We start from the raw sequence: 144,179 nt of genomic DNA on the forward strand, positions 1-144,179 counted from the left end.
TTCTTCCTCTCCCTTTCCCCTTTTCCCCTTCACTCTTCTTTCTCTTTTTCTTCCCTCCTTCCTTCCATCCCATACATTCTACCTTATTTTTCCTTTCCCTCCTTTCTTTCCACCTTTCTTCCCTTTTCCCCTTCCCTTCTTTCTCTCTTCCTTCCCTTCATTCTTTGTTTCTTTCCCCTTTATGTCCCTTATTTTCCCCTTCCATATCATTCTTTCTCCCTTCCATCCCTTCCTCCCCTTTCCCTCCCATATTTCTTCTTTCCTTTCTATTTCTTCTTTCCCTTTTCCAACCTACTGTCATTGGGTTGTTGTGCATTTTCTGGGCTGTATGGCCATGTTCCAGAAACATTCACTCCTGAAGTTTCGCCCACATCTATGGCAGGCATTTTCAGAGGTTTATTTATTTATTTATTTATTTACAGCATTTATATTCCGCCCTTCTCACCCCGAAGGGGACTCAGGGCGGATCACATTAAACATATAGGCAAACATTCAATGCCTTTTAACATAGAACAAAGACAAGACAAACATAGGCTCCGAGCGGGCCTCGAACTCATGACCTCCTGGTCAGAGTGATTCATTGCAGCTAGTTACAGCTGGCTTGTGCCACAGCCAGGGCCCGGGTTGTGAGGTATATTAGAAAACTAAGTAAGAGAGGTTTATATATCTGTGGAAGATCAGACATATCTCATCCAGTCTGACACAGCTGCCAAATACTGGTTCAGGATCTGAACAGTCCCCTTAGTAACAGGTAGGAAGGAGTGACAGAGTTGGACATCATCTGCGTACAGATGACACCATACTCTGAAACTCTGGATGATCTCTCCCAAGTGCTTCATGTAGATGTTAAACAGCATGGGGGACAGTACTGACTCCTGCGGGACCCAACAAGACAATGGTTGTGAGGCCGAGCAGGTGTCCCCCAACACCACCTTCTGGGAGCGACCCTCCAGGAAGGACCAGAGCCACTCCAAAGTAATACCTCCAAACTCCATACCTGCAGGGCGCCCCAGAAGGATACCGTGGTTAACGGTATCAAAGGCTGCTGAAAGTTCTAGCAGAACCAACAGGGACACACTCCCCCAGTCCAATTCCCGGCGTAGATCATCTACTAAGATGACCAAGGCTGCTTCAGTTCCATGTCCTGGTCTAAAGCTAGACTGCGCTGGATCTAAATAATCAGTGTTTACCAAGAACCCCTGGAATTGCAGGGCCACCACACATTCCAGGACTTTGCCCAAATAGGGGAGATCGGAAAATGGCCGATAGTTGACTGAGTGGGGTCCAATTATGGTTTCTTCAACAGCGGTTTTAATAATAATAATAATAATAATAATAATAATAATAATAATAATACTTTATTTATACCCCGCCACCATCTCCCCAATGGGGACTCGGGGCGGCTTACATGGGGCCATGCCCAGAACAGTACAATATAGCAAAATATAAAACAACATATCATAATACAATTAAACAATACAATAAATAATCATGTAAAACAGCTTCTTTTAAGTTCGCTGGAATTCTTTCCCTCGTGTAAGGAGGCATTAACCACCACTTTCACCCACTGTGCCAAACCCCCTCTGGCCTCCTTTACCAGCCAGGATGGGCAGGGGCCTAGGATGCATGTGGTGGGCCTTGCCTCTCCAAGGATCTTGTCCACATCCTTGAGCTGCACCAATTGAAATGAATCCATAAAAACTGGACAAGCAGGTGTTCGTGTTACATTGTGTTACATCGTGTAGAGCAGGGGTCCCCAAACTAAGTCCCGGGGGCCGGATGTGGCCCTCCAAGGTCATTTACCTGGCCCCCGCCCTCAGTTTTATAATATTATATTTTTATATCAGTTTTAATAATATAATATATTGTATATACATATAATATTCATAAAATATTATAATGTTATACAATATAATACTAATAATAATACCATATAATAATATTAATTATATGTTATATATATATACATATAGTATTACAGTATAGTGGTATAGTTCAATATAGGAATGTATAATGCTAATATTGTGCTATGCTAATAATATAATATACTAGCTGTGGCCTGCCACGTGTTGCTGTGGCCCATTGGAATTGCACTAAATAGCTCCGGATTTTGGGTTTTTTTAGGCCCTGTGGAGGTTTGTGACGTGATATTTTGTGGTTTCAACCTCGAGGCGTGGATGATTGATCGTGTTGTGAAATTTCGAGGTTGGGGGTGTTTAGTTTTGTTGTTTTGCTCGGTGCCAGAATTCCATCACTCTTTTATATATATAGATTGTATGTACATACAGCTGCTCTGAGTCCCCTTCGGGGTAAGAAGGGTGGGATATAAGTGTAGTAAATAAATGTAGTAAGTAAATAAATAATTAATGTTAGACTTAGGCTCACCTAAATTCTGAAATGACTTGAAGGCACACAACAACAACAACAACAACAACAATCCTAATTAACATGACTATCTCATTGGCCAGTAGCAGGCCCACACTTTCCATTGAATTCCTGATAGGTTTATGTTGGTTAAGATTGTTTTCATTTTTAAATATTGTATTGTTCTTTCATTGTTGTTGTTGCTGTTGTTTTGCACTACAAATAAGACATGTGCAGTGTGCATAGGAATTTGTTCGTATTTTTTTTCAAATGATAATTCGGCCCCTCAACAGTCTGAAGGATTGTAGACCGGCCCTTTGCTTTAAAAGTTTGAGGACCCCTGGTGTAGAGGTTAAGTATCTCTTATCCAAAATGCTTGGGGCTGGGATTTGGGAGTTTTTAGGATCCTGAAATATGTATATTTCTATTTATCTATCTTGGAAATGGGATCCAAAATACTAAATTTACTTATGTTTATAAGGTGTATATAATAAATAAATGTTATTACATTGGACCACCTTAATCAGTAAAAAGATTCAGTACTTTGTGTTTGAGTTCGCTTAAGCATTCACCAAAATGAGCAAGTATGACCTTGTTATGATGCATGGGAGTATCAACTTGAATCAGCTGAGATAATTAATTCTGATGTCATTCTAATGCATAAGGCCAAAGCATGCCACAGTATTAGCTATTAATAATGAAATTAGTCTATTTTCTCCACAAGGAATTCTTATCGGTCTGACTTAATATTAGCCTGAATGTAATATTTATTTAATGTCAAGGCTTTTTCCAAAGAGGATATATATTTTATTACTACTGAGGATATGGCTTTTGCATTGAAGTCTGAAGCAAATTAATGGTACTGTAGTTGTTTCACTGCTTAATGGTCATAAAGTGAGAGAGAGGGTGGGTGGGAGGAACAGATTGATCAAGGGAACTCTGCCAAACAGTGACATGAGAATATTGTACTTACATGTTCTAAGTACATCACAGTTAATGTATTTAGCTGGCATAGTATAATTGCAGATGCCGAGCAATCTATATCCTTGCTATGGCGCATGTTAATAGGCAAGAATAATAAAGCATAATACAGCTTGTCTTTCCCAGGAATTAGACAACGTACTGAAGCCTGAAGAAAAGATGGCATAAATCAGAAAGGATCATTATATGAGTTGAGTTAAGAGCTCATGATGAAACTTGAGGCCAGACAATTTCCTTATGCAGATGAAACTATGATCGGGTTCCCCTGAGTTTTGCTGTGGCTCAAGCATTTCTAAGAAAATCTAGACCTGACCTAATGAATACTTAGAAAGTTAACAGTAGCTTCACAGTAAACATTCAAAGCTCTCTTACAAACTTTAACCACTTCCTTTCCATTGTGGACACATGTCTCCTTCATCAAGCACAGATGATGCTCTTGCTCTGGGGCTACAAAACTATTTATATCAATTAATGATGGTTTCTTAATTAAAAACAGGTGAAGACCTTTCTGTCATTAGCATGGCTTACCTTGGTTTCAAGGCTCATCTGAAGGCTGTTTACAACATAAACAACCCACAGTAAGCATAACAATAACATCTTAGAACATTAAAATAGGATATTTATAATTAAATAAGTAACTAGAGGATTTTGAGAGATATAGCCTCCAAAATGAAATGTCCATGCATTAAATGCCTGGATATCTCTGGATGTTCAATATTTCCTAGATCAGTGGTTCTCAACCTGGGTCCCCAGATGTTTTTGGCCTTCTACTCCCAGAAATCCTAACAGCTGATAAACTGGCTGGGATTTCTGGGAGTTGTAGGCCAAAAACATCTGGAGACCTCAGGTTGAGAACCACTGTCCTAGATGAAAACTGGGATGTGTGTAGCCAAGCAATATCAGAATGTGGTCAAGGTGTCAAAGGTTATTAATAAAGGAGAACACACATGCTAGAAAGATTCAGACAGCTCCTTTACTCCTGCTGAATTAACTGAGTACAAACAACTTTGGCATTTTGAATTCTGCTTACAGAAACTGACATAAACTGAGAACAAAGGGAGAAAAATATCTTCAGAAGGCAGAAGGATACAATTCTGGGAAAGGACTATTTTACTGTCAGCAGTCCCTACCAACTTTGGCTCTCTTGGTAAGATAACTAGACAATAAAATTAAAAGTAAATTGATTGGTTGACCTTGGGCAAATTATACTCTCCCAGCCTTACAGGAAGGCAACAAAAACCTCAACTGAATATTTTTTGCTAAAACCATATACTGGTATTACGAGTTAACTTAAGAGGATGAGTGTGATATGCATAATTCAATCTGCTTTAAATAATCCCTAAACTCCCATGTTTGAATCAATTGAAGATTCTGTTTCCAAGGGTAGCCCAAGTCCAGTGCAGTGTGTTGTCAAGCCAAGAGATTTGGCCTCTGCATGCCAACCAGAGGCGAAATCATTAGATGGCTGAAGAGAACACTGCTGGAGTAATGTTCTGTTATAAAGAATGGCTGCATCTGAATCCCATTCTTTTGGCTAAGAACTCCAAGTGATGCACAATTTTCCCTCATAGTATGCTAGGATGACAAATAATAGTTTTTCCAAAGGAGACCAATGAGCTTTATGGTTAAGTGTGGATTAATATTCCCAAGAATGTCTACCACACTATGCTGAATGTATCTGGACTCATTTGACTTTGAAAGCTGAAGAGGGTTAGACTTGGCTAATAATTAAATAGGGATGCTAGCCATCACCATGTAGATTTAGGAAAGAATAATAACATCATCAGATCCAACCTCCTACCTGTCTGGAAACTACCTCAGAACCCCTACCGTTATAGAGTTAAGATAACTTTGACTGTCAGCAGCCCAGCCACTCTCCAATTAAGGAGAGTCTACTGAACTTGCAGACCGAAAGGTTCCAGGTTCAAACCCTGGGAGTGGCGTGAGCGGCCGCTGTTAGCTCCAGCTTCTGCCAACCTAGCAGTTTGAAAACATGCCAATGTGAGTAGATCAATAGGTACCGCTCTGGTGGGAAGGTAACGGTGCTCCATGCAGTCATGCCGGCCACATGACCTTGGAGGTTTCTATGGACAACGCCGGCTCTTCGGCTTAGAAATGGAGATGAGCACCAACCCCCAGAGTCAGACATGACTGGACTTAACGTCAGGGGAAACCTTTACCTTTTACCGCCTTCTATAATAGTTTCTTGCACTACTGTTGAAAGTTCTTCATAATATTTAATTGGAAACCTGTACTCAAGGTTGTGAATCCACTATTTTGTGTCCTATTCTCTGAAGCAGCAGAAACCATGCTTCCTCAATTTTCCACATAACCACTTTCCTCTTGAAACCCTGGACAGTAAGTGCCAGTTGGAGTGGACACAAATGGACTGGCCGGACCAGTGATTTGATTCAGCTGAATCTTAAAGTTTTCTATGTTCTTAAAGTACAGCTATAATAATGACAATAAACTGATTACTTTGATAGTCAAAATTCTAAGCTATTCTATAAATAACCATGTCAAGAATGATAAAACATTGTATAATAATCAATTACCGGTACGTTATTTCTGTGCATCTTTTGAAATACTGCATATCCCTTTAAAAATATAATTTATGTTCCGTACCACATCCATGTGGTACGGAATATAACAGCGCTCCATACAGTCATGCCGGCCACATGACCTTGGAGATGTCTATGGACAACGCCAGCTCTTCGGCTTAGAAATGGAGATGTGCACCAGCCCCCAGAGTCAGACATGACTGGATTTAACGTCAGGGGAAACCTTTACTTTTTTACCTTACCACATCCAAGCAGAGTTGCAACATCTTAATCAGAGACAATGTTGGACTTGGCCTGTGCCTCACTTTTGTTGTGATGATAGTTCAAGGCTTTGAATTGGTCAGTAGCAGATTTTTCCTGAGAGAAACAGTCACCACTCTCTGGTTGAACACCATCTGCTCTGTTGGGAAGATGATAACAAGTCAACTTTACCATTCTCGATCTTGATTGATAACCCAAAGGAAGCTTGCACCTGTGGTCTGCTGAGGTCAAGTTATCTTTGGGGGAAGGTTTCAGCCCTGTATGCACCTGGCTCAACATGAGAAACTTTAGGAGCACTTCCATCTCTTGATGATGGAGTCTTGGCACTTGGCATGTACTTGCGCAAGATGTTGGCAGGCCCAAGCCACCTGCCTTTCAACTTTACTTGTATGACAGGGACATGGAACAAATATTGTCTACCTTTAGAACACTGCAATGAATTCACGTATTAAATTTGTTGTGAGGAAGTCAAATGACTACACATTTTGGTATGGCCATCTAGTTTTGCAATGCCTCAGATTTTTCTCAGAACCTCATGGCTTACAGCAAAGCGTGATCATTTTCATTGGTTAGGGGTTCATATCCTTCCCCCAGGAATTTTTTAGGGCTGTGCTCCGTTACTGCAAACTTGTTGTAAACACATTAATTTTTTTTTGCCAGTGCCTTCTATGAGACATGGGGCACATTTCTGCCACAAAAATGCCCAGGACTTGCTTGGCCTATTTTAGGCTCATGAGAGGCCTTATATACAAAAAGTATGCAGAAGTCATCTCTAGTTTACCCACTTTTAAAGAAAAGGTCTTTCTGGACCCTAAAATGGTCCAGGGGAGGCAAAATTTGTGGCAAATGCTCCCAAGACAGCATTTGTCAGCATTATGGGGCATATGTTTTGAATTTTAGAGGCTATATGTAGCTTGTGGACTGCACTTTGTCCTCACTGGTTTACAGATCATAAAATATTGCCCTTCGCAGATGACTCAGGCAAAAGAAAACTGCTTCTCCTAACTTGAGTGTCCTTCCTCATTAATAACTTTTGCTTGTTGAATGCTCTCTGAGGTTAATTAATGTTGTGTCCAAGTTTCCACCTGTGAAATGTTGGTGCACAGGCTAGAAGAAGAATTTGCCTGCTTTCTTTCTGAATTATCACCCTTCTTTTTGTTCTTCTATGTCTCTTACTAACAATCCCTCTGAAAGTCCTGCATTATTTTGGGGCTGAAATTGCTATGGAAATTTTCTCTTGTTATTTTTATTCCTCTTCTCTTTCTCTTGGTTATGAATGTTTCATCATCATCTTTTCAGCCAAGGCCATATATGGCCCATGAAAAGATGGATTGCAGTAAGTTCCTGGTTATCCCTCCTATCAAGATCCTTGCCAACAGAAATTGTTTACTCAAAAGCTGCAAGCACATATTTTCTGATACAAGCTCATGTGCAGCTTCTACACTGGTGTCTGAAAAAAAAAATGAGTGACCTACATTTAATCTAGGTTATCTTTTATTTCCATAGTTTGTCTTCATCTGGGCCAGGTATTCCCTTGGCTGGGGCTCAGAAGTCACAGGTAAACGAGCTCTTGCTGCGATTTCTATCTATGCGTGCAAAATATATATAGGTCTCTACAATGTCCTTTATAACTTTGGCCCAGAAGGGACTCACGAGAAGTTCACTTTGATGGATGGGCTGAAAATGGAAAAACATTTTCTGTAACTTTTTTTGACATCACAGCCCCAGAACTGCTACAAGCAAACTTCAACATGCATATCAATTAACTTAGGCCCCATTTATACTGCCACATAATGAAGTTTCAAAATGCAGTTTAACTGCATTGAGCTGCATTATATTAGTCTACACTACCATATAATGCATTTTGAAACTGAATTATATGGTAGTGTATATGGGGCCTCAAGCTGGCTCTGCACTATGCAGTGGATGCAATTTGATTGGTACAACTTTATCTGCCGTGGCTCAGTGCCATGGAATCCTGGGATTAGTAGTTCTACAAGTTCTTTAGTGTTCTCTGCCAAATAGGATTTCAAAGAATGAGTCATGGCAGTTAAAGTGGTGGCAAACTACATTAATTCTACAATGTAAGTGCACGTTCAGAGTGTAATTTACCAAAGCAGCCAAGAATGAATTCCAACCCTTCCAAGCATAGGGAGTCATATTGGGAAATAAGCTTGGGGAAAAAGGCAGGATAAAAATAAAGTACATAAATAAAGATAGGAAGGCTACAAATAATAAAAACACGGGACCAATGCAAGTATCCTAGAGGTGTCAACATGTTTGTACAGGCTGAGTATCCTTTATCCAAAATGCTTCAGACCATGTTTTAGATTTTTCTTATTTTGGAAAACCTGTATATGCATATAGATACATAATGAGATAGCTTGGAGATGTGATCCAACTCTAAAGTTCATTGATGTTTTATATACATCTTATTCACAAAGCTGAAAGTCAATTTTATATAATATTTTAAATAATTTTGTGTGTGAAACAAAGTTTGTGCAAACTGAATAACCAGAAAGCAAATGTATCACTTTCTTAGCCATCCATGTGGAAATTTTGGAGTATTTTGGAATTCTGGATATAGGGTTCTCAATCTGTGCTTTGAGAATGTGATTTTCCTGCTTCTTGGCCCGGGGTTGGACTGGATGGCCCACGAGGTCTCTTCCCACTCTATAATTCTATGATTCTACTAGACATGAAGAGAACATTTTTCCACCTTTCCAACTTCAGGGGAAATGGTTCAGTGTGAAAGATGTGTTGGAAACTCCTCTTTTCTGTTCCTTCTTTACATCCACATTCTTGCTAAAGAGCAACCAATGCTGCAGCTTGGAGCTTCCATCTTCCCCTGAAACAGCATCAGTCTAGATCTAGTTTCATAAAATATATTGAAACATTGCCTTTTTCTTGTTTTTTTTCTTTTTTCTGAATTATTTGCCAAAACATTGTACTTCTAATCTTTCTAGTTAAAACCACAGAGCTGTGGGTCTCTTGGAGAATTACGTAAAAGTTACATGTGTAAACAACCACAAGAAGCACACAGTGTACATGTGACTTTTTAATGTGCAAACAGAGTTGCATCTGATAACCATCAAAGCAACAAGTGAATAGTTTTGTTATCAGCTCACCAGAAGTGTCAAACCACAGAAGGATGTCACTTAGCATGTTATTTTTCTGGGGTTGTCTTGTTTTGTTTTGATTCTTTTTTGCTTGTAACTTTCTTTGTTCATGGCCATTGCCACATGGCTCCACTGTTCAAGTTTTCAAGCTTATTTCTCAAAACACAGCTTCCTAAAAACTATTCTCATAATTGTAGCACATGGCTTGTTTCTTATTTATTTCATAAAGAATGAATGGAGAGAGAGATTCTTAACAAAGTTACTTTTGGGGGTTATAACTCTTAAAATTCCCCAGCTAACTTGTCCATTGAATGAAAGGAAGTGAGTTTCTCTTGTGATGCATCACACGTAAAGGGGTTCCTTTGTTCTGCTATCATGTAATTCAAAAATTACATAGGATAAAGCTTGCCATGGCTGTTTAAATGGGTATAACTGTAAGCTATACATACACTCCACATGGTCCAAATCCTACATGGATACATAGCTCAAGTGCAGTTATGTGTCCTTTCACCATATGACAGATTTCAACTCTAGGGAAAGCTGCTTAACAATAGGATAGGGTATTTGTTTAATAGAGATGCAACTGGCTTCAGCAAAATAAATGGAAGGAAATGAGGGTGTTCTGAAATGAACTGGCCTTTTATTTCCCCCGGAAGCTCAGAGCAGTCAGATCTTCATGATCCTCCATCTCCCCATTTCCCTTAGTAAGAACGTATAGAAACAGCTATTTCAGAACAGCTGGGCCTGGATTTTTTTTTGACAGAGTGTAATGGTATGTACTCATGAGCTGCACTTGCAGATGTGTAAGTCACTAACAAAATGCCAGCCTTGTTATATTTTATACCTATCTAGTTGGAGTTTGCACATGGAATATGAGGAAGCCTCATATTTGTCTCAAGCAACAAAACATTTCCAGCTTGCCTAGCCAGAGGGGAGGACTGCCTGTATTTTATGTTGAGAAATTAATTCAAAATATCAAAGGGAGTTAATACTCCCTAGAAGTCATCATAATGACACATACTCACAGCAGTGCTGTGTTTTCCTCCAGTGCTAGGTATTAGGCATCAAGAAGAGTCAGTAAACAAGAACCAGTGTAAAAAAACATTTTTTTAAAAAGCTCCATGTTCAGTTTGAGAGTCCTGGGAATTGTCAAGAATGTTACTGCTAAAGAGATTTCCTGGCATGCAGTTTCTCAGGGAGTTCAACATTAATTTACTGAAGAATATCTATCTCAAGAAACTCAGCAAAATAGATAACATTTTTTCCTAATCTTTGCAGTTCATTATGAGAGTTCCATGTTTTCTCCAAGGTACTCCCAAAGCTTCTTAATAGACTTGTGCACGGATTTGTTTTGGCCATTTGCCTTTGCCTTGTTCGGCTTGTTCAGCCTGGCCGAACAGCTGTAACTGGAAGCATACAGCCACCATGTTTTTAGCCTGAAATGGCCCATGCAGCTGCCAGGCATGGCAACTTCCCTTCAATTCGGAAGCACGTGGTGGAGGGAAAGCTGCCTTGTGTTCGCACAGGGTTTCCCTATGAGCCCTGCCTGTTAGGTCAATTGGAGTAGAAGAATGCTGTGATGTGTATTATGCAAACTGTGTCTATTTAAGGGGTGACACCTCCATTGCTCAGTTATGTCCTGGCTCTGAGAGGTACTGCCTTAGTCCAATTGCCTTACCTATTTTGCCTTGCCTTGTCTTGCTGCTTGCTCACAGCTCTGCTTTAGCTTTTTAGCTTGGCTTCTAGCATTGAATCTTTTTTATTTTCCTTTATTTTCTTGATTCTTTTTATTTAATGGGATTGGGAATTGGAAAGAGCGGGTGTGTGGATGTGCACGTTTGGGGACTTGGGAGAAAAGAAAGAGCATCTCTTGGGTGGGTGGGTGAGTGTGCTTTTCTTTAAAATATCTGAGCCTTGAGTCACCCTATAGCTTCTTCTCTTCTCCTTCTCCCCTTAAATTTTTTCTCTTCCCTCCCCTCCTTCAGAAAAAAAACTTTCAACAGATAATAATAATTATTAATAATGATAATTCCAGCAAACAACAATGCCTCATTCTCAGAAAACTACTACCTACATACCTAACCTAGCACCAGTACCTATAATTTCATTCCTTTGCAAACAAGTTATCTCTGTTGTTTATAGGTACCCTCTGCCTTCTTAATTTCATGTAATAATAATTACATTTGGGTTGTTGCCATTTCATCATGATGATGATGATGATGATGATGATGATGATGATGATGATAATAATAATAATAATAATAATAATAGTATTGTGCTTTTGTGGAAGCTTTCCCAAGCCAGCAGAACCCATCACCTCTCTCTAATTTCAACCTCCATTGGGACATAAAATATTATTGTTGTTAATATTTATTTATTTATTTATTTATTTCCAGAATTTATACCCCGCCCTTCTCACCCGGGGGGACTCAGGGCGGCTTACACAGTTGGCAACATTCAATGCCAAGAACACAACAATAAAACAAAAACAGTACACATAATCAATTAAAACTATAAAAATACATCATTAAAATACATTATAAAAATTAAAACATATGTAAATTAGCTCCATTTGTCTAAAAACCTCATGCTTCAGCCAAGAGACTCATTATGAGTTCCCTGTGACTTTTCCAAGGAATTGTAAAGGTATTATGCTAAATGTGTGTGGCTATTTCTTGGGGTACAGAGTGTGGGGAAAGGTTAGGCAGGTATCTTTTCAGGGAGAAGTTCACTGAAGGTTAGTTAAGAATTAAGAGACAGTTTAACGTGTGCTCACTGTCTGCCCCAATGGAGCTGCGGACTCTGGGGTTCATATTTTTGGGGTCCAATATTTTATAACACTATGGTGAACTTATCACAAGCTTTGCTTTGCAAAATTTGTTCAGAATAGGTTTGCTGTTGTCTTCCTCTTAATCAAAATAAGACTGATCAACTTCTGCTCATGATATCTGCTGGTAGCTGTTGTCCAAAGGATTGATTTTTTTCAGTCTCTGCAATTATGCACAGGTTGTCCAAACCAAAAATAACTGCAAAGCTAAGTGTACAGATATCCAGAGATATTTGTTTAGAAAGATCAACGATATGACTGATTCTAGCAGAATGGAAATATGCAGAAACAATACTGAAATGAAAATAGAACTTATCTCATATTCTGGCCTCAATCTTCTAAGGCCTCTGTTGCCCATACTGGAATGAGGAGCATGTTGCTACAAGGAGAAGCGTTCAGTGCCAACGTGCTATTTGTAAGCACCAGTGTGTTGTATTCATTTTGTTTTCTTTCAGACTTACCCACTTACCAAGATCTTGAACCAGCACACCCAAACCAAATAACTCAGGAAGAATACTTTAATTACTCCCACAGAGATTCAGATCAGCATAGGCTGCTATAACCCATTCTATTAATACAAGGGAGTTTCCCAAGGCAGCTATTAATACCTCTACACAAATGTTTTTAGAAAGTCCTACATGGCCTGTTATGCAGCAGTTAAAATGTTGTGGTTTAGCCCACTTTGGTGATCCTTATACACATAAAACCCGATTAAAAATCCCCCTTCTGAGAGCATTGATAGTAGCTTGACAAGATTTGTGGGTTTTTATTAGGTGAGCTATTTTTGGTCCAAACTTCAGGGTGGGAGGAAGTTTGAGAAGAAAAAGCATCTAGGACATATTATATGATGTCTGATGCAGCCTTGATTATCAGGTCTAGACTGAGCAATAAATTGTTCTGCTTAACAGCTTGTGCTGTTGTTAACTTCATTACAAAGACAAAAAATGGCTTGAGTTCTCAGTTCTTGTAGTGGGAAGCTACAGAGTGTTTTAAGTGCAAAGTTTTTTTCCCTTATGAAATTATGGAGGCTAAGCTACAACTAAGCCATACAAACTATCTTAATGGCACCAGGAGAAGTCATATAATCAGGACTTGTATATATCTTATTTTTTGTCTTCTTGAGCTTACTTAGATTAATTTGTGTGCGTGGGTGGGCTTTCAAGCCATCAGCGTACTTATGGTGACCTCATGGACTTCATAGGCTTTTCATAGGCAAGCAATGCTCAAAGGTGGGTAGCGGTCTCCTTCTTTTTAAATATAACAGGTCCTATTATTCGTTGGTGATTTCCTACCCAAATACTAGCCAGGAATGACCTTGCTAAGCTTCCATGATCATATGGTATTTAGATTACTCTGATGTAAATCTAACTAAACCCAATTAAATTTGCTCTTGAAGAAGTGTGTAGAAATCAGTACCACTAGCTCACAGTTCAAAAGAAGGCTAGTGGTTCAAAAAAGAAAAGAAAAGAAAAGAATGCCACCTATGATTTGTGCCCATTGGTTTGGCCATTACTCTTCTTCTTTACTGTCATTGTCAATTTACCAGTCCTCTCTGAGCAAATGAGAAATGAAAGGAGAAAAGAGTAGGAATGAACAAGAATTGCTGCACGCTTTGTTGTCCATCTGGGAAAAGCATGGACTGGGATCAAAGGAGGAGGCTAGGAAATGGTGGCAAGGAAGAGAAGGAAGAGACAGAGGGCATACTAGGGAAAAAGGAATGCATGGTAAGCAACTAGCCCCAGACTTGCCTGTATCCAGAACCAGAACCCTTAGAGTAAAACTGTGCTAGAGAATTAATGCAGTTTTATACCCCCTAAAACTGCCATGGCTCAATGCTATGTTATCACGGGAGCTTGAGTTTTATATGGTCTTTAGTGTGCTGGTTCCTCAAGTCCCATGATTCTACAGCATTAAGCTATAGCAGTTAAAGTGGTGTTGAAGTGCAGTCAATTTACAGTGTAGGTGCACCTTAAACAGGGCAGGGACTGCAACCCAAAGGTGGCAAGATGCATAACCTTAAACTGTCCAAATGTAACATGGGCCTTGCGGATTAATCTTCTGTCATCCCACTTTTCCATCTGTTTTTTAAGTGTTCCAATTTCACCTCCTCCTCCTTTCCCCCTCTATTCTCACCTTATGTCCTTTGCTACAAACCGAGTTCAAAGTAGGTTGCACTCAATTAACTCAGTGGGGGAAGAGGAGATGACGGACAGCAATAGTGCCCTTTTTAGCCTCTCCAAATTTGTCTGTTCTTCCTCATTAACAACATTTGCCATCTTGAATACACTCTGATCCTTGGTCACAAATGGCCTAGCTTTCATCTGTGAAATTTTGGGGGCATATGACAGCCAGGTGTAGTGGTTTTAAGTGAGATGGGGCATCTGGAAGGATTCCGAGAGACCAGTGATTTTCTCCTATGGAATCTGTTGGGTGACTTTGCCCTGGTCACACATTCTTCGACTCAGAGGAAGGCAATGGCAACCCTCCTCTGAACAAATCTTGCCAAGGAAACCCCATGCCAGGTTTGCCTTTGGGCTTCCATAAGTAACAAATAATTTGATGACACAAAACAACAACAATGAAGCTAACAGTGTTACAAAGTCCATTTGAAGATGGTATTTATGATGAAACAACAGTCATATTTCTCTTGCTTAGCTGGTTGCCACTTATGAGTCAAAAAGCAAATGTGTTTCTTTAAGCTGGTTGGTAGTGATGTGCTTTATTTTTGTGGCCTTGTGTGTATTGCCAATCTGTGAATGATATGAAGAAAAATCAAGAAAGAAAACTAGTTACTCTTTCACCTGTCTGGTGAAACTGGACAAATGTAATGTTTGAATTGAAGAAAGATAAAAATCACACTTTCATAAGTGGCTATGTGCCAGATGAGGTGGAGGGCTAGCAGCTTAAAAGCATTTAAAGCATAATATGAGAGGTCCGGTGGGGGAAGAAGGGGTGATCCATATAGGTTTCTATTTTTAATATATTCCACCAGAAGCCTTGGAAGTGTCCCATTAGCCCTTCATATAAAAATTTTGGACAGCTGAAGTGTGAGAGAGGATTTGCTTTAAATGATCAGATGACTTCATCATGTGGGAGAGGGTTATGCTGCGAAAGCCGCAACACTTTGCCTGATGCAAAGCCACACCTTTAAAGACAGAAAGGGCTCATTGTGAATCTGATGTCAGGAAAGGAAAACCTCACTATGATCTAAATCCTACAGTTTATATGGGCATCCTATGCCAAGTAACTTTGTACCAGAATATCACACTTAGCCATTTAAAAAAATCCTAGGCAAATGTTGTTTTAACAAATTTCTATATATTGGCTAAACATTTAACCATAGCTCCCCCCTTTCTATCTGCTTTCCTTTCCTCCTTTTATTTTCCATTTTAAGCTTCTAAGACTCTCTCTCAAAGCTACCTGATTTTTCAAGTGAGAGCCAGACAGAGGCTTGCTTATATTTGATAGCAGGGTTTCACTTCAAAGGCTGTTTTCAGTATCAGTGTTTCTAATATGTGAAATAATAACAGGTAACCTCTAAATAGAACTCAGGGATTTTACCCTAGCTCTATGAACAACCCCACATATATCTTTCAAATGAGCAGAGCAGTTTTTCAGAAATCCTTAAGCTGAATTCTAGCAAGTCCTATCTCAAAAGAGCCCATTGCTCATAACATTTAGCACTGTTACCATATGGACTGGTTAGTAGCATAAACCACAATATACCCTCCCCCAACAACCCTTCCGGTGTGTGTGTATGTGTGTGTGTATATATATGTGTATGTGTGCGTTACTTTTATGGGCCATGTGATGTTGCTGAGCCCTTTGTCCATCCCAAGCCTCATGTACCCTTGCAAGACTTCCTCTGAAGCTTTACTGCTTCGCAGCAGGGTGTTAATTTCCTGTTTTCAGTTTGACACAGATGAATTCACAGCCACCATTAAAATGAAGACTGAAAAAGAAAAAGAAGAAAATGGGTGGAAAATTAAAAGCACCCTGCGAGGATGACAAAAACACTAATAAAGCTCTAAAGTTTAAAAGTGGCCCCTGTGTTTCCTTACTGGTAACATGGAGGAAAGAAACCTTGTATTGATTGTAAAAGATACTGTTTCCCCTCAGTCCTTTCTTTTTTTATTTTAATCTCAGCTGCAGACCAGTTTAAGCAAGTCTCATTGACATGTGGACATAATGTTTTGCCATTTCCACAGGCTGTGATACATATTCCGTTTCAGAAATGGATGCTAGACCCCAACATAGTCTTTGAAAGAGAGAGGGAATGAAAGGCTGAAAGGGAAATAGTGGAAATGTCTAGAAGGACAAACTTGAAAAATTGGTAATTATGCATGTTATTATTCTCCTTGGTTTCTCTGAAGGGAAACATTCATCTACAGCATTGATGAAATACTGCCCTAAGCTGTGCTCTTGTCTATTCAAATACTGAAATATAGAATTGAACAGTGGCATTATCAGAATATTCTCCTGCCAGTGTAGAATAAGATGGCCACTCCCTGCTGGCAGACCTCTTGCTTTTAGCAGCAATCCAATCAACTGCAATTCAATATTTTTGGTTTTCCCCTCCAAAAACTGCCCTAATGTGGGAAGACTTGCTTTTTCAATATCTTCCCATCAAAGTTTCAACATGAGAATTGTCCACAAAGGAGAATTTGCCCCAATGAGGGGGAAAAAGCCATGATTTTAAAAATTCACATAACAAATGGAGTGGGATAGTATTGCCAAGTTTGTGCCCTTTTTTGGCCTGGATATTCCTGGGCTAAAAACTGAGACCAAGGCTGGATCTACACTGCTGTATTATCCAGTATCTGGTTCCTGATTATCCGCTTTGAACTGGCTTATATGAGTCTACACTGCTATATAATCCAGTTCAAAGCAAATAATCTCGATTTTATATGGCAGAGTAAATGGGACCCAAGGGATGTCGCCTGGCAATATCATTACACATAATAGATTAAAGATTAACCAGAGCTGATCAGAGTTTAGCCCAGTGCAAATGAGCCCTACAACATCAGATGCATGGAGTGAAGCGTGGACAGACATGTAATTCTGTGATTCTGCAGGTGTGTAACTGAATAGTAATAGAAATGCAAAACTTTTGGGTACGGGGATGAAGTGACAAGTTCAGTTTTAATCATGGTTGGTGTCAATATGCCCTGGGCTGCTCTGGACATTTGTACTGAATCCTGGGGCATTTTTCTGATGGCATGGGAGTACATCTGATCTTCTGTGGTCTTCTATATCTAATGTCCTCCATTGCTTCTGTCTGGCTAATGCAGCTCTGTGTGATCTCATGACTGTCACAGGCATCTCTGTGGACTCAGAACAGGGCACCTGCATGGCCTGGAAGAAGATGGTAATGTACTGATGAACACAAAAAATAGTGATGATGCCAAAACTCAGTCTAGACCACAGATCAACTTTGGAATATCTTTTGACTTTGCCCAAAGTGGGACAAAATCCATCTTTTAGAAAACAAAACAAACAAAAACCTTAGGGCAATTGCCAAAATTCTGTGCATCATAAGGATAGCCAACTGGGGAGATATGGTGGAATATAAATAAAGTTTTAAAACTATCCAAGATTAAGTTAGAGGGTTTTTTTTGCCAGTGCAGATAAGCCATCATCTTATGCTACCAGCTTCTTTCTTTTGGTTAGTCTCAAAGCTGTGACATAATCGCTTTGCATATAGGCCTAGGCTAACATGGCCATATCTTTGAATTCGAATACCTTATCAATGTAATACAAAAGGGAAGACTGATTCATTAGTTCCTAGTGAGTTGCTGCAATTGCAGTGAACAACAGAGAAAGAGAAGAAAGAAGAAAAAATGAGTGAAAGGAGAAAAGCCATTGCCAATTAATTACTAGTATTTAATCCTGGCAGTGAACAAAGGCAGGTTTGAAGGCCCCAGAAGAAACCCAGTTTGATGGATAAGGGGCATTAAGTGATCTGTTTTCAATTTACTTTCTGCTATACATACACCTCGGGATACTTTCACTCATGCTATCTACAAATGGAAACAGCAGATAAAACTTATGACACTGTGGCTTCAGAAACCAGCTGTGTCAGATTTTCCCTGTCTTCCAACTCAGTAGTATTGTGTATATCATGAAGCATGAATGTATTTGACTTCCTACTATTTTGGAAGGAGAAAACTGTTAGCTGAGTGAATTTATTCAAGTCCAGGTATTCTCTTACCTTCTCTTTTAAAGTTTGCCACATGGGGCATGATGGTGTGTGTTTCAGCCAATATTTCCCGAGTTTAACAGCAGAATGTTTTCTCTGGTTATTGGTTTTCTTGAAATGCTGTGAGAGCAAAATCCACGCTGGGGTCTAGAGCACAGCTGTGTGGTCAGCCATTGTTTTTTATTCTCATTTTCCATTTTAACAGATGTTACCAGATCAAATTTTGGAGTGTTTCGGATTCCATCCAAGAATCTGGGAATTAGTGAGGTATCTTTGGATAATGTGGCCTGTTCCAAGCAGTGTTTTTTTTTTTTTTTTTTGCAATTACCCTGTTGTGATCCTATCTGCAGTGATTTCACGCAGATGTTTTTTGAGTTTGTTTGGAATTGTTCCCAGAGTCTCTATCACCACTGGAACCACAGCTGTCTCCTTTTCCCAGTGGTGATGAATCTCCATTTTTAGATATTGGCTTTTTCATAATCTTTCCTCTTGGTCTTTGATTTTGCTTTCCCCAAGGATCCATATATATATAATCCAACCACATTGTCCTTGACAATTGTTTATCAGTTTGAATCTTGAAGACCCACAAAATTTCACTAATTTTGACATATCTTGGGTTTATGTTTCCACTGTTTTTTTTGCAGATGGTAAATAATACTTTTTGCATAGATTCCATTGTTATCATTACAGCCACTCTGTAATTTGCTGCATGGATTAATATGGTGTTCAACAATTTCATTATTTGTTTAGATTGACATTTATTACCTTTAATTTTCTACATTTGCTTTGATGGACTGAGAGCAGGTAGGGGCCAGTCTAATCTAGTTTCCCATGGCAAAGAGTGCCACAACCTGGAACCAGTCACTGAGAAAGCTCTGTCTCATATTCCATGTTTCAGGAGAGATATTAAAATTCATAGCCTGTGAATTCTAGTGCCTCACCAAAACTGCAAATCCCAGAGTTCTATAGGATGTAGCTGTGACAGTTAAAATGAAATCATAGTGCTATAATTCTGTAATGTGAATGGGCCTTAAAAATTAAATGAAGATTTTCACATGTTTTAAGTGCTGGTTTTTAGTATACTTTAAACTGCTATCTCGTGCTCTTTGGCGTATGTTGATGTGACATTGTGGAAGATGGATGAAGGGGGTATTTTGTGCCACCAAACTTGTATATCTTCAAGGCAAGGATACTTACTTCCAGGCTGTAAATAACATGGAAAAACAAGAGCATGGCCTTGTGTTTTGGCTATAGAGCCAGATCAGCTTCCCTTTATCTCAACCTTTTTTTTTTTTAACCAGGGACCATGTTGACCAGGGACCAATATCCAACATTAGTACCAAAAGGGTTAAGAATCAGTTTTTGGTCAACTTTAGATTTGGTTTGGTTATTTCGGGTGCTGATTCAGAAAATTGAATTGGATAGACTACATCAACTTTAGTTTCTGATACAGAACATATGCCATCCAGTAGTCGCCATCTGCTTGCCCACAGAAAACCTTATTTAATAATCTAAATCTGATGTGGTCTATCCAATGCAATTTTCTGAATCAGCACCCCAAATAACTCCAGGAACGGGCCTAAAAACGAAGACACCAAGGCACTCCCGCTTCCAGGTGCCACTTGGAATGACTTCACTCAGGGGAAGGGAGGAGGAGGAGATGCAGTAGTCAGGAGGCTTGTTGCCACGCCGTTCGTGGATAGTCAGCCTCTCCCTTCCCGACATCCCTGCTGCCTCAGCACTATAAGAAGGTGTCACGAGACCAGTCGCTCTCATTGCAATGGTGTAGTAATAGTGAGGCTGTGGACCTTATTTTAGTTCTTAGGAACCACTGGTGGTCCCACGGACCACAGGTTGGGAATCACTGCTCTATTTCAACCTATTCCATTGCTCCTCAACTGGCTGACCTATGACTGCTGGATTATATGGTGGTAGCCTATTCTTGCTTGAATTTTGTACACAAGGACTGTTTTCTTGCTTCTTTCTTTTTAACAGTCTGCATATCTGTTTCATTAAAGTTTGGTCTGCTTGCTTGTCTTCCTTTTCTTGGTCTCTCCCTCCTTTTCTTTCTAGAAGTACTCATCCTCCTTAAAACACACATTGAAAAAAGGAGAGATTGCTCCTGGTTTAATGGAAAGGCCAAACAACTCTTAAATGTTAGAAATTGAAAGAAAGGGTTTCCTGAAGTTAGGAAAGGATGCTATTTTTGTCCAAGAGCTGGGACATGAGCTTCCGTTGAACCTACCAGCTAAATCCCACATCAGTCCTCCCTAGAATAGACTCACTTAAATGACTGAGACTTGTTGGCCATTCACAGCTAACAATCTATGAATGCTGCTTAGTGGGGCAGTGAAAACCATTCAGGAATTACTCCTACTTCCTAGGGTTGGGGTGATACACATTTTATTGTTGTCATGTGTTATCAGCTTTTGAATTATGGAGATTCTATGAATGAGGGACCTGATCCTTAAGGGTCCCCTGCTTTTGCCTCCCATATTGGCATCAACTGATGCTCCTGCATTGCTTTACTCCCCAGCCACATGGACCTTTGTCAGTTTCAATGGCCACCTGGCTTTTAAGATGGGTTTCACTGTCATTTATGGCCATGGCAACAATGCCATGATTGCAAATGAGAATACAATGCAGTGATAATGTTCTAAATCTGATGTTTGGCATCTTCTCTGACTATTGTCCCTGTGCTGAAACCAGCCTTGCAAAGCTGTCAAGACAATTTATGATACCAGCATATACTCACCCCTCTGGCTTATTGTAAAATGCTCAACAGCTTCTAAGATAGCAGTATTAATTTAGTGACAGAGGAACACATGAAATTTTACCAGCCTTGAGTGGTATATGTGTGGGTGAGTGAAATCTTGCCTGTCTTTTGTTACAAATATCTCTCATTAGCTTTGGTGAAAAAACAGTGGCTCCTGGCTAAATGATTTGAGCTCAAAATAAAGGGTGACTGAATAATTCAGTTAATTTGTTTGCAGCACAGGCTGAAGTCTCTGATTTCTCTCTTCTAAGCACGCATTCCAAATTTGATGAGGAGTAACCGCATCAGAAAAAAACCTAGGGCTGTGTATTACACAAGAAATTTTGTTGTACATTCCTGCATAGTTCCCTTTAGTTCTGAAAACAAGAAGCATGGATGGCAGAACTGATTCTAGTAAAAGAAAGTACAGATATGTTGAAAATTCAATTTTTTGTTAAGAGTGGAGAAAGATGGTGAAGGAAGAAAGTGTTCTACAGGGATGTGTGCATTTGGTAAGATAAGGCAAACATATGTGTTGAAAATATAGGTGACATCAGGTTGGAATGAGAAATAAACCAGAATGAAAATTGCACATGCTCTGTGCTTTCAGAATTTGGCATTGGACGGTATTTTCCAATTGTGCGCAGCACCTCTGGAACATAGTGTAAAATAGTTATGAAGAGGAATGGAGTTTGAAGAGAACACAAAGCATTTGGTCATATCCATGGTTGCAGATAACCACAATCTAGCTGGGAACATATCCCCGAAGAGACAAAGGTCTTACTGAAGTTTCTGTTTAGGTATAATCCCATTTCAGTAATTTAGGAGTTTCTCTTGGCAAGAGCCAAAGGTATGTATGTATTTAAATATATATTTCCCACTCTCTATTGTGAGATCTCAGGGCAGGATAGAATTAAAACCATATAAACAGTTTAAAACAATTCCAGATGAAAACAATAAATGAATTTACACAGAATAAAAACATATTAAAATAAGTCAGTAGGCTTAAACAGCAGAAAATGTTTAAACAATTAAAACAATTTTAAAAAGTAACAAGATTATGGTTTTAATGAAAAGCCATATTTTAAGTTGATCCCTAAAACAGACAATTGTTGGCACCAATGCAGGTCTCCAAGGTGAGGACATTCCATAAATTGGGCGCCATATCTGTGAGAGATATGGTTTCCACCAGTGGAATATAGAGCTGAACCTTAGCAGCAGGTCTTAGTTTGTGGGCAAGTTTATATATGTAGAGAGACATGATGCTTCAAGTATTGGAGTCCCCATCCATTTAGGACAATCTCATCAAAAAGAACCTTGAATGTAGGCCAGCCACGAATAGTTTTGTATGTGCTCGCCTCAGAAGCACATATACTAAAATTGGAACGATACGGAGAAGTTTAGCATGTGTTTAGATTTAGGTCCCATCTCCAAGAGATATTATTATTACACACACAAATACAGGTATTCTAAAATCCAAAAAACTGCAAAATCCCAAACACTTCTGGCTACAATTGTTTTCAATAAAGAAATTTGTATACTGTGGAACATCACAAATTCAGTAGCCTGTGGATGTGTAGTTTTGTGGATTTCAGTAGAAAATTTCTACAGTGACTTGGAGAAGTATATGCATATTTACAGACTGCCAGATAACAAGTTTTCTATCTTTGGTACATGCAGCAGTGCATGCAGTGATGCATAGGGACTGGTCTCCTGAGCTAGATAGACCTGGTCTCTAATTTGTATGCCAGATCAATGCTGTATTGTTTCTCAGAAGGTAGACCTGCTTTCAATCAAAGGGTAGCCTCTATGTCCAGACAATGTGTCTCCACCCATGAATGGTCCCCTTCACCCCTCAGCCCTTAATTAATTGCATCGCTGCTACAGTCAACTTCACCCATCATTTCTCATTAAAAAACCACACCAGAAGAACAGACTACATGCTACATTTGCTCTCCCCTTACCACAACAATGGCTATCATAACAATTACAGGGCTAGTATAATTTGTAATCTCTCTGGTCCCATCTATAATGCCATATAATTCAGTTTGAATCTGCATTATATGGTCAGTGTAGTCTCAAATAATGCAGTTTAACTGCATTGAATCATGGTATATAGGTCTATACTGACCATATAATGCAGATTAAACCTGCATCATATGGCCATGTAGATGAGTCTTAGTCCTAGCATTCATCTCCTGTAATATGGGTATAATAATAATGGATACTATCTGTATTGGCACCAACTTCCGTGATGCCACTAGCAGTGACTGAGCTCTATTGCATATTTAGCTTTGCAAGTTTCAGTGTACGCTGATCACGATTATAGCATCATTATTGTCATCACCCACATCTACTTCTAATAGACCAAATGGCACTTTAAATGCAACTAAAATTATAATGGTGGCATGAGAAAAAGGAGCAGAAACCATGAGCAATGCTTTGGTGAGTTTCAATTCGTTGTCATCATTCTATTTCTACAGTGCTTTCTACTACTATTATCAATGACACTGTTAATCCATCTCCTCTCTGACCAGTCACCGGCCTCTGGATATATACTCTTTCTTTCCACTAAAGCCACAATCAGCACTTAATGCAAATGTTGGAGGTTTAAAAGGGGCCAAGCCTCTTCATTAGAATAACAAGCTCCATTTCTCATGGCCTAGTAAGGCAGCCAATTGCCTCCAATGCAACTGTAAGCTGTTCTGTTTTCATAGCTTTGTGTGTTGATGCCATCGCTGGTCATTGGGACTCTTGTTTTGCTGCCCTAAAGGTGACAGACTTAAGCCATTTAACAGGCATTTGCCTTTTCTCTTTCCCCTTAGAACATGGTATTAAGGGCAGTAGTAACCATGTGACGCTTATGCCAGAAGCCATTACAATGATCAAACGGAGGCCAGAGAGTTCAGATGCTAGGAGTAAATTCATGAATGAGGTGGGGCTGCTGGGTCATCTGAAATAGCAGGAGGAGGCAAACTGCTTTTGTCCTTTCTTTTTTTTGCAAAGTACCACATGTTGAGGCAGGGTTCACTTAACTAGTATCCATTTTCCTGAACAATGCAAAGCTTCAGAGACAGTGGCACTAGACAAAACTGCTTTTTTATGGGCCCAGGCAAAGTATTGGTGAAACTTAGGATGCCTTTGAAAAAGTGGGTTTATAAAAAGCACACAGACTGATCTATTGCAATCAAAATATACTTAAAAGAAAATTTGGAAAATTTGATAGTCTTTAATAACTAACACCTGACCCAGTGAGTAGAAAGAGAAGAAAGAAGAGATAAAGGATTTTATCACACCAATCAGCCATTTCACTATAGCCACATTAGCATAGGTAACTGATACAAAACTGGATTGAGCACCTTTCTTCAGTAGTGCGATTCACGATTCTGGCGCCCTGTATTTGTAGTTCTATATAACCTTGTAACCCTGCCTTTCTCTACTACTGAGGTCCCTTATTTTCTAATTATTGTTCTTATTTTAGTGCAATTGTGCATTTTCAACATTTAAAAGGCAAATCTATACCTACAATAAAAGAAAAACAGGCTGCTTGGAAACAGAGAATGGGAAAGGGGGAGAGGGAGAGAATACTATCTCCTTATTGCCAACATGCTGCCACAAGAAGAGAGGGGCCCATCACACTAAGGTAGGCGATGAGCTAGCTTGGGAGTTATTGATGGATTTTCCCCTTTAATAACTAGGGATGGGGGTGGGGAGAGGCAAATCAATCACAGGATGCACATGCTGTCATATGCACTTGACTTCTTCTTGTTGTCTGAGATCTTGCCATTGTTTCTATGTTGGAAAATGTTAAGGTAATTCCTTTGCTTATAATTGATCCCTAAGACAATTAAAGGTTACCGATTATAGATCTGAGAGTAAACTAGGAGTTAGGATCAGAAAACAACCCAGAATTTCACAATTAAAGCAAATACCAGCAACACATGGTGCATCTACACTGTAGAATTAACACAGTTTGACACCAATCTTACTACCCTGTCACATGGCTGCCGGAAATGTTGCACATTGTTAGGGGGCATGGGGAACCTAGCACCCCACGGCCCACATCACCCGGCTCCAGTTGCGGCTATCCCATGGGGGAAAGTATTTATAGTGCGGCTTCCCCCCATGGGTTCTAATAGCAGCACCGAAAGCTTTTTGTGTTACATCAGCATGCACTGGCTCCACCCAACTTCAGCCACGGAGCCCCTCCAGCATCGTTTGATGGAAGCCATGGGCCCATGTATGAAGTAGGGCGGAACTGGTGTATGCCACCAAAATACACCCTTTGTGTTTAGGTCCTTACTGCCATGGCTCAATGCTGTAGAAACATGGGAGGTGTAGTTTTTAGCCTTTTTGTCCAAGAGTGCTCATGTCCCTGGCAGGCAAGGCATGTTAATTTTTGTTTGCATTGCTCATATTCCACTTAGTATAGTAATAATACTTTTACATGGGATTCAATGTCAATTCATTAGATATCTGGAAAACATTGCTTTTTGAGGACAGGAGAATCATTCCTTAGTATCATCTTCCCCAGCTTATGAGTCCTCACCAATGCTCTGGCTTCTGAGAAGATCTTTTGTCTATGAAGCAGCAGAGACACAAGATTATATTCAACTAAAGATGCCACTTGGCCTATTTTTGGAAATCATTTTATGGCAGTGATGGTGGCAAGTTCAGCCTACTTTCTGACAGAATTGTATCTTTGTAACACAAACCAGTAGAATAGTACTTTCAAGTACTGAAGAGCCACCTAACAACCTCTCCTCTTACATCCAAACAGAACCCATTGTCTTTATTGATGAATTTCCTCAAAACTAATTTTGTTAATGTGTACAAGACTAGGCCTTTTGTAACTATGCCATAACAACATGGACATTTGAGAAGCCTGGAAAGAACTCCAGTGCCCTCCCTGACTTAGTGCCAAAATTAGCTTGTCTGTCGGGATGGGATGCGCAAAGAAACCGACCTTTCTGCAGATGCTGGAGAAGAAGCTGCGTAGGAAGTTGGTTGCATTGACACAGTTGAGATGGCAGAGATGCCTGAGGTGTCTGCTGTGTGATCTGAAAATATGCTGCATGAGAAAGTCCCCATCTCTAGACCTCCCAGACAGGACAGTTGCCAAGCAAACTACAGGATGTGTCTGTTCTTGCAGTGACAGCTGCAGGAAACTGTGATGCAGCCCCTTGACCACTGCTGACTGGGGTATCATATTTTTTCCCTAAGGGGACCAATGTGTAAAGAGAAAATGGAGTGTCACTTCCACAGTCTTACATCCTGGATGTTTAAATCTGGGCAAGCAATAACGGGCTTTTACAAAAATGGGAGGGTTTTAAATGTTTTGAAGCCTAGAGTAATGAAAACCAATGTCAGTTCTTATTTTATTTTATTTTTATTTTGTTTTCCTCCCAGTAGAGGAACCAATGCAGTCCACAACACAGATTCAAACAAAGTATAGTTCACAACAGTCAAATTACCTGTCCTTTGAAAACAGTTGTAATCTAAAACTGTTTTAAAGAATATAGAATGGAACTATGAGAATAAAAGTATGACACACTGCCATTAAAAGCAATATCTGAACAACTAAGTGATAGCCCAAAATTGAAGTTTTTACAAGCTGGAAACACCTGCCAATAAAAGGAGCGGGAAGAACCATCTCTCACTAGTAGCGTAAATATGAGTGGATGCCAGCCAGATACAGAGTTTAGAGAAAATTGATTTTTGGCGTAATGCATGCGGCATTTTCCATTTCCATTGACCTCCATTGTGATTTAGAGCTAGTTTAGATGCTGAACTAGTCTTGCAATTTTCAGCAACAAATGAATACATTCTTGCAAATTGGAGCAAGATGATGTTCTCCTAGCTGAGCTGGACATTTTTGCATAGCCATTTCCTCTTGTTAGGAGAGTACACCATCTAAACTGGAGAATGTGTACCCTTGTTGTACTCATGGGCTTGCAGATGGCCCATGAAATCTGAATAAGAGTAGAGTAGAACAACAGCTGAAAAAAAAATCTAGAAAATAGATATTATCCAACTGTTGTAGAGCAATTTAGAGCAGCATTGGATAGTGAGATCCAAGCTGTGGGTTAGACCTGGTGAGAATAGAAGCCAATAATTTCCACAATATAGCTCGCCAATTTGAAGCAGAAGCCAAAACAGGGTTTTCCTGCTTTGTCGTGAATTGATGCGGTTTTACCTGAGGTGTCATTTGGACGCCTAGGTAAAAGTCCGAGAGGGCCCACGTTTTGGGTCCTGTGTGGGTTGGCTCTTAGATAGAACCTGAGAAAAATATCAAAATTCCTGGCCAGGGTGGTAGAATTTTAGAGCTCAATTCAAAGTGACACAGTTCAGACATGATTGTGTGTCGAAGGTTTGGAAATTGCATGTTTTCCTCTTACAGGGACTTCCCTGGGCTGATACAATGTAAATGTTATTTATTCAAAAAACATTTAACTTTTTAGGAGACAATAAACTTTTTAATCTATGTAGTCCTGGTAATCATTGTATATGCCAGTGCTCTGTAAATAATAAATATTAATAGCAACAACACAACTGTGGATGTTTTGGGAGCCAGCATAATGTAGTGGTTCAAACCCCTCTTCAGCCATGGAGATCCACTGAATGAATTTGTGAACCTTAGGCAGTGGCATGTTTTTTTCTTAATAAATCTTGCCAATAAAACCCTGTGATGGGGTTGCCATAAATAGGACTTAGTTTGAAGGCACTTAATAACAACAACAACCTGGGCCTTTTACCTTTGACAAATGATTGCCCTGACATGTCTCACCACTCTGAGCATGCTGTTATTTGATACAGGTAAACAGATGGTTGGAGTAAGGGAAAGAAGAGAGTCCTAGTGGGAAGGGAAGTTTTAAAAGTGAAATGATGGCCTTTCTTGAACAGAGCAGCATTAAAAGTGTGCATGTGTGTGTTGGAGGGGAGAGATGGATGTTGATTCTGAAAATTTCATGCCTTAATAGTTGACAGCTGAGTCCGCTTGGTGCGCCTAAACTGTAACAGGAAAGCCAGACATTTTTCACACAGTCCCGAATGAGGAAAAGCAAATGTGGATTTTTAATTCTTTCTCTCCTTACTTACTTTTTGCCAGAGGAGTTATGTAGTTCTTGGCTGAAGTACAGCAGGACCAAGAATGAAGGGAGAGGGGGAAAAAAGCACATGCTACAAAGGTCAATCCAAAGCCATCATTTGTATTTTATATTTTTGCATTTTTCTTGTTATTCCCGGTGAGTAAAATAGTAAAATCCCTTTATGAAAGCAGATTACTTGTGCCTCCCATAGCTAAGGAGAGTATATAGCTCATCATCATAGGCTATCACTCATGGCTGAGTATGATTGCTTTCAAGTGTAGAGTCTGGGCGGTGAGTTCATAGGTGACTGTAGAGACCTATTCTGGATCTGCATGTTCTTTTGCAATGAGAACATCGATTTCCAGATGGAAGGCAGTCCCGACAAGAGTTGGCTTGACATGCTTTCCTCTTGACATGTTTTTCCCTTTCACCCTCCAGTCATGCCTCTTCAAATTCCATGGCACTGTTGGCTTTAGGATCAGGGCTACCCAGATCTTGGTATCTATGCTACAGTTTTTAAGGTTAACTTTAAACCCATATTTAAATCTCTTTTGCTGTCTACTGACATTCCATTTTCCATTCGTGAGTTGAGAGTAGAGTAACTGTTTTGGAAGATGGTGATCAGGCATTTGGACAACTTTGCAGTCCAGCAAGGTTGATGGCAAAGAATCATTGCTTCAATGCAGGTGGTCTTTGCTTCTTCCAGAACGTTGACATTTGTCCACCTTCTTCCCAAGAGATTTGCAGGAGTTTTTGGAGGCACCACTGCTGGAATTGTTCTAGAAGTTGAGAGTGATGTTTGTAGATGGACCATGCTTTGCAGGCATATTACAGAGTTGGGAGGACAATAGCTTTAGAAACAAGTATCTTGGTATCCTTATGAATGTTCCAATCCTCAAACACTCTGCTTCATTAGAAAAATAAATGCTGCTCTTGTAGATCTCAGACCGTGTTGTATTTCAGTGTCAATGTTGATTTTTGTGGAGAGGTGGTTACCAAGGTCACAAAAATGGCCAACCTTTTCTAACATTACACCATCAAGTTAAATTTCTGGCATTGCAAAGGGATTGTTTGGTTCCTGCTGGTAGAGTCTTTTGGTTTTCTCAGTGTACAGTGAGAGACCAAGCTTTTTGCATGTGTCTGCAAAAGTGTTTAAAGTGGCTTGTAGGTCTTCATCTGAATGAGCACAGACTACATTATTATCAGCATGTTAGAGGTCTATAATAGATGTTGTGATCTTGGTTTTGGCTTTCAGCCTGCTGAAGTTAAATAGCTTGCCATCTGTCTGATAGATTATTTCCATGCCATTAGGAACCTTTCCATCAACAAGGTATAGAATCATAGCTATGATGATGAAAAATAAGGTTGGGACAATAACACATCCCTGTTTGACACCTAATTCCACCTTAAATGCTTCACTCTGGCATTCATTGCTGTCCCATATTGTTGCCATCATGTCATCATGGAGGAGCCACAGGATGTTCACAAATCTACTTGGGCTTCCAATTTTGAAGAGTATAGCCCAGAAAGCATTGCAATTCACTATGTCGAATGCTTTTGCAAGGTCAATGAATGCCATGCACAGAGGTTGATTTAGTTCCCTGCATTTTTCTTGGAGATGTTGTGCAGTGAAGATCATATCCACTGTTTCTCTGGAAGGGAACAAGCCATTCTGGGTTTGCAAGGATTCTTGCAAGGATTTTCTCAGGGAGGTTAAAGGGTGATACTTTGATAGTTTCCACAGCCTGTCCCCCCCCTCCTATTTTTCCATATAATTTTTATTGCAAATATATGAGGAATGGGGAAGGTTCAAGAGTGGATATAGATATAGAACAGGGGCATTTTTAACATCTCTCATCTTTGTCTTCCATTGTTATCTAATACAAAAATGGTTTCTATGATATTAATAAAGAAAAGGGGGGGGGAACACATTTCTTTGCTAATCGAAAACAGAAGGATAGAAAAATGGGTGTTCGGTGTTTTGAAACAAAGGAGATAGAAAAATTGAGAATGGAAAATAGATAAGCCTGACTAACAGTTCCTACCCCATCTCTGTTGTCTTCTTCATAATCAAAAATCTATTCCTTTTGTCATAAAAATTCTTATCTCTGTAGATTAACTTGCCAGAATCTCTTCGGGATCCTGTTAGTCTTGTCACTAACTTCTCTATTTTTCCTTTTCTTGTTATTCCTACATACTTGTACTACTAACTTTCCCTTGATGTTATAGACAACCCAATATTTTCATTTTCCTTCTTCTTTTAAATAGTCAATAAAAGTCTGTTTTTCAATTTTGGAAGGATCTGGCAAATGGATAAGTCTAGTCAGTTTGTCTATCTCTAATAACATTCATTTGGGTCTAATGTGCCATCAAATCTAATGCACACCTCCATTTTCAAATCCTCAAAACCCAAAAAAGGATTTGCTGACAAATGTAACATGTAGCAGCAAAAGGTGCATTCTTTGCAATATGGCCATTACAGTTGCTGCCTGCTTAGAATTCCTTCATTAAAAACAATAGTGTCCGAGTATCAAAGCTTCCAGCAATAGAGAAGAAAACCTTGTGATGCATCTTTGCTGTGGAATGAATCTTTTACTATGAATTTTTACTACCTTGGTTCAATGTTATGAAGTTATGTGGGCTGTAGTTTTGCAAGGCCTTGAGTCTCCTCTGCCAAAGACTGTGGATGCCTCACCAAATTGCAAATCCCAAGATTACATAGCATTGAGCTAAGGCAGTGGGTCTCAACCTGGGGTCCCCAGATGTTTTTTGCCTACAACTCCCAGAAATCCCAGCCAGTTTACCAGATGTTAAGATTTCTGGGAGTTGAAAGCCAAAAACATCTGGGGACCCCAGGTTGAGAACCACTGAGCCAAGACAATTAAATTATAGTTGACACCTCTTAAATAGGAGCTCCAGGTAGTCCTGAAGCCACTTTCTCTACTACTTTGGCCTAGCACTAAGATTACCACATTACGCAAATCTAATGTGCATGCTAATTTTGGTAAGGTGATTTAGCCAAAAAGACTGAGTGTTATTTGAGTATATACAGTATTACAGTATTAGATGACAGTATTTAGATTAGATTAGAGATCTTCCCCTGGAAGATTCTTTTTGTTCTTTCTGATCTTTGAATCATAGTCTTGTTGACATTGTAGTCATTTCTGTAGTCAAGATTTTATTTGTCTTTTTTTGACCACAAGGTGGTGACCCTTCTGGGCGCAACAGTCCAGTCAGGGATAAGAGAGGCAGAATATGTTTAAGACACCTTGTCTAGCCCACTCCTTGTATGGGGTGAGCAGAGTGGATACTAAATAAGGCTGCTCTGTCATGGATACAGCTGCTGGACTGCTTAACTGCTTTGGACCTTGAGGAAGAACAACTAAATCCACATCCACTACCCATGTGCCAGTCTATGGCTAGGGGCTTCCAGATTTCACAATCCTGCCCGTGTCGCTACTCGCTGATTGCCATGAGACTTTTGTTGCTTTTCTTTTCTTTTTCTTGGAAGAGATCTGTGCATGGATTTGTTTGATGTGTGGAGATCAGTGCACACCCAATCAACACACAGTCTTCACAGAAAGAGGTTCAGATCCAGTACCAAAGACCGGTGATCTCATCTGCTGCAGCCTTCTTCTGCCTTCACAGCTGATGTAACATGTACCATGTTATTGGTACCAATTGTTATAATGTATGTTAATGATGTATTTTTATAGTTTTAATTGATGATATGTACTGTTTTTGTTTTATTATTATGTTCTTGGCATTAAATGTTGCCAACTGTTGTAAGCTGCCCTGAGTCCCCCCGGGTGAGAAGGGCGGGGTATAAATGCTGGAAATAAATAAATAAATAAATAAATAAATAATTGTTGTCTGCCTGCTCTGCCATTGAGGACTTCAGATTGTGCTTGGTCTGGTTCCTCCCCTGTGACCTTGCTGCCCTAGAAGCCCCCCTGGGAGCACATGACCCCAACAGCTCTGCCTGGAACACAAAAGTCCCCTCAGGAATGCAGATGTGGTCCTTGGCATTAATTATTTTATATAGACTGAAAAAGCACAAAAGAACACAATGGAAAAGAGCAGTTCTAAAGCAAGTTGTAAAAAAATTCTCTTTTGCATGTGCAGTGGTGAATTATCTTTTGCATGATAAATCAGACAGATACAATTAAATGGAAGGAAATAGGCCACAACTTTATTTGGTTACAGTGCAAATAGAGTTAGTTCACACATAGCATTGGCCAACCTACCTGTTGGTCTATGAGTCCACCAATTTGGCCTGATTCTGTATCTCATGGGATGGCATGATCCAGCTGGGCAGAACTCCAGCATAATCTCACAGACAACCTGATATTGCCAACACCAGGAGATCTAGGTAAATCATATGAGAACCCCATTTAATTCCAATGCCAGATAGCCACTATTCACTCAATCCTGCATCCATAACCCATACTAACTTCTTCTAGAAAGATGTGATAAAATAGAGAACAAATTTACCAAAACATAGGGAGGGAGTGATGTCCGAAGCACCGACATTCAAATTGATTTGAACCCGTAGCAGAGAGTTCCGCAGATCCATCGTAAAAGGAACAGAGCGGGACCGCAGCAGACTATTATTAAAAGATCTTTTTTTCTTCACTTTCCCCTTCCCTGAACTATGTAACAAATCCCCCCAATAAAAGTAGCATACATTTTTAACAGTAACACTCTCTTATCTGGTTATTTTGTGTCTTTCCTTGACTCCTTTTTCTTAACATGCAATCCTCCCCCTCCCTCTCACTAACCCGTCCGTCCTTTAAACTCTGGCTGAGGCTCCTCCGCCATAGGTTAATACGGCGGACGATACAAATTGGCTCATATCTTTATCAAAATTACCCCTAGCACGCTCTTCTTTTAGTTCTAACCCTTCCTAAGGCTCCTGACCCAAAGACCACCAGCGGAACCAAAATCGGTCCAGTTCTCGGCACCTCATCAGCTGACTGTCAAACGGAACCGACTGCTCCTTCCAAGCCAGACTGCTCTTTTCCAGCCTTATCCCGGACTTTCCTCTCCCCGCGACCCGCGGGATGGTTTTAAGAGATCACTGGTCCTTCTCTGTGAACTGTGGATGGGGGATCGCTCTCCCGCTGGGGAGACATAGTTCTCCAAGGACCTTCACCCTCTCTGCAGCTGCCAGGAGGGTGCCTGGACGGGCGCCCTCCACGTTTCATTCACACCTTCATAACTTTATGAATGAGAAGAACACTCTTCCCCAAACCTACCCCTGAACTTATGAAATCCTATACTTCTAAAGACTGCAACTCACATGTACCTCTTCCCCATGCTATTTCTATGAATTCCTTCCACCACAGACGAACTCTTTTCCTAATGTATCCGTGAATTTTCATATTCTATGAACCTGGACACCCTCATGAATCACTGTTATATGAATTTCTAATCGTTGGGCTAACCTCATGAATTGTAAAATCATGCTGCTAAAACTCCACTTTTATGAATTTCCATGCTGGGTTCTCCAGATGTTATGAACTTCGTTCTTATCAAATATTTCCGATTCTTTATATCATTCATGATTCCCCTTTATGCAATGTAACTCACTTTTATGGATTCTCCCTTATTTCCATGAAATATATCTATCTGCCTATATGTATTTGTACTCTTTGGGATCCCCGGAAAATAGGTATTTTTCCCAGCATGGTTTATATTCCAACTTTATTTTATTTTTCATTTTATTTCATATAATTGTCAAGTCATGAAATCAAATAGGAAATATTTTGAACTCAACCTGAACCCCAGAACTTATCCCATTTCCTATGACCCAGGCTTCCCTTCCCAAAAACAAAAGGATAATCTGGCACCGCTAAACCCAATCAAATTCAAATTGCATGGACAATATAGGGCTTGAGTCGCCGAATTTGGAGTTTGCTGACCTAAAGGTGATTCGCCCCAAGGCAAACATTGTCATATCTCACCCAAAGGAAAAACCAGGACACCTCAGGAAGGCGCCCTGCAGAGCCTGTCAATATGGCTCATCACCACCCATCTTTGCTTCCACCTCTGACACCCCAAGGCATATCTAAAAATCTGTATACGTGACAGAAACCCGGACACCCTTGATTGCTGCCATTGATAAATTAATCACCTTTTAGAAATCGGTCTAGCAGGACCTAATCCGATAGTTCCTGCCCTGTCACCTCATTGTTTCAACAACTCCCGCCTTCTCTTTCCTGATTGGCCCGAGTAGAGACAAAAGGCAGCTTCCTATTGGGCCAACGGAGCAAGGCGGGAAACGAAAGCCCGCCTCGTTCAACCTTCTAGCCTATCAACGATCAGATGGGCGGGGGAGCAGAGCGGGAAATTCAAAGGGCTGTCAGACTGAAATTTTGTATAAATATGGCTTTATTTTGATTGTATGGTACCCTAGTAGACCGAATGATCGCTACTAGAGTCCTCTTCAGCTGAATTGCTCAATAAAGACTCCTTGGCGGATTTTCTTTCAACTTTGGCGGACCTTCTTCATTTCGGCTTCAGGTTGTATTGCGGCTCGTAATTCTCCTTTTGGCTCCACCAAGGTCCGTTCTCTCAGGACCGGATCGGGTCTCTCCTTAAGGGCCCGATCCCCTAAAACGCGGTCGACAACAGGAGGATAGTATAAACCTCAGAGAGAACTGGCTCTCTCCCTGCTAAGTAGTTTCGTAAATACCAGAGTGAAGACGTTCTATCTGGGTCACCCTGGTCAAGGTAGGGGAGGTTACCAGCCAATGAGCACCAAGCAAGTTTGAACTCATTGGCTGTTCCAGAGCAATGTTCTGAGGTCGCAAAGGCTCCCAGGAAGAAGACAGAGCACGGTCTCAGGAATAGTGCCCATCATGGCTACCTCTGCTGCCACATTTTGATCACATTTTGGACTATAATCCACAGAGTCTCCCAGCAACCATGGGGGAGATTTTCTATCCTGGCTAGGTATTTTGGGACATGTAGGACCTTATTGAATGAAATTGCTATACAGTGGCATTCCTGTGATCAGGGGTGGTGGCAACTTTTTGGTATGGTCACCATCTTTATCGCATCATTGTTAGCATCAGCAACTCTGCCTTGCTGCTGTGTTGCTTCCTTTCTTTATAAAATTTAAAGCCCTTTGCAATTAGACGAGTGTAGGATGTATGAAGTGTAGGATGCAAAGGTCCTTTTTTTAAGAGAAGGGAGATGACAATTCTGCCTCCTGACACTACAAGCATGCTGCCACAGTAGTCCTTAGACCTCATTGCACAAGGTACGTTTGGGACCATGGTACAATCGGAGGTATTTCCTGTCAATTGCTGGGATGGCTTCATCATAAAATGGCAATGGATATTTCACATGTCATACAATAGGGACATCCTGCTCTTATGTTGATTTGCCACTGTGTGATAAATGCCATAGCCCACTAAAACCTTTTCAGGCTCACCTCTTCAACCACATGAATGGACATTCATCATAGTCCAAAACAAGTTAGATTATAGAAAACATTTCTTCTCGTCTCCATTATTATTTTTCTATCTTTGGCGTCCCTTTTAGCGTTTTAAAGTTAGTATTAAATAACCATTTCAAAAAGAACCAGTCATGAGGACAAATCAAGTAGGTTTTTCAAGTATTTTTAGTTAGCCAACAGGTAACCCAGTACAGACTACATTCATCATTGTATGCTGATGGTAATCGCTTCAGAGTAGGCCTCAAGAGATCAGTAGGAAGTAAAACCAGCAGATCAATTGGATGACCAGGAGTGCATGTTTTTTGGACACACTACAGATTTCCGTTCTTTCAAAAACAGAGCCAGCTTATTAAAACACAAATGAACTTTCCCCAGTTGGGTTCCATTTAATCTTGGATGTTGTTTACATTTTCATTTTATCTCATACTTGAACAGTACGTTCAGTCAAACCTTTTCTTGAATTAGGTTTGAAAATCCTCAAGGTTTGCCTGCCAGATGTTTCTCAATTCATAGAATAGTTGTTTATTTCATGGAATAATGCTTCAATCCTCCATTCAGTCCACATTGCCTGGAAAAAATATTAGCAATTTATCAGCATGGTTCATAGTATCAAAATAAACTCTGGGTTATGAACAGAACTCATGACTGTAAGGAAAATAAAGCATCTGATAAAATAAAAGGGAAAATGTTGGAGGGCGGGGGGGAGAGAAGAAATAAAAAGGCAGCCAAGATCACCCAAATGGATCATAAATATGTCTTTACTCAATAGTTTCACTAACTATATTTTCCCTGTATGGGATTCAGGCCATCAAAATTATTTGAAGTCAGCAAAGATGCTTAAATTGGCAATATTGCAATAATTGATTTCACAAAGTTATGTGACCTATTCTCTCCTTCCCTGATTTAGAGCTTTTTAGTTTTGAAATGTCCTTAAAACAAGGAAAGTTCTACAAAGTTCTCTTTGAATACATTTACATTTTGGTGCCTCAAGTGTTAGACCAGTTTCTGGGTATATTTGACCTGTTGATTCCAAAAATGGCACCAGTTTCCCCCTATCAGCTCTAATCTTTGAGATACAGAACATACCAGCCACAATCTGCTCACCCATAAAAATAATGATAACCATATCTAAGAAATTAGAGTTGATGCAGTCTATCTAATGCAATTTTCTGAATTGGCGCCCCAAATAACTACAGGAACAGACCTAAAAACCAAGACACCAAGAACAATTTCTTTTGGTCAGGCTGTGATATTACAACCAGTCCATCCTCCAGGAAATAATGCCTGTCTGCTCACTGGAGGGAAGGATATTAGAGGCAAAGCTGAAGTATTTTGGCCACATCATGAGGAGACAGGAAAGCTTGGAAAAGATCACGAAGCTGGGGAAAATGGAAGGAAAAAGGAAGAGAGGCCGACCAAGGGCAAGATGGATGGACGGTATCCTTGAAGTGACTGTCTTGACCTTGAAGGAACTGGGGCGGTGACGGCCAACAGGGAGCTCTGGTGTGGACTGGTCCATGCGGTCACGAAGTCGGAGACGACTAAACGACTGAGCAGTGATATTACAAGAAATTGGGAAGGAGCAAAGGTGACTGATTACCCCCTTCTTCTTCTCCCAATGTTTTAAAGTCAATTCTACAGGGGTGTGACTATCTGCCAAAGAGAATAGTTATATAATAGCACAGATCCTTGTGTCAACCACTACTATAACCCACGAAAGCAGACTTTTCTTCAAAATAGCTTAGGATAATAACCTAAGAGACATTCTGGAATGAAATAGGCAGCGGATAAGCCATTGGAAAGAGATTTAAATCAGTTTTGGTCCATAAGAAAAGAGATAAGCTTGCCAGCGCAAAGTAATCTACCAAAATATATAGAAGGTGCCAAAGAATAAAAGAAAATTCAAAACATAAAAAATATAAAAGAAGGAGCAATGGGACTACATATTTGGGGCCTTATGTAACGGGTAAGGTTAAAACCTAAGCTTTCTCCTCCTCCTCTGACAGAGATATAGAAAAATATAGAGAGGTCAATAAACAAGACTTTGGTGATTGTACTGGCATGCAGAAAAAGATGAAATGCATTCAAGATTCTAAAAAATTCCAGGATAGAGTTGAAGGCTTGTGGAACAGACACAGAGCATGTAAAATGAAAGCAAAGGGCTATGTTTTCACAGTCTTCCAGAAGGGTATATTGTCACCTTGTTATAATTAAAGATCTAGGAGATCTTTTATGATTTTAATCTATCTGCTAAAGACATTTAATTTATTTGCTAATTACATTTGGGCTTTAGGCCCAAATAAACAGCAATTGACTGTGTCTAGATATATGTTGATAAAATATGATAAATATCCAAAGACATGCCAAGTGTTCTGAACACTCAACAGCATTATCTCCGTACAATATAAACAGGAAAAATTGGAATTATATCACAGTCTAGACACCTTGTGGAGACACAAAACTTAAAATGTATATGAAGAAACCTTGTGGAGACAAATTTCTAGACACCTTGTGGAGACACAAAGCTTATACACAAACTTACGGAGAGAAGCTGGATTTTAATTTAATTGAGGATCAACCTTTACTGAATTCTTATTCATGAATAAAGACACCTGGTTGCATCAAGAACAGCATGAGTGGCAGAAACATGAAATGCTCTAGATCAGTCATGGGCAAACTTTGGCCCTCCAGGCAGGCCCATAGCCAGGATTTTGTTTTGGGAGGGGCTGGGATTTTGGTTCGAGGGGGGGGGGTTGAGTCTGAGCAGGAGAGGGTCTACTCTAGCAAACCTTTTGTATCGTTATCCCAATGTCGCCATGCATGTGGGATATATTGAGCATGGTGATCAGACCATGATATGAATAAACATAACAGTTTAAATAATAAATGTAAGGCCTTCTCGAGGATCACCCTGAGAATTTCGAGGGGGGGGTGAAGCCCCTCAAGCCCCTCCCCCAGACTACATTCCAGCCTCCAGGTGTATTGAACTTTAACTCAAAGAAATCCCAGCCATCTTACCTGCTGTTAGGAATTGTGGGAGTTGAAATAAAAAACACCTGGAGAGCTGAAGTGTTAGAGCTAAAATGATGGAAAAAACAGGGCACTGAAACTTTTACAGAAACTTATGGGTGGAAAAGGACACAGATCTAGATTTGAGGATTGATACAAGAAGAAAAGATTGCAGCTTTGATCACTGGTTCTGTTACTGTTTGCTACCATTATTGTTTTACATGACAGCTGTTTTGATCAATGTGTTAACTGTCACTTACACAGCTCAGTTCTTGTTTTAATTTAATGTTTGTGTCCATCAAAGTGTAGTGATGTGAGAAACCCAACCACAAGAGTTGTTTGTTACTCTTGGCTCCATAGGGCTACTTCTAAAGATCTGCCACATTGGAAATGAATCACCCCAAGTTTTAATTCACATCCTGTGGTTGAGATGCCACATATATACACTGGGAGTTGGGGCTAAAGTTGGTATATTTTTGTTGAATGGTGAAAATAATCATACTTGACTGTTTGTTGTTAGGTTTCCACAGTGTGTTGGTTTACACTTATTGCAGGGTTTGAAATAGAGACAATAATAGTTGAGAGGTAAAGAGTACTCATCTGGATAACATAAGAGTTTTGTCTTTTAATGTAAGTAGTCGATGTTTATCAGTAGAAAATATAAAAGAATAGTTACAATCATAAGGTTATTCCATCTCAATGAGCCATTCCTACAGAAACAAATCTAAGTAAAAATAATGCATGTATACAAAAACATATACAGTAGAGTCTCACTTATCCAACATAAACTGGCCTGCAGAATGTTGGATAAGCGAATATGTTGGATAATAAGGAGGGATTAAGGAAAAGCCTATTAAACATCAAATTAGGTTATGATTTTACAAATTAAGCACCAAAACATCATGTTATACAACACATTTTACAGAAAAAGTAGTTCAATACGCAGTAATGTTATGTTGTAATTACTATATTTACAAATTCAGCACCAAAATATCATGATATATTGAAAACATTGACTACAAAAATGCATTGGATAATCCAGAACGTTGGATAAGCAAGTGTTGGATAAGTGAGACTCTACTGTAGTTAGAGAAATAGTAAACTGCCATTGGTATCTCCAAGACAAGAGGAATGGAGGGTCTCCTAAATTATCTCAGTCCCAAATGCTGAACATCCTCAGATATCCAGGAGGGATATTCATTTGTGTAAAGGATGAGATAGTTGGTTAGTATCCAATTTTGGGATCTTAGTATGTGCTAATATGAAACAAATGTGATTTATGTATCATATGTTACATAGGTGGGGAAACCTTGCTATAGGAAAAATACTTGGAGGAGGTATAAATGTTCTACAAAATGGAATTTGGACAGATCATCTAATTATCTGAGGCCATAAAATAGAGAGAGAACAATTATCAAACTATTAGAAAAGCAAAAAAACCGAAAACAAAACCCAGATAAATGCTGAAGATACAGATATCTTTAGGGGACATAGCCAAATTTGTATTTTATTTACAACTAACGTCTCATTGAGTCAACTACTTTTATTTAGGTTTTGATCTAGGTTTTGACCCACCATTTAACAATGTATTCAATGGGTCTCCTCTGCTTGGGACTAACCAACATGATTCAACCAAATTCTCTTCTTGTTTCAGGTTTGACAATTTTGAAAATCATAGCTACCCAAATCAGAGATATCTCTTTTGAGACAATGACATCTATTAATCACTTTCTGGTTATGATAACATGCAACTTGCAATTTCATCAGTTTCAAAAAGTGAGCTGGTGGTTAATGTATTGCTTATATGATAGCATGCCGATAAAAATTTAAAGATAATATGTCTCTTTTGTAATTAAAAACAGTACTCATTGATCATTCACACTTTCAAACTTAGAAAGCTATATTTATTATAGCTTGAAACTTGAATCCAAAAGATAAAAACAAAATGAATGAATCAATGAATTAATGAATAACTGGGAAAATAGCATCCCTAATGTAAAATCATCTCTCAGTGGAGGTCAGACAAGAGAACATTAGTGTAGTTTGCCAAAGAAAAGTAGAGCACTGGACAGGCCACAGTGAAAATGCAATACTTTAGACAGTCTCCAAGATAGAAACATTTGACTTACAAATGACTCATAGTTAAGAATAGGAGTAAGACAACAGGAAGTGAGAGAAATCTGTCCTTAGGAAGGGAAATTCATTCCTGAAAATTATCATGGGGAAAAGGTTGGGGTTAGGGTTAGGGTTATTTATTGCTAAAAAGTTATCATGGGGAAAGTTATTATTATTATTGACACAAACTTTATTTTTGTATCCTGCCTCCATCTCCCTGAAGGGATTTGGGATGGTTTACACATGGCACAGTGTGCCTAAAACAACGCAAAAAAGACACTGTACGATACAAAATAAAACCAATAGCATATACAACAAACAATTTAAAACTCAGACAACCTATAGTGACAAGTGTTGTAAAAACATAGCCAACTGTGAACTAGAAGAAGGGGAAGGGATAGTGCAAGTTGTAGCTAAGGAACAAGGGCATGGGATGAAAGTGCAGTCCTGTAACATTAAATAATTGCAGACCATTGGGCTAGGCATTCTCAAATGCTAGTCTAAGCATCCAAGTCTTCAATTCTTTCTGGCAAGAGGACAGTGTGCTTCTACCATTTTAAAGTGTGCTTTCCTGCGACAACTTTGTGCTTCTATCATTTTAAAGTTGATCTTTCTTTTATTATTGGTCCATGTGAATATGTAGTTATATATTATTTGTTATTTATAAAGTACATTTTCTTATTAAAAACATGTAACAAAAAATGGAGACCCCCCCCCCCCCGGAATGGAGTAATAGTATTTCAATGGGAAAATCTGCTTTGAGATAAGAGCATTTTGAATTAAGAGCTCAGTCAGGGAACAAATTGAACTCTTAAGTCATGTTTTCACTATATTGGATTAGAACAATCCTAATAACAATATTTGCTTCTTGTACAAAATTATTAAAAAGATTCTGTGTAAAATTACCCGTAGGGCCTGTGTATAGGATTGTATGAAACATAAATGAATTTTGTGTTTTAGACTTGCATCCCATATCCAGGATATCTCATCATGTATATTCAAATATTCCAAAATCTGAAAAAAAATCAATAATTCAAAACATTTCTGTTTCCAAGCATTTCCTATAAGAGATACTCAACCTGTATCTGAATTATGATTATTCAATAAATTAGAAGGCTAGAGTGATTATGGATTCAGCAAATCACATCATTTTCACAAAATATATTCTGCAAGCAAGAGCCCTGAGGTCATTTACAATGTTTGAGCCATACTGTGTACCAACCCCATAAGGGGGCAGGTTTGTGAATTGTATTATGAATTCCTAGAAGCCCATGGCTGCTTCTTGCAAGATAAAACCAGTTTGGGAATTACATTTTCCCACTTTTTAATGGATTCCTAATGAGAGAGAATATGGAGGTCCTCTTCTTACAAATCATTTTGTTAGGATGTAAGAACTATGCAATCATGCCCACCACATGACCTAGGAGGCTTCTACGGACAGTGCCAGCAATTTGGCTTAGAAATGGAGATAAGCACATCCCCCCACTAGAGTCGGACACAACTAGATTTAATGTCAGGGGAAAACCTTTACCTTTACCTTTAAGAAACATGTACAGAAAATAAGACACAGATAACAATTATGTCCAGTTAAATTAGCTCAGTTTAACAGATATTTATCCCAATTTTGTTGGACAGAGGAAATTGGATCTCCTCTATTTACTTGCCTGAGGGTTTCATGTCTTTGGAGGCAGATCTTAAACAGTTAATCTACAGTCACAAAATAATGTTCCTTCGGGCTTTATTACAGCTTTGGAATTTTGAAGGGAAAAATAAAAGTTTATTGCACAAGGAGTTAATCTTGGTACTACCAGGATCTGTGAAGTTAGAAGTTGCAAAATCCTAGAAAGATTTGAAAGGATTATCACTGTGACAAATGTTGGACACTGTGTGTCTGTTATACTGTCAGATAACTCATGTAAGACTGATTAGAAGAGCAATAAAGAAAGATGATTTTGTTAATGTATGGCTTCCAGTTATTTGATTCACAAATGCAGTCTTTGTCATATAAGATTTTATTGCAGAGTGTGGGAGAAAAATCTTTTAACATTAAATTTTAAGAAGCTTATTTTCACTAACAAAACAACAGTCATGGTGGACATAATTTCAGCATTCATTGAACCTACTTTTTAATGTGTTTTGCAGGAAGCATTGGGATAAATCTATGAATACAGGATCAGTAGATATGGAGGCCTAACAGCAGCTATACAAGGCATGGGCAAACCATATTACTGTATTTTAATTTTGTTTTTACCATACTGCTACTATTTAATTGCTTTTTAACTTTTGTATTGCACCTTTTAAACATGTCTAGGGTGGAGTGTTAGCCACCTTGATTCCCCATTGGGGGAAAGGTGGGGTAAAGATATTAAATAAATAAAATAAATGTTTTGGACGTCAACTCCCATAACTTCTGCTGGCAGGAGATGGTGGAAATTAAAATCCAAAAGAACTTGAAATGCTACCTTCAGCCCACTCTGCAGTAGATCATATAGCCAGCTCTTCAGATTCTTCATCCATAGATCTAACCATTCACAGTTTTGAAAATATTAAGAGTCTTGGTCCAAAGTAGAAGAATATGAAAGAAAGGGCTGTTGAAGTTTAAGTGACAAAGATTAGAAGGATGAAACATTTTAGAGTCTCTTCTTGTAAGCGTTTAGTAAAGTAAAGAAGCACTGACTAAGCCAACAATAAGGAAAACTCTCATCTTTTTGGAGGGTTTGTCCTTTATTACAGACAAAGAGGTTGATTCAATACTTTTTTTTTCTTTTTTTGTATCATCCTCTTGTATTACCATAGATTGGGAAACGCAAAGGAGAAGATGGAAGTCATTTATTATTATTTTTTAATTATTTTTTTTAAAATTGTTTTTTGGTTTTGGTTTTTGGTTTGTTTGTTTTTTTCCTTCTTTTTTCCCCCTACCTCTTTCCCCCCCCTCTTTTTCTTCTTTCTTCTTCCCTTTCTGTCAAAAGCATTGTTCTCACTCTTTCGATGTTATTTACTTATTATATACACTAATAAAAAATATATTTTTTAAAAAAAGAGTCTTGGGAGTGTGTGGCAATATATGTCTGTGTATTTTAATATATGTATTTCATGTATTTCATAGAAGCAGCACAGAGGGAGGGAGGAAGGAATTATGCTGCCTACCCAGAAGTGCAGCTTGCACAGCCGTGGCTCCCAATTATGTGATGCCAGTGGCTGTGCGAAGCCACCCATCACCATGATGGTAAGTTGTCACTATCCCATATCGGGGATAGTGCAGGATAATGGCAATCATGTCATAATGTCTTAAGCTTACTACAGCTGGTGGGAGTTGCAATGAAGGAAACAGTCTGTGGAGACCACACTTTATCAGTTTATGTGCTCTATATTCCTTATGTTGTTCCAAGATTATAACATGAAAGAGTCATTTGTTTTGTTCATTAGAGATCCTATTTTTCTTGAAAAAAAAAATGAGCTGTTTCTGGGGAAGAAGGAAAAGCAGTTAGCATGTAAAAAGAAATCTATTGACATTCATAAACTCCTAAGGGGAGAAAGGCTAATCTAGAGCAGGAGGATTTGTATCCCCATGGGTGGGTACATAACTTTAACTCGCTTGAGTCATTAATTTGTATTCATGCAAGCAACCCAGGAATTCTTCACAATAGGTTAGAACTCCAGAGGACACGTTTAGAGCAGAAATAAGTATAAATTTACAACCAAACTGTAATCCAGCGCTATCCTAAAGAAAGCAAAAGATCGTGATTTGCCGTCTGTCATGAAGGCGATTCCAAGGCTGTTAATTTGAGAAGCTAAGTAAACAGAACTTGACACACATTGTACTGCTGTCTGAATTATTTTAACTTCTCACAGATTCACAAATGCATTGCTGGAACTTGAGCATTTACAGTGGGAGTATGATCTTGATTTCATTGGTAGGGATTATATACACACACACACACCAAACATTCCTGTATATCTATTTCTCAAGTTATTTTCTAAATTCTATCCCTTTACATTTCTCAAATGAACTGAAACTCTGCTTTTCTAAACATTTGTTTCTAGGCGTGCCTAGAGGTTGTTGCAGAGCTGGGAGATAATTCATTGTAAATAATATTTATAAATACTTATAGTTATATTAGTATTAAATCATTATAAATAACTAGTTACTTGAAATTAATATGTTTTTCCAAATGATATATGCATTAAATTTTAGCTGTATGGGATAGTATATCTCCTTTGGAATGTAATTTAAACTTCTATTGTTATGAGAGGAGAAGTAAAGTTTCTCCCAAGCTACATTCTTTATTGTTGTTCTGACTTATGGTGACCCTATCATGGGGTTGTCTTGGCAGAATTTTTCTGCAAAAAAAGTTTGCCTTTGGTGTCTTCTGAAATTGAGGGAGTGTGACTCGTCCAATGTCACCCAGTGGTTTTCAATGGTTGAGTGGGGATCTGAAACCTGGTTTCCAGATTGTAGACCAACAGTCCAACTATGACACCATGTTGTCTCTCCACTTTTCAAAAACCATGCATAATTTTACACACCTCTGCCATTTCTCCCTTTATTTGCCACTTTTTATGTCCAAAAAGCATGATACATTATAGTTTTTTCTTACTGGCCTCCTTTTTTGCATTTTCCTTCCAGCTGTACAATATACTCTTTTAGATATGGTAGCTATCCATGTAGAATTTATTCCAGAAGTGGTTACATTTTGGGGTCATGGAAATGCACCTTGGGATTATAATAAATGTTAAGCTTCTTTTCAAAAGTTCTAAGATGTATGCCTTTGTGCCTGTAAAATTATCAGCAAGTCCTGGATCTTACCGCATAGGGTGGAAGGGTAGTGGTAGAGCTAAATGATCTGAGAGTAAAGCAGGCACATGCCAAGAGAACAACATGAAGCCGAGTGTTAAGAGATGAAATGCTTTGGGGCAAGAAATTGTATTCATTGGGCCCCATCATGGTTGCTCATTTTGGTTTACTTGCCTTTTCCTTTGATCCCAGTCTACTTAGAGTCCATCTACATGTCCTGGATCTACTGAAGTACTCACACACCTCTGATCCTAAACCATGGCGGTAGTGGGAATGAGTCCTGACTGTTCACTTGCATGATTCCTCTTATTTTTTATTTTGTTAGTTACTCCTGGCCAATGTCAGCAAAGTTGCCTGCACTACTTGGATAAAAGAGCAGGGAAATGAGAGGATCTATGCACTTAAGCCTTTTTGGATCTATGTACATAGGCCGTTTGCTTCATTTCTACCTGTTGAAGTCACTTCAACCTTCTTGAAGGAAATAGTCTCCTACAGAACTCCATTTACTGAAAAATGGCAAGACAGCAACCAACTTAGTATCAGAATCAGTATGTATGAATATCTGTTACAGTACACTTTGGTTACTAGCTTTGGTAAAAAAAAAAAAGCAGACTTCAGAAGTCTAAAAGAATATACAGTGTTCCCTCACTTATTTCAGGGGTTTCATTCCAGGACCATCCATGAAAAGTGAAAATCTGTGAAGTAGGGATGCTATATTTGTGTTGTTTGTAAGTAGCGTCTCTGTCCCCTCCTCACCTCTCAAGCACACTCCCACCACTGCCGCTGCCCTGTGAGACGAAAACAAAGCAGCTTCAGCCTCCTTTTCTCTCCCTTCCTTAGGATTCTCCTTAGGAAGGAAGTAGAAAGAGGGATTTATAATATTATTTATGATTTATACTATTATTTTAGTGTTTATTAAAAACCCACAAAACAGCGAGGCGCAAAAAGTTAACCACGAAGTAGTGAAGGAAGACTGTATCCTACTTCACAGGTCAAAATGATCCATTTGTTTCATAGGACAGGTCCTGAAAAAACAACAACAAAATACATGAAGAGCTGCATGTTTGCTATTCATTTTCCATGGAAGGGGCTGTGAGGTTTTGTTTTGTTTTCATTTTTTTAGGGAGGAGTTTATCATAAGTTCATGGCCCCCTCCATGACTCTCCAGGCCCTGGACCAGCCGAACCCCCCTCCCCCCAATGCTACTTTCTCAGTCTGTTTGGGATACATAGAAGTCTGCTTTATACTCTCCTAGAGCTTTTAAAATCAGAATCCTGGTAGACAGAAGAATACGTGAGGAGAAATTTGGGAAATCTACAAAATCAAAACATGGGGTAAACACTATCCAAATTAATAAATTTTGACAGAAAAGACATTTTCATTTTGGTTATCTCATCACACAGATAATCTTAGAATCATACATTACATTTGAAGGTTAGTTTTGTAACACTCTAAACCAAAATGCACACATGCACATATACAAATGAGAAGAGTGACCTATCTGTTATCTCAGCAGTTAATCCAACTGTCAGAATGTTTTCCAAGCCATGGAAATGTTGCAAGCCGCAAACTTTCCAGTATGGGTTGGAAGCACTACCTATTTTATGATTCTGGATATTTTGGGAGGATTGTCTCTTCTGAGCTTTCCAGGGAAGGGGCTGGGGAGATGATCTTTCAGTTGATGTACATCTGGCTAAGATATGATACCAGAGATATGTTGGCAGAAGTGCATTTAATAATATCGTCTCGTTTTGGACTGCTGCCCTTCCAACATGTTATTGTGCACGTCTTCTTGACCATGGCCAGTCGGTGTTAAGAATGTGAAGAATGTGGAAATATGCTGTGGTTTGAGCAAACGTGACAAGACCTCCAACATTGTTAAGCTGCAAAATGAGGAGCTTACAAAGCTACCAAAGGATGTCCAAGAATCAACATAAATAAGTTTTTTGAAGGAGTGAAGTTTGCAAAATAACATCTGAGACAGAGATTATTTGAAAGAGTACTATAACATTCAGCATCTAAAATAGTACATAGATAGATAGATGTTTTATTTTGTTCTTATAATCTGACAATTTGAATCCTCCCAAACTTCTCTTACAGTTTACAAATTGTAGCAGTTTGACATAGTAATCATAGTAAACATAGTTGTATTCTGTGGAATTCTGGGATTCCATTGGTAATGAAATACTTAATATTGCTAGTATGTTTTCAGTCGTATGGACTGAATACATGGACCTTCTAAATAGCTGTTGCTTAATACATCTTAATTTTTACATTATTCCCTTAGTATATCAAGATTAGCATAGGGAAAGGGCGATTGTGTGGTGCCTGTCTGGACATGGGATAGGTTTGAAATTTCTGTGAAGCCCCGGATACTCTGGAGTTTCCAGAAGATTCCAGTGTATTTTAACTTTTCCTAAAGTGCAACAAATTCAGATTAAACCCAGAAAACATGTGATTTTCACTGAAAGTTGCTGTATATTGTGGAGACAGATAGTAGTGGCTTTGCAGTGAGTCCAGTGGTTTTCACCAATGCAGACAGCCCTTAGAAGAATATTGACCAGCTGTAACATATTCACAACAAGATGGGAAATATACCAGGATGCAAATTAGAACTTTCTGGGAAAGTGCAGGCCAGGAATGTAATTACATGGGAAGGAGGACAAAACTTTTCCTCCAGTCTTCAAAATTTTAGTATTGCTGTAAGCTAAAAGTTCAGTTGCTAATTTAGAACTAGAGTTCTGCTATCCAATGAAGAGGGGAATGAAAAGGTACAAAGGGAATGTGAATATAGCAACATAAAAATTCTGGGTATAAATGATATTCACGCCCAGGGTATAATTTGAAGACTGAAGGATACTGTCATTTGGGTGGACAGGATTCTTACAGAAGAGGACATGCCCTTACCCTGCCTCCTAGTAGCAATATTCCCTTCCAGGGTGGTTCTACACGTTGCTGTGGATGCGGGAAGGAGTCCTGGCTGTTCAGTGGCATCACACGCAGTTCAGCACTACGTTTGCTGTCCCTTTCTTTCCTCCATCTCTTCTCCAATTGCCTCTGCAACCTGGCCAATATCTACCAGCCGTTTTGCGTGATGAGCAATGTCAACTGGGACATATTCTACTTATAAGTCCCAGAAAGACTTTGCTATTGCCATGACCAGTCAGTGTAGATTGATAGTGTGGATGGGCCAATGGTCTGACTTAGTATAAAGTATGTTCCTATAATAATTAGGTTTTTTGTTTAGCAAAAGAGGTACCTTACCATTACTATCTTTGTTGTTATGGTATTGGTTGTTATGCAGTTTTAAGTCAACTTTGACTTATGATTACTCTACACTTGCAAAGAAAATCCTACATTAGGGTTTTCTTTGCACGATTTATTCAGAGGAAGTTTGTTATTACATTCCTGAGGTTGAGTGAGTATGACATGCCCAAGACCACTAAAGGGATTTTCATGGCTGAGAAGGGATTTGAACCCTGGTTTTCTGAAACTCTAATATTCACTTACACCACACTGGCAGAGTGTATCTGTGTCTGTGTTGTGTTGTGTGCATTTAGGCCTATTTTCTGAGGCAAAGCGTGTGTTGCTTACTAACGGCAAGTAGGTTTCCAAGACCGAGAAGAGATTTGAACACTGTTGTTCAGAGTAATAGTAAAATGCTCAAACCACTGCACTGTCAACTTAGAAGTAAATGTCATGGAAGAAGTCTTACTCTCAGGGCGCTTCCAGACAGTGTCAAAATGTGGGTCAAATAAGTGGGGCAAAAAATCATAAGACCTGACAGCAAGTCCAAACACAGACTTGTCAGTCCCGTCAAATGGTTCCTCGCCATCCTGACACCTTCATTTGTAGTGGATTTTTTAAATCTGCAAGATGGATGGGAGACATTTGGTGGAAGTTTACTTTTTCAAAAAAATTAATTCTTCAAGATATTCTGGACTTCATATGCACTCATGTGGATATCTAAATGTACACACAAGCAGATTTCTTATTATCCCTTCTCACCCTATTGCAAATTCAAACTTTGTTTAATTTCAGAACAAAGGAATGGTTGCAGAGAGTTCTTATGGGAATTGCTTTCCATTTAGCCACCTATGTGTCTGTGGGCCTATTTGTTTACAGCTGAGATAAGCTGTTTTGGGATTTTGAAATGCGCACATGCGCTGGAGCAGTCCACACCAGGCTATACAAATGAAATCATGTGTTTTTCTTGACTGCAGGGATATACAGTCATGCTAATATGCACATTTTTGCCAAAATCAAATATTAAGTGCACCCATTTAACACGTGTTTTTCAGCTGTTAATCCGAATCAGTGCACATTTTTGTGAAATGTCATTTTGTTGTGGAATTTCGTTTGGACACGGGTGAAGAAAGCAGACTGGCAGCAGAAGTTGTCTTCAAGATAGTTTACTTTTGGCCAAGAGCAGGTGACAATGTTAGCTAATGCCCAGAAAACGCAATGCCACACCTTGCCTGTAGTGGTTTTCCAATTTATACAATTTTACAGAAGCATGCGCAGAAGCTAACTGACAATGGAATTTGCTGAATATTACAATCCTTTTGGACATGCGTAGTTGCCTTGTAACTTATATAACTCATTACTCATCACATCAGGTGAAGTGTCCATAGTTTGCTCCACGTATGCACTATCCTCAGGTGACATGTTCATAGTTCATCCCACGCATGCATCATCCAGCAGCCAAATCATTACTGCAGTTTGCATGACCTTATATTGTGAGCAAAGAGCAAATGTCAGGCAGAACATGTCCTGTCAACACTTTCATGGAAAAACAAAATTTTTGAGTAAGGGTCATCTAGGTAAGGGATTTTTAGGGTCTTTAAATAAAATATTCAAGAGCTGCTCCATTAATTTAGCCACTCGCCCCCTTTTATTCCAGTTTCTTCCATGTGTAGGGCATGTGTAGAAGGGGCCTCAGCTATATAGGAACTGGCTTGCATGTTTCCTTAAAAGCAATTCCCTTCAAGTTGAATAGGTCTTCCTCCCTATTAAGTGTACACAGGATTACAGTTTGACCATCGAAAATGATCTTTTCTTAGCCCACTGTGGCTAAAAAGAGGCATGTATACTTGAAGTACTCTTCATCACACTCTGCTTGAGGTTCCAGACCTGTTTGTCACTCAATCACCCCATACTTTATCCTCTAGTGAAATCTAAGTAGCGTACACAGAGGAAAGCATGTCAGGGCTTGGATAAGCTTGAAGGCAGCACGAGAATAACTGCCATAGTATGCGTGTCCTATATCCATGAACATCTTGTGTTACCAGTGTTTAATTCAGTTCCAGCAGAGCTCACCTTTGGTTAACCCTTCCTTGGGACAATAAGCTTGTAATGAACAACAGCAGCCTTCAGATCCGTACCCCTCAGTTTTGGGGATTAGAAACTTGTAGGTATACATGGTTTGGTTTTTAGATTGATGAACTATAGGCACAATTATTCAGAATGTCCTCCTATATAAGGAAAAGGATATCCAACTGTGGTCAGGGAAAGTTAGTGAGGGCTGGGTAGGATAAAGACAGTTATCTATTCTCCTGTACCTTTAACAGTGAATCACTTAATAAAGTATTTTTTTGTGGGGGGCGGGTATGGGAGAAGGAATATACCATAAAATCACAATCATGTCTTTTCAACTGTTATTTAGGGTCTGTTAAAAATAGAGATAGGTCAAATGGGTTAGGAACAGTTGGGGCTAGTTAGGAAGTGATCAGGGCTGGGAATAGAGAAGTACAGTAAGAGATGGAAGTTTAGTTGCATATGTTGCATTTGTGTTGTGATTGGTAACTGGAATGTAAAACTGTGCTTAACTGTCAAGTCCTGAAAAAATCCAGTTGTTGTTGAGGGCAATGAGTAAATCTTAGGGTATCTATATTTCACTCAATATATGGTCATATCCCAAATGTGACATATAGTGAGCTCTCGGTATCTGCTGGAGTTTGGTTCCATGAGTACCAAAATATATGGATGCTCAAGACTAATTATATATAATGGCATAGTGAAATGGTCTCCCTTAGATAAAATGGTAAAATTAAAGTTTGCTTTTTGGATTTTCTTTTAAAAATCAAACCATGAATGATTGCATCAATGGATATAGAATCTGTGGATACAGAGGCCCAACTTTCCACCTTCTGGGATGGTAGACCAATTTTAATGGTTCAGCCTGGAAGTTAATAGATCTGGATGATATCCTGAGATCTCTGATGGAATTTTGTGAATTTGTAACTGAGGATTTATCTTTGGAATGAGGAGATAACCAAGGCATCCCAGGTATCCATTACTTTGGCAATCTGAGAAGTGAGTGTTATGAAATGCTTGTTTGAATAATAAAACACAGATAATAAACAACCATATCCTGTGGTGTACAGGGGAACACAGATGAGGGTTGGCAGCACAGAATAGTGGCAAAATTTGAATTTGTTTTTGTCTGAGAAAGCACCTCTCTGAGCATCTGCAAGTCCTTCAGTGTAAATCTATGGTCAATGCCTGCCAGAGTTGCCCCAGAGGATATAGAAATTCCTCAAGAAGTGTTCATTCTAGAAAACTCTTTAAGTTCTCCAGAGCAATTCAATGATTAACTTCTGGTGAAGGTTGATCATAGAGTCCCTCTGGAGGATCCTACAGATTCCTAGAGAGAACATCAAATCCACAAAGTTACACCTGCAAATGTGGAGGGCTGACATATTTTAGTCATGATGAAATTTGTACATTGTTTTCAATGGCGACTTTTTCAAAATGGTGAAAAGCCTTCTCTTAGATTGGCAAATCGGGTGGAATCCTTAATGCTGCACAGTGAACAATTTGCACAATATTTTGTAATACAATTGAAATGTAACTGCATACTTATATGCAACTTAGGTGACTGTAAGTTTGTTGTATGAACACTTGATATGGTTTGTCAAGAACCAAAACATTAGTCAGTTTCATCGAATGCCCCTTTTCAGCACTGTGAGAACCAGGATTGAGAAAGTGTGTGAAAAAAGTGCTCATAACAGTTTTTACCCACTTAATCCCGTTTTTGTGGAATTTTTTGAAACTATTCACTATCTTCTAGGACTCTTTTTTTAAAACACAGATTCTTGTCACCTTTGAATGGTTGGTGACACCCCATAATTTACCACCAGGAATGCAGACATGAAGGAAGACGGTGGGATGAAATATGGTGTCAAGTTTGTATCTGTTCACATTTCACATACTAAAGAGACAAGCCCCTTTGGCAAGTTGCCATGGGGAATTTTCTTTTAGAAGAAAATAACTCAGAACAGAGAGTGATGGGGGTATGGAACTGCAGATCCATCCTGTCCCAGCTGCAGAATATCATTAGTTCTCAAAGGATACTGTGTATGTCGTGTGAAGGAAAGAATTTTCAAATGTAGCATGACTGCAGTTGGAAAAGAAGTGGAGCAGAAGTTTTATTTTCAAATTTGAAGATTCCTTCCTGTGATCAGGTTAAGAAAAAGATGAATAGCTCTCTGGCACATTTGGCAGCAATTTTCTGTTCCTTGGGCTTCGAAGGGGTAGGCTGGATGGCCTGTTGATTTTTCTGATAATATTAAAACATGATTCAGGTTGAATATCCCTTGTTCAAAATTGTTTCGAAGTGATTTTCACCCTGTATTATCAAAAGCTACTTAAAAGATTAATTGCTACTCACGATCTTCGGAGGATTCAACATTAATGGTCAGGTAATGATTAATTGTGTATACATGCAGGTATGTTTGTACAAAAAATGACAACACAGATTGCATTCCATTAAAATAACCCTCCTCCATCACTGCTGTCATATCAAACTGGTGATGATTGTGCAACATGAAACAGGCCCGTAACCAGAAAAACATTTGGGGGGTGGGTTGAAACAATTTTTGTTTTTTAGTGAATCGTGAAGAGTAAGTCCATAACACAAAATAATTTAAATCCCATGACTCATTCTATATTTTTATATCCTATCCTATCCAATATGTCATCGATCCACTCCATTGGGCTTCACACAAATCTGCCATTTGCCAAACTATACGATCCTGTGCTTTTATTTTCCATTTCTGGCCAAATAGGTTAACTACTGATTCATCCCATCAAATATGAGGTCTGCTCAAGGGCTGCTTGTGATCTCTTGGTATCCAGTTCATTAGTTGCCATGTCCATTGGTTGTCTTTTGTTCATCCTATATGTCCTGCCCATCTTCTTTTTGCCTCATAGATTTCATTTTGTGTGTGTGTCAGGAGCGACTTGAGAAACTGCAAGTTGGCTGTCTGCAAGGACATTGCCCAGGGGATGCCTGGATGTTTTTGATGTTTTTACCATCCTTGTGCGAGGCTTCTCTCATGTCCCCGAATGGGGAGCTAGAGCTGGCAGAGGGAGCTTATTTGCACTGTCCCCGGGTTGGATTCGAACTGGCAACTTTCAGGTCAGCAACCCAACCTTCAAGTCATCAGTCCTGCTGGCCCAAGGGTTTAACCCACTGCACCACTGGGGGCTCTAATAGATTTCATTGACCATGCCACATATCCAGGTTCTTTGACACAGCTCTTTATTGCTGACTTTATCTCTTATTGTCACATCACACATCCTTCTTTCCTTTGCTCTCTGAGTCACTGTCGGGTTTTCCTCCTCTAACACTGTTGTTGTCCATGCTTCAGATGCATATAACATTGCCAGTAAGACTGTAGTGTTGGAGATATCTGCTCTGACCTTCATTGGCAGCTTATCATCTATTAGCACTGTCTGGTTTTGATTAAAAGCTGTCCAAGCAGCCTTGCATCTTCTTGGCCATTTTCCATTTGCCAAATTATTCAACTGTACTTGTTGACCAAGATATAGATATTCAGTCACTTCCTCAATGAGAGTCATGCCAGTTGTTGGAGATCATGTTGTAAATCTTCCAGATTTTTGGCAAAAAGGACACAATTATCTGCGAAGAGGAGATGAGAAAGTTGTTTGCCATCAGTTGAAATCACACCTTTAAATTAAATTTTTCGGAAGAGGTTCTAAGTGTTGAAGACTGGCAGCATCAAGGTTTTTTACCTTTAAATTAATTACTATAGAGGACACTTATCAGTCTTTTAAATGGAGGGTTGTCCCATGTAGAGCAGAACACTTAGCCAAGCCATCCAAATGTGAATCATTATTTCTGGCTTCCAAGACTTAGAGTTTAAAAACATTATAAGATTTAATGAGACATTGCTTGGACAAATTGTGCCTCTATGATACATACCTGCAATTATGCACACGCAGATAATTTAATACTAGATTGTAAAGTTCTCATCAGTCAGACCTATTCAAAAAGAACAAAAGTATAAAGAAATAAACAAGTGCTTTAAAAAAACCTTTGTCCCAAATCTGACTCCATGGTACCTGCAGGCTTCCAGTTCATCCCTCCCTTCTTCATTACGCTTGACTGAATGTCAGATTTTTCTTATGCAAACCACAGGTTTCAGCATGATGAAAAGGGGCATTAAATCAAAACACCGAAGTTGGAATTTCTAAGTCTTGAAGTTATTTGGTATGCACAATTAAACATTATAGCCAAGTGAGAGCCTTGTCTTAATTCTCCTATTTTATTAGGCAACATCTTATGTTTTTCTGATGCCCAATTTAGATCTGCTCAAAAACACCAATGAACTTCCTTTGTTACATCCAAACTTTGGTATGCTCCCCCCTCCACTTCATGAGCCTAGGATTAGAACCATATGGTCTACGGACTGGTGGGGGAGGCATTCTGATTTCGAAGCTCACAATACTCCGTGCCTTGCAGCAAATGTGGCAATATGCTTTGTATTATGGCTCTCTGTGGGGTGGATTCCTGAACCGGAGAAGAGTCTCTTATGGGGTATTGGTGTGTGCTTTCATTAAGTGCTGTGTCAGTTCTTGTAAAATATGCATTGGAAAACTACAGATTGTATGGACTTTCTCCCCTTTTGAAGCACCGATTCTCTTTCAGCATTCATAAATATAATCTCACCAGCAGTCCATGTCGCCATTAGCTCTGATTCGGTAATACATTTGGCTCCAGCTAACATTAAGTGTTCCGGAGTCATGGACCACAATCACTCTGCTTTATGATGATAGTGCACAGGACTAGTGAGGTTATCCATTTGGAGAAGGACCTGCATGAAGAATGTGCTTTCTGAATGGTCTTTCCAGGAGGCTCATTAACCGTGTATCTCTCCATTCCTATTTCTGAAGAAGTAGATTAAAGGTAATATACAATATGGAGTTAATGAGGTTTGGAACCACTTTAATGTCAGGGTTGTTGTATGTCTTTCGGGCTGTGTGGCCATGTTCCAGAAGTATTCTTTCCTGACGTTTCGCCCACATCTATGGCAGGCATCCTCAGAGGTTGTGAGGTATGGATAAACGTCAGGAGAGAATACTTCTGGAACATGGCCACACAGCCCAAAAGACATACAACAACCCTGTGATCCCGGCCATGAAAGCCTTCGACAACACACTTTAATGTCCATTGTTTAATGCTATGGAATAATATGAATTGTAATTTGATGAGACATCAGCAGTCTTTGGCAGAGCAATCTACAGACATCATAAAACTACAATTTGCAGGATTCCATAGAATTGATCCATGGCAGTTAAAGTGGTGTGAAACTTTATTAATTTTACAGCGTACATGTACCCTGACTCTATTTCTTATTTATTTACCCTATTTATACTCCGCCTTTCTCTACCCCGAAGGGGGCTCAAGGCAGCTTACACATGGCAATTATTCAATGCCTTAAAAACACATATAAAACATAAGTTTAAAATATTTTGAAATTAAAAATTAATATATTTTGACATTTAAAACATTACATTCAGTGCAAACACTCTACAAATGTCTTTTCCTCAGTCTCAAAGATGCTACAATATTCCTTTGCATATTCCATTTTACAATGATTTTCTGCCTTTAGAACATATGGTCAAGAGATAAACCAGCGCAGTAATGTGAATACCACACATTTGCTAATTGCTGTGGCAGCAAGAACAGTCCACTCTTTTTCAGGAATTCTTTCAAGGATTTAAAATGTTATACAAATAAGAATTCTTCCACGCATGGGTCTAGTGTCTAGATCCAGGGAAGTCAGGCTACCCCTCTATTCCGCCTTGGTCAGACCACACCTGGAATATTGTGCCGTAGCCAGAAAAAAAATTAGGAGGGGTTTTTGAAAATTTCGGGGGGGGGGGGGGTGTTCAGAGGTTCAATATCTGCTTGCGATAGTGCCTGGAGGGACTCTTAATTTTTTGCATCTCATAGACTTAGCATGGGAATTTGGTTAACCAGTTAAAATTCATGAGTAAACTAGGTTTTTTTTTAACCTGACAAATTTTGGGGGTAGTTTGAATCCCTAACCTCCCCCCCCCTCCAGCTACAGGCCTGACTGTGTCCAGTTCTGGGCACCTCAATTGAAGGGAGATGTTGACATGCTGGAAAGTGTCCAAAGGAGGACGACTAAAATGATCAAGGGCCTGGAGAACAAGCCCTATGAGGAGCGGCTTAAAGAACTGGGCGTGTTTAGCCTACAGAACAGAAGGCTGAGAGGAGACATGATAGCCATGTATAAATATGTGAGGGGAAGTCATAGGGAGGAGGGAGCAAGCCTGTTTTCTACTATCCTGGAGATTAGGGCATGGAACAAGGTCTTAAAACTAAAAGCAAGGAGATTCCAACTGAACATTAGGAAGAACTTCCTCACTGTGTGAGAGAGCTGTTCAGCAGTGGAACTCTCTGCCCTGCAGTGTGGTGGAGGTTCCTTCTTTGGAGGCTTTTAAGCAGAGGCTGGATGGCCATCTGCCAGGGGTGCTTTCAATGTCATCTTCTTGGCAGGGGGTTGGACTGGATGGCCGATGAGGTCTCTTCCAGCTCTATGATTCTATGTTTATTCACAATAATATGTAAGATAAAAAGAAAAAGAAATGTGAGGAAATAATATTCATAGACTATGCGAACAGTTTCTGATTTACATAGTTCATGAATATTTCAACATTATTTTCAGTTACTTGAATATCGCTTTCTTCATTTATAGAAATGATCAGCTAATATGAGCATGGCATGTGTGAATTAGTTTATCCAGAGGACAGCTAGGCCTTCTTATATCTCAGCCATGACAAATCCTGAATGGGAACAATTCTTTACTTGGCGGGTTGATGAATTTGCTATGGCTAGAGTTCAAAGGTTATACTATCCATTGCAAAGCCCCCTGATAACCATAACAAATAGCAGTTGTTTATTTTTATGTAAAATACATCTCACAGGTAAAGCACACACTCTGTATGGATAAGATAGTTTGAGATTAAATCACTGTGTCAGGACTTAGAAATATTATCTTTCAGTACAAAAACTCCAAATGTGGAATTTGTTTCCAGAAGGTACCAAATAAATAAAAAAAGAAAAATGACAGATGAGTTATAGGTGGCAGGACATTGCTGGCTAGGAGTAGAATGTTATGCACAGATCAAAATTATCAACATGTATCGAATAAATTCAGTTCAGGGGTTATGTGGTTTCCAGGCTATATTGACCTTTTCTAGCAGCATTTTCTCCTGATGTTTTGTCTGCATCTGTGCTTGCATCTTCAGAGAATCCTCTGAAGGTGTCAGCCAGAGATGCAGTTGAAACATTAGGAGTAAATGCTGCTAGGACATGGCCATACAGCCCGGAAATCACACAACACCCCAGTGATTCCAGCCATGAAAGTCTTTGACAATACATTGAATATCTCTATGAGGAGAAATTGACCCAAGACACGTGGAGATTGGAAAAACCATTGTTAGATCTTCTGAAGATGCCAGCCACAGATGCAAGCAAAACATCAGGAGAAAATGCTGCTAGAACACGGCCATACAGCCTGGAAACCACACAACGCCCCAGTTATTCTGGCTGTGAAAGCGTTCGACAGTATGGGGTTTGGAAAATTTCATTTTATAGCAAAAGGATGTACATTTTCAGCACCTTTTTTTTCGTTTCCTGTACAATTTGTTCAGATGGATTTGGTAGTTTTTGGAAACAAACTCCACAAATATTATGGCAACTGTCCTAAGCAATGTTTTAGGATGCTGAGTATCTAGGCCAGTATGGTTGGAGGACTGAATTTGGCCCAGGGAAGTCTAAATGGCTTAAGCATAGGGTACATCTAGAATCAATGCCTTTTGATGACACTTGACGTTCTATGGCTCGATGCTATGCAATCATGGCAGTTGGAGTTTTACAAGGTTTTTAACCTTCTCTGCCTTATCAAATTAAAACTCCCAGGATTCCATAGCATTGACTCATGGAAGTTCAACATTCAACATTGCTTCTCCCTTGTAGATGCACCTTTGGCTATGTTCTAAACCACATGTATCAGACTCAAGGCCGAGGTCTAATCCTTCACCTTCCCTGCAGACAGTCTAGCCTATATTCTGCCATTTTTCAGAGTCTTTCTCTGTAGTACAGGCACATGAGGTTCTGCGAACCTTGGATCAGACAGCTCTCCCCGCTTTTCCTTCCCTGCCATACTTTCTAATCCAATTGAGTCAGCTAGTTAGTCCAAATCCCTCCGAGGCCTACAGTTTGTTCATTCTCCCACAGTGCTGAAATTTCCCTCCAGCCCAGCTGGCAGGAGTTTCTAGAAATAACACTATCTTGGGCTGCAGGGGGGAAAGTGGGGGCAGGGGGTAGGGTGGGAGCTAAAGATTGAATGGGGTCTTTTGTCCCGATTTCTATGAAGTCAGATTAATTATGCACTGCAGAACACAGCTTTAAAGCACTGAATCGGATCCTCATTGCAATGGAGAGAGAGGGGTGGGGGTGGGGAAGAGAACTTAATAGTGAAAACTGTCCAATTCTCTATAAGCAGTACAGATTTATAATCCCTGAGCAGTGAAGCAGTTTCTCAGATTGCAATCAATATGCTGTACGGACGACTCAATAACAGTTGCATCAATTATTTCTGAGGTTGAGTCTTCAGGATCCCAGATCCCTCTAATATCTGGCTTTATTACCCTTATGCTGATTTTCACAGTTCCTAAACCATTACGGGTAGTACTTTGGACTACCAAAAATGAAAAGGTTTGTGTTTTTTTTAAACCAAATTCTTACCTATTGATATGTTGTATACCACATTAAAAAAGATTGCAAGGAAGTTTGTGTTCAGCCAAATAACACGTTATAACAGATGCCCGTCTGTCCCAGATAAAACAGGGTTTCACCATACAAATTAATTCAGGATGTCCACATGTCACTGAATTTTCTTGGAAAATCTGGAGCAATATGTGAGACTTTGAATATGGATGAAAGCCTGAAACAGATGATCTCACTATGGAAATGGTTATATGTTATGTATCTCTATCACAATAGATTTGAGGTGGAATTGAGAGTGAAAGAGAACTACCAGTATGTGTTGGCTATGGAAATTTTGAGGTGCAGCATCTCTTTTGGGGCATTTGATATAAGGCAGCAGATATGTAAGATTGTAGAGTGTCAGGCGTTTACCTCCACCAGAGAGAAATACACACTACTTATTTTTGTCTAGTCAGCATAATGGTGTAAAAACTGTGAATGAATCATTCTGAACACAATTATTAATTATTTTGGAAGAAGAATACACATGCATTCTCATAAGCCTGTGCAGTAAATAGTTTCTGTGGCTGATGTAAAGCAATCCAGTGACCTCAAGTTATAAGAATTTCTCAGAAATTGCTGCCCAATCTATCCAGCTGTTTTCCTTACATATTGCATTCACATGATTTTCACATGAAAAAACAGACTGATATATATATATATATATACACACACACACACACCCCATTTATGTTTATTGTGTAATGGAGTATTTTTAGTACCAACTGCAAAGAAATATACACATAGGCTAAAAGTGAGGACAGTGTGTGGCACGCAAGTATATGTGCAATATATTTAATGTAATGGTCTAGGATCTTATCTTAAGAATATCAGTGGCTGTTCTGCTATTGATTTATTATTATTGCGGACCAGTTCTTTTCTGCTTTATGAGAACTGCATCACCCAGTGAACTTCTGTTGAGAGGATCTTTAAGAAATATTAATGTCTATTCAAGATGCAGCCAAATTCACATTTCAGAGAAGCATTCTGACTGTAAAATTTCTGGTTCTTTAAGCATGGTGATTGTTTTTGTTTTTGCTGGCTGCAACTATCAAGTTTCCTAAAGTGTGACATGTTTGATTAGTTGAAATATGTTGGTTGGAAATGTGTTAATTTGCCCTAACTTGTATTGTTGTTGTTGTTTGTCTTTATGTGGAATCTTTTTTTCTTATCATTTGAATCTATTGGTTCTCTGGAATAGTAGAAAACAACTGTATTGCTGTGAGTTTTCTGGGCTGTATAGCCACGTTCCAGAAGCATTCTCTCCTGATGTTTTGGCCACTTCTGTGGCAGGCATCTTCATAGGTTTGGATTCCCCCAGGCAGGAATTAGACAGGCCTTGAGCTACAAGGCCATTAAATACTAATCAAGGTGATTAATTACAACATTCACACTTGCCTTGAACAGACGACAGTTCTTTCTCCCACCCTGGACCTTCCACAGATATATAAACCTCCCTTGCTTAGTTTCCAACAGTCCTCACAACCTCTGAGGATGCCTGCCATAGATGTGGAAACAATGCCTCTGGAACGTGGCCATACAGCTCCCAAAATTCACAGCAACCCAGTGATTCCGGCCATGAAAGTCCTCGACAACACAAGTTAACTGTAACTTCTACATAACATTTCTTCAGCTATTTGAAGACAAATCTGCTCTTTTTCAGTTTTAAATATCCAACTCGATAACTCTCCATCTACACAGCCATATAATCCAGTTTCTGAATCCAGATTATCTGTTTTAAACTGGATTATATGGCAGTGTAGACTCCTCTAATCCAATTCAAAACAGATAATCTGGATTCAGAAACTGGATTATATGGCAGTGTATATCCATCTTAAATTGTTCCTCATTAGACTTGGTTTCCAGATCTTTGGTCAGTTTGGTCTTTTTATTATATATATTCATTAACTCACTTAGGACCCAATTGCTCTAAAAGTATCAGACCCTGTTTGATCATGGAGGCTAAGCAGACTCAACCCTGGTTAGCACCTGCATGGAGAACCATCAATGAATGTTTTTTGAAACTACCAAAGGATCATCTTCACATATGCTGCCATATCTGTTGCAAGGAAGAAGACATCTGTGGAAAATGTGGAAAACTGGCATTTTGAAAAGAAATTTTCCTTGTAAATAGAACATTTCAAAAATATTTTACTCTCATTGCTACCAAACGCACATCAAGAACTGCACAATATTGTCAGTTATCTAAAATGTATATCAAATATAATTGACTATCGCATTTAGCTATTATACACTCGGTATTTATTTTGGTATCTTATGATAATCAAAATATTTAATAATAATAATATTGAGCCTTGGGGAGCAAAAGTTTTTCACTATATTTTAAATAAATGAGATTTTTTTTCATTAAACTTGCATGTGCTTGTGTGCATGTGTGTATTAAAGGATCATGACTTATTTGAAGAGAGCGGAAACTAATTAGGCTGGCAGAAGAAAATGTGAAATAATTGATTGTGATTTTTTTCAACTAATTTGCACTGTATTTTAGTTTTAGCTGTGTTGTATCATATCTTGTGCTATCAAACAGTCAGAAAACTTAACAGGAAGAGTGTGTTTTCAAAGATTCCAACCAACCCTTTCAAGTTTCAGTAAAATCAATCTATAATTCATTGTGGAAGCTTTCAAGATAGTTAGATCCTCTGAGTTCCAGACTGTCTAGACCTTGACATGCACAGCTGATATTGCTATATGTAACTGATATTGCAGTGGGCAACTTTAATCAGTTAGACATTCACTCATGTATTTTCCTTCAAAATAAATACATCACCTCTTGACCGAAAAATAGGGCACGCCATTGATACCACAGACATTTTCATCGCCTTCCTTTAGGATCAAGGCTGGCCTTGCTACTAGCCAGAGTGAGGCAATCATCTCAGATAGCAGATGCTGTGGACCAGATCAACAAGATATTTAGGACTGGTATTGTGTTGAGTGTATCATGTTGTTGATTCTGTCCCTCTGAAATAAGGCTGTGTACCTTCTTGACCAATGAAAAATGCTTTCCTGCTAGTTTTATTGAAGTATGTCAGGCCAGTTTTGGGTACATGGAATGGAAGGAGATACTCTTTGCTTCTTTGCCTCATGCACATAAATGTTTGGCTATGGAGTTCTTTTTTTAAAAAGGAACAATATGGGCAGAAGAGGGAAAAGATTCTGTATTTACATGGGCACCTCAAACCTGCTGCAAGAGGTCCAAATGACATATGGCCAGTTCCTTAGCAGAAGTCCTCCTTCCAGTCAATAATTTAACATACATTGTTCCAGAACTTCCAGGCAACTCTGGAGTGACTCCAGTGCTTTTGATATGTGGGATAACTGGAATGAACTGGATCTGGGGTGATGCAGTGCCCACAAGTCAAAAAGATTAAACACTATTCTGCAGATCAGAAGCAGCTCCAAGCAATTCCCTGGCAGAGCCTTGTTGAGGAAATTGCTTCTGGTGAACATATGGCCTGGCACCATGTTGAAAATTCACCAGAATTTATGTCACCAACAAGGCTCTGCTGGGGAGTTGCTTGGAGTGGCCTTTGGCCAGCAATATGGCAGCAGCGGCTCCTAGGAAGGCAGGGCATCAATATCAATGTAATGTTGGCCCATCCATCCATCTGGACTTCAGGGCACTTCTTGTACTCAGATAGGTGTTGATGCCTTGTATTATATCCAGGACAGCCCTTGAGTAGATTGCTCTGGAGAGAAAAGGAGAATAAAGATAGGCTCATCCAATCCTCCCCCGCCCCCAAATATTAAAGAAATGTGAAGCTCATATGAAGGTTACAAATGGTAGGAGACCTGAGAATGACAAATGAAACGTATCTCAGTGAAGCATCTCTGCCTACCTCCCAAAACCAGAGTAATGGACACAATGCACAATGCTTAGGAGGGATTTCAAGAAGCACGTAGAAGGGGGGATACACCTGGATATTTATCTCTCCTTTTGCCACAAAAAGAGCCAACAAGCAAGAGTGCTTCAGGAGGAATGTTTTTCCTTCAGGAATGAGTGGAGATTGTAACCTAGAGACATGACAGAGGGGAAGACAGAGCGGGGCTGTTGTACCCTGACTGCTGAGGCAGCTGAAATGCGCTGATACAGACTTTTCATTATCTGAAACAATTACTTAGGCAAGCACAGCAGGAGACTTCATGAAATGTTTTTGAACTTGGATTCCTGATAGGAGTGCATTACATAACATGCTCTTTGTGAGTGCTGGAAGCCAGGAACTCACAAAAAAGGATGCAGTCAGGAGCATTGCACTGGGCTGCTTTCTTTCTCTTTGCTTTTAAATGTGAGCCAAGCATTCAACAGACAGGGCTATATCTTTCTCTTGCCCTCCCCCTTCACCAACTGGAGCCTGGCTTTCATCACAGATTAATAAACCAAACGTGCTGTCATTTTATTCTACTTCCCACAGCCCTCCCTTTTTGGCACTCTTTTTTCTGGAGAGGGACTGCAGTTGTGTGTGGTGTGTACCTCAACTCCACTTTATAAAGAGACTGGTAGCTGTAGATTTAAATCTCTTTTATTAGTTTGATTTGATTTTTATGAAACAATAGTGTTTCCGATGTACACAGAGACACCCACAAACTTCATGTCTGGCAACTAAAGAAGGTGGAAGATGAAATAGTTTGCATTTAAAATATAAATATTTCTTTTCAGATTGTTAATCACTTTGAGAATCTATCTATCTATCATCTATCATCTATCTATCTATCATCTGTCTATCTATCTCTATCTATCTATCGACAGTGGAAATGATACCCCGATTACATTTATCATTCATTCAAAAAAGAATGCTCTCTAAACTAGTACTTTTGTCACGACCCAGGCTGCAGAGCACCAATAACCATGCGCAGAGACCAGAATCTATCTAATATCTTTATTAAAGAAATATATAAAGTCAATAAAAACAAGTGAAGAGTATAGTTCAAAAGCAGACCTTTCAGGTGAGGTCAAATATAGTCCAGGAAAATAATGTCCAATGTCATGGGGCCAATTCCCAGAGCTGAGTCTGCAAGCTCTGGAATTGGAGCCATAACAAAGAGCGCTCCTCGACGGCTCATGAAAACACCTGGCAGCAGAGCATGGGAACTTGTGGAGTGAAAATCAAAACAATTATAATGAGTAGTTTGTGTGGAAATGGTAGAAATGTGATACGGGGGGTGGGGTTTGGTGATGATATTTACGTGTGATGTGACGTAGTAGCAAAGGTAATAAAATTGATTGTATGTAAACATTATGTCATTCTCGACTTTTCCCAAGTCGTGTATTCTTCAATAAAGATTGGTTTTGATAGCAGCTGTCTTTGATCTGCGTTCATGCTGATCGTTTGAAGTGAGCGTGACATTAAGTCGAGAATCCCATTCTCACCCTCCTGCGAAGTCGCAGTGAAGTGACAATGAGTGGAGGGGGCGATCGGAGCCCGAAGGGGGCAGAGGGGCCACTACCAGATGTTCGACCGCTGGGAGAGGAAACGCTACAGGCCATCGCTTCCTCTACTGGCTACCCCAGACCGAACGGAGTAACCCAGCGGATCCCCAGAGGAGGAAGAGGTGTCTCAGCGGCTGCAGAGACCAGTTGGGGGTCCGGAGGGAGCATGCCGGAGACCGTGGCCCTACGGTTGTCCATCTTGGAGACCAACTTGTCCAGGCTGTCGGAAACCGTGGGAAGATTGGTGCCGTTGTTGGAGGAGAATCTCCAGAGGGAGCCCACTCGATACGGTGCCGAAAGAGCCGAGTAAGGACGAGGCTTGGAGCCAAAGGGGCCAGCGCGCATCGACACAGAGCCCAGCGGCGGCAGGCGGCGACAGAGACGAGGAGTACTGGCAGGAGCTGGAGTTCCGAGAAAGGATGGCGCGCGAGGTGGATCACCAGCAAGCCTTGGGAACTCTGAGGCCGCCAACTCCAACAGGACTCCCAACCCCCCGAATGGGTGTCGGGGTGGAAAGACCGCTGGGACCAGGGATCGGGTCCAGTGGGTTGGTGGAGGAAGGCGAAGAGGAGCCGGAGATCCACGGAGATGGGGAGGATGCACCGTACGACGAAGGAGGGCGAAGCGTGGGGGCTACAGCAGGGCCTGCATTCAGATGGGTGGAAGGGCCGACGGCAGCGGCAGAATTTCGAGGGCCGCGGGGAACAACCGCCGGGCTGGGGCGCGGCGTGGTCAAAGGGTCAGCTCAAGGGAACCCGATGCAACCCCTCCCCAGACCACCCATGCAGAGGCAACGAGCCACAGAATGGATGCCTAGGAGAGAGGAGCTCAAACTGGAATACGGAGGGGAATCATCCGAGCTGAACTTTTTCCTCATTGGCATCAGAGGATACATGGAGGACAATGCGCACACATTCCCCTCCGAAGGAAGCATGATTCGGGCCATTGGTAATACCCTAAAAAGGGGGGCGGCCAGCTGGTATGTGCAATTACATGCCAGACGCGACCCGTGCTTGAGGTCAGTGCCCCAATTTTTAGCCGCACTGGAGAACCGATTTAGAGACCCGCCGGAGCAATTAAGGGCTCGCGACCAACTAAAAGGAATAAAGCAGAGGGACAAGACGGTACCTGAGTACACAGAAGAATTCCTCCATCTTGCGGAAAGGGTACCAGAGTGGTCCGAAGTGACCAAAGTGGAGATATTCAAAGAAGGACTGCGCCCCGAGGTATTTAGTTGGGCGGCGCACAGAGATGACCCAGAGACGCTACAGGGTTGGATTCAACTGGCAGGGCGCGTCGAATCCACCCTGTCCCAAGTAAAGCGCTTTCGGAGCGGCGGCAGCAGCGCCCAGCAGAGACCGGCAGCGAGGGGCCGGGGAGAAACGAGGAAGCAGGAGCGACCCGGAGGGAGGCCCGGGATCCCCTTCAAAGGAGAAGACAACAGACCTAAGCCGGGATGCTTTGTATGTGGGAAGACGGGCCATCAGGCGGCGGAATGTTGGGCCCGGAAGGGAGAACCGCCCAAAGCCACAAAACCCACGCCAGCAGCCGGGAGACGAGCGGAGGAGGAGGTGCGAGCCCCAGAACCTCCGGAGCGGCTGGTGAGTCAAGACAAACGCATGCTGGTAGTGCCAATCTGCTTGTCGGGGGTAGAGAATCGGGCCACCTGTAGAGCATTCGTGGATTGCGGTTGCTCTAGGAACATTATAACTCCGGAATTAGCGGAGGCGCTAAAATGCCAGCAGACAGTGCTTAAAGCCCCAATTGCATTTTCGCAGTTGGATGGATCGGTTGCTGCTGGGGAAGTATCCACGAAGGAAATACAGGGGATCCCATGTGAAATAGGCAAATGGGAAGGAAGGATATCCTTTGTAATAGCCCCTATCGCCACGTACAATGTCATACTGGGGATCCCATGGCTAGAACAGGCGAACCCCGAAGTAGATTGGAGGGTAAAGAGCATGTCATTTAAAGAGCAGCAAACACAATGGGAGATAAGCAAGATAGCAGAAGAAGAGAGCGAGGGAGATGAACCGGAGGAAGTAAACCAAGAACTATTGCCCCCTGAATACAGAGACTTTGTGGATGTGTTCAATCAGAAAGAAGCAAGTAAATTACCTCCCAAAAGGAATATAGAAGTGGAAATCGAAATAACCCCAGGGGCAAACTTACCAAAGCCAAAGGTTTACCCCATGTCTGTTCAGGAGAAGGAGGAATTGAGGAAATATATTGATAAAAACCTGGCGCGGGGCTTCATTAAGCCATCCAGCTCCCCTTTAGGAGCCCCCGTGTTATTTAGGAGAAAGAAAGACAACTCTTTAAGACTGTGCATTGACTATCGAAATTTAAATGCAACTACAAAGGACAATAAATACCCTATGCCATTAGTAAAGGATCTGATTACCGTGTTAAAGAAAGGGAGCATATTTACCAAACTGGATTTAATCGAAGCTTATCAAAAATTAAGAATCAAACCCGAGGATACTTGGAAAACTGCATTTTCCTGCGCATTCGGACTTTTTGAATATTTAATTTTGCCTTTTGGATTAAAAAATGGCGGCTCTTGCTTTATGCAGCTTATAAATGAAATCTTGCACCCACTGTTGTACCGAGGAGTATTCATATTTTTAGATGATATCCTTATCGTGAGCGAGAACAGAGAGCAACACGTTGAACTGGTCCGGGAAGTTTTGCAAAAACTTAGAGAAGCAAAACTGTATGCAAAACTTTAATTCTACTATCCATTCTGCAACAAATAAAACCCCATTCGAAGTAGTTTATGGATATGAGATCCAGCCTCTACCCCAATTGCCAAGGTGGGCAGAGAATGAAGAAGCAGGGGCAGGGAAATGGAAAGCACAAATGCTAGAATGTTGGGGTCAGGTGACTGCCTCCTTAAAGGAAGCGCACAAAAAATATAAAACATTCGCAGACAAGAAAAGGATGGAAGGCGATAAACTGGAGGAGGGGGATTTGGTGTGGCTAAGCACGCAGAACATCAAGCTGGGTCTACCTTCAAGAAAACTGGGCCCCAAGTTTATTGGACCCTTCAGAATACAGAAAGTCATAAACGAAGTGACTTTCCAATTATTCTTGCCGAAAAGTCTGGGGAAAATACATCCTGTATTCCATCGCAGCTTGTTAAAAAAGTATATGGGTACTTTGGATAAAGTGGATACATAGTGTTCATGTTTGATCTGTTTCAGAGTCGTGACGGGGGAAGCACAGAAGAAGAGGTCGGCGAAAGGGGGGCGCCATGTCATGGGGCCAATTCCCAGAGCTGAGTCTGCAAGCTCTGGAATTGGAGCCATAACAAAGAGCACTCCTCGATGGCTCATGAAAACACCTGGCAGCAGAGCATGGGAACTTGTGGAGTGAAAATCAAAACAATTATAATGAGTAGTTTGTGTGGAAATGGTAGAAATGTGATATGGGGGGTGGGGTTTGGTGATGATATTTACGTGTGATGTGACGTAGTAGCAAAGGTAATAAAATTGATTGTATGTAAACATTATGTCATTCTCGACTTTTCCCAAGTCGTGTATTCTTCAATAAAGATTGGTTTTGATAGCAGCTGTCTTTGATCTGCGTTCATGCTGATCGTTTGAAGTGAGCGTGACAGTCCAATATAAGATATTAGAGTTCAAAGTTATAATCCAATTGACCGAAACACACACCTTGCCAAGCAATGGTGTGGGGAACGACAGGGTCTTTAAGGTCCAAGGGAGCTTGACAACAAGGCTGAAAAATAGGCTTGAATCTTGGCTAGATCAAACTTGAAACAAGGCAAACATGAAACAAAAACTGAGTCCATAGAAGTCCGTGAAACAAGACAAGGCTGGAATCTTGATCCGTGAAACAAGGCTAGGTTGAAAACTTGATCCGTGAAACAGGAAACTGGGGTACGAAGTCTACACACGATCTCTCTCCTCAAGCTGACAAATTGACTCCGCAAGGTTCCCCTTGCGGCAAAACCCCTATATAGAGTCTTGTTTTCCCGCCAATAGAACACTTTCCCTGGAGAACAAGAAGTGAAACCCAAACTGTGTCCAGATGCATGACTCCTTAGAATTTCCCAAGGGAAGCAGACCTAATCAGCTAATTGTCTGGCAGCGATTCTGAGGCTCCGGCGATTAGCCTCCCTCGCCCCTCTATCTCTATTATAATTGTCTTTTCGGGACAACGGGGGAGAATTCTGCCCAAGGCTTGTTTGGTTAACTTCCTGAGGACAAACATCCTCCAGGTGGCGAGGCTCCGATTCAAGCTGAACCGGTGGAAATCCCAAATTTTCCTCCTCATCTGCCACAATAGCACTAGGAACGGGACTACAAGGCCTATGAGACATCACAACTTTCTAGATCTTCCAGCATAATTCTATGGTATTCTTCTACTTGAAGTTGACTATAGAGTTGCACTGGAAGACCTAGAAATGCTATTGAGGTGTTTTAATGAAGCATTTTCTAGGTCCTTCATTCTATGGTATCCATCCACTGGAAATTAACCATAGAGTCATACTGGAGTACTGTAGTTAGAAAGGCTTCCCTCTGCCTCATTTCATCCTCTGCCTTGCTTTTCCCTCAAATTATGTTCATCCAGTCAATTTCATAGTTCTGGTGGGATTAATTCCGTCTATATACTGTTTTGATAGATGGCATAGTTATGATAGTTAGACGGTGTTGTCAGTAGATTTTAATAACATTTGTTGGGTACAAGATTTGATACATGATGTCTCTGGAGAAATGAAATGGATGCCCTTTCTCTGTTACTGATATTTCAGTCTTAACCAACATAGCATCCTTATTCCTTTTCTCTTTTCTATTGCTTCTGTTCATTTCATACTCTCTTTCACATGACCCAGTTTGCACCACCATCCAAAGAGAGAAACCTGCAGTGACTTTTCTCTGTTTCTAAAACTCTTCTGTGTCTTGAGGAGGGCAAGTGAATAGACTCCTACACCAAGTAACAGGTTCAGGGGACTTGGGGGAGTTTATTTATTAGTTTAACACACATAAACTTCTCAAATCACTTCTCATCCATGATGGTGTAGAGTTAGCAAGATCACAAAATGAAGCAAATGTTTGAACACCAAAGGGCAGTTGGATTGCATCAGCCTGTATGCATCCACACAATGCATTCAAACGGATGCGAGTTAACCCCAGATTTAAAAAAACAACAACAAAAAACAGGAAAGGTCCAGGACAGAGAAAATGAAACATCTCCATTTTATTTCCATGTACTGCAAACATCTTTGTTAGACCAGAATTCCTGGACAGGAAGCACCATTGATATAGGGCGCACAACTCCAAGCATTCTTAGTAGACACTGATTATCTAGATCTGGAGCAGTCTGGCTTTAGGCCGGGACATGGTACTGAGACAGCCTTGGTTGCCTTAGTAGATGATCTATGCCAGGAACTGGACTGGGGGAGTGTGTCCCTGTTGGTACTGCTGGACCTCTCAGCCGCCTTCGATACCATCGACCATGGTATCCTTCTGGGGCGTTTTGCGGGAATGGGGCTTGGAGGTATTGTTTTACAGTGGTTTTGGTCCTTCCTGGAGGGTCGTTCCCAGAAGGTGTCACTGAGGGACAAGTCCTCGGCCCCATAACCATTGTCTTGTGGGGTCCCGCAAAGTTCACTACTGTCCCCCATATGTTGTTTAACATATACATGAAGTCGCTGGGAGAGATCATCCGGAGTTTCAGGGTACAGTGTCACTTGTACGCAGATGATACCCAACTCTTTCACTCCTTCCCACCTGTCACTAAGGAGGCTGTTCAGGTCCTGAACCGGTGCTTGGCCGCTGTGTCGGACTGGATGAGGGTGAACAAATTGAAATTGAATCCAGACAAGACAGAGGTCCTCGTGGTCAGTCATAAGGCCGAACAGGGCATAGAGTTACAGCTTGTGTTGGATGGGGACGGGTTACACTCCCCCTGAAGACACAGGTTCTCAGCTTGGGTGTTCTGCTGGATTCATCGCTGAGCCTGGAACCCCAGGTCTCAGTGGTGGCCAGGGGTGCATTTGCACAACTAAGACTTGTGCACCAGTTGCGCCCGTACCTTGGGAATTCTGACTTGGCCACAGTGGTCCACGCTCTGGTTACATCCTGCTTGCAATGTGCTCTACGTGGGGTTGCCTCTGAAGATGGCCCGGAAGCTCCAATTAGTACAACTGGCAGCAGCCAGATTGATAACTGGAGCGGCATACAGGGAGCACACTACTCCTCTGTTATGCCCAGCTCCACTGTCTGCTAATATGCTACTGAGCCCAATTCAAAGTACTGGTCTTGACCTATAAAGCCCTAAATGGTTCTGGTCCAATTTACCTGTCCGAACGTATCTCCCCCTATGAGCCATCAAGAACCTTAAGATCATCTGGGGAGGCCCTGCACTCGGTCCTAGCTGCCTCGCAAGTGCAGCTGGTGGGTACAAGAGACTGGGCCTTCTCAGAGGTGGCTCCTCAGCTGTGGAACACCCTCCCTAGTGACATCTGGCAGGTTCCATCTCTTTTAGGTCTTAGGAAGAAACTTATGGCCAGAATTTTGTTCCAGTGGAATGCAGCAATATTGTGTCACCATATACAGATGAAGCACAGGCAGTGTACCACAAAATTTCAGGCATCTTCATTTTGAAACTTTCCATATTTTAACAAACATTTCAATGTTTTGCTTCTTCAAGATGCCTGATTTCCCTGTGCAGTGGATTACTAAACTCTAAGGCTACTTTAACAATGAGATGTTTGAAGGAATACGTATTTGGATTTGTTTACATGAAGTTGGGCAAGGAGGGGTCTTAAAGTATTCATTCCCTTCTTTCCCTCTTGATTATATTTTGTTCCTTCAGGGCAAAGAAATGAGGTATTCGTGACAGACAAAGGGATTGTGTAAAGAGAGTGGTTTTCCTCTTACTTGGGAAAAACACAAAGCCCTGTTTTTAGTCAGAGGCTTGAGAGAGTGAGTATCAGGGATGTCGGAAGGCTGCCAAGGAGGCCTGATTTCCCCTCCACCCACTCCTTTGAGCTCCGTTCTTGGCTCCGTGTATTGATGATTCCAGCTGTCATGCTGGGTCATGGTTAGCTGTCAAGTGAGATAGGACATGTGATAACCAGGTCCTGGCCTGTTGGGAGCTCTGGAGAAAACACCCAGGTCTTAAAATTGGAAACCAAATGGGACAACATGGTTAAGCATTATATATATATATATATATATATATATATATATATATATATATATATATGTATAGAGAGAGAGAGAGAGAGAGAGAGAGAGAGAGTACTCAGGAGATGGTTTGTATTAGCATAAATAAGCTGAAACTATTTTGATAGTCTCAGGGCCACATTTGATTTTCAGTGATTAAAGGTGGAACATAATAAAATCTGAGTCATGGCACTTCTCCTTTTAAAAATAAAACCAAAGCTAGGAAAAGTAATTTTGGAATATAACTTTCAGAACTGATATGGCTAGTGAAGGCTATGGCTAGGCTTCAGGATTCTGGAAATTGTAGTACAAAAACCTATACTTTCTAAAACTGACTTTAAATGTACTGTCTAACACTTCTATATCCTAAAGCTAATCAGTCAAAAGTTTGAGCTTAGGAAATGCATGTTTTTAATTTCTTTTGCTGGTGAAGTCACTCAACCTTGGTATTACCTGCTTTGGATATAACCTTGTTGTTGTTAATGTGTGTCTTCCAGTAAATTCTGAGTTATGGTGACCCTCAGGCAACCCTATCATAGGGTTTTCTGAGGCTGAAACCCAGTGGGTTTTTATGGCCAAACACAGATACAAACCCTGTTCAGTCGTGGTCCAACACTCAAACCAATAGAAGAAGAATATGGGAAGACGCATTTCCTTTATCCATTTAAGTTGCTTTCTCTTTTCCCAACACTACTGTTATATCTTGTTTTTCATGATCCTTGAAATACTGTCACAGCATTACAGATGTTTCATTTTTCCATACTATACATTCTATACTTCAGGTGCTACAAGTAATCTATGTTTGAAGACAATACATAATTCAATAGGGATCCCCAATATCCTTTTATTTTTGGTTCTTATTTCTGGTTGTGACTGCACAGAACTAGCTTTTTATATAAAGAGAAACAGCAAGAGCAAGAATAAAGGTGTTCATTTTTTGACTATATTTAATTTGCAAAGATTGTTGTCAAGCCTGATAAATTTCCAAGAACTCACAGACCATTTTCCTTTCTGCTTGGCTTTGACATTCATGACCTCTGCAATGAATATCTGCTGTATCTCCCTAAGGAGGACAAGGTAGGTTTCATGTGCATTATAAAGAAAACCAAACAAGGAAAGCTTCACATATATAAAACAGAAAGAAAAATCATGTCTAATTTACATGCCTAAATCCTATTGAAAGTCCTGACTAGAGAACATCCACTGAACTAGATTTGCTTATATATAGCCATACCATTCAAGAACTGGGTTTGCCTTATTTGGGATTAATGAGAATTGCAATCAAAGGTTGCTGGTATCCCATTCGTGACATTGTTTCTTTGATATTTCTTTGCAAAAATGCCTTTTAATATTCATGTAACAGCAACAACACAAAGAAAGACTGTATTCTCATGCTTTAGCTATTCTGCTCTGGACTTCTAGGAAAGATTTTCTAGTGCTTAATGTCCATCTCCCCAGCATTCTGTAAACATATAAAATAACTATAAAATATATAAATATTAAAATGAGGCCAACTGTTTTTAAACCAGCAAGACACAGCATGACTGAGTCAAATCAAGAATGTTTCCATGCCAGTGTATTTGACCTCCTGACAGGATCAGGGGCATGAAAAGTCAAGAACAGTATCAATGACTTCAGTGTGATTTGAACAAGTGTAACTGATTCACTAACACATGGTGTCACATATGTACTGAGAGCGTTCCCACCCGTTACCAGCGCCAATTCATTGTATTGGGATTGTAGGAGGCAAATCCCCCTTGAGCTCCATTCAGTTGCAACTTAGCATTTATTAAGATTTATTCATAAATAAATAGAGAAAAATCTACTGCCATTTTCTTGCAACTCACAATGTTGGTGCATGCTCAGGGATGATGTAGTATGCATGCCATTTATATTACAACATATTGGGAGGTGTAGATCCTACTACCAGTTGTATGTGAGAACAGCTTGGGAATTCAATACCTTTTTTTCCAAAATAATCCAGGAATAAGAGAATATTTTAGATCTGAGTGGGGGACAACACTCTTATAAGATGGTGGGAAGTATAAAACTAGGCTCCCAGCAAGTAGATTCCAGTGTCTTATCCCCATGCCAGTGATTCTGAAACATTGGTCTTCCAGATGTTTTGGACTTCAGCCCGCATAATTCCCAACTGTTAGCCAAGTCAGCTGGCTTTTATGGAGAATTTAAGTCCAAAACAACTAGAGGACCAACATTTGGAAACTGCTGTCCTACGCTATGATCACTTTACTTTGCCAAAATCTATGAATTCTAGGATGCCACATAAATTACAATTTAGGAAAGCCTAAAGACATATGCTGTCTTTGCAAATATTTATTCACCAGTATCCTATTAATCACATGGCTGCAAGACCATGTTTTGAGTTTTGCATTGCTGTGTTAGGACATTGTAGATTGTGCTATTTGAATTATTTTATGTACAGTTGACCCACCATGGATTCTGTATTCATGGATTCAATCACCCAGAGCTTAAATTTGTTAAATTTGTCTATCTATCTATCTATCTATCTATCTATCTATCTATCTATCTATCTATCTATCCATCCACTGGGACCCCATTTTGCCATGGCCTTAGATATAATGGAAGTTATGCATACTAGATGAAATGTACAGTTTTGCAGATGTGTATCTAATAATCCCAAAGAGGTCCTAAATCCTTCAGTTTTCTTGCTCCTATCTCTGTCTTTTACTTCCATAATCTTAACAGCAATACTTTAGAGCAATCATCCCCATTGTTTTGACTTTTAATAAAAACCTCAGGATCTTAGCAATGATGCTTTTACCTTCTTCTGCTTCCCCATCTTTTTCACTGCCTCAAGAACCTTATGACCTCATCGGATGGGCAAAATTGCCTGTCTTATGACTCTTTGACCTCACTTGAGGCATGGAGCCTGCCAGATCCCGCGGTGGGGTTCTGTGCCTCAAACGAAGTCAAAGTGTCATAAGCGGCAGTACCAGCAACATAGGAAGCTTCCCACGTTGCATAGGAAACAACCGGGGGAAGCTAGGCAGTGACGCTTAATCCCATGGGATGAGCACTGAGGGGAAAAGTGGGTGATGTGGGGTGTGGGGTGATGGGTTCCCCTCACTGGGCCTCACTGGATTTGCCACGATGTGTGGCGAATCACCCCTAATGTGATGAGGTCCTTAATAATAGTGCCATCTTTCCTTTTCTATTCCTTTTAAATAGTTCCAAGTGAAAAATGCCATGATCCCATTAGTTTAATCCCAAATAATGGTTTATAGAATTTCATCTTAAGATAAAGTGCTAGAATGAATAGCATGCACTACAGGATTTCCTACCATCTTTAAAGTCCTCTCATGACATATGCATAAAAGTTTGAGTAGTAACAAAAGAGGAGTAATAGTTGTACTGAACATGCAGAAAATTCTTGTACAGTATGAGGCCTGGATTATATATTTTTCACTCCCTAATAGACTTGTGCATGGATTTGTTTTGGCTGTTTGACTTCAGCTTCTTCGGACGTCCATAACAGTAAGGGCACCACTGCCATGTTTTTTCAACTGAGAGAGATCATGTAGCTGCCGGCAGCACTACCTTCTGTTCTATTCAGATCACATGGCACATGGAGAGACTTCTGTGTGCTCACGGGGTCATTCTTAATCCTGTTTACCTACTCATTGGGGACTGGAGACTTGTGGAGTCCAGGATGACACCCAACAATCAGGATTCTGCTACTTTCCTGGATATCTGCTTGAGGGAATTTGGATTGCTCATTAAACTCCTTACAGTGTTGAGATAGTGATGCCTCCTGTCATATATTGTCCAACCATCCCAAATTGATAGGAAGTATCCTGATTCATTTCAATTTCCAGTTTTTCAGACACTTTAAAACTGTTCTGGCCTCTCTCCCCACTTTAACTTCCTCCTTTTTGTTGACTTTTTTCAGTTGTTGCAAATTTAGTTAAAAAGCAATTTCCACTCAATTAACTCATTAAAGGCGGGGCAGATGATAGCACAGATATATGGAATTCCATTTATTTCAACTGTCCTCATTGGGTAAGGATAGTCTTAGGGAATCTCCTACTTAGAAAATATGCTGTCTCCCTGCAACTTTGTCTATCACAGTATTGCTAAGAAAACAATACTTTCTAGTATGTCTCTCAATATTTTCTTTTGGCAAAGTCCACCATTTCCTGTCTATCTTAGCTCCTCCTCAACACAGAAAGGAGCCTGACAAGAAAGGAATAGCATAATTTCCTTTCTTTTTTCAGGAAAAGGCAAGAAAAGCACCATGTGAACACATTTTTGCTTTCAAACCTGGTCATAATACTAGAAAGTAATACATCCTCACTGTTTGAGTAATTTATTGGGTTTTATTCGTTCTGATGATCCTACTCACATTCAAAAACAGATGGGTCTCGGTTTCTAGCCACTTGCATGTTTCTCTTCAACTTGCCTGCATACTGTATCTTACTAATATATGATGGGTAGGAGGTATAGGAATTTGGATCAGAGGTTTCAATCAAGATATTTCTTCCAGAAAAATGCATACACTTCAGTAATACACTTGTGGAAGATGTATAATTATATTTCCAGTGGTGAGTTAATTTAAAATTTGCTGATATTAATAAAAACACTGCAGAACTGGCAAAACCACCTCTAAATATTCTTTGATTAAGAAACCCCTATTTCAAGGGGTTGCCATAAATTGACAGGCATCTTGAAGGTACAAACACATACATTAAAAGCACTATAATATGTTTGAAAAGGGGAAATTGGATCCCTCCAGATATTGTTGAACTCCAGCGCCATCAGCCCTAGCCAGCATAACTACTGACATAATGGATGATGGAACTCCCAGAATTTCCACATCTTCTTGCTTCTACTCCTGTCTTTTACTTCCATAAGCTTAACAATACTACTTCAGAGCAATCATTCTCATTTTCTTGACTTTAAATAAAAACCTCAGGGTAATTGATTTCTCATCTGTTCTTTCTTGTTCAAACCTGGAGCATACATGATAAACTTGTGTGGTCCTTGGAAATCATGATGGGATAGAAATGAGAAATGAAGTCAGATTATATTTTGGTAAATGAAGACCAGCATCTTGAATCCTGCCTGGAAGACAGAATAGCATGGATGTATATGGTAGAGCAATTACTCAAACGATGCAAACATGACAAGATCGGAGCCATGCCAGAGTTAACTCAGGAGAGACTCACAGTATACAGAAATGAATAGAAAAGTAAACTGAACAGCTCTGGTAAATGAGAGCCAAGAACTGAGTTAATGGTTGGCACAGCAAGGTGAAGAGAATGGAAGATGGAACTGAGCCATCTTTCTGTCTACCCCATGGACAGCGATGTTCCCAGAAGGGCTATCAACTTTGGCATTACCCTTTCTGTCACTGGCTCACTCTCTTAACTACAATTTGGACTTTTATATTGTGGCAGGAGGTATAGATGACACAGATGAATGTATGCTCATGTTGCCACTTTTATTGAGTGGGTAGGTATTCTTTCACCTCAAAATATAATGAATCATCTTGGCCATATGTCAGTCTTTGAGCTCTACCAATCCTTACCTCTAACAAAGAAACCAGAGCTAATTTGAATGTTTGGTGTTACAAAGAGAACTGCTCACTGTAGCCTTTCTTGAATTGTTTGGAATTTAGGGGGACATGCTTTAAACATGTTCCTTGGGTTGGGATTTGAAATTCTCTTCTCCGAGTAAATTCACATGGCTTCCTTTCTCCTGGTCTTCTGTCAGATGGTCAAGACATTTCTTTTCTGGACTGGCCAAACAGAAAGTTCATTTGTCCTCCTCCATCTGGGTGCATCTGTACTGTAAAACCAATGTAGTTTGACATCATTTTGTCATGGCTCAGCCTATGGAATCCTTGGAGTTGTAGTTTCTTTGACATTCTTTGGCAGACTGACATCAGTAAAGATGATGGCTAGGATGTCACGAGTGTAAGAGAAAAGCTAAGGTGATAATCTAGAAGGGCCAAATCAGTTTCAGCTCAGCTGAAATTTGAATACTCTGCCGCGCTGTTGGAAATGCTTGGATGATCAAGTAGAAAGAAAACATGGAAGACTACTACAATCTATGGTAACTGCAGCAAAAATCATTTTTGTGCAGAGATGGAAGGAAGTAGTTATCCCAGTGCAAGAAGAATGGGTGACAATAGATCTTCACATTAGATAAGATGGACAAATTCGCTATGTTGATTAAGGAGATATCTTTGATGAATTTCAAGAAAGGCTGGGACTTGTTTGTTACATTTTCACAGTAATGATGGGGCAAATGTCAAGTGGTGGATTTATGAGTTAGAGAGTATTGTTTTTAAAGGAGAAGTATGGTTGTATAGTATTATCCAAAGGATGTAGGACAATAAGGGGTAAAAATCAACAATGATGGTGAGTTTCATAGAATAGGTTTTGTAGTTGTGTGTTAGCATGTGCATATGTCAGGCTCATGTGTTTGTTTTAGATTTAGTTTTTGTAAGATGTGGTTGTAGTGTTATACATTATAAAATAATCTCCTCTGTTTGTTAATTTATTCATTTACTTCTGAATATAGATAAATGAATGAATGAATGAATGAATGAACACTCTGTCCTGCCACCTCTGTGGCATGAGCATGGAGTGTGTGGCGTCTTCCGGGGCCAATCTGGAATATTACTAGTCTGGAATATTACTAGTCTGCCTCTTAAATTATGAGCCCCGACCCTAAATGGGGTCAGCTTACTTCAATTTTGGAATCACAAAAAAATTGGCAAAAGTACAAATTTTCTGAATAGCACTTAGATATTTACACAAATCTGTTACCAACAACATGTAATGTTTACTATATCAAAAATGCTTCAGCTGTATTTCATAATAAGAAAGATATTTGTAGGTGCAGATGAGCCCTCTTTGATAAGTGCTTGTCATATATTTTTGTTTTGTTTTTATTTGATAATTTTGTCTGTGGCCTTTCTGGTTTACTTTTTTGTATGTTTTGTTCACTTTTTATTCTGTGTAGATTTTAATCAGTATTTCTTTTCATATTGTCACCAAGATTCCAAAAAGCTGTTGTGCACACAGACTTGAGCATATACAGTATCAAGATGAAATGGGTAGCCTAATCCATCCCCATCCTGGCAGGATGTGCGTCTGTATCAGAATTCGGGGTCATTCATATGCCTCAGAAGAGAAACCTATTATAAATCAAAGCATAGGAAGATCACATCATCCACTGACATGCTGCTGAGGAGCAGCTCCAAAGCACTTTTCTACTCTTTCCTCGCCTCCTCTTTCAAAGCTCTTATCTTCTCCAGTTTTATATATTGTTCCGTCTAGACAGCGGAAAGTGAGTAGCATACCTATATGTCAAGAATGCAGTGGTAAATCTTTCAGATAAATATAGCTGGGCATTTAAAAGTAAAAATAAATGTCTAAAGCTCTCGACTTATTAGCAGCATCTGTCTCAGGCTTGATGTGTACTTCTCAGAAATATTCTAATACCTACCCAGTCTATATTTAAGCAACCTTGTTTCTGCTCGGGTGATCGCATGTCATAAACTATCTCTATATTGTTGATTTTGTTGCTAAGCCGCAGTGTGAGTTCTGGTTTCCAGTGTTTCAGGTTACACTTTTAAAAACAGTCCTTCCAACTGTTTCACACTCCACATTTAAAGACGATACCCAGAGAGATCTTACTATAACACACTGGTCCATTTTGGCATTAGGAAATTGCAGCTCAGGGAGGAGCTAGGGTTACAAGTTTGCCATACGCTGGCCCTGTTAACTTTCCATTCCGGACATATCATTTCTAAGGAAGCTGCAGGTCAGTATGTATGATCAATGAATTATCCCACGCCTGCCCTAGATTCCTGGAGGGCTGCAGTAATCTTCACAAGGAAGGAAGGAAAGATGGGAGGAAGTCTCCTAGAAATCAGTTCCTCGGGCACCAAAGGGACATCGCATGCAATAATATTTTCTCAGATTGAAAAAGTCACCATAAGGTATCTGTTGACCTGACTTTCTAAAGCACTCTTCTGAGATTAAAAAATGGTAGATTTAGTGGTTCAATGCACTACCTTGTGATAAGCTCAACATTCATTGTGTTGTGGTGATTTTCAGCATTGGACTATAACTGCATCTACATAAGAATGATTGCAGTTTGACACCACTTTAACTGCTATGGCTCATTTATTTATTTATTTGCTCTATCTCTACCCTGCCTTTATCTACCCCAAAGTGTACTCAAGGTGGCTTACATGGGGGCAATTCAATGCCTTAAAACATATAATACAGACGTTAAGATTAAATTACATGCTATGGAATGATGGGAATTCTAGTTTTATAAATTCTTTAGCTTTTTCTGCTGTTACCTCACCAAACTCCAAATCCCTGAATCCCATAGTATTCAGCCACAGCAGTTAAAATGGTGTCAAACTGGATTTGTTCTACAGTGTAGATATAATCTCAGTGTGTTGTGGTGATTTGAACATTGGACCATGAGTCTGAGGACCAGGTTTAGAATTCCCACGCAGCTATGGAAACCCATTGGGTGACACTGGGCAAGTCACATTCTCTCAGCTTCAGAGAAAGGCATGGGGAAACCTCAACAAATCTTGCCAAGAAAACCTTATATAGATTTGCTTTATGGTGGGCCTAAGTTGGAAATGTCTTGAAGGAACAGAACAAAAGTTGCAACAACAACTATCGGGTGATGCAACATTGACTTGGGATGTAATGGAAGTCATTCATTCCATGTTTAGAATATGGAATGAGATTCACAACCAATTCAAAATGTCATATGTTTTAGAAAGATTTGTGGGGGGAAAGTGTTGCTTTATTCTACTGTTCCTACACAATGCCATTTCAATTACCTTTTCCCATGACTAGTGCAAAAAACATTATCCTTGCAAATAATATTCCCGTGCTTAAAAAGTTGTGTAAATTGGTTCTCATCTATGGGCATAAAGTCTATGATTATTCAAAAATAACTATCGAACTCTGCATGTTTTGAATATTTTTCTCCTAGATGCAAAATTCATGCCATGACTATTTTGAAATGCATAAAGATTAATACATAAAATATAATGCTGTACCTCAGGGAAATGGTTAATATATCTCTTAGAGAGTTCATTTCTTCTTTTCTTTTTTATATTGTTATATTCTACTTATGGAGGCCTCCGGGGTTTTCATGGCATAAATTAAAATAATTTACTACCTGAAGCAATAAACAATTGAAGAAATAACAAAATAAAAGCTAGAGATGTTAACTCAGCCTTCTCCAAAGGAGAGGATAGAAAGCAGACCTGATTCATAGCATAGCAAAATAAGCATGTTTTGTATGACACAGAATGCCAATCAGGAATGGGTCAAATCAGGCATTATGAGTTAAAGAAACACGAATGCAGCAATTGACAATGCCTTTCCACATCATGTTGTATCTGACTGAAGCTGAGATCCAATAAGCACACTGGTGGAATGTTTAGGCTCCCATAACAAAAGCAAACAAATATTTTTCATCAGATATAATTTTAGGTCATTCTTACAGAGGTTTATGTGCTGAATTCAGACCTGTGTTTATTTTTTCTCTATCATGTGTAGTTTTTGCGATGAGGCTAATTGAATGATTAATGCATTCACATACTGATATCAATAATGACTGCTTTTATGTTTTGTACCATATCATGTTCTATAGGGCTATCATTAATCCTGTATAATTAATTAATTATATGCCTTCCTAAGTAAGTTGCCTATGTCATCATATTATCCTACTCCAGCCAGGAGTAATACCCAATGACCATCAGGTACTCTGTTGCGTAATAGCTTATTACTGATGGTGCAATGCTGAGTAAGCAGGTATAGTTAATTATATATAACTCGCTGCAGACTAGATACTTTACCTTCAGTTTTGTCTTGGACAACATTCAAGTGGCTTTGTGAAAACTTTCTTGGTAACCACAGGTCTCCAGCATACAAAGAAGGAGTTCAGAATCTGCTTGACACTTACCAGAAACTGGGTTGTAATATGTCAGTGAAAATGCATTTCTTGCACTCACACCTGGAATTCTTTCCTGAAAATCCTGGTATGGTGAGCAATGGGGACAGGGAAAAGGCAGAACTACTTAATGCCTTCTTTGCCTCAGTCTTCTCAGAAAAAGAAAGCCATCTTCAACCTCAGCAACACGGAATGGACGAAGGATTGGGGGAAATCCAACCCCAAATAGGGAAACAAGTTGTCCAGGAACACTTGGCCTCTCTAAACGAATTCAAGTCCCCAGGGCCAGATCAGCTACACCCAAGAGTACTGAAGGAACTAGCGGAAGTTATTTCAGAACCACTGGCAATTATCTTCGAGAGTTCTTGGAGAACGGGAGAAGTCCCAGCAGATTGGAGGAGGGCGAATGTGGTCCCTATCTTCAAGAAGGGAAAAAAGAACGACCCAAACAATTACCGTCCGGTCAGCCTCACATCAATACCAGGCAAAATTCTGGAAAAGATCATTAAGGAAGTGGTCTGCGAACACTTAGAAACAAATGCGGTCATTGCTAATAGTCAACACGGATTTACCAAAAACAAGTCATGCCAGACAAATCTGATCTCTTTTTTCGATAGAGTTACGAGTTGGGTCGATACAGGGAATGCTGTGGATGTAGCGTACCTGGATTTCAGTAAGGCCTTCGACAAAGTCCCCCACGACCTTCTGGCAAACAAACTAGTAAAATGTGGGCTAGACAAAACTACGGTTAGGTGGATCTGTAATTGGCTAAGCGAACGAACCCAAAGGGTGCTCACCAATGCGTCGTCTTCATCATGGAAAGAAGTGACAAGTGGAGTGCCGCAGGGCTCCGTCCTGGGCCCGGTTCTGTTCAACATCTTTATTAACGACTTAGACGAAGGGTTAGAAGGCACGATCATCAAGTTTGCAGACGACACAAAACTGGGAAGGATAGCTAACACTCCAGAAGACAGGAGCAGAATTCAAAACGATCTTGACAGACTAGAGAGATGGGCCAAAACTAACAAAATGAAGTTCAACAGGGACAAATGCAAGATACTTCACTTCGGCAGAAAAAATGGAAATCAAAGATACAGAATGGGGGACGCCTGGCTTGACAGCAGTGTGTGCGAAAAAGACCTTGGAGTCCTCGTGGACAACAAGTTAAACATGAGTCAACAATGTGATGCGGCTGCTAAAAAAGCCAACGGGATTCTGGCCTGCATCAAGAGGGGAATAGCGTCTAGATCCAGGGAAGTTATGCTCCCCCTCTATTCTGCCTTGGTCAGACCACACCTGGAATACTGTGTCCAATTTTGGGCACCACAGTTGAAGGGAGATGTTGACAAGCTGGAAAGCGTCCAGAGGAGGGCGACTAAAATGATTAAGGGTCTGGAGAACAAGCCCTATGAGGAGCGGCTTAAAGAGCTGGGCATGTTTAGCCTGCAGAAGAGAAGGCTGAGAGGAGACATGATAGCCATGTACAAATATGTGAGGGGAAGTCATAGGGAGGAGGGAGCAAGCTTGTTTTCTGCTGCCCTGCAGACTAGGACACGGAACAATGGCTTCAAACTACAGGAAAGGAGATTCCACCTGAACATCAGGAAGAACTTCCTCACTGTGAGGGCTGTTCGACAGTGGAACTCTCTCCCCGGGGCCGTGGTGGAGGCTCCTTCCTTGGAGGCTTTTAAGCAGAGGCTGGATGGCCATCTGTCGGGGGTGCTTTGAATGCGATTTCCTGCTTCTTAGCAGGGGGTTGGACTAGATGGCCCATGTGGTCTATTCCAACTCTACTATTCTATGATTCTATGATTCTATGATTCTATGATTCTATGAACGGGGAGAATGCCTCTACCAAGATATTCAGTTGATGGAGCAGCGTTACTAAGGTTCGTGGAATGCAAGCATGATGGGAGACTACTGCTGGATATTGTACCATGAAAATCGGGAAATCATATACACCAGAAAATCATCTGAAAAACATTTCTCACAACCTCTGAGGATGCCTGCCACAGATGTGGTCGATACGTCAGGAGAGAATACTTCTGGAACATGGCCATACCACCCAGAAAACACACAACAACCCTGTTTGTAAATGTATAGACATCCCTTTTGGCTTCTTGTTGGGAACCCCCCTTAATTACAGGCAAATAAATGCATGCAATTCAAAATGCGTAACTGTTGAAAAAGGCAAAAATGTGCTTTAGGAGAAAATGTGTACATAAAATGGGTACATTAAGACAAATGCATCTTGATTAGGAAAAAGACTCATCTCAAAATGTGCTCAGGTTTCCATGAAAGAAGAAACCATAATTTTACAACCTGACAGAAAACTAAGAGGAGAAGAACACTGAGACCAGTTTCCACTCAATGCAATGAAGCCAAGATAGAGTTTTTACACCCCTTGATTGGAGGACTGATTTTGTTGCTGTTCAGTTTTATTGCAGCTCACTGTTGAAGCTTACAAGCTACAACAGAATAGGCATTTAAATTGGCCATGTAATTCAAATGTGAAGAATGTGTGTTTTTTCTTTCCCATCTCAGCACCAATCTGACTTACTGCCTATTTTTGATGCAGTTTTTTTTAAAAGCCACAATTATAGGAAGAACCAGAGATGTCTCATCAAACTTGCTATTCAAAAGCTTTTGTAAATGGGCCTTTAGTTTGGTAGGTTCTAATCAAATCTTAAATTTCAGCATTGTGGATGCTATACAAAAGAATTGTTGGCTGGGAGTTTGAAACTAGAAGCTGTTTGTAGTGTATATGTGCAAAGCAAAGCTTTTTTCATTTTTTTTAAAACTTGGAAATGGATGCGATAGGGGAGAGAGAGAAAGAGAGAGAAAAAAGAAATGTTTCTTTTGCCTGCACTATAAAAATAGTGATAGTTCATACAATTGTCTTTGGGTGGTTGATTTGGGTGTGGTGGGTTTTTTTTTGTTTTGTAAAGGGAGGGGGTGCTTTTAAGATGTTCTATTTGGCACTGGTGGAAATCATGTCCCTCAAGATTGTTCAGCCCTTGAATCTTTCCCAGATCTGATCCCACAAGTAGAAAAATGACGGGAGGAGGAGAATTGACACCTTGGAGCATCTTGTTCTAAAAGCTGCATTTTCCACCTCTTCAAAAGTTGAGAATTGAATAAGAATTTCCAGCCACTTTCCATTCTTCAAAACTGGGACAGGTGTGGCCAAGCAACATCGGAGTGTGGTTAGTATGGCAAATGTAAGTCATGAGTAAGAATACAGAAGTTAGCTAGAACAGTGTGCTTTTGTCTGAGTCCTCTGGGAAGCACAAGATTCTGAGCTCCTCTCCTCTCTTCCTGCTGAGTTAATTGAATGAAAACTATACTGAACCTTGAACTCAGTTGCAGCAACTGAAGCAAAGGTAGGAAAATGGGAGGAAAAATATTTGAATATTCATTGACTTGATTTAAATGTTCTCTGTAGGAATCTCTAGGTCAGCTTCTACCACCATATAATCATGTTAGAAGACCTAGAGAACGATAGGAAATACACCTTCCGTGGACTCTAGGTCCTTCAGTGTGATTCCATGGTTAGCTCCCATGCTGGAGGATCTAGAGAAGTGGTTCTCAATCTGTGGGTCCCCAGGTGTTTGGGGACCCACAGGTTGAGAACCAGTGATCTAGAAATTCCTACAGAAGTGTCCTCTCATGTAGAAATATTTGCATTTTTCTACTTTTTCAGGAATCCTGTGCTCCTAACCCCAGTGAATATGGAGAGCTGACTGCAGTTGGTAGGAATACAGTGCAGCTCATTCTTTGCAGTAGCATTCTGGTAGTGGAATTCCTTCCTTGAAGAATTAGATTAATTTCTTCCTTGTTTAGTTTTAGTTGGGCCATTAACGTTATTTTATTTTGTCTGATATTTTAGTGATTTTAAATGTAAATAGGCTTTGTTCTTAAAGTACCCCTCTTCCTGTTTTAATTTAGTTAGCATGCTATTGTTTTATATGTTTTAATTTCATATCCTCTTCTTCCCTTTTTTAAAATAAGCAATATAAATAAACTAAATGACGATTTGGTGTGTACATTTCCGAAGAAATTTGGCAGCCTTACTAAATGCACACCCAGACATTAGAAGTAATTGTGCCCCCTATTTCAACCTTTGCTTTTTCATTTTTTTAAAAAAAATAATAATTCTGTTAATTTGCACAACCTGGCTTATGTGACTCAAGTTTTTGCTGTCTTCATAAAAATATACTGTGTAGTAGAAGCATTGGCTTATTGTAAAAGAACATTTCATGAGATGAGCAATTTCTTGAGATTTGACTTTACAAACAATTATTTGTTGCTTTAAAAAAAATTAAAATCCAATTACTCAGAATGCTGCCCTCTCTTTAGTGTGAAGGCATGGGGCCAATTTTGACATGTTTTGGGAACACCCTACATATGTTTTAAGATTCAAGAGAGATTCTTTATCAAAACAGAAGTGATCAAGGGCCTCATCACAAAGCCCAGGTGACGTGTCTTGCTTCGACTGGCTTTGGTGAGAAAAGAAGGGGCTCCGCGCGCAGCTCCCTCTTGGCAACACTTTTCTCATCACATGGGGGAAGCATCACCCTTCTGCGGAGGACTCGTGCTGGCTCTATTGGAGCTTCTGTGTTGTGGGAGAAGCATCTGGTGACACTTTCACCTTGGTTGGGAGTGGGCCTCCAGTGGAAGTCATACATCATATGATAACCGGCATAGGGCTTGGCCAGAAGACAGGGTGAAAGCGTCCTAGGATGCTTTTTTAGGTGAGTGTGATGAGGTTGTCAGTTGCTCTACCCAGATCAAAGGGAGGCCTAAGAGGAATCAGAGAGTCTTGGGGATGTTCATGCAATTGGCACATCTCCTTCCTATTACTGTCTTATGACTATGGGAGGATTTGGTTTCAAAGAAGAGACACAGGTAAATCTGGTGTGTGTGTGTGTGTGTGTGTTAAACGTTCAATAAATGTTACAATTCTGAACAAGAATTGTTCGGGGGGGGGGTTGCTATTGCCTTCCTCTGAGTTTCTCTAGCTGAGTAAAGGATTTTAATTCCGGTTTCCTGAGTTTTGCGACTTCATCACATGGGTGGCTGCAAAGCATTGTAGGACGCTTGCAGCACAGATGATCTACAGAGGCCCACACTGCCCATCACATGACACAGACTCATCTCTGGCAGGGCTCCATAGATCAACTGTGGCACAAGAGTTCTACAATGCTTTGCCCAGAACACAGGAGGCTTCCCATGTTCCATAGGAAACAATAGGGTCAGCACAGGGGGAAACCACACACCAACGCTTCCCCACATGTGATGGGGAAGCATTGCTGCAGATGAGGAAAACAACAAAAGGAAAACAACTAGTTTGGGAATACTGCGGCGGAGTGGGGAAAGGAGGAGAATTCTGTCTTCTGATGTCACTTTACTGCTAGCATGTCTGCATAGAAATTGAAAGGACCCATCTCATCAAGGCAAGCAATGGGAACATTGGCGGATTGGCAGGTATTGACAGGTTACCTGTGAACAGCTATGGACAAGAGAATCATGGGGTAGAGAAGAAAACTGGCAGTGGGATACACATAGCATCTTGTGATAGCCATGCCAGTTTTCCTGCTTCATGCAATAAAGTCCTTAATGTGGAATATCAGTATGCAAAGGAATCCTGTAGCTCCTTAGAGGTTAACTAAGAGAATGAAGTTGGTAGCATAAGTTTTCACATCAGTCTGCTTTCCTGAGTTTTCTTTGCCTAAGAAAATCTTAAGAAATTTATGGGGTTGCCATAATTTGATAGGTGAATTGGAGTCACACATACATCTAGAGTAGATACTATTTCTGAACAGTCCCAAGCATGTTACTAATGCGATAACATAGCTCAGAATGATCATGAAAATCTGGAATATATTCTCTATTGTGTTGTCAATAGTGGCAACTCAGGTCAGTTAGTAACTGCTACTTAGTGGCTCTGTGTGTGTCTTTTACTTCTCTTTAGGCAGATTTGTTTTTAAGTTGGCTTTTTGTTTTTAATCCTTACTTTTGGGTACTGCTTGCTTCAGTTACTGCCACGGTGGGGTAATTAGCTGTCATCTTGTCAAAGAGCGTGTTCATTTCACTTTGCCATTCTTCATTTCACTACAGGTTTGTTAATTTCAATCCTGTTGGCTTCGGCCCTTGCCCTTCTTGCCAATTTGACAGTGGGACAGCTGCTTACGAAAGGCGCCAAATAAAACTTGAAGTGTAGAAAAATGTCATTTACACAAAAAAGAGTTTCTAATGGAGAGGGATGTTTGGTTGAGGAAATGAAGTATATCCAGGCACCTACAAGACATACACAAAGTATTTACACTTGTCTACGACATGTGCTGTGCTTTGCCTGGTTTCCAGATTACAACTGTCCATTGCTTTTAATATCTTTTGCAAACTGGAGGATTAGCAGCTTCTATCTAGCAGTTTCTATTTCACAACTGATTACAGGAAGTCGTATCCTTTTGCACACACTCTTATTTATTTGTTTGTTAGGTTTACTTTGCACGACTGGGTTTGAATTGGACAGGGCTGCCAAACTCATTTCTTCTTTCCAGTTAATGATTAGTATGCCATTTTTGGCAAGCAGAGGCTGTTTTAAAGCCAATCTGCCCTCCCTCTGTCCTTGCCCCCTGCCTTTTAAACAAAGCAGAAAAGAAAATGTGAAAATGCCATGAAGGATTTAGAATACTTGCACATTCATTTTCATTTTCATGGCCCTGTTTGTTCTTCCTTCAGTAGCTGAAATTTTCAATATGAGTGGGCAGCTTAACTGGAATTCACAGTGTGTCCCATTGGTGTTTCTGACTATCATAGCTAAAGAGTTTCCTATTATCCTTATTCTCAAATCATAGCACTTAGTAATGCCCGTCAAGTGGGATACTATGAGTTTTCTGTGATGTTGTACTTTGGGGGGGGGGGTAATAGAAGCTTGAAACTGGTAATTATGTTGTGTATTTTGTGGATGGGGTCTTAACAGCATTTTGAAGGGGATCCCCTCTTTTGATCCATTGGCTTATCTTTATAGATAAGAGGTCCCTCCAAAAATACCCAGCAAACATCAAAAATGATCAGAATGAATTATTAATATTATTTTCTGGAAGCATTAATGTTGATCACCTTCTCCCAGCATTATAATTGCATTAATAATGAATTACTGTATTTTTGAAGTAACCTTCTAAGGTCTCACCTGCTGCAGCAACGGGATTGATCACAGGCACTTTTCAGCAAAGTTTTTTTCTGCCATTTCAGTGATTGCTTTTTCAATGAAGTCAGTCTGAAAAAAACATGCATTATGAATATTTCCTGTTTCAACAACCATGTTAAAATTAATTAATACAATTATTTAATTTTAAAAGGAAGTGGAGCCTATTTCTTCTCTGTCACAGCTGATGAGAAGAGGGAGAAGCATACTATAGCTGTGGTTCATTCTCATAATTGTAAGCCATGGCATATGAACATATATGTTACATATGAACATACTAATATATCACGAGGACTGCTATTATGTACAGAATATGACTAGAACTGGCATGGTAACCATAGTTTAAGATTAGAGGTGAGAACATTCTTTCTGTTGAGGTTATTACCTTGTGTTGCAAGGAAGGTAGGTTGTAAGTGGGGCTAAAAAAATCAATGAGTATTGTAAGTTCCAACTTCTCTTTCTTCCATATTGCTTTCCTTTTTTATTCTTCTCTTTACATCTTCTTTTTCCTTCCCATACAATGAACCAACACAGATTGCTCTGGTCAGTGATCTGAATGGAGTGTTGCCCAGCTCTGCTTATATAATAGAACTAGCTGTGCCCGGCCACGCGTTGCTGTGGTGAAGTATGGTGGTATGGGAAATAAAGTATTGAGGAATTGGTGGTAGTTAAGGTAAAGGGTAAAGGTTTTCCCCTGACATTAAGTCCATTATAAATGGGTTATATAGCTGTGTGGAAGGGCCTTGAGTCTACACTGCCATATAATCCAGTTAAAATCAGATAATCTGTATTTTATAGGCAGTGTGGAAGAGGCCTAAGTGAGGCCTAACTCTGCCTGTGCCCTTGGCTGAGTGGGTTGCTAAGAGACCAAGTGGGCGGAGCTTAGCCTTCTAACTGGCAGCAATTGGATAAAACCAATTCTTCCTCTCCCTCTAATTAGGACTTTATTTTTCTTTCCTTTTTGTTGTATGAACGTAGAGGCATGGATGAGGGGTTGTGCTGCCAAGTTTAGTGTTTCTGGGATGTGTAGTTTTGTTGTTTTGTCCTAGGCCGAAATTTCATTACCCTTTTATATATATAGATATGAGTAGACAAAAATGAAGGAAAGGACGCTGCGACAATTTGGAAATGAGCAGTCCATCTATATAGCTGTCTAGACTTCAGAAACAAAGTGTAACTGGGTATTGTCTTCTGGAGGGATATTTTACATTTTACAATACATTAAACATTTTGGGGGGCATATTATATTTTTGGGGTCACATGTTACATTTTGGAGGGTTATTTTACATTTTGAAGACATTATTAATTTTGGGGAAATTATATATTTTGTGAAGGATTAGTACATTTTGAGGGTGCATGATACATTTTGGGGCACTTCATAGATTCTGGGGGATGTGTTACATTTTCGGGTCACGTATTACATTTTGGAGGGATTTTTTACATTTGGGGCATTATACATTTGGAGGTCATATTTGCATTTTTGGGGTCACATGACACATTTTGGGGGACATGATACATTTGAGGGACATAATATATTTTGTGGGCATAGTACACTTTAGGGCACTTCATAGATGCTGGGGGACATGTTACCTTCTGGTGTCATATGTTACATTTTGGAGAGATATTTTACATTTTGGGGGACATGATACATTTGAGGGACATGATGCATTTTGGGGTCACATATTACATTTGGGCAACATATTACATTTTAGGAGGACATATTATATTCCTGGGGTCACATATTACATTTTTGGGGTCACTTATTACATGGAGCCTCCGGTGGCGTAGAGGATTAAAGCCTTATAACTTGAAGGTTGGGTTGCTGACCTGAAGGCTGCCAGGTTCGAATCCCACCTGGGGAGAGCGCGGATGAGCTCCCTCTATCAGCTCCAGCTCCATGCGGGTACATGAGAGAAGCCTCCCACAAGAATGGTAAAAACATAAAAACCTCCGGGTGTCCCCTGGGCAGCGTCCTTGCAGACGGCCAATTCTCTCACACCAGAAGCGACTCAGGTTGCTCCTGACACACAAAAAAAACTTATTACATTTTGGTGGACATATTACATTTTGGAGGACAATACATTTTGGGGGTCACAGATTACATTTAGTGGGGACATTAAATTTTTGGGGTCACAAATTATCTGGATGGCAGTCTTTGTTGTGCCCGTGTTGCCATACAAAAGTTCAGTAATTTTCTAGTTAACTGTGGCCTCTTCTACACAGCTGTATAAAATCCACATTATCTGCTTTGAACTGGCTTCTATGGCAGTGTAGACTTACGACCTTGTCACACAGCCGCTGGCATCACTCCACTTCATAGAGGGGCATGGGGAATTTGTTGCCCCATGCCACACAACACCCGGATCCAGATGAGGGCAATCAGATGGGGGGAAGCGTGAGCACACGAGCTGCTTCAGCTTTCCCCCATGGAGTCTACACAACACGGGAGCCCTCCTGTGTTGCCCTAGTGATGTCATGTGCTGCCTCTGCCTTCCTTCACCCATAGAGCAGCACCGGCATTGTCTACTGGGAGCTGGCCAGCTCCATAGGTGACCTGGGCTAAAATTTTAGCCCTTTTTGATGAGATCGTAAAATAACCCAGTTCAAATCAGATAATGTGGATTTTCTGCTGTGATTACCTGGATTATCTGGCAGTGTAGAAGGAGCTTGTGTTAATCCATCTTATTCTTCTGGGAAAGTTAATTAGTTTATTTAGTAACTGGAAGAAATAAATTATGAGCAAGCAATTGTGCTGTATGGTTAATGCCTTAGTTAACCAGATTCTAGGTTTACTGTATCAAGAAGAAGAAAAAAGAGAAAAAGTGACTTCTATGGGCCCTTCTACACTGCCATATAATCCAGAATATCAAGTCAGATAATCCCGTTTATCTGCTTTGAACTGACTACACTGCCAGATAATCCACTTCAAAGCAGATAATCTGGATTTTATACAGCTGTGTAGGAGAGGCCTTAGAAAGCAAGTCCTGGAGTTTATATCTAAATGGAAATGAAGCAGCTGTTGTATTAAAATATGGGTCCCTTTTGAAAGACTAACATGGGACATTTAGGCCTCATGGGACACCTTGTATTTGGATGGGAACTGGATAAGGAAGAAGAATACTTTCAGGAACACATTTTGGAAATATTGCTCACTGGTGTAATTGACTGCTGACACTGCATCAGATAGGAAATCAAAGAACAAACAATCCAGAAGAAGGAAAACACAGGGTGAGACGAAGTTTCTTCAGAGAATGGCAGTTTGCCAGGATTGAGGGGCCCTTGGCCAATAAACAAACAGCCACCCTGACAGCCCAGTTCCTGCATTTAAACCAGCCAGTCAAAAGGAAAGCAGATAAGAGCTCAGTGTTATGTGGGTGAAAAAGAAAGGGCTGCATATGGCACAGTTTTAGAATCTTCATGGTTATATCAGACAGCAGGACTTTCTTGAGCTTTCGAGTTTTGATGGGACTTTGCATGCAGGGGTGGATAATACCTTCAATTAGATTTTTGGTAGGGAAATGGCCAGGATGGAAAAGGGTGAACCCCTTCATATTTTACTACAGTTCTGAGCTGTAACTTCTCTTCCTCCCATAGTTGCTTTGCAGCATCCAAAGCTGTTGTTGTAATAGTCTGCTCAGGGCCACTTTATCCCCTAGGCCACATTGGTCATACTCAAGGCATGCAGGTCAACTCCGGCCCACCATGTCATCTTATGTGGCCACAACTCCTGTATTCCTCTTCTCTAGACATGGTGACTAGAGCTGATGGGTGTTTTGATACAGTAACATTTTGAAGGCTGTAGTTTGTTCAGTTTAGTCAGGAGACTGGGGTTTGAATTTAGATACAAGTTTTGTAGATATGATGTCTGACTTTAAAATGTCCTTTAATCTTTCCCTAACCTGAGAGCCACAAGTGCTGTTGGGTTGCAATTCCCATTACCCCCAGTCCACATGGCGGATGATCAAATATGATGGGAGCTGTCATTCAACAACATCTGCAGACCAAAATTGGGTAAAAACTAAAGAGCACCAACCACTATGTAAAAAAAAATTGACTTCTCCATCTGGTGGCCCTTTGAAGGCAACCAGAATACCGATGTGGTTCTCGGTGAACAAAGGTTTACACCCCTGCATTGTGCTTACAACCAATTAATATTGTAGCACCTAAGTAAACAGAATAAACAAAAAGAATTATAAAGAAAAACAAAAATTTAAAATAAATATGTTTTCAAATTCTGGTTTTCAATGGATAAGAATGTTTTGAGGTCCATAGGACAGTTTTTGGATTGATGTTTGCCCCTTGGGCAAGGTGGGGAGGTGAATACAAGGTAGCCTAGATCCCTACAAAAACTTTAAAGTGCCCCTGAGTCTGCTATTACAAAACCAACAGTATTTGGACCCAAACCTTTGTAGACATGTACATTCTAGCTCACTAAAGCTTTAGCAATAATAATAATTATTATTATTCTTAAAAGTCAAAAATCAGAAACTCCTCAAAGCACAGCAGACAAAAAACCAGTATAAGACAACCACACTACAAACTAGAGCTGACAACTGGCACAACAAAACATTGCATGGAAAGTTCCTTGACAAAATTGAAGGAAAAGCTGATAAGGAGAAGACCTGGCTCTGGCTCACAAATGGGACCCTGAAGAAGGAGACAGAAGGGCTGATCCTTGCAGCCCAGGAGCAAGTCATCAGAACAAATGCAATTAAGGCCAAGATCGAAAAATCAGCTGATGACCCAAAATGCAGACTGTGCAAGGAAACCGACGAAACCATTGATCATCTCCTCAGCTGCTGTAAGAAAATTGCACAGACAGACTACAAACAGAGGCACAACTATGTGGCCCAAATGATCCATTGGAACTTATGCCTCAAGTACCACCTGCCAGCAGCAAAGAACTGGTGGGATCACAAACCTGCAAAAGTATTGGAAAATGAGCACGCAAAGATACTGTGGGACTTCTGAATCCAGACTGACAAAGTTCTGGAACACAACACACCAGACATCACAGTTGTGGAAAAGAAAAAGGTTTGGATCATTGATGTCGCCATTCCAGGTGACAGTCGCATTGACGAAAAACAACAGGAAAAACTCAGCCGCTATCAGGACCTCAAGATTGAACTTCAAAGACTCTGGAAGAAACCAGTGCAGGTGGTCCCGGTGGTGATCGGCACATTGGGTGCCGTGCCAAAAGATCTCAGCCGGCATTTGGAAACAATAGACATTGACAAAATCACGATCTGCCAACTGGAAAAGGCCACCCTACTGGGATCTGCACGCATCATCCGAAAATACATCACACAGTCCTAAATGCTTGGGAAGTGTTTGACTTGTGATTTTGTGATACGAAATCCAGCATATCGATCTTGTTTGCTGTGTCATAATAAAAAAAGAATATCATACAATCATAAGGTTAGGAGACACCCCTAAGGATCATCCAGTTCAACTTTCTTCTACCATGCAGGACAACACAAATCAAGTACTCCTAACAGATGGCCATCCAAGATCTGCACAATAATAATACAAATCGAATCATAGAATGAGACAGTTAGGAGAGACCCCTAAAGGCCATCCAGTGCAACCCAACTCTGCCATTGGACGATACAATCCAAGCACTCCCAATAGATGGCCAGCCAGCCTCTCAATAATAATAATAATAATAATAATAATAATAATAATAATAATAATAATAATAATAATATACGATCCTAAAGTTAGCAGATACCCCTAAGGATCATCCAGTTCAACTTCCTTATATCATGCAGGAGAACACAATCCAACCACTCCTGGCAGATGGCCATCCAATATCTGCACAATAATAATACACATCGAATCATAGCATCAGACAGTTAGGAGACACCCCTAAAGGCTATCCAGTCCAACCCAATTCTACCATGCAGGACACAATCCAAGCACTCCGAACAGATGGCCACCCAGCCTCTCAATACTACTACTACTACTACTACTAATAATAATAACAACAACAACAACAACAACAACATCATACAATCCTAAGGTTTGGGGTGACCCCTAAGGATCATCCAGATCAACTTCCTTCTACCATGCAGGAGGACACAATCCAAGCACTCCTGACAGATGGCCATCCAGCCTCTACATAATAATGATGATGATGAAGATGATGATGATGATGATAATAATAATAATAATAATAATAATAATAATAATAATAATAATAATAATAATAATAGAAGCATAGAATCCAAGAGCTATTTGTACACAAAAAAATCAGCGGGACACACAGTGTAAGATGTAGACTGCACAGGATTACAATTAACTTGAAAGCAGGAAAATCTTGTGTGTGTGGGTCTGAAGCTTTCCTTTTGGGACAATTGCAATGTCTTATTTATTTTGTTTGGGTCTCACTCCCATGTAGTTTGCCCTAAAACAGGAAATAAGCTAGTCTTGTACTTTCTTATAAAGTAAACGTTCCTCAATTTAAAAGGAATAGCAAGGAAGGGGAATAAATGGAAAATCAAGGAAGATAAGTAGAGGCGTCTTTAAAATGTAATGTTTTTGGATTACAAATGCTAATCTGAAGAAATCCTATCCTGTTTGTGTCTGATTACAACAATAACAGTCAAAATATATGTGGAAAAAACTGTAAAGATTTACAGTCTAATCTACTGAAGCAGAGATGTGTCTTCACAATTGTTCTGCTTTAAGCTATTCTGGTGAAGTTGATGGCTTCTAGCAAGGATTGGGATGAAGCCACTCTGGGTTTCATTCCAGACTTCAAGGGAGATTCTGCAATGCTGTCCTTGAACAAGCTAAACACTTTTATTTTGAGGAAACTTTGCACCAGAAAATATGTTTACTATCTTGCTCAGAGTTGATATTCAAGAGCCACATTGTTGTAATGAAGAAATAAGATGCTCTCTGAGTTATTGATGGTGGAACTCCACACCATTATTGCTAGTAACTTCTTGACTGCAATGTTCTTTATGTCAAGCTGTCCTTGAAGATGACTCAGAAACTACAGCTGAGGCAAAATGTAACAGCAAGATTGCATAAAATTGGAAAACACCAGATAAATACCCAGTGGTGGGTGTCAGTTTAACTACTGAACTGAATGTAAACTGCTTAGACTTGGGACTTGAAGGAGCATATCTCAGTATACAATAAGACTCTTGTATCTATGGGGGATAAAAGTGTCTGAGAGTGCCTTGGACCGCAAGAAGATCCAACCAGTCCATACTCCAGGAAATAATGCCCGGCTGCTCACTGGAGGGAAGAATCTTAGAGGCAAAGATGAAGTAGTTTGGCCACATAATAAGAAGACAGGAAAGCTTGGAGAATGATGCTAGGGAAAATGGAAGGAAAAAGGAAGAGGGCTGACCAAGGGCAAGATGAATGGATGGTATCCTTGAAGTGACTGGCTTGACCTTGAAGGAGCTGGGGGTGGTGATGGCCGACAGGGAGCTCTAGCATGGGCTGGTCCATGAGGTCATGAAGAGTTAGAAGCAACTGAATGAATAAACAACAACAAATCCATGGGGGATATGTTCCTGAACGAACCATGGAAACAGGAAACTGTGAATAATAGTGAATCCTATTGAAACGAGTAACTTCTGCTGAAAATTACCATAGAGTTGTGATGGAGATTCTCCAGGGTTAACTTCCAATGAAGTTAACCTTGGGGAATTGAGGTCACATTGTATATATGTGCCTGAAGACTGAAGTATGCAGAAGGAGCCCTCCTCTGTGTCCAACTAGTTTATGTAATAGAGTGTGAATGGACATTGAAGGGGCCTCCTTGGCTGTTGTAACCCAGCTGTGGAATGCCCACTCTTTGGAGGTCTGATTGGCACAAATAATGGTTTCTTTCTGGGTTCAAGTCAAGACATCTTTGTGTCTCCTGCTCTGGAGGTTTTTAAATAAGAGGCCGGATGACCATGTGTAAGCAGTACTTCATATTCATTCTTGGCAGGAGATTGAACTGGATGGGGTTTCTTCCACTTCTATGATTCTAGGATTAAGACTGAATCCCAACCCTATACTGTAACTGTAAATGCTTTAAGGCTCCATTTTTAAAAAAAATGTGAATAGCCACCATTATTATTGCTTTTGTTATGATTATTACCTCCTCCCCCTCCTCCTTCTGTGGCTTCAAGTAATTTCCAAGTTATGATTGCACGAAGGCAGACCTATTTTTTTCCCTGAGGTGACCCAGTGAATTTCCATGGCTGAGCAGGAAGTTGAGCCCTGCTTTCCAGTCATAGTCCCTTAAACTGCTACACTTTCTGGCTCTATATGCCTCCTCCTCTGAATACAACTCTGTGTGTCTATGGGGAGAAGTTTCTAATAGTTGTACAATGCAATCTTCTTAACATTTTCTTCTTCTTACATTTAAATCACACCCTTTTCATCCAAAATACAATCTATTTGGATAATAATAACTTCTACCCCAAGACAGATGGCTTTAAAGTATACACCAAGGATCCAGAACAGGGGAGAGGGGAAGGCTTTTCAGTGAGAATATATATTTTAAGTGATTCCATATGCAGTCAAGGAAGAAAGGGCAGTGTTTTAGTGGGTTTTTTTGTATGCTTATTTGCTTTAGTTTGCTAAATCTGTTTAAATTGTCTTAGCAGCATCCTGTGGTGTAGAAAACATCCCGCAAGTAGGTCATTTGATAATGCAGATGAACATCTTGTTGGCTTTAGTGACCCTGGTGAGCAGACCAACAGTGATACAACTAGCACAGAAAAGTGTGTAATGAAATGTTCCGCTCTTTTCCCTCCTCGCTTACAGCTGTCCAAAGAATCTGGAGTCCTACCATGTGCTTAGCATCCCTTCTTCTCCCCTCCTGGCAAACTGGGCAGAGATGTCTTACTGACAAGAAAAGGAGCTGTATTTTTTCTCACCACCTCATAAATAGAAAAGGGTAGGGGGAGATGGGGGTTGAGTTTGTATGTTAGGTAATAGGTACCACAGACAGAACTCTGAAGAGACGCTACTTTCCTTCTTCAGCTGTTAAACGTCTGTGCTCTTAAAAATAAAGCATCTTCCCTCTTCCCTCCTCGGCTCCCCCCTCATGGACTTTCTGGCTGATTTTATTTGACAGCTCTGTTTGAACTTAGTTTGCATTTCTAAGCCAAGGAGAGAAATGTTCTCCAGATTCAGAGTAACAAGCAATACAAATTCATCTTAAAATCTTCATCCTGTAGAGCTTCAGAGAAGAGTGAACATTACAAGTGGGAACCAGAACAAAATATTGAAGTCATTCTTCCTTCCTGAAATGGCTTCAGGGTTTAAGATGGCTATTCTGTCCCAGGCCCCTTCTACACTGCCATATAATATCCAGATTATCTGCTTTGAACTGGATTATATGGCAATGTAGACTCAATATAATATAGATTATCTGCTTTGGTAATTCGGATTATAAGGCAGTATAGAAAGGGCCCTAATGGGATATTTCACACTTCTTCCATGTTCCAAGAAGTAAGGTATATCTCAGGTGTGCTGAGTTTTCTCAGTTCTCATTTGTTTACAGTAGCTTTCATTCTTTCTCCTCCATCTCCCCCTTTTCCATTTTGCGGCAGTTCTACACATACACTTCATCTTGGGGCTGATCCAAAGTAGTGAACTCTGGATCAGCCCTGGAATGGTTCTTACTGCCAGCCCGTGGGCTGCTGCAATGGCAAGAGGGAGTCCTTATCACCAGCCTCTGGGTCATTACAACAATAGGAATGGGTCCTTACTACCCAGCAGTGCCAAATCCAGTTCCTCACCATTGGATGACTACCCTTACCACCTTTTGTTCTGGTCATGGTTGGTGCCCATCACTTGTCGTCTGAAGTGATGTTGGCTGGGACATTATTATTAATATTTATACCCTGCTTTATCTCTCCTGAAGGGGACTCAAAGTGGCTATGAGAACAATGTGGGAGGGGAAGGGAGAAAAAAGAATTGCAACTCTCCCCACTTCTCCAATTGCTCTTGCACCCAGGGTAACCTCACTCCAGGCAATAGACATCAGCCATGTCATTCTTGTGGCTGTTGCTACAACAAGAACATGAGGGGGTCGGTAAGTACTGTCTAACCCAGGGTATATAGTGGGTGATTATGTAAACAGTTGTGGCAGGTTCTGTCTCGGAATCAGCCCAAAGTTTTACATGTTGCAAAAGTCACAGTTTGCTCCAGATTCTTGGGGAAAATTCAGAGCAATTAGTAATTTTTATGTGGTTTAAAGCCACTTTAACCTGAATCAATTCTGTGCATCATACTGCTGCAACGGAGCTGATTTGCTCCCCCCTCTTTGGGATAAGTGTCCATGTAGTTGTGCCCTTGGTCATCTTTTTGTTCTGATGATAAAGAAATAAATTTCTATTGATCTTTCCTAATAAGAACTCAGGACATCTTACCATTTACAGTCAAAAATCACAAATTACAGCTGTCCAACATCACAAATCTAAAACCGTAAATTACATGCTTAAAATTACAACTTCAGTTAGCCAACAATTGCAGGTTTGACTTCCTTGGATTTGATTATTCACAGATTTCATCATGTTAAATCCACTTCTTGCACATCATCTCCCTGTTCATTTTCCACCCTGTTGGGAGTAGGTAGAAAGGAATGGCTATTTGTGCTTTATGAGGGAGATGAAAAACCTCTGTATGGGGCTGCTGTTTTCAGTAGTTATACCAGGATAAAGACTCTTAACTATTTTTTTTTTATCTTGTACATAGTCATTTAGTTAATTTCTGTATCTTACTCTTTATAGAATAGGTCTTTCTCACATTGATGAATCCCCCTACCTGATTTGAATGGTAATGAAAAATTTAGTATCAAAGTATCCAAGTTTATGTGGTTTTTAGATCTCTGCATCTCTCTGTCTTATGTATGTGCATCTGAGAGAGATAAAGAAAAAAAAATATTCAGACTGTAGGGATCATTTTTCACCCTCCCTTCCCATAAATCATCACATGTTTGTATAACCTTTTCCTTTTTTGGAATTTCAGGAAGTTTTCTTTGGGTGCATCTACACTGTACAGGTAGAAGTAGGATCTTACTACATGAGTTCCTGAAAGTGGTTGTTTGCTTATTTCACCAGCTCGAGTTAAATCCTCCCAACTTGTGTATTGTTCTGTTTGTCCATGTCTCTTTTTAATTCCACCCCTGGAAATGTTGTGCAATTGCATGATTTTGCAGTTTCACAGGAGCCCATCATTTTGCGCATTTGAACCAGTGCAATTGCACTGACATCCGTTCCAAGCCCATTCTGAGTTAGCCATGGGTTTTGCCACATGGTGCAGTCCTAATGGTGCAGTCATTCTGTGTCCATTTGGAGATGGAGTGGCAGAAAGTATGGTGAGGCATCAGTACTCTTTGTCAGAGAAGGCTGAAGACCTTGCAAACCTACAATTCCCATGATTCCATAACATTGAGCCATGACAGTTAAAGTAGCACTGATTCTGCAATACAAATATACTCCATATGAATTTCTAGTCTTTGAATGGCTAAATGGGGCTGAGAAAGGAAATAGCAGCATGTGCAGTGCAGGCTGTAGTAGTTAAGCCTTCAGTAACTGCTTTCCAAATGTATCGTATCAGTTGTCCCAGATTGATATGAGCCTGCCTGAATCAGCTGTGCTTCACTTTTTAGCCTTAGATTAGATTTTATTAATAATTCCTTATATTCAGCTTTACATTAATTCATCATTCATGTTCACACCATTTATATGAAAAATGGTTAATATGCCCATTTAATTGAGGTGATGATTAACATTGATAGTTAATTGAAGATGAATAATAATTGAAAGCCACCATATGAATTTAGAGTTTCTTGGGAGATAAGTTTAGGGTTGGACTTTGATGAATACCTAGTAATGTGGAACAGTCAAGGACCCCTATGTACCCTAGTATCTTCTATCACATTTGGTAAAACAGGAGTGGGAAGCATGTGGGACACAGATTGCATGAAAACCAGAAAGGTCTTGCTATGGACCCATGTCATCCTCTCTGAAGGATCCGACCCACACCCAAACCTTTGGAAGCAATAGCTTTTGGACAAAAAACACATGCAAGTTTGTTGAGACTTCTCTTGTTGATTGCCTCTGGTTCTGAAATTACTTGCCTGTTCTTTCAAGAATGCTAGCTCAATATTTCTTCATGGCATGGTGTTCAATTAAACCATTGTTGCACTTACTTCCAATTTTAAGATTCTATATTTTCCCAGTTCATCTGGCATTCAGCTGTCTTTGGGGTTTGGATGCCTCAATCTTTAAAGACCTCCACATTTGCAGGTTTGACTTTTGCAGACTTGATTATTCACGAATTTGATCAAAATGTTCTATCTAGGAATCCCTTAGGCCTTCCAGTGTGGCTCTATGAGAGATATGCTAGTGGGATATCAAAATTCCTAGAGAATTTTTCTCTCAAGTAAGAATAAGATATTTTATTATTTGTTATTTATGACTTTCTCAAGGGATAGCTGAATGTATTTGTTTAGCAACACTGAAAACGATCATAGCTGAGATATAAGTCTATACTAATAACCCCAGTCCAATTTTTCCAGCTCTGTTTTTCAGATATCTGGAAAAGCCAGTGACTGGAGCATGGAGGGGGGAGGTCTGGGAAATTGTTTACAATATTTTCACATGATTACGATGGCAAAGTCCTTGCACTCTGAAAGGCCTTCTGTTTTCAGATGGCATTGAAAGTTTACCGTCTTTCCAGACAAAAGGAAGAGAGCCCATTGCCAGCAGATGAGTAATGGGCATGGTTTTGACACAATACGTCCCTATCCAGTCCTAAATCTACATGGTGTTCTACAGCTTCCCTCCTTCCCCAAAGCAACCATTGTCTGGGCTCTGGGAGACCAAGGCCTCTCATTGGGCAAGCGGAGAAGCAGGCAAGAAATGGTGTGGAGAGGGAGGGAGGGACGGAGAAAGAGAGGCCGTTTGACAACAACAGTCGCTCAGTGCTCCCTGCCCACTATCTGCCTTCTTACTCTTCTAATATGATACTTGGAAAAGTTTCCTGGCTGCGGTGCAATAGTCTGATAAGTTGTGGACCATCTGGTGTGCACCTAGTTCCAAAAGATTACAGACATTCACTGGAGTTTTTAATGCTTGTTTTGTTTTCTTGCCGATCAAGGGAGAAAGTGAAAAAAGCCAAGAGGTTGGTTTGGTATATTTAGCACCAGATGGGAATTTAGAAAATGTAGGTCCTGGTATTTGTTTTCTCATTTGCTGTCACTTGAATGCACAGAGAGGGTGTATGCACATTTTTTAAAAACAGTATTCATTTTTTAAAAAACACTTACAATCTAGATAATTATTAAACCCCTTATCAGGCATAGTTTTTGAAGCAACAGCAAACAACCCAAGGAAAAACTCAAAAGATTCAATACAGCTTTCAGTGTTTTAAATAAAACTAGTTTTCCAGATTGTCAGAAGGAGGGACAGTTCAAAAATACTTTCTGGGATTTAACACTACTCTTGCAAAGTGTGGCAAAATTAATGTGGAAAGTCATTTGCTCAGTTAAAAAAAAAATCTCGGTACAATTTTTTATTTCCCCCCACTAATTTGGCTTTGCACAAACACTTCTTGCATAGTAATGAAACAAAGAATGAGGATATAGGATACACTGCATTTTTTTCTCCCCCATTATCAACTTTCGTTAAAAAGTGAAGGTTGCCAACAGAATGATAAACTGCTTTAACTCAGAGTTGTGGCAAACTTAAGTACAACTGATGTGATGGGAGTTATTTTTCAAACTATTTTCCAGAGGAGTTTAGTTAAGTTTTAATCATCAATTTAAATCTCAGAATTGTTCCATGCCTCTAAAAAAAAAGCTAAATGTTTAAAACTCTATTAGATACTTTGGCATTGTTCCCTACCTTGAATAGCATGTCAGCTGAAACACATTGCTAAAGCAAAGGAAGAGACAGTTTGAAAGAGCATGACCATACAGAATTTCCCGTGGTTACTCTTAAAGGGGCTTTATCAGAGTTTCTCTTTCTTTCTTTCTTTCTTTCTTTCTTTCTTTCTTTCTTTCTTTCTTTCTTTCTTTCTTTCTTTCTTTCCTACCTTTAACAAATTAAATTTAGAAATTACTGTATTTCCCATAAATGATAAAAAATCTATATGGAGGTGAGATATTTTGGACAAAGTTTTACAGCTAGGGATGCATATACACTGTAGAATTAATGTAGTTTGACACCACTTTAACTGCCATGACTCAATGATATAGAATTTTGGGATTTGTAGTTTGGTTAGTTACTAGCAGACTTATGCAGAGAAGGGTAAAGACCTTGTAAAACTAAGATTTCTATGCTTTTACAACACTGAGCCATGGCAGTTCAAGTGATATCAAACTGATGTATTAAATCCTCAGTATTAATGCACCTTGAATGGCATTGTCTAGAAGACATCGGATTACCAAAAATAGAGTTGATGTAGAGCTATCACCATTTATTCCAAAGCAAATCACACAAGAGATGTTCAGATAGACTTATAACTACCTGCATTGCATACATGGTGTCGGCACAGCCCTACATTCTTTGTTTACATCTAAGAAAATAAACATAGTGTAGTAGTTAGAGATTTGCCATGTACCTCCAAGGCATTTCTGATATGTTGTGATCCTATGGCAAACTTAACATGGGAATTCTTCACAAGATTTATTCAGAGGAGATTCACTATTGCCTTCCTCTGAGGCTGAGAGAGTATTATTTTTATTATTTATTACATCACTTCTACCCCACCCTTCTCACCCATCAGGGGACTCAGGGCGGCTTACAATATAAACATATACATCAAAAAACAGTTTACATCAAATTTAAAAATCCATTAAGATTAAACATTACAATAAAATTAAGTATGGATCCATACCTCACAACCTCTGAGGATGCCTGCCATAGATGTGGGCGAAACGTCAGGAGAGAATACTTCTGGAACATGGCCACACAGCCCGAAAGACATACAACAACCCTGTGATCCCGGCCATGAAAGCCTTCGACAACACATTCCTTTTGTTAGTTTCGGCCCATCTCTCTAGTCTGTTAAGATCGTTTTGAATTCTGCTTTTTTCTTCTGGAGTGTTGGCTATCCCTCCCAGTTTGGTGTCATCTGCAAACTTGATGATCGTGCCTTCTAACCCTTCGTCTAAGTCGTTAATAAAGATGTTAAACAGAACCGGGCCCAGGACAGAACCCTGTTTTCAATGACAGTCATTGAGCGGAATTGGGTTTTAAGTGCACCTTTTAAACATGTGCTTTTCATCTGTTAACCTGATTCTATCCACACTTTCCCCAAAAGTCAGCCACCCTCACTTTATCCTGATTACCTCCAGGTTTTACTACATGTGTAGAAAGGTCTCATGGAGTCCTTCTAGGTTCTGAGTGTCATATATACTGAATATTTGATATTTCCAAAAAGTTGTTTCTCAAACTATACATTTATAGTCAGCAAATAATTGGTGTGTAGAAGAAAATTACTTTCCCAAGTGTGAACACCAGTTCAATGTGTATTTCCTAAGAAGACTGATGAAGGTTTATGATTTGGTCAGAGTTACTTTTTTGGACTGCTGGTTACAGACTTTCCAAGGCCAATATGGATACCAACCATACTGATTGGGGAATTCTGAGAGGCGTTGTCCAAAAGCTAACAAAAATCCAAGTAAAATTAGACTTGGATTTTATTTTGTTAGATGTCTGCCAAATTGCCACCTTGTGTTCCTAAAACCAGAAGTGTTTCCCCCACCCTGAAATTTACAGGACTTCAGTGGTTGGATATCCTTTCCCTGCTTATTTTATTGGGAAATCAGAACTATGTACTCAGTAGGAAAGTGCAAAGAATCTGATTTTGGTTAGTTTCAGGCCACACTTTCCAGAATGTACATATGTCAAACGTAATTTGTGCTTTGGAATCTCTCTGAATGCAACTGAAAAAAATGTGCACATCTGAAAAATATCAAGAAAATGCATGTATTTCAAATATGAATGAACACACAGTGAAAACAATATAATGCACTAAAATGTATACATTTTATTCAAATCTCAATTCAAATCATTTTATTCAAAATGCATACTGGAGAAAGAAAGAGAAATGAAAGAATAGATTCTACCTAGGAAAAGAAAAGAACCTGATGGGATGAGGTACAAATAGTAAGTAGATGCAGGAAAAGAAAGAAAATATTTATTTATTTATTTATGTATTTATTTGTTTATATACTCCTCTTCTCCCCCAGGAGCTGTAGTTACTGTAAATGTTCATCTCCTTTGTACTCACTTTCTGTTTTAAAAGTTCTTCAACCACACATTCTGAAGAATTAAGATGAATCTCAAGCTAGGGTTGTAAAGATAATTTGCAGTTTCACATCCAGTTTTTAAAATCTGGATGTGAGATGGTCATGGACCACTGTAGCCAGATCAGACTTCTTAAGGTACGGGCGCAGCTGGGTCACAAGTTTTAATTGTGATCTCACCCAGCGGCTTCATGTAGATGTTAAAAAGCATGGAGGATAGGGGACTTCCGGTGAGCAGCATGGCGGCAGGACGGGTTTATTGAGAGCTCTCAATAAATCAACGACTCCGGCGGTTGGGTAGAGCTTTCGCTCCCCTCTTCTTGCGGATCGAGGCAAGAAGGGACGCAAGGCCCCAGCACCCCGTAGAGCCGACCCTCGAATTAAGTCAAGGAGAACGGATCCGGGTGTTTGTTGGAGAGCGCAAACCGCGGATTCGGCAGCTGCGATAGTCTGCACATACTGCCGACCAAGCTCATTTTAATCACAAAAAGAAACCACAAAGAACAAGCCACAGGGCGAGGAAACCATAAGTTTCCAATAAAATTTCTCTTTTCTTTCGGCAAAGACAGATTGGACACCCGTTGGAATTTAGTTATATACCTTCATTGAAGTAACAACTTAAAAGAAGCGGCCGAGCGCGCCCCGTTCCGTCAGGATAAAATTACGACCAAGCAGTTAAACGGAGACTTGCTACTTTACGGACTGAATTGTTTGACTGTTCCGAACTAAGTCTATTACAGGCTTGGATGTTTGTTTAACCTCAAATACAAGCAGTCCAACTGTTCATTGAATATACTGGGAAGACTTATCCTCCCAGTTTAGAATTATCTTGCTGGCTGAACTCGCTAAGACCACCATCTAAAACGGGAAGCTGGAAGTTGGAAGCTCAGCTTATTTGAGATAAGCAACGGGTTAAAACCAAACGCACTTACCTGACCTTGGAAAACAATTGTTGTTGAGTCTAGCCAGCCTCCTCCACAGCCGAATATCAACAGGAGACTACAGAGGCTGTTCTAGCCCAAAAGGAACTCCCGCTCGAAAGCCGGAAATGCTCCTATTGTAATCTGCCCTGAGAAGGGTATCACTTCAGCAACTCAGGAAGTCCGGCGATTAGGAAGTTCCGTCAGAGCTTGTATCTCCAGGCCAGTGGATAACAACAACGACAAAGTGGGATTAAACTCAAAAAGACCAAGGCAAAAGAAAAACTTTGGGCGACAAAGCAAATAGCTGAAGTAAGAAGAAGTAAGCTAAGCCTGACGAAGGGAATTGCAACGAACGCTGAACGATGAAAATCCAATAAGTGTGTGTGTGTGTGTGTTTTTTCCTTTTCTGTCATCTTTCCTTCTCTTTTCTTTTCTTTCTTTCCTTCTTTCTTTACTCTCTCTCTCTTCTCGCCTTTTCTCCTTTCCTCTCATAATTCACTCTTAAAATCTCCCTTTACAACATCGCAGGCAGCAACATGGCTACCCCAAAGGCTAAGTTGGAGAAGGACATAAAAGATAACAGAGGTCCCGGGAGAAGACCCTCACAGACAGATGAGATCAATCTAAAGGATATTCTTCGAGAAATCCAGAAGCTAGCGGATAGACAGGAAGAATACCAAAGACAATCACAAGTGAAACTTGATCAACAAAACTTACAACAGAGAGAACTATATCAAGAAATGATGGACATGAAAAAAGAAATCAGAGAAGATATGGGACATTTGAAAAATGAACTAATCAAATCACACAAGGATATTAATGACCTGAAAATAGAGAACAAAAAATTGACCAAAACTCAATCACAAATGCAGAAAAAATTGGATGGACTAGAAGCCAAAAATGCAAAATTGGAGAACCTACAGGAAAAAATAGAACAACATGAGAAAGAATTCCAATTAAGATTCTGGAATATCCAGGAGGAATCCAACGAGGACATTAGACAAATCATAATTAAACTGTTGGCAGATTTACTAACTCAATCAGAAGAATTTATTGAATATGAATTAGACAAAGTATATAGAATACAAACTAATTTCTCAAGAAGGAATAAGGCCACAAGAGATGTGATTGCTCATTTTGTAAGAAAACACATAAGAGACAAGGTCCTGATGAAAAATAATCACAATCCACTAACTTATAAAGAGAAAAAGATCTTTGTTTTGAAAGAATTCCCACAATCAACCCTAACTAGAAGGAAAAAATATTTCTTTCTAACAGAAGAACTGAAAAAACAAAAGATCAGATTCAGATGGGAAAGAAACGAAGGTATTATGGTAACCTTTAAAGGAGAAAGACATTGGTTAACAACCGAAGACAAAGCAAAAGACTTTTACAAAAGATACATACAAAGAAAAGACGATAACCCATTAAATACATCTCCTCCCTCAGCAAAAAGGAAAAAACCAAAGAGAGCAAGATACCTCTCCCCACAAACAGGTCTCAAATTAGACAAAAAGCTGCAAGCCTCAGAAGTATCAGACGTTGGAGGTGAAGACGACGAGGAAGAGAGAGACAAAACAGAGGAGGAAATCCTAACAGAAGAAGAAGAAGCAACAGACAAGGAAGGAAACAAGAAGTTGGCAGCCTAAAATGGACTTATCCAGGAATGCAGGTGACTTGCAACATCAACTGAAATTTTATTCTAACAATATTAACGGAATTAATAAAACAATTAAAAGAAAAAAACATCTTCAATCAATTAATCAAAAACAGTACGATTTTGTTGCATTCCAAGAGACACACATCTCACATAAACATGAGGCCCTCCTAATCAATAAAAGATTAGGAAGGGAATTTTGCTCATCAGACTCAACAAAGAAAAGGGGGGTTGTACTCTATGTCAGAGAAGATATTCCAACCATGTTACAATTCAAAGACAAACAGGGACAATATGTAGCAGTTCTAATTCAGTTGGACATGCAGAAAATTCTTATTTGTAATATTTACGCCCCAAACGGTCCCAAGCGACAATTTGTAAGAGAGCTCAAAAAACAGATCGACAATTCGAATTTTGATCACTTAATTATATTAGGGGACTTTAATGGAATATTGGACACTAATCTGGACACTAGTAAAAAGATAAAAAACAAGAAAAAGGTAAATGCGAGGCTTATCCCACAGAACTTTAAAACATTAAAAGAGGAATTCGATTTACAAGACATATGGAGGATGCGTAATAGGGAAACGAAAGATTACACCTTTTACTCTCATAGACACCAGACATGGTCTAGAATCGATATGGTTTGGATCTCGAATTCACTCTGTACTAAAGTAAACCACATTAACATCCTACCCAGAGACCAGTCAGATCACTGCCCGATAGAAATGTTTTTAAACCAAAAAAGACTGATGAGAAAGTGGAGATTAGATGATAATCTAATAAAAAGAGAAGACAATATAAAAAACTGTAAAAAACTTACGCGGGAATTTTTCAAAATTAATTGGAACCAGGAAACTAAAAATCACATCGTTTGGGACACATTTAAGGCAGTCCTAAGAGGACACTTTATTCAACAAAAGGCAATTAGAAATAAAAAGAAAAACCAAAAAATAAAGGAAATTAATAAGGAAATATCCCTAATAGAAAAGAAACTAAAAGAAAAGCCACAAGACAGAGGACTATCTAAACTCTTGTTGGGGCTGAAAAACAAAAAGAACAATATAGAAATTGACCAAACAGCAAAACAACTCAAATTCATTAAACAATACAATTTCGAAAACGCAAATAAACCCGGCGCATGGTTAGCCCGGAAGATTAGAAAGAAAAAACAAAAGCAACAGATAATAACAATTAAAAAAGAAGAAAAGGTTTGCACGTCAGATGAGGAAATAATGACAGAATTTCAAAAGTTTTTTAGGACACTCTATAAAAAAGATAGACCCGAACAAAATCTCCCAATATTTGAGTAATCAAAAATGGCAAAAAATAACAGAAACTCAAAGAGAGTTCTTAAATAAAGACATTACAGATGATGAAATCAAAAAGGCGCTAAAATTGATGAGATCGAACTCAGCTCCAGGCCCAGATGGATTCCCGACGTCCTTTTATAAAATTTTGTCAGAAGAGATTACTCCATATCTTAAGCAAATAATGAACTCAGTATTAAAGGAGAAGATAATTCCCGATACTTGGAGGCAAGCGGATATAATAGTAATTCCAAAGAATAAAAACAATCTTTCAGATGTAAGTAACTTTAGACCAATTTCACTTCTTAATTCGGATTATAAAATTTTCACCACAATCTTAGCTAACAGATTTAAAATTTTCTTAAATGATTGGATCGGGATCGAACAAAAAGGTTTTCTACCAAACAGATGTATAAAAGATAATGCTAGATGCATATTAGATATCATAGAGTATTATGAGACATTCCACCAAAAAGAATTGGCCCTAATCACAATTGATGCAGAAAAAGCTTTCGATAACATTAATTGGGATTTTTTTTAATTACTTCTAAAAGAATTAGATATTGGATATTACTTTTCAAATGCAATAGAGGCAATTTCTGAAAAACAGGAAGCCAAATTGTTAATTAATGGCCATCAATCAAAACAAATTTTAATCGAAAAAGGAACGAGACAGGGCTGCCCTCTTTCCCCCTTAATCTTTATATTTGCACTAGAGACTTTGATTAGGAATATTAGGGAAGATGAACAATTAAAAGGTACTAAAATAAGAAAACAAGAATATAAAATTCGTGCCTTTGCAGATGACATCATTTGTATAGTTGAGGAACCAAGGACACAGATAATAAATTGGATTAACAAAATTGAGAGTTTTGGTAGACTAGCTGGTTTGAAAATAAACAAGGGAAAAACAAAAATGCTAACCAAAAACATAAAAAAGGAAAATCAGACTAAATTAGAAGAACTTACAGAGCTTACAGTGGTCCCGAAAATAAAGTACCTGGGGATTTGGATAACGGCAAAAAATGCACAATTATTAAAAAACAACTACCAAGAAAAATGGATCGAAATAAAAAAAGATTTACAAAACTGGCAAAATTTAAACATTTCTCTCTTAGGACGGGTGGCGGTCATTAAAATGAATGTACTTCCAAAATTACTATACCTATTCCAAAACCTACCCATCATAAGAAATCAAAAACTTTTTAAGGAATGGAATAAAGATATCTCAAAATTTGTATGGAAAGGGAAAAAACCGAGAATCAAATACACAGTCATGACTGATCTAACAAAAAGAGGAGGATTTGGACTACCAAATTTTAAACTCTATTATGAAGCGTGCGCCCTACAATGGGTGAAGGACTGGACAACTTTGGAAGACAGTAATATACTAATGCTCGAAGGCTTCGACTTGCGCCGTGGATGGCATGCTTATGTGGGTTATGACAAAAGAAAAATTGAAAAAAACTTCGGCAATCACTTTATTAGAGCGGCATTAATAAAGGTTTGGGAAAAATACAAATTATATTTTTATAAGAAAACCCCTCTCTGGATTTCCTCCTTAGAATCAAATCAGAGACATATTTTGGGATGGACTATTTGGCCAAGCTATAAAGATGTCTTGTTGAAAAAAAACGGCAAATATGAGTTAAAATCACAAGATGCCTTGAAGGAGCAATTCAAAAATATGTCATGGTTCCAATACGCCCAAATTAAAGAACAATTCGTTAAAGATTCACACAACGGCTTCAGTGATCCAAATTCCATTTGGGATAAAATTATGCAAATTATGCAAAAAAAAAAAAAAGACAATTTCAAAAATTTACGAGACACTATTAGAGTGGTCAACAGAGACCGAGGTAATCAAAAACTGTATGGTCAATTGGGCCAGAAACATTGGACACTCTATTATGTTAGAAGATTGGGAACTAATTTGGAATAAAAAATTAAAATATACATATGCGACTGAGCTGAAAGAGAACTGGCTTAAGGTATTCCATCGTTGGTATATAACTCCTAAAAAGCTAGGCCAGATGTATAAATCTTATAACAATACCTGCTGGAAATGTAAGATGCATGAAGGTTCCTTCTACCATATTTGGTGGACTTGCCCAAAAACTAAAAACTATTGGAAAACAATACATGCAGAGACACAAATTATATTAAACAAGAGATTTCCATTCAAGCCGGAATATTACTTACTGGGAATAACAGACGCAGAAACACAGTTTGGAAAAGACGAAGATATTTTATTTATTTATTTATTTATTTATTTCAAATATTTCTATCCCGCCCTTCTCACCCGGAGGGACTCAGGGCGGCGTACAATTGGCAACAATTTGATGCCGATACATCATTAAAAACAACAACATATAAAAAATACAACCAATTAAATACAGTATAAAATATAAAACATAAAACGTGTTTAAAATCCGTTCGTCCAATATCCTCCAACTTTATCCATATAACAATCTGGGTCGTCTTTATCATTTATTCATTAAAAGCCTGGGCACAAAGCCATGTTTTTAAGGCTTTTCTAAAACTCAAAAGGGTTGGGGCTTGCCGTATATCTCTGGGGAGGGTGTTCCATAGCCTGGGAGCCACCACCGAGAAGGCCCTGTCCCTCGTTCCCACCAGCCGCGCCTGTGTGGCAGGCGGGACCGAGAGCAGGGCCTCTCCAGATGACCTCAGGGATCTTCCTGGCTCATAGGAGGAGATACGTTCGGACAAGTAGATTGGGCCAGAACCGTTTATTTATGTACAGCTCTACAGCGGCAAGAATAGTATTCGCCAAGCAATGGAAGTTGGACGTAACACCAACAAAAGAACTTTGGTTACAGAAATTAGTGGACATACAAGAAATTGATAGTTTGACATTTTTACTTAAAGAATCAAGAGGAAAATGTATTAGAGAAACAAATTGGGAAAAACTGAATATTTACCTCTCAAAGTAATATCTGTACCACCAAAAAGGACTAACTTATTTTCTTTGGTTTTTTCTTTTTTTCTTCTCTTTATGAGTTTTTTGTTAGGTATATATTTTGTTTAGCATGTTTTTGTATCTATGATTACACAATATTCTCCGAAAGGAAAGAGAATGGAAGATCTAAACACTTCCCCCCTCTTCCCTCCCCCTCCCCCATCCCTCCTTCCAGTCTCCCCTTATTCCTTTGTACTCACCCCTTTCCCACCCCTTTCCCCTCCTACCCCTTTATTTCCCCTCCCCCAATCCCAACTTTTATTATATGTATTTGAAACTTCAATAAAAAGTATATTTTTTTAAAAAAAGCATGGAGGATAAAACAGACCCCTGAGGGATCCCACAGGACAAAGGCCAAGGGTTCAAAGGAGTCTCCTGGCACTACCTTCTGTGACCAGCCCTCCCAGAAGGACTAGAGCCATTGGAAAACAGTGCTCCCTAGCCCCATCTCGGTGAGCTGGCCCAGGAGGATACCATGATTGATAGTATCAAAAGCCACTGAGATGTCCAAGAGAACCAACAGGAACACACTCCCCTGTCGAGCTCTCTGCGGAGACCGTCCACCAAGGCAACCAAAGCAGTTTCCGTTCCATAGCCAGGCCAAAGCAGGATTGGTAAGGAGCTCAATAATTCATTTCTTTCAATAATCCCTGAAGTTGTGAGGCCACCATGCATTCCAGAACTTTGCCTAGAAAAGGGAGATTTGAGATTTGATTGTTCCAGATTAGGAATTTTCCTCTAAGCTTTGGTAAAATCCCTCTAGCCTCGGTGCCATCTTCCCTCAAAATCTGGTTCCAGAACTCCCCATGTAAACCAAAATCCATGGATGCTTAAGTCCCATTATGCCCAATGGAACAGTACAATAGTGTCCCTTATATAATGTGCCAAAATCATTGCTTGCCATTTGGGATATTTTAAAGCTGTGGATGGTTGAATTCATAGATCCACAAATTTGTGGATACAGAGGGATATTGTTTTTTGTGAAATGAATTTTTTACAAATGTTACCAAATTTGAGAAAAAAAAAGCAGTGGAGGGAAAATTTCTGGAATCTTTTGTTCCTGCATGCAAGAAAGAATATCAAATGTCTACATTCCTGTTTCAAACCTCATGAACTTTTGCAGGATTTTGTTTTACCAGAATTATTTCAGCAACATTTCAGGAATAAAGATTCCTGAGCCCCTTTTGAACCTAGGTCATCTAAAATAGACTGTGTAATGGTGATCCTGAGGAACAAGGCCAATGTTGTTGTTGTTGTTTTGTAAAAAAATCTCTCACAGAAATGCACTATAAAATGTCCTGGTTCACACGAGAAATGAAGTATGAGGTCTTATAAAGACATTATACCATGAATGCTCTCTTTCTGCTACTCTAAGAATAGGTGGCTCAGAGGGTGAAAGGGTAGCATTTACATTTAAATGCACCTATTGGAAACACACAAACAGAAGGCTAAAACCATGGCACCCGCTTTGAAACCTTTGGAAGATTTTTTTTTTGCTTTGCAGCTTCTTTGGTTCTTTACATAACAACCCTTTGCTCTTTCTCTAGCAAGTAAATATAGAAAGCAAAGGCTTGTCAGTCCAAAAGGAACTAAATCTGAAAGGTCTTTGCTTTAGTGGGACTGGCTAATCATTATTATAGATATTGTTTCAGTTTTTGTACACATTAAATATCTCATACTTCTAAATACATTTTTATGATATTTGAGCATTTATTCTGCCCTTATAATGCATATGTCTTATTACTCTATTTCAAACTCATTTAGTGAAATTGCCTACCAAGTAGGACCTCTGGGTAATAGTTGACAAAGTGGAAGACAGTAGAAAAAGAAGAAGACCACATTACAAGTGGATTCAATCATGGAAGCTTTGGTCTTTGGAAGACTTGAGCAGGGAAGTTGATGAGTGTGGGCTTGTCTACACTGGCCTAAAACCCAGTACTCACCGTGAATGGACTTCTGCCTGTTCCTGTGATGCACAGTGATTTGCACTTTAGGGCAAAGTTGGGGGATAGCCCAGAGTTTTCTGGAAACAGCCACACATACACTTTCTAACCAACTGCAGTGCTAGGTTGGCGTCTACAAGACCGCACTGGTCCTGTTAACTCACTGTCTAACCAGCTGCAAAGTCCTATGTGAGCTCCTGGCCATTGCCAGCATCCTGAGCTGACATCAGCAGACACATCTGCATGATGAGGAAGAAGGAGGGAGCTCATTTCTGCACCTTCTTCCTAATCATGTGGTGGCACAGAGAAACCTCAATAAACAGAAGTTCATATGGAGCTCTGTTACTGGTTAGGAGTGCTGATGGTGGCAACATAGACAAATCTGTTGGCTTTTTCTGTGCTGATGTATGCAAGGAAGAGGTGATGCTGTTGGTGTCCCAGTGGAGTGGTCAAAATCTGAACTGATCCCACTGTCCACACTATCCCAAATTTCAGGACATCCTCAACTTTTACTGAGGTGGTGCAAAGCTGGCTTAATTTGGCTCAACCCACAAAACTCATTGGAAGTGAAGACAATTACAAACCAACCCAGGGTGAGTGTGTGTTCTAGTGCCCTAGATAAAGCATGTCATACTCTAGGAATTGCACTAGAAAAAAATAACAACATTGTATTAAGGAACCTCTAGTGCCTTTCTGACAATTGCACTCATTGCTCCAATCCTGTTTTCATCTCAGACCTCTTTAACAGCCAAGCAAAGCAAGAACAAATGTAGGCAAACAGAAGTGAGAATGATCAGCCTTTGCCCAACACCCAGCCTCTTGGCTGCAGCCCATCTTTATAACTGCATTCCCATCTTTTCTAGTTCTGATATAATGATGTAAGTGTTCCACTGTCTGGAATAGGTACCGGTGGCCAAGTTCAATGTTGCTTAACTTTCCCAGAGAAAGTGAACAAACATCTTCTGCACATGCCAAAGAATGACTTATGAGTAGCAGAACATTTGCCACCTGGAACAAATAGAAACTGAAGCTGTGTGGAATGAGGACCTGTTGCCAAATGTGATCTTTTTTTGTAAGCACAGCACAAACCTCAAAATGTTCGAGTGTTTGAATTCAGTTTCAGTGTTTTTCTTTGTTGTTCATCTTCTTTGCCTTTTGCAGGTAATTCAGTTTAAGAGAAGCTGTTGTCCTTTGTGGCTGAAACTATCAAAGATTCTTAGACCCAATGAAGACAGAGAGTTCCTGGTGCTGCCAATAAGAAGGCATTGGCCTATTATTACAATGTTTCCTCCATAAGGAAAGGAAAGTAATAGGATAGTTTCTGGAAATAACATTTATGGGAGAAGCAATGGGAAAACACAGAATTACATAATGAAGATGCTGGCCAGAATGCGATTAGTGATGTCAATCACATGCAATTTTCAGTGGGGTGGAAAGGGCTAGTATCTTGCCTATCTAAAACCATGCTCCACGCAACCCCAAGCCTGATGGGGCTCCAGATAAGGGGAAGAATGAAGGAAGAAAGATGACTGGGCAGTGAAGACAGCTTCTTAGATTCTTTGTCCCCAGCAGTATGCTAGAGAGAGAGGTAAAAGAATGACAATGTTGTCATTCCTTTGTCTCTTTCTCTCCAGCAAACTGCAGTGGAACAAGAAGTCATCCTTCCTGCCAAACTGTCTTCCTCAGTCTCCAGATATTTAATTGCTTCACATTCCTAGTATATTAATATGAACTGTAAGCTTCACTGGGGTCAGTGGGGTAAGCAGATAATTAGTCCTTTATTTATGCAACATGACTCTTATATCTGTGGAGCTGATATTGGTAGTTTCACTTTTCCATGGTTTCATCTATATTCACTTTCAGCCTATTGGACAAAGGTATACCCTCTTCTCAGTACCTCTGTCATTTGTCCCATTGTAAATAATATGATTAGCTTTTATTTGCAGTTTTGCATATAAAATCTGGAAATAAATCTTCCACTAATACAGGTATCATACTCTATATTCATCTTTCTCTGTCCCTGAAAATATATAGCTAGTTTTTACTTCAAGAAGCTCAACGGTTGGATTTGTTGAGTTAAATTTCATGATGACTTTGACTAAAAGATAGGACCTTTCTTCAAGTTACTCAGGGTTTATCTATCCTGAAAGCTTAATCAGACTGGTCTGAGAGGTGGCCTCAGCAGACCATGCGTGTCCAACCATTGGCTTGCTTGGTTCAATTCTTGATCAAGACTCCCTTCCCTATTTGTCACTGCTGAATGGAGCTATGTGACCCTTCCTCCCTTCTTTCCTCCTTGCAGTTGATACATTCACAACACATGTAAATCCCTTACATGTCTACTCTGAAGTAAATCCCATTGAGTTCAGTGGGACTTATTCATAGAGCAGTGAGTATAGGACTATAGCCTCAGACAGATCATGTCCTGTTTGTATGTTTCATATAGTAATACAATAGAGTTTCACTTATCCAACATAAACAGGCTGACAAAATGTTGGATAAGTGAAAATGTTGGATAATAATTAAGGAAAAGCCTATTAAACATCAAATTACGTTATGATTTTACAAATTAAGCACCAAAACATCATGTTTTACAACAAATTGATAGAAAATGCAGTTCAATACACAGTAATGTTATGGAGTAATTACTGTATTTATGAATTTAGCACCAAAACATCACAATGTATTGAAAACATTGACTACAAAACACACTGACTACTAAAAGGCAGACTGTGTTGGATAATACAGAACACTGGATAAGCGAAGATTGGATAAGCAAGGTTCTACTGTAACAGAAAAATTTCTCAGAAGTCATGTTTGTTTATTTTGAGAAGAAGGTGGGTATATAAATTGTGAATTGTTGGCCACTGTGTCAAAAACTGGGATTTTAAAAATATTCTTTGGATGAATGTTTAACCAGATGGAACTTACAAGTCTCTTAAACGATATAAAATTTAGATGAAATCCAACTTCATGTGAGTCAACATGAGCATGGACAACAGGATTTCTTCCCATTTTCCTATCTCTTGCAGCTCCCCAACCCGCCCCCGCCACCCCCCAGATCATCCCATAGGAAAATCATACCTCCCTTTTAATTGATAAAAATAAGAGGAGGAGGAAGAGAAAAGGAATTCTCCAGAATTCAGATCCTAAATTACATATAGAGCACTTCTTCTCATTTTCTACCAAAATTTCTGCAAGGACATTGGTAGAATGCTGGGAAGAGCATTTTTTTTTTCAATCGATTCATTTTTTTAGTCTATGAGCCCTATTAAAACTTTTGGCCTACAGTACCAAAACTGGCAGACTTCCTTGTTTTCAAAATGTCAGACAGATTGTTTAACAAACTTCCATTCCCACCCTAACTGACTCCTGTTATGTAATGCCACTACTTGACTGAAGACCATTTGGGGATAATTTACATGGGATTTTACTTTGGATTGTAATCAGGAATGTAAATCTTTGGTTATTTCATGCTCACAGACAAGAATAAAAAAAGTTAGATGTTTTCTCTCCAGTGGGAGAGTCTACAATTTTAAAAAATATATTTTTGTATTTGGGATCTTTTTTTGGTGAAAATTTCAAGAAATCCTTCTCCCTCAAAATGAGGGGTTTCTTTTCAGAAAATGTTTTTGTTTGCTTTATTAATTTACCAAGTGCTTACGCACAAAATAATCTCTCAAAGCATATTACATTAAATAAATAAATAATACAACCAGGTCAAATAAGCCTGACATAAGGAGAGATGGAAATAAGAACTGTCTAGAGGCCACTTGAAGGCTTCTTCCAAAATGTATCTAGGGATTAGGTTTTTTTTCAATAGCTATCAGTAATTTTCCGTTTGGTAGCCAAACCTAATAAATCCATGCAGGATCTGTTCCTCCTTTCCATTTATTTTCCCCTGTATTTTGTTGTTTAAAAATGCTTAGTAAAATATTTTGGAGACAGGAACTTGTGCCTGTTGAATTAGTCTACATATTGTTGTTGTGTACCTTGAAGTCATTTCTGAGTTATGACAACCCGAAGGCTATCACAGGGTTTCCTGGGACTGAACATATGTTGCTTGCCCATACAGTATACAAAGTTGACTTTTTTCCTCTCCATAAATCCATTCTGGTAAGAACGGGCTCAGAAAGCCCATTCTGGTAGTCATGGGTATAGCTCCAGGCAAAAGAATACAGGCATAACCTTTCTTTAGTAATTTTGCTCCTGCAAGAAATTCTCCTTCATTCACCAAATTTTGAGGATTGTAGTGATTTAAAAATTCAATTGAGCATTTAGAAATACAGTGTAAACATCTAGGACAAAGGGTCAGACAAAGTTATTGAGGGAATGAGAACACACCCAATATAAGCTTGAACGGTTTTCAATGTTTCAGTTTCTGCAGTACTAGAAATTTGGGGAGTGAAATGATGGAAATGTTATTGTCCCTCTCTGTAGCTACATTCCTGGAAAGAACATAGTAATTGTGTTACCAGTCCAGCATTCTGAATTTTGTTCCAGTGTATGGCTTGGGTGTTTTGAGTAGTCTACTTATGCAGAACAGTACAACCCCAATATCTATGGGACTGGAATCTGATAGTTTCATTCATCCACATCCAACACTTTATCCATGTCTGACCAATTTAGTGTATGTTCTAACCATTTTCTGGGGCTTTCAATATGTCTCTATGGTATTTTTGAGCCAGACTTCCTTCATTTCAATAGGGCCCAGTATTATCTGTGGTTTTATGTATCTATGTGAAGTCTGGGAATGTATCTCCCACAGATATGTGGTCATACTGTATGCAAAATCTACTTTTTCCTCTTTGGAATTTTGTGCCAATTCTGACAGTAAGATTGCATCCTTTAAAACTAGGGCTTATTTTGCTGCCTTTGTTGCTTCTATGCAAATTATTTATTTACTTCTGAGTCAGCAAACAAAAAAGACTGGGTTTCTACCCATTCCCTTGGCTGTTACTCTTTAACCCTCTCCTTTATCTCGTCAGGGCAGGCTGATGCAAAAGAGAACAGTAGGCTTGTGCACAGGTTCATTTTGGATGCTTGCCATTGGCTTGTTTGGCTTGTTCAAATGCCATGTTTTTCAGACAGAAATGTTCATTTGGGATCACTCAGTGCACAGAGAGGCTGCTGCATGCTTGCACGGGGTTTCCCTGTGATTCCTGCCAGTTGGGCCAATCAGAATAGAAGAAAGCAGTGACGTATCTTATACAAGCTGTGTCTATGTAATGGTGTGAGCACCTCCATTTCTCAATGGTGTCCTGGCTTTAGAGAGATTTGCTTCAGTCCAATTGCCTTGCCACTCGCTCACAGCTTTAGCTTTTGGCTTGGCTCATTGAATCTAATTTTATTTTTTGATTTTCCTAGATTATTTTCTTGATCTTTTTATTTTGGGATTGGGAGCTGAAAAGTATGGGTGGGTGGTTGCATGGTGTTTGGGGATTTGTGAGTGGTTCTGAGTTTTGAGTCATGCTTTAGCTTATTCTCTTCTTTCTCCTCTCTTTCAGAAAGTCCTTTTAAAAGGTTATTGTTATTAATAATTATACAAATTCCAGAAAACAGCAAAGCCTCATTCTCAGAAAAACCTACCTAAACCTGCCACCAATATGATACCTCTTCTGTGTGCTGTCTATACTTGTTAAATTGGGTGTAATTGTTATTGAATGTTTGCCTTATATGTGTTCTGTAAAGCCGCTTAGAGTCCCCTTTGGGTTTGAGAAGGACGGGGTATACTATAAATAAATAAATAGTAATAATACCTAATAATTTATTTCCTTTGCAATTTCATCACAAGTTCTATCTGTTCTCTCTTCTTTCTTAATTTCATTCAGTAATAATAATTTGGCTGTTGCCTATAATAATAAAACTATTGGGCCTCTGTGGAAGCTTTGCCAAGCCAACAGAACCCATCGTCTCTCTCTAACTCCAACCTCCACCAGGACTTAAAAGATTATTGTTATTATTATTTGTACTATTCATAAGAATTGTGCCAGTAAAAAATGCCACCAACCCAAGTTCTACCATCCTTTCTCTACCAATCATATCCTTTGCAAACTCTCTGCCTTCTTAATTTCATTTAATAATAATAATAATTTGGCTGTTGCCTAATAATAATAAAACTGCTGCTGCTACTGGAGAAGTTACAGGGTGGGACCAGTGGGGATACCCTATTGGGAATTTTTTAAGGAGATTTTATTTCTAGAAAGAAAATAAATTCCTAAAAATTTGGGGATGACCCAAATGTTATGAAACTTGATGGGTTAACAATGATAGATATGTCCTCCAATTGTGGTCATTTTCATTCCAATAGCCCTAAAAATGATAGGAAGGGGAGCCTGGGAAGCCCACCAATTGCTGCCAATGGGCCGGATCTTGCCACATTTTTTGGCTGCAGACTGAAAATGGCTTTTTGGACACCCACTCATTTTTGGAAGGTGCGCAAAAATGGATCTGCAGGTCTGCCAAAATTTGAAAAGCAGAAATGGATGATGGTTCAGCTGAACTGCGCAAGCCTAGAGGACAGCATCTCATGCTCTTCTTATGCAAACAGTTTAAATTGAAAAGGTACCACCTTGCCTCTTTTGCGTCATAGCTGAAATTGTGATGGAAGTACTAAATGTCCTTCAGTGTAAAGGTGCTTTCTTGAAAATAAGGATTTATTTTCTTTAAACCATACAGTCGGACTGCATATGAATTGAATATACAGTTGCATGTAACTATCACTGCAAAATCATTGGCATTTCCATTATGAAGTATGCATTTTTTCAATGTGTTTAAATGTCTAAAATGTTTTTTCCCAAAGAATTAGGTTGATGGTGTATCAGGCTAATGATGTATCAGCCATTTCTAATCCTAGCTGATTTCTATCATCACTTTTGTCCTAATCAGTTTAGCTAGTTGTATGTTTCTTGTTTTAGAGCTTTGTCAACAATTTTGTTGGCTTTAAGCAAGGATGCAATCCAACTCTTCTGATGAAGATAGCTCTGTTAATTGTACCTGTGGGAATGTAATTGATTTCATCCACAGCTAAAAACAAACCCTCAGTTGGCTGATGAACAGAACTCCTTCCAAGCTATTTTTTTAGCATTTATTCTATTTCAGTTTTTGAAAACATTCCTAAACCCATATATGAGAAGCAGCATGGTGTAGTGGTTTAGATTATTATTTTGGAGACCAGTGTTTGATTCTCCATCTGGCCATGTGACACTCTCAGTCACAGAAAACTCCACGATAGATTTTCTTTAGGGTCATCATAACTTGGAAATGATTTGTAGGCACACAACAATAAACACAAATGTCTAAATGCTATCCCCATCCTAATATTGACCTAACTATAGCTGATATAGAACTCCCTGGTTTCTGATGTCTCATTAAAGTGTTTTTGGATAAGATGGGGTGATTGAGAAGCTGAAACAAAGTTAGCAGTGGGCCTTTTTTATACCATACTCTTTTGCTTCTGGCATCATTGTTAAAAGAAACTGTTCTAGCAAGTATTGAGGATGCCTTTTTGAATCAGCAGAGGATGATAGAAGGGAACCCAAGAGTGAAAAAAGAACTTGTGTGCTTTAAAAAGGTTTCATTTTCATTTGCCTCCCTTTGTTTACTTCTAAGCTTAGCTTTAGAAGGCATCCCTGCCATCTCTGGTATAGTTCTACCTAGACTGCCTAGTGTAAATATTCAAATTTCATGATAGAGCACCCCCAAACAAACCCATATTCAGGTATTATGACTGCAAATTAGGCTGAGGGTTGGGAAAAATGGGTTAGGACCTCACTATTCTCCAAAAACATGTTACATGATGTGTTTAATGAAAATCTCTGCTTGGTTTCCTTTTTGCATGTATCAACAACCCCAAATGTATTGTAATAATATTAAAATGCTTGCCAATTATGATTAAAAATAACCTGAGTCTCCGATTTGGTTAGATTTAAAGAATATCTGTTCTGATCATCACCCCGCACACCTCAAAATATAGGTTTTTTGGCATCTGGTTCAGTTTATATAGAGAACAAGCATTTTGGTCCTTAAATAAGGACAATTCATTACAATAATGAACATGTAACAACCTTAACACGGGGGCATCTATGCTTTAAATGTTTTGGATTGTACACCCACCAACATTTCATCAATGGAAACTAAGAAATGTGCATGAGCACCATCAGAGTATGATCAGTGTGGCCAAAATTACTGATGAAGAAGAATGCACAGGCTTGGAGAGTTAGCTTTTGCCTGAGTTTACTGGAAAGAATAACATTTTGCCCTTTCTTTCCTCTCCCTCAACTGAAGGCCACACTGCATAATTATAGCACGATAGGTCTGTCCTGTCTGTATCCCATTGAATTCAGGGATCTATAGTTTGGGGAGGAACTAAATGCCTCCCCCTACACTACAGATCTAAGGATTCTGTGAGATGGAACTATGACAATTAAAGTGGAATCATAACAATTTAATTGTGCAGTATGAAAGGGTAATTGCATATCGATGGGAAACTGCCTTTGTTCTTTGAACTCAGTTCATGGCAGCTGGGGACAAAGGGAAAAAGTGTGGGAATGAAAGATGAACTGGAACATTTTAATAGCAGCTAAAAAGGTGAGGCAACAGATTACTAATTGGGGCTGTCCAATTAATTGGAGTTGAAGATGTACTTTGTTCCTTGCTCATTCAGTCTCCCTTAGAAACAATGTGAAATATCTTACCTTTTGGAGAGCTATAATCTGATGGTCAGTTTATGGAGTTATCACTTTAGTAAAAATCATTGTGATCTTCTTTTTTTTTGGCCCACAGCTTTCTAGAACAGTCTGTGATATTAGAAATGTAACTTCTTTATCAGTGAGTTTTACTAGGAAGAAGCCAGTAAAGATTTGCAATAAAGTATCTGTTATTACTAACAAATTAGCACCAGTGTACTACCATCAGATAACTACATACTGCATATTTCAAATAGTTCTATAACAGAGAAGAGCCCAGGGAATTATTATTTTTAAAAGTTATTATCTCCAGTTGTAATTTCTTGAAAAATAGCTCCTGATTCTCCAAGGTAATGATAATAAATTATTTTATTTCCTTTTAAAATATATTACTTTTACAAGTGGCTAGTTTGTGCTAAGCTTTCCTCGCAACCATCTTCTCATCACAGGAGCTGCCGCAATTAGTTGCCCAGAGTTAAAACTGGACAGGGTTGCTATATCTTTTAAAGAGGGAGTTTCAGCTAATGTTGCTTGTCATGAAAGCAGATAATACCGATTCAAATATCTTCTTTTACGCAACGATTAAAGATACAAGAATCTGGTAATCCTATCTCCAACAAATTCTGAGACAAGGGCATAAGTACAAACTGGTACTTGGGCCTCCTCCATTGTTAAAGAAAGCCACATCCTTGGAACTATACAAATTTTCAAAGTTCTAATGTTACAGTTATGTAGTTACATGGATTCTATCACTGGAGGCAGACAAGGCATAACATGTGTGACAACTTCCCAATATTAAACAGAACAAAATAGAACTACTTGCAGATTTTTAAAAAACCTGGCAGAATATTAGAAAGTTCTTTGCCATCTGCAATGGGTTTTTGTTTGCAGAAAAGTAAAATAAAATTAAAAAAACAGCCTGTTGCAGTGGTTTCAGCTTCAGCTTAAGGCTCTGAAGATCAGGGTTCAGTTTTTTTTGTTTTTTTTTGCCATGAAAATCTATTGGGTGACCTTGTGAGAATCAAACACTCCCAACCCCAGAAAATCCCGTGATAGTTTTGCCTTAGGGCTGCCATAAGTCAGAAATGAATGGAAGGCACACAGCGAAAAAGGAAGGCCTGTGGAATTCATGGTGTCACCATAAATCAAGAGATGCCTTGAAGGCACACACACATACTGATGTAGGAGGAAAAAGTAAACAAAAATAACAATCACCCATTTTTCTGAAATAGCTCATTCCCTACCAGTACTTCATTTTGCTGGATAGACCAACACTGTTGACACTGATACTGGGAAAACTGCTACGGTGAAGTCTCCCTCTCTGGAGGTTTTGAAACAGATGCTAGATGGCCATCTGTTGGACATGCTTTGATTGTGTTTTAGAATGAGGTTGGACTGCATGGCCCCTATGGTCTCTTCTGGCTCTATGATTCCATGACATTTTTCTATATTGTTTTCCAGTTCTCAACTCTTTGCCCTTCTCCTGCCCTGAGTCTTAAAGATGCAGCCAGAGAAATAGAAGCCACCCCAAACAAATGAAAAAAAATGGTGCCATTGTCACCTGCTAGCAACCACCTCCACAAAGTTCAGGTTGCTTTTGAATCATTGTCAAACTCCCTCCAGCCCACCACACACATGTATTTGCTTCTTTATTCCTCAGGCAACTCTTAGGATGAGTTAGACAGACAGAGCTTCTCTTTATCGCAGTGATAAACATGATGTTCCCCTCACACAAAGTTCCTGTCATGAATGACCTTTCGTCTCGAACGGCCACGACCTTTTTATTAATGCTGCACTATGCCACTTGCCGAAGTCTGAGCTGGGAGGGAGGGAACAGAGGCACAGAGAGAGACAGAGAGAGGGAGAGGGAAAAGGCATGACACAGGCCTTGTTTTTAATCCAGCTAATTAAAATCTGCATGCACAGAGTGTAACTGAGAATGCGGCCTTCGCCCACCACTTTCCCACAGGCAGCGAATAAAGGTCTTCAGTGTGGCAGAAGCTAACTGGTCTTTGGAGAACAGAGAACAGAGCTCACAATTCATCCCTGCATCCCTTATCAATTCGGGGGACTCCCCCCAGCCCTTACACAATCCTTTGCCTCCCATTTTTTGCTACAAGAGAAATCCTGGCTGTCAGGCTCTATGTTTTGTGATCCATCCCACTAAAATGAAATCAAGCTAAAAATATGTTTGTTCTGATTTGTCAGGCATCCCGGTCCACCAACCATTTCTAATAGGACTGGTTTTGTAGGATGCTTATTTACTCACAGGCCATTTATGCTGCCAGGAAGGGATTTAAAGCGACATACTTTTAGGCAGTTTGTCATTTCATGTGATGATAATGTTAGCCTGCATTTATTTAGATTCTAAGAATTGCGAAGAACGACACTTTATTTTTAAAATGTGGTCATGGTAGGGTTGCGTACATCTGTAAAATCTGCATTTACTCCCACTTCACATCTCCATTACTACTCTCAGACTTCCTTATTTTGCTTTATCCCCCCCCCCCCATCAAATGTTCATGCCAGTCAGTAGTGTAACTATGGGGTGATACAAAAATGCTATTCCAAATAGGATTCTTTCCCCACTCCCCTGAACCTTTCTTTCAGTATTCACATTTCTGTCACTGCAGAATTGAAACACTGAAAATTATTCACATCCAGGATGTTTATATTTGCTGTTTTGCACTCCATCCCTGTTTTTTCTGAATGCCTAAACTGTTTAGTGAACACTCCACATTTGCTGGGGTTAGAACTACAGAATTCCTGTAAAGCTGAAAAACTGTGAATAAAAATGCTATTTTTTAAAAAAAAAAATCCGGAGAGAGCACCTTCATAAGTATTTCTAGGCTTTACAACATGACTCTATGACTAGTTTCTGCTGGAAGCTGACCATAGAATCCCATCAGAGAACCTGGAGAAGATGTTGCACTGGAGGACCTAGAGATTCTAAGAGATAACATTTTAATCAAATATGTGATTAACTATGTCCATAAAATTGAACCAGTTAATATAGAAGGTTGACTGTACTTCCAACAACTCTGTTGAAATTTTAAGTTATCTCAATGCTGGCTTTTGAAGATTTATTGAAATTTTCAGGTTGCAGAATCTTATCAGGATATGTCCACAGCTCTAATGTTTGTGCACATTCTAAATTGTACATAACTGGCTAAATGCACAGCTCCCATTAACTGAAGTGTATTTAATTGCTGTGCAATGCACCTTTTTTCTATGCACATTTCTCATATGTGCATTTTTTTTGGGAGGCATCTGTAACCAGTGTAGTAATTTAAAATCTAGGGCATAAATTCTGTCTGAAAAGTAAAAAAGGAAAAGTCTGCTGCAAACACCCTTTACATACCCTTAGATCCAACAATTATTTTCTAGATGGAAAGTCTAAATGGGACTGTCATAACCCCACAGGGCTTTTAATGTTTCCTTTGTCAACCCTCAGTTGTCCCCTTAGTTAGATTGGGTTCAATTATTTTTGTATAACTTTCTGTGGGAGGGAATCTTATTTAGACTCTGCCCCATAAACAAACCCCCCAGAGGTAGAGATTGCAGTCAAAGGATTCCAGGAGTCTAGATGCTGTAACACCTTCCATATCCATGGTTATGGCGACTCAGTCTAAGGTTGAGGAAATTTAGTTTAGGAAGTCAAAGGTTTGGAAAACTCCAGTCTGTGGTTTAAGAAACGCAATAAAGTTTAAGAACATAAAGCCAGATAAGGATACAGAAAGAGGCTAAAAAGAAGTTTTCTTCGAAAGTAATTAAGAGAATTTCAGTTAATTTCTGAGCTCCCATTTGTTCCTTTGAAGTATTCATTTATTAGTCAGACCCTGGGAAGAGTCAGGAAACTGATCTTTCATACAATTACATTATTTTTGTTTATTGTTACACCTTTTGGTTGTCAGTTTCCAACTCTCTACTCACCAAGAACTGGACACCTGAAAGTTAGCTTGGGGAACAGAACAGGGACTTAACTTTTGAGTTTACACACTCACACAACTTCACTGTGAAGATAGGGATAATGATGTAACTTCAAGATAGTAGGGAACAAAACCTGTGAAGAAACCTGACAAATCATTGTTTTGTAGAGTAATTTTAGAAAGGGAAAACTTCACCATGGAGTGCTACGTATATTGTTGGAAGAGATCATCTGGAGGTGTTAGGTAGGATTTTATCAGTATGCTGATGACACCCAAATATATTTCTCATGCATTCAAAAACAGATTTAGCTAAGGGAAGCATGTCTTTTCTAAAGGGATGCCTGAAGGAGGTAATGGGCTGGATGAAATAAAACAAACTGAAACTGAATCCAGACTATTTTTATTATTTACAGCATTTATAGTCTACCCTTCTCACCCGAAGGGGTCTCAGGGCGAATCACAGAAGACATTCATAGAATTATAGAATCATAGAGTTGGAAGAGACCTCATGGGCCATTCAGTCCAACCCCTGCAAGAAGCAGGAAAATCTCATTCAAAGCACCCCTGACAGATGGCCATCCAGCCTCTGCTTAAAAGCCTCCAAAGAAGGAGCCTCCACCATAGTCCGGGGCAGAGAGTTCCATGGCTGAACAGCTCTCACAGTGAGGAAGTTCTTCCTGATGTTCAGGTGGAATCTCCTTTCCTGTAGTTCAGTACCATTATACAGACAGGACAGACAACAGATAGAGATATACAGTAGAGTCTCACTTATCCAACATAAACGGGCCGGCAGAACGTTGGAGAAGTGAAAATATTGGATAATAAGGAGGGATTAAGGAAAAGCCTATTAAACGTCAAGTTACATTATGATTTTACAAATTAAGCACCAAAATATGTTTTACAACAAATCAACAGAAAAAGCAGTTCAATACACAATAACGTTATGTAGTAATTACTGTATTTACAGATTTAGCACAAAAACATTGATTACAAAAACATTGACTACTAAAAGGCAAACTGTGTTGGATAATACAGAACGTTGGATAAGCGAAGGTTAGATAAGCGAGACTCTACTGTATATATATAGGCATTTTCATACACACGCACACACACACAGATGCTTTCCATTACGGTCCTAAAAGATGGTAGTGTATGCACTGATAACCTCAAAGTTGGGCTCCTGCAATGTGCTTTATACTGGGCTACCACTGTACCAAATTTGGAAACGCCAATTACTTCAAGATGTAGCAGCCAGACTGGTTACAAAACATCTAGGAGTGAACACATCACACTCATTCTATTGTCCCTCCACTGGTTGCCAATTAGTTTCTAGGCAAAGTACAAAATGTTGGTTTTGAGCATTAAAGCCCTACATGTGTCCATGTTACCTACAGGATCTCCTTCTGTCAGGATCCAGGGCTCTGCCAGTATGTAGGCAGGGGTTAAACAAACAACACCAGGCTTGTTTCAAAACTATTTCACCAAACACAGTAACTTAAACACTTGGCCGTCTCCAGATCTGAGTTCAAACATAAAGATAGCACACAGCTGAAGTCACAAGGCAAAGTCTTATTAACATTGGGAGTACTACAAATGCCAGTTAAGGATCAAGAAGAAACAGTAGTCAAGGTTGCAGTCCAAGAGTCAAATACTGAGGGTTCTTGAGAGTGCTACAAATGCTAGTTCAGGATCAAGAATAAACAGTAGTTGTACTTCCAAAGGTCAAGCCAGATAATTTAGAGTTCAGGGAAAATCCAAAATCTGTAGTCAAGAGTCAATCCAGAGATCCAAAGTACACCAAGGTCCACAACAAGATACAAGAGCAACAGAGTCCACAACAAGATTATCACTATGGTTCCAGGTTCAGCAAGGTACAGCACAAGAGGTTAGGATAACACCATCCACAGCAAAGTATGACACACATTCCCCCAACCCCCCCCCCCCCCAGTCTCTAGCTAGACTCTTTTTATGTAGCTGATCACAGCTGCATCCTATCTCTGCAGGCCTCCTCCCTTATTGCTCCCACCTGTGAGTTCTTATAGACAATTTACTCTGACTATTAGAACCAGGAGGGAGATTAACCCCTTCCATATCTTTTGAAGCATTACCACTCTGTTGACCATGATCCTATATTACTCATCACCAAACTGCCAAGAATTATATATACCAACAACCAACAACTGCTAGGCATGCCACTACAATAATCACCACCAACTGCAACACATGATACCTTCTCCCATACAATCCTCCCCTCTAGTGGGTGGCTATCCTGCCAGAACCTGATTGCTGACTGTCACCCAGGGGACCTTTTCATTGGCCATCCCACAACTGTGGAATGACCTTCCAGAAGAGCTCCGGCAGCTAAACAAGCTGTCAAAATTCAAGACACAGCTGAAAACCTTTCTCTTCCAACAGGCCTACCCTGTCAGTTTTTAACTATGAATTTTAAATTCACATTCCATATGTATTGTGTTTTAATTTTAGTTCCATGTATTTTAATATGTGTAGAAATATATTTTTATGTGTGCTTTTATGGAATGTATTTTAGTATTATCATGTATTTTAACTATGTTGTGCCCCACCTTGAGCCCTAAGGAAAGGAAGGAAATAAATATAAATTGATGATGATGATGATTATATGCAGTATGACCTCCTTATCAACAGATTCGTAATCCATGGTTTTACTTTCCCAAACTCCCATAAAATATTTGCCTGTGAATATATGTGTGGGCCTCTCCAGGTCCTCCAATGTGATTCTCTGGTGTTCTCAAGTATAGTCAAAATGCAGGGTTTGCTATTATCTATGGTTCAGGCATTCATGGGGGGGGGGGGGAGTGGTGTCTTGAAGTGTATCCCACACAGATATGAGGGTCATACAGTGTAACCATTGAGAGCCAGAATGGTGAAGTCATTTGATGCTGGACTAGGATAAAAAAATTTCAACCATGGAAAGCCATGAGGTGACCATGGGCAAGTTGAACTCTGAACAAATGTGGCCAAGAAAACCCCATGGTAGATTTCCTTTAGGTTGTCCTAATTCAGAAATGACTTGAAAGCTCATACCACAATGAATCAATTTAGTTTTGAGGCACCGTAAGACTCTTCATAGTTTTTCCAGGCTTTAAAATTGCTCTGGGGATTGTGGGAGAAATCATTATTATTTCTCTAAAAAGATAATATGCCATGTTCATTGTATTTGATTGAGTGAGGCTCCCTGCCATCTCTCAGAGAAAATTCTCTATGCATTTTTATGGAGTCATGCTGATGCATGTGAAAAGGAAAGACGAAGACACAGCTGTTGGAACCATTCTTTGTGGTCATCGCTCGGAAATGCTCACATGGAGACGTTTTTGCTCATGGGGACTGTGAAAAGAGGATTTTTTGGAGCTGCATTTTCAATTCACGTGGCCCGGTAACCTTTCCAACTATTGAATCCTGGCAAGAAGTTGTGGCAGAATGTGTTATATTCTAATATGAGATGGAGAGAGGTGGAGTAGGGAGTGAATAAGAGATCAAAGGAAGTTAAATTTAATGAACATTTCCTTAGGCATCATTCTGGAAGTTAATTTGTACCACCAGAGTCCTCAAACTCAAACATAGAAACCAGGATGTGAATTATGTTATTATCTATTACTTGTTGTTTGCCTTCAAGTCATTCCCTATCATTTTTTTGCAATATTTGTTTAGAAGTGAGGTTGTCATTGCCTTGAATTTAGGTAGAAAGGGTGTGATTTAGCCAATGTTATACAGTGGCTGAGTGAGGTTTGAGTGTTGAACTATTACTTTCAAATAAAGTCAAATATAAATTGAAATATGCAGTCTTCCTTCTTAGTCTTTTTTTAAGGTTCTAGAAATCACATTTGAACTTAGTTTTAAACATTTAAATCACTATAAATGTAGTTTGTTCTTCACTTTTCTCAAATTTCAGGGTAGCATAGGATTTAAAATTATTTCAATAAAATTATATCATAGTAAAATAATAATATACCAGCAATTAACACTGAAATGTTTCTACAAGACTAAAAGTAACAACAAATTAAACTGCACAGAAAAATGGGATCAGCCAAATCATCTGACAAATCCAGATAACATCAGAAAGATAAAGCAAAGATGGAACCATTTAAAAGAAATTGTTGGAAATCTCATCAAAAAGAAGGAACATTTTACTGTACATGGTGGACATGTTCTAAAGCAAAAAAAAAAATGGATTATAACTCATAAGAACAATGAAAACATTAAAAAAAATTAAAGTACCACTGGAGACAGAAGTCTTTCTATTGGGACTTACAAAATCAAAACTACCAAAAAAACCCTGATAATCTGATATGGTAACTGCAGCAAGGATTGTTTATGCTTACTATTGGAAACAAGAAGAAATTCCCACCCAAGATTTATGGATTACAAAAATGTTGGACATGGCAGAGATGGACAAACTGATGATGTTGTAGTAGAGCCTGTGAGTAATGTTACAAACAGTAGTATGTGTGCCAGAGGAGGGGAGGGTTACTCGGGAGCAGGAATCTGATGATGAGCAGCAGAGAAAGAGGATCCGGGACATATCTACAGTACCTACAGATGAAGAGTCGTTTGAGGGATTCTCTGGGGATGATGGGTCAATGAATGAATGAAGGAGAAGAAGGAGACACCATGGATTGGACTAAGATAAGAGAAGTGCAAGCTATTTGTGAGGCACCAACAACTAGTGATACCTTTATGGGGTTCTCTGGAAGTGAAGACTGGCAATCAGGGGATCCAACTGATTCTTGGGGAGATCTAAGTCTTTACAGGAGATGAAGGAATTGGAAGGAGAGTCGAGGGAATTCACACGAAGAACTGGGAGCAGCTGCGGGGGATAGTGATGGGGCGGTGGTCAGTTCATCTTCTGATGGTGATTTGTAGATAAAAGTGGGTTCAGGGATGAGGAGTCTTTCCAGAAGCCAAGGTGTTGATGTGTGTTCATGTGCTGTGTATTGGGAAAGTTTCTTGTAGTGTTGCTGCTGCCTGTTTCATGTTTGGCGTTGGACGGGGATCTGCAGTTTGGACCTGAACCGGTTTGGCCAAAGACACTGCTTCTGTGCACACTGGAGCAACACGGTTTTGGATTCCTCCTGCTTCGACCTTGGACTTCGGCTGACGACACGTCTCTTCTTGCAACTCCCTTTGTTAACCATTTGTGTACTGTGCCTTTTTTTTTTTTTTTGCCTTAGAGCACTTTTTGCATCCAGTTAATCTGGATTACATTTCTGTTTTGGACCAGGTCTGGTTTGGGTTTTTGAGTTTTGACCAGTGGAACTGCATTTAAATATCCCTGCGTCCTTTTTCTTTTGTTTCAATAAACTCTGTTTTGAAATCACTTTTAAGTCTGGCCCTTTAAGGCGTCTGTGATTCCAACAGAGGAGGCTTACACAATCACACAAATCCTTCCAAATTTGAAGAAGAATGGCAGCCTTTTATTGAATACCTAAAAGAAGAAAAGAAAATTAAAATATTTGGGTTTTTTTAACAACATTAAGGGAAAATTAGTAGTACATGGATGTGAGAATAACAAGAAAAGAAAAAATAGAGAAGTTAATGACAAGAATAACAGGATCCCCAGTGATTTCCAAGGGATCCTGGAAAGTTAATCTATCAGAAATAAGATGTTTTATGACAAAAAGAATACATTTTTATTATGAAGAAGACAGCAGAGACAGGGTAGGAAGCATTAGTTAGGGCTTTCTATTTTCTATTTCTCAACTTTTCTATTTCCTTTGTTTCAAAACACTGCACACCTGTTTTTCTATCCTCCTATTTTAGATTAGAAAATATTTCTTTATTTTTCTCTTTTCTTTTTTAACATCATAGAAATTATTGTATTAGCCAGATTATCCAAAGTGGAGGGGGCTAAGCTTAGCACAGCAGACTAAACCGCTGTGCTGCAGAAAAATCCTGCTGATCGAAAGGTCAGTAGTTTGAGCCCGGGTCGGGGTGAGCACTCGTCATTAGTTCCAGCTCATCATCTTTTCCAATGAGTCATATCTCATGATATGCCCAGTGTGGAGCTTTGGTTTGGTTCTTTTGGTTTCTAATGAGAATGTAGGGTTAATTAAGAACTCATTCATCTGTTTTTTAGCAGTACTTGGTACCCATAAAATTCTACTTCAGCCCTTTTCAAATGAATTATTCTTTTCCAGTCAGCTTTCTTCTCTTTCTAACTTTCACAACCATACATAGAAACGGGAAATATATTTACTCCAGTGTAAAGCCATAACAAAATTCTGTATTAAAAAAGGAAGATAGAGAATTGTTTGTCATGTTTAATAAAGTTAGTTGTCTGAAATATCTAGATAGTCCCAATCAGAGTAGGCCAACTGAACCATTGGTTCAATGGTGAATCAACACAGAAATACTGTAGATCTAGCTAATTCATTAGTCCTGTTTTGATATTCACATTTCCTAAACTTACATCATTACACTGGCTGCTGTTGGTCAGTAGTGTCGAAAGAGAGAGAGAGACGAATAGTGTAATACTTCCAGAATAGATAAGATGTTCTGCTAGGCTTTATGGTAGTGAAGGAAAAAATTATGTTGGAGGACTTCTGTTTTCAGTGGCATTATAGGTATGAATTTGGAAGGACTGGTTTTAAAATGGATCATATATCCCAGTTGTTGTATTGCATACCTCCAATCTAACATATATTAAAGAAAATGATAAATATACAGTATTCAGGGCAGTAATAAAATGCCAAAAGCAGTGACTATTGCCAACTGTTTTTTACCCTTGAGTGAAAGCTGCATTTTACTCAGTAGGTTTTAGCTCTGCATTAGTGACAGACCATTACTTAATATTAAAAACTCAAACTGGAATAATTTCTGCCTGGAAAAGTTTTCTACCACTCAAATTTGAAAAAAATTAGATGTCATGACTTTCCAATTCATGGAAAATGTGCTTAGATAAATTGCTTTGGTGACTAATACCCTTTAGGCAATCAAGCTAGTTTAGAATGCATTTCAAAAACATTTGCTAAATTAAAAAAACATGCCCTGATCATTTTGTTGTTACAAACAAATAGATAATGAGCATCATAAATCCCATTGGAAAAACTGGTGTCCAAACAATTACTTTTTACTCAACCCACAGTTTGTCTGGCAATGCTGCCAAACCACAATAGATTGTTGGTATTCTGTCCCCTCACAATATTATCTATTATGCATGCAAAACAATGTTGGCCATCCTATTGGAAATAGAACATTTAAAAAGGAAACAGTACATCAACTTTGAACACAAAAATATGTTTTTCATTCTCTTGCCTATGCTGTCCTATACATATTAGGTTGCACTAACATACAGCTTTGAAAAAAAATAACTATACACCTAAGTTAAACATTTTAAAAGTTTTTTTCTGATAGGTTTGAAGGCAAATATAATCATATTTTTGATATCTCCTTCTGTGGAAGGAAAAAACTTTCATCTCAAATGATCCTTTCTGTTTGGGAGATTCCAGGGGCTATAATCCAAAAAGCTCTTCGTCTTACTGAGGGTATGCTGTAGAATTAATGTAGTTTGGACTTTATTAGATGGGCAGGAAGGAATCGAGGGAAAGTACAGTAGAGCCCCGGTTAACCGAGGCTCTGTATTATCTGAGGCACCGCGGGGGCGCCCCTCCCCCTCCCTCTCCTTCTTTTGAGTTTGAGAGAAGGAGAAGGAGAGGGAGGAGGAAGCGCCCCGCAATCGCTGCTGCCTAGTAGGCTTGATCGATCCACGAAAAATTTGATTCTAAACTCGTTTCAAAACTAGAGGGGGGCAGCTTTTTGTTTCTGATGGTATTTCCGAATTTGGCCCCCCCAAAAATTCGAAATTAACGAAAATTCGTTATTTTCTAAATTAATTCGTTAATGGAGGACGCGCATGCGCAATTCCCAAAAACAGCACAGAGGGAGAGGACTTTACAGGACTCTCCCACCCTCATTTTTTGAGTGATCTTCTTCCAACTTGGTACAGTGGTAGAACACATTTAACACTGATAGCTCACCAAAATTTGGAACGTTTCCCTTATCCTCTGATTTATGGCGAATTTTCATAGCTTTTATAATAAACCATTTTTTAATAATTGCAGAAATCTGTTCCTGGTTTGAAAGTCTTATTTCCTGTTAAATTGGGTTGTCTTTACTGTGAAAGTCATTGTTCTACTTCAGAAACTTTGTTTTTGTGGCTGAAACTTTGTTAAATTGGTGTGTGTGTGATATATACTGTGTATATAGTCCCTGCATAATGTGTGTGTGTGTGTGTGTGTATATATAGGTAAAGGTAAAGGTATCCCTTGACGTTAAGTTCAGTCATGTCTGACTCTGGGGGTTGGTGCTCATCTCCATTTCTAAGCCCAAGAGCCAGTGTTGTCCATAGACACCTCCAAGGTCATGTGGCCGGCATGACTACATGGAGTGCCATTACCTTCCCGCCAGAGCGGTACCTATTGATCTACTCACATTGGCATGTTTTCAAGCTGCTAGGTTGGCAGAAGCTGGAGCTAACAGCGGGCACTCACTCTGCTCCCGGGATTTGAACCTGGGACCTTTCGGTCTGCAAGTTCAGCAGCTCAGTGCTTTAACACACTTCGCCATCGGGGCTCATGTATATATAATATACATACACATACACACAATGTGGAGAATATGTGGAAAGGTAGATAGATAAGTTGGGAGCCACAGCGAAGGCACCTTCCTTGGGAGCAAGGTCTAATAATAATAATAATAATAATAATAATAATAATAATAATAATAATAATAATAATAATAATAATAAAAATCCCTTACAATATCCAAGATGGCTCACTGCTACAGAATCTTGGGAGGTTTAGTTTGATATGGTACCATTATTGGCAGAGAAAGCTAAGCTGTAGGAGTTGAAATCCAATCATTTATCCTCCCTATAGAATCAATTTTATATGCATTTTTAGCTACAGAAAAGCTAAAATCAGGACAGTAAAAGAACAACACCTAGAAAATGGGAATTCCAGACAGGAAACAATCAGGGCCAGCTAATACCTCCCAACAAAGGATTCCCCCAGGTAGGAAGCAGCCAGGCTTTGAAGCTGCAAGGCTATTCAATGCTAATCAAGGTGACCAATTGCAACATTCACACTTGCCTCCCACAGACAAGAGTTCTTTCTCCCACCCTGGACCTTCCACAGATATATAAACCCCACTTGCCTAGCTTCGCACAGACGTCAAAACCTCTGAGTATCAGGCCTGAGCTGAGGCGAGGCGGCGGCGGCCATTTCCCCCCTCCGTCTTCCTCCTCCTCCTCGGCCTCCTTCCCCCTCGCCCCCTCCCATTGGCTGAGCCCGTGACGCCCCTTTTGCTGAGGGGCAAAAGGAAAGGGCCTGAATGGTGGGAGTTTGGGTGATTTGCAAAAGCTTTTTTTTCCTAACGAAAAAAACGACGACATAACGAAAAACAGCCTCTCGCGATTCGAAACCGCGATATCCAGACGTGTGGACAACCAATGCTTCAAAATTGCTTCAAAACAAACGAAAATAACGAATTAATAACGGTTAACGGGGAAAACGAATTATTTGAGCAAGCCTACTGCCTAGCAACGCTCGCTGGGTGCTTCCAAGGGGCAAGCCCTCGTCAGGCCTTTACTAAAGGGAAGGGTTTCCCCTTCCCTTCAGTAAAGGTGCTGGACTTTGGGGAAACGAGGCGCCCGTTGCGGTTGAGCAGCGGGCGCCATGTTTCCCCAATCCCTGTCAGGCCTTTACTGAAGGGAAGGCTTTCCCCTTCCCTCATTAAAGGCACTGGGCTGGGCCTCCCTATTATCCAAGAGATCTGGCTATCTGAGACACGGCCCACCCATTTAACTCAGATGACCAGAACTCTACTGTAGTAGAAAGTGTTGGGAAGAGTGGGAGAAACATCTTATCCCATTTTCTTCTGACAAGGCCTGTCTTTCGGGATGGCCAGCCATCCCACAACCTTTCCGCATCTGCTTATTGCTTTCCTTTGCTTCCCCCTGCTTTCTGGAAATAGGAGTCGGGTAACATCTGACTCCTGAGAAGAGAAGAAAGTCTTCTCTTCATTGTAGCATGATGGCAAGACAGAGTATCACACGAGATAGGTCAGGAGAAGAACATGGAGTGGTATGAGTGGTCATAGAATAATAGAGATGGAAGAGACCACAATGGCTATCCAGTCCAATCCCGTACTATTTAGGAACAAATATTCAAAGCATCCCCTGACATATGACCATCCACCCGCTGCTTAATAACCTCCAGAGAAGGAGACTCCACCACACTCTAATATTATCAATTGTCCAAGTTTCAGTGATCCATCCCGGGGATCTTAAATGCTGAGAAGCAGAAGTGACAGGTTCTGATTGTAAGCAGGTTGCCTAATTAGGGAGTGGAGGAAAAGAACCTTGGGACTCTCCGTGGATTCAGAAATGATAGGACTACAGAAGATTGTGAAATGAACCCAGTCACTAACTCAAAACACCATGCATACCACCAGTACACAGTAACACCAAAGGGGTCTAAAAGACAACCAAACTCACTTCAAGCATTTGCAATTTTTAATTTTTAATTTAAAAATATGAATGAAATGATTTCTTCATTCACCAGTACTAGAAACTCCGTTCTCTAAATCCAAGTACAGACTGAGCATTCCTCATTCGGAATTCCAAAATAATGCAAAAATCAGAATTACCCACATAGATGGCTAAGATAGTGACAACTTTGCCTGTTGATAGCTCAGTGTAAACAAACTTTGTTTCATCTACAGCACTAATAAAAATACTTCATGAAATTACACTCAGGCTATGTGTAAAAGGTATATATGAAATATAATTGAATTCCATTTTGAGACTTGGGTCTCATCTCCAAAATATCTCATTATGTGCATATGTGAAAATACAAGCATTCCAACATCTGGAAAAAACAAACTGAATCCCAAAGTACTTTTGACCCCAAGGATTTTGGTTAAGGGATATTCAACCTGTATCTCTCAGGGAAGTGAGATAGATGTGAAATACTTGGAAACATTACTTCAGCCATTCTTTCCATTCCACCTGAGGCTAAGGATGGACTCAAGAATAGCCTAATGTTTGCACATCAGCTGTTATGCTATGAGAGCTTTCAGAGTTTTCAAGCCATTGTGAAGAATCACGAGGGATGCACAAAATATATGGAACACCAGATTTCATCAAATAAGAGATACTCTGATCTGCAGGAAAGGGTAGGCCTTTTGAAGATGTTATTGGCATGATAGTGCATTCAAGACATATATTCATCATTTCACTGAAGGCTGGGATTTCAGTCTCTGTTAATATGAAATATTCACAGCCATAACTGTCTTGGTGAAACACAGGGCTGTTTCTCATTAGCGGTGGTTGTCAGAAAAAAAATGAATTTGCTGCTGAGTGTTCAGTTTCTGGGAAAACGTGGTTGAAACTTGAGCAGCCCTCTCTCGATTCTGTGCTTGGAGTCAGATGTTTGCAGATGGGATGTTCCCCATTAAGTAATGACTGAGGGCCATATGGAACACATTACAAATCAAAATACTGATTGATGAAGTGCCTGTGGTCAACTTTCTACAGAAATGAGAAATTTGAATTTATTATCACATCAGCATGGGGTTGCTCTCACATACAATTGCATTCTGTTTGGTGCTATGCTCTCCCCAAACTCCCTCCCCATACCCTACCTCCCCACCCTGAAATTTCTCTAAGTCTCTATGAACAACAAACCCCCAGAAACAAGAAAAACAACAACAAATACCTGAGTAGATTTTGGTTTTCTTTATGGTCATTACTTTTAACGTATTTAGGCTGAGTAAGAAAAAGGCTTCAGATAGTGAAACTGCAGTCTTCTTTCAGGACACCTTCTTTGGTTTTACTCCCTGAATCACCACAATACTATTTACTAGTCATATATGTGAAAGAGTAGGACTTTGTACTTGCTGTGAAAGACAGAACTATACTGGTGCCAAAGGGAATCCCTTCTATCATTGTCAAGGACAGAACGCCACAAGATTCAAAGTAACAGAGTTTATTAGATTACAGAACTCAAAAAATGCCCGTAAAACACAAGGGCCAGGCAGTTTTTGCCTTTAGGAGCAAAAAGGGGCAAAAGTAAATGTTCAAAAGATAAACCGGATTAAACCGGAGTTTAATCCGGGTAAAAACAAACTGCTTGCGTCAGCCTGGGTATAAACGAAACGAAAGCCAAGGAACAAAAGATACAAAGAATGCAACTAATTGGCAGCAGATTCCTCTCTGCTGCCAACACTGTGCTTAGAGTAACTTGCGTCGCTCCCCCACACACACAGCAGACAGGATCTCCAACACGAGTAAAACAGCCAAGGATTGTAGCAGTTGAGTAGACCAGTTCCGTTCCGTAGATCAAAGCCAGAAGCAGACGTTTGTAGTTTTTCCAAGTCCAAGAAGGGGGGAAGACAAGCCGTGGTCAGTTCAGTCCGAGTTCTCAAAGCAGGAGATGGCGTCCGTCAAGAAGACGACGGAGGGTCAAGGTCACAGCACAGGAAAGCACACAAGTCTTCAGGGAAGCGTCCCACACACACACGGATCCCAAGCGTTTGCCCAGATTACCTTGCCCAACGCAATTTGCAATTGCTCCCAAGCCCCATTTTATGCCAGTTACAAATCTTCATCACTGTCAGCTGTCCTCCTTAACCCGGGCGTTTCCTCATCACTTTCCTCGTCAGAGCTGGAACACCTCTGACTACGCCCAACAGCATCTCCAGCTGTGGATCCCGTCCCATCCCTCCAGCTAAACCATGGGTCTAATCCTGAAGGTCCCCATTCATCTTCTGTCCCATCATGGCCAGTGGCACCCACTTCCTCCCTTACCCGAGTCCAATCCATCTCATCCTCCTCTGAGCTAACCAGCCCCTCCTCCATTCTCTCCGTAAACCCTTCGAAAGACTCCTCGTCAGATGGTGCTGCAAATATGTCTCGCAGTCTTTTTCTCTCTCGCTCCTCGAGAGTATCTGACTCTCGAGGAGTCTTACGCCCACGTCTGTCAGTAACAGAGCCATGAGGCTCAATCATAACAATCATTATCTATTCATTCTCCTTGAGTGAAAAAGGAAGCAAACCTTGGAAAACTAACAGTGGCCATGTTCCTGGGAGTAGTAACCCAAAAAATAATCACTGTTTCGAGCTCTGGTGTTTTTTCCCCTGGTCGTTGACTGAAATAAATAGGTAAATAAATAAATAACATGTTATGGCAAGTAATGCCAGTATTAATTTGCTGCCTTGGGCATAATATAAAATGAAGCAGTCTTGAATGGAGCCATGGACACACAGGTGGCTAAATGGAAGCACAATTGAAAAGCAATTCCCATGAAAGCAACCATTCCTTTGTTTGGATGTTTATGAAATTAATGCCTTCTTCCATCTTGTGGATTTCTAAAATCTACAAACAAACATGTCAGGATGGTGGGGGATGGGACTGATAGCTGCAATTTTTTGTCCCACTTAAATGTCCTGGATTATGAGGCTTTCTGGAAGCACCCTGAGACAAAGGCAGAATACAAATGCAATAAATAAAAAATGGCATACTGTGTGCCTTTTAGTTCCCTTTTTGACTTATGGTGACTCCATGGGTTTGACAGAGTTTTCTTTTGATATACTCAAAGGTAGTTCTGAAATATAGCCTACAGCATCTAATATTCACTGGTGGTTTCCTATCCAAGTACTAACCAGGGTTGTTCTTGCTTAGCTTTCCAAGATCAGATGGGATCTGCTGCCTTTAAGGTATTTAGATCATTCCCAAATGGCACTATCCCTAATGAAGCTGAGATGTCTAATATTCAAACCTAGACAAATTGTCTGGGTATAGAAGGCATAACAAATATAGCATCTCTAGAAATAAAAATATATTGTTGACAATAGGATTCCCTCTTATGTCTCTCAAAATCTGCTTTCTGAAGGGACTGAGAGCACATTTATACTGATCCCTTGATTCAGGGCACCTGAATCAACCTCATGGTGGCCAAACTATGCATGGAGCTGATCCAAGGTAATGCAGGGCAAGGCCATCTTAATCCAGCCTTGACCCATGTTAACCAAAATTGTGTGTTGCTCTCAATTATGCTCCATCAATGGTGGCTATGTAAACTGTTGTGGCAAGTTCTGTCTTGTAACTGGCCCAACTGTTTATATATTTACACTACCCCAAAGGGTGGGAAAGCTCTGGAGCATTCTCCGATTTTGCCTAACACGGGGCAAAATTGTGTTAAGCAGACTTGTCCCATGTTAGGAGCCAGAAGTCCATATGTTTCATGTGGATATCAAGGATTTGATTCTTGCTCATCTCTGGTTAAACTGCCTGTGTAGATATGCCCTAAATTAATAATTGAGGTATCACTTCTGTTGGCACTTATATATAAGTAAATCCCAGTTAACAGAACTTACTTTTGAGTATGCATATTTTGGGCTACATGTGAGTTATTGAAGCATAGAAAATAAAGGTAGAATGTGTCACAATATCTGAGGTCAAGTGTCCTAGGATAAAGATATTTCAAACAACCAAGACATTAGTTTAAGATGTGAGAAATATTTTAAAAAGAAAAAAAGAGTGTGAAAGTAAATGAACCATGGTGGAATATTAGCACAGCTTAACAAAACTTTAAAGGAGCCCAGAATGGTCTGCCAATCACTTCAAAACCACATGCAAGTTTAGCTTTGTTGTTCAGGGCGAATTAGGGCCAACACTGCTGGAGTCTGAATGAAAAATCATTCTCTTGAAGAACATTAAAGCTTTCCTCTCTCTGCACTTTTATTGACTCGGATGGCAAATGTGGCCTTCACCAGCTAGTTACCACTGAAGTAACAAAGGTATGTAAGATTTCAGTGGGAATTTGGTTCTCCCAATTAGAATTGAAGGGTCACTTGCTGGCAGGAGATGAGCTACATAAAAAGAAAGCTACTCAGAGTATGCTGTTTGAAAGGATTTTAAAAAAATATATAGGAGGAATACATGTTTAAATTTGACCCTGAATTTACTGATAATTTTGCTCTGTAGAGAAAATGAGGGAGTCAATTTTCAGGGGTATAAAATAAAATTAAAAGGAGATATTACTTTGACGACTCTTTCTCTTCCCTCTTCTCTCAAAGTTTTAGATCTTGCACATATCTTGAAAATTATTTCCAGAACCAGGAGTTGCCAGTGAATTTCTAGAAGTTACCACAAAGCAGGCTGCTTTCATGTACTCTATAAAAATACTGTTCTGCTTTTTATTGGCATTCATTTAGAATAACCATGGAGTTGCCTCACTAGGGAGGATCAGGGTGTGTGGATCAGGCAGTGACACCATCAAAGAGGGTTCCACCAAAATGACTATAATTTTTTTGTACAGTGGGATCAGTCCCCACAGCCATTCAATTTCTTCGAGCTCTCAAAAGCCTGGAGGAGTGGGATAGTGTCCCCCTCCACTCCCAGCCCCCCAAACTCATCCCTAAAACCTATGGTGCATTGGGAGGTGTGGGGTGTGGGGAGGGATTTCAACTTGTTTCAATTCGGTTATGAAACTCCCTTCCCCAGTGATATTTGATAAGCCCTTTCCCTGTTAGCCTTCAGAAAGAAAGTTAGAACATGGCTTTGGGACCAAACCTTTGGAGAATCTGCAGTGCAATAAATGAACTTTAAATATGTGCTATGATAACTTGGAATGGCCCTGGACTACGACTTTGGGTGATGTGATTTTAATAATTTTTCCAAATGTTTTCAATTGTTTTAATTTTTTGTTTTAATGTGTTTTTACCTATTGTCTGTTTTGACGGCGTTAAATTGTGCTGATATATGAAGCTGCCCTGAGTCCCCCCGGGGTTGAGAAAGGCGGGGTACAAATATGGTAAATAAATAAATTTTCCTCCTCTCCCCACCACCTTCCGATGTCATTTTCTCACATCAGAAGTCCTGTCGAGAGGGGCCTGTTCTATCAGCAGGCCTCTCTGGTAAGTTTTGGGGGGAAAATAGGGGGCTTGAGGGGGACTGGATGGCATCCCTGGTCAACCTTTAGTTTATCCAAAATGCCATCTAGCCATCCTTCCCAGGAAAGCCCAGGGTTTGGGTTGGGAGTGGGGACTAGAACCCGAGAGGAATTGAGTTGTTTCAACCCACTTCCTCTCTGGTTTTAGCATAGTGTAGAAGAGCCCAAAAAGATTTCTTGTTACTTTGTATCCACCTTTGCATCTAAGACTCAGAAGTAAAATGAGTTAAGTATTTGTGTTCCCTCAAAACCGGTTTTAAAAGAAGAAAAAAGGAATAAAAGGTTTTTTTTCCCCACAAGTGTAGAAAATCGTGACTGTAGAAGACTAAACACAATTGTGTTCTAAATTTAAATTATTTTAAGAAGGCTTCGAACTGATCTACTATTAAAAATCTCTTTTAATAGTTCAGCTTATTTTCTTTAATTAAACTGCTTAGGGAAGTATTGAAATGTAATCATTATTCTAAAAGGCCTTATTGTTTATGTCTTTTGATCACTCTTGCTTTTTGGCAGAAAGCTGCATTTCAGTATTCTTGAGAGGGATGAGTAGGTTTTTGACTGCCATCCAGGGCTTTTGTCGGTAACAGTATATGTCTATGAGCCTCAAGATGTAGATAGATACCATCTTATTTCCTCTCATCAAATGTTCTCATAATAAATGCACTTTTGTTATGTTATATTATACACTGTCCAGTGAGTTCCTAGAGAAGTAAATGAATTTGAGAGGGAAAGAAAGAATGTATTCTATTTTCCCCTCCCTCTTTCTCCTGAGGGGAGAGAGTGAGCGAGCAAGCAGATCATTGCAAACAGTTCATATTTTCAGGGGAAAAGGGTTAAGAGTTTTAGAGGCATGCCTCAAATTGTGACTATTTTGCCATAATCTATAGCAGGATTGGCTGACTTGGAGCTCAGAGGCCAAATCCGGCCCTAACCAATTTTTAAAATAAAGGCATCATGTTGCTTGGTTTCACTTAAGAAAACAAAATTGGTTCCAAAAGT

The 144,179-nt window shown here is 39.7% G+C and overlaps 1 long non-coding RNA gene across 1 annotated transcript; it reads right to left on the reverse strand.

Moving 5' to 3' along the window:
• Window positions 1–35,676: 35,676 nt before the first annotated feature.
• LOC134296436 (uncharacterized) lies at window positions 35,677–103,417 on the reverse strand. The gene is made up of 3 exons (XR_010003180.1): window positions 103,354–103,417; window positions 89,468–89,554; window positions 35,677–36,188 (listed from the first exon to the last, which is right to left on the reverse strand). It is a non-coding gene; the product is annotated as an uncharacterized LOC134296436 (long non-coding RNA).
• Between the last annotated feature and the right edge of the window lie 40,762 nt (window positions 103,418–144,179).

This window comes from Anolis carolinensis, chromosome 1 (genome assembly GCF_035594765.1).
Source record: "Anolis carolinensis isolate JA03-04 chromosome 1, rAnoCar3.1.pri, whole genome shotgun sequence".
In the NCBI taxonomy this organism is placed as follows: Eukaryota; Metazoa; Chordata; class Lepidosauria; order Squamata; family Dactyloidae; genus Anolis; species Anolis carolinensis.